Below are 144,179 nucleotides of genomic sequence, written 5' to 3'. Positions count from 1 at the left end.
TAGCTAGATATCCCCCTAGCATATTCTGTTCATTATTACAAACACTTAGAAATGATGAAGATATGTGCATCAATATATCCTCTTCCTGCTTCTCATTCTAAAGATTCTGTCTCTGCAGCTCTGTTGATGTGAGGTCAGGGAGATGGTACTGTACATGTATCTAATTGCCTGTTGGTTGACTTGTGAATTGGCTATATAGTCTCTGGCTGACAGTAGTGGGACCTGGGCCTAGCTGGTCCTGTTGACTGTAGTGGGACCTGGGCCTAGCTGGTCCTGTTGACTGTAGTGGGACCTGGGCCTAGCTGGTCCTGTTGACGGTAGTGGGACCTGGGCCTAGCTGGTCCTGTTGACTGTAGTGGGACCTGGGCCTAGCTGGTCCTGTTGACTGTAGTGGGACCTGGGCCTAGCTGGCCCTGTTGACTGTAGTGGGACCTGGGCCTAGCTGGTCCTGTTGACTGTAGTGGGACCTGGGCCTAGCTGGTCCTGTTGACGGTAGTGGGACCTGGGCCTAGCTCGCCCTGATGACAGTAGTGGGACCTGGGCCTAGCTGGCCCTGATGACTGTAGTGGGACCTGGGCCTAGCTGGCCCTGTTGACTGTAGTGGGACCTGGGCCTAGCTGGTCCTGTTGACGGTAGTGGGACCTGGGCCTAGCTGGCCCTGTTGACGGTAGTGGGACCTGGGCCTAGCTGGTCCTGTTGACTGTAGTGGGACCTGGGCCTAGCTGGTCCTGTTGATGGTAGTGGGACCTGGGCCTAGCTGGCCCTGTTGACTGTAGTGGGACCTGGGCCTAGCTGGCCCTGTTGACGGTAGTGGGACCTGGGCCTAGCTGGCCCTGCTGATAGTAGTGGGACCTGGGCCTAGCTGGCCCTGTTGATGGTAGTGGGACCTGGGCCTAGCTCGCCCTGTTGACGGTAGTGGGACCTGGGCCTAGCTGGCCATGTTGACAGTAGTGGGACCTGGGCCTAGCTGGCCCTGTTGATGGTAGTGGGACCTGGGCCTAGCTGACCCTGTTGACGGTAGTGGGACCTGGGCCTAGCTGACCCTGTTGACTGTAGTGGGACCTGGGCCTAGCTGACCCTGTTGACGGTAGTGGGACCTGGGCCTAGCTGGCCCTGTTGACTGTAGTGGGACCTGGGCCTAGCTGGCCCTGTTGACGGTAGTGGGACCTGGGCCTAGCTGGTCCTGTTGACTGTAGTGGGACCTGGGCCTAGCTGGTCCTGTTGACTGTAGTGGGACCTGGGCCTAGCTGGCCCTGTTGACTGTAGTGGGACCTGGGCCTAGCTGGCCCTGTTGACTGTAGTGGGACCTGGGCCTAGCTGGCCCTGCTGATAGTAGTGGGACCTGGGCCTAGCTGGCCCTGTTGATGGTAGTGGGACCTGGGCCTAGCTGACCCTGTTGACAGTAGTGGGACCTGGGCCTAGCTGACCCTGTTGACTGTAGTGGGACCTGGGCCTAGCTGGCCCTGTTGACTGTAGTGGGACCTGGGCCTAGCTGGCCCTGTTGACTGTAGTGGGACCTGGGCCTAGCTGGTCCTGTTGACTGTAGTGGGACCTGGGCCTAGCTGGCCCTGTTGACTGTAGTGGGACCTGGGCCTAGCTGGTCCTGTTGACAGTAGTGGGACCTGGGCCTAGCTGGTCCTGTTGACCGTAGTGGGACCTGGGCCTAGCTTGCCCTGTTGACTGTAGTGGGACCTGGGCCTAGCTGGTCCTGTTGACAGTAGTGGGACCTGGGCCTAGCTGACCCTGTTGACTGTAGTGGGACCTGGGCCTAGCTGGCCCTGTTGACTGTAGTGGGACCTGGGCCTAGCTGGTCCTGTTGACTGTAGTGGGACCTGGGCCTAGCTGGCCCTGTTGACTGTAGTGGGACCTGGGCCTAGCTGGTCCTGTTGACAGTAGTGGGACCTGGGCCTAGCTGGTCCTGTTGACCGTAGTGGGACCTGGGCCTAGCTTGCCCTGTTGACTGTAGTGGGACCTGGGCCTAGCTGGCCCTGTTGACGATAGTGGCATTGAAGTGTGTCCTACGCATGGGTCTGGCCTGGCTGTCCTGTTATTTTGATGTGCACTTCTTCTCAGTGGTCCCCATCATCCCCTGGCCTAATGGATGTGAGCAGGCCCTGGGTCATTTACAGGCTACATTACAGATCGATCCCCAGCCCGTCCCACCCCTGGGACCCTGCTGGGAGCAGCCTGGTCACTCCCCCTCACATACACCTCCTTGTTCCCCCCTGGTCCAACTGGTCCTATTGTGGCTCTGCAGACAATGAAAAACACATGGGGCAGCCAGTCTCAACCCGCCGTGCTGCCCTCTCACAATCATATCTCCTCACTATGTCATCAACACTGCTGCCCTGCCTCTATTTCTCTGTCCCAGACACACAGCAACGACTGTCAAAGTCTGTAGCTAGTGGTGCGCTAGAGCAGCTGTTCTCCCTATCTACCCCAGAGACAGAGGAGTACTGGAGTAGAATGCAGGAGAGCCTAGGAGAGAAGAAAGGAGGAAGCAGATATACATAGTAAAGGAAATGAGAGAGGGAGGGGACATAGAGAGTTTGTCAATCTGTGTATGTGCACTCAAAGCAAGAATACATGAATTGCTACATTTGTCTGTGACTGCGCTGGTTCTTGTAAACACTGGTCTGACACACACACAATCGCTTTCACAATGTAGCAAGCCACTTAACCCCCGTCTTTTTCTCACTCTTACACACACGCAGACACACACGCACGCACACACACACACACACACACACACACACACACACACACACACACACACACACACACACACACACACACACACACACACACACACACACACACACACACACACACACACACACACAATAAACCCATTTTCTGATTTTCTGAGAGTATCTGAACATGGGGAGCTCATTAAACATTAATCCAGGGTGCATTAACGCTGTGTTCAGTGCTGAGCTGTGTTGTGTGGTGGCTCTGTTGTCATGCTCAGGCAAGGTGGGACAGGGACAGAGGGGTGGAGGGGGCGACACACACGTGAGACCCCTGAGGGCCTGTGGAACTAGACCCCATCGACTGTCACAAACAGGCGACAGGTCACCCCCCTTCTTTCTCTCTCTCTCTCTCCATCCATGCTTCCATTTCTCCATCCCTCCACCCTCACCCCTCCCTCTCCATCCCTCCCTCCACTGCTGCCCCGTTCCATGCGGCACATGGCAAGGCCATGGGGGGTAACATCAATGACAATGGGCAAATCAGCCAGCCAACCATACCAACAACACACACATATACACACACTCACTACTATCACATGCAGCCTTTGCTATGTCACACACTACATTACTGAAACATGAAAACATCCACCCTTTAGAACAGCTGTTTGGATTAACAACCAGAGTTACTGGCTACAGTAGCTAAATAGACCCAGAGCCTTATCCTACTGCAGAGTATTGTTTGTTTCCACAACAGATCAGATCATTACAGTCTGTTGCTGCTAAAAGTCTGGAGGAGATTGTAGAGACATCTCTTACTTTCTATTTTCCTCTGTCTGTCTGTCTCCCTGTTTTACCCCTTTCATGTTCGCCCCTGTGTGGTGGGAGGGTAGAGGTGGGTAGAAGAGGGTAAGGGGGGTAGAGAAAGAAGAGGGGGCAGAAACAGATGGGGCGCTGGCAGCCATGTTTGACTCTATCAGACTGACTATATGCACATGGTGTGTTATTTGGCATGAATAAGCTTGTGTGTGTGTGTGTTTGTGTGTGTGAGGGGCACAATAAGGGTAATTATCTCTGCTTGAGAGGCCCAGGGAGGGGGAGAGCAGAGAGACTGAGTCATACAATACCCTGACCACATAAAGCACAGGGCTGACAAGTGTCAGCGATTATTGACTATTTACCCACTACACTCATACACACACGTGTACGAACACACACACACATCCTTTCTGTCTCTTTCTCTCCCAATCTCTCTCTCTCTCTCCCAATCTCTCTCTCTCTCTCTCTCCCAATCTCTCTCTCTCTCTCACACGCACACTCTCACATTCGCTCACTCTCTCACACACACACACACACACACACACACACACACACACACACACACACACACACACACACACACACACACACACACACACACACACACACACACACACACACACACACACACACACACACACACACACAGTATTTGTCTCCCTCCGCTACTGTATAAGTGTTAGTAGTGTGTATGCTACAGCAGTGTATCAGTGTCAATCAGTGTAACAGGGAGAGATGGGACAGGCCCTGCGAGCACATCACTCTGACAGATAGCTGGCCCACTGTCTTACCCTCCAACCCTGGCCCGGCTCACTGTAAGAGAGAGGAAAGACTGTGTGTGTGTTACATCAGAGACATCTTGAACTGCACCCAGAGGCTGTATACCACCAGTCTCCCCCTTCCCACCTCTATTTCATTCACAACGCTAAAGCAGTGTCTTCTGGCCTGGTACAGCACATACTGTAGGAACGTGAGAGAGGTCTGCATTAGTCTATAAGTCAAGGATCATCGAGGAAAGATCAAGAGCCCTGCTACGGTCTATAGGGGGGTAGGGTTTAGAAGGGTAAGGCTACTTTGGGCAAAGAGGGATTTCTCCTTTCTCCCCCTCTCCCCCTCTCCTCTCTTCTTTTGTTTAGGCTAGCTAAAGAGGGATTAGCCCAGGGAGATTACAGCAGACTCTGCTAAGAAATCGTGTTTGAGGAAACAGTTATTCACTTACTAACCAGCTAGCCGCACTGGAGATAGACTTACCCCCATTCTCCTCCCCACTCTCTCCTTCTCTCCTTCTTAGCACCCCCTCTCTCTGTTAGATTTTTTACCTTGTGTCCTAAGCAGGGCTAGACAGATATTCCACATATACTGTATCCCGCAATACATATACTACAGTATACAATACATATACTACAGTATACAATACAGTATATGCACAATAGAAACAGTTTGATGTACCGTACAGTACATTTAATTCTGAGAATTTACATTTTACAATGAGGTCAGGGAAGGAACCCAGTTAAATCTAGAAAATAACATTTATGGAAGTAAATATGGTGTGCTTGCCAGTCTTGAAGTATTTATGGTTGTGACATAGTAGTAGTAATGGTAGTAATAGTGTTTTCATATGCTATGTGTTAGCTATATAGATCTATTTTGAGGTGTTTTGTAGGTGTGTTGTTATTATAGTGGGTTAGTGTAGTAGACTAGAGTGAGTACTATATCATCAGAAGCCATGTTGTGTGTTTTTAAGCTCTGAAAATGTTTTAGTTTGAACATTCTGAAAGATTTGTGGCAGTGTTTTCAATTTAGAATGTTGAAGCCTGCATTCCGCCATTGAAATGAATGGGGATACGACAAGCTTTATAGTTTATGAAGTAAGAATGCTGGCAAAAATCTGTATTGAAGCCATCTAAGTTGAGTCAGTCTGCACATGTCAACGCTGGTGTGGTGTTTGTAGTTGAAACGGATCAAGAATCCACATTTTGCCTTTGAAGTCTATGGAGCTTTTATGCAAATCTAAAACGGTTATAGTTCAAATAGCATCAACAATCTTTTGACAATCGATCTAAGTTGAGTCAATCTGTATATGTCAATGTCGGTTTGGTGTTTGTAGCTTCAAGGGTTCAAGAGCAGTGGCAAATCCAAATACTTCCCATTCAAGCCTATGGAGCTTTTATGCACATTTAAAATGGTTAAAGTTCAAAAAGTATAAATGGTATCAAAAAGCTGTATACAAGCAAACTATTCCAGACTGATCTGCACGTTTTCTAGCTTTAAATGGTTGAAGACTAATTAGAGTGGCCATTTTTACTGTTACTGCAATTGAAATGCATTGGGATTTATGAAACGTGTAAGTAGTATCAAAAAGTATTTTTCAAGCACACTGCGGACTGTTGACCCGGGAAGACCAAAAACATATTTGGGGATCTATCAAGATCACTGGTGGTCAGCCAAGTGCCATGTTCCTACAAGAACACTCAATCAGGTGTATTGATTTCCCTGTCCAGGCAGTCTATTAGCTGTTCAACCCCACATAGAGGCCATGGCAACATGGCAGCTAGCTGATTGATGTGAGTGGGTGGGAGGGCACTGGGAAGTGAGGACAGAGGACAAGTACATGAGAGATCACACAGGAGGAGGGAATGCGAGGGAAAGTGAGATTGAGTGTGTGTGTGTAGTTAGTTATGGATTAGTGTGTACATTGGATTTGATTTGTGGTTTGTGTGTGGTTTTGTTAGTTTGTGTGTGGTTTTTAAACGGCGTGTGCGTGCGTGTGTGTCCGTGTGTGAGTGTTCATGCGCACGTGCGTGTGTGTAAGCGGGTGAATAATTGAAGGTATCTGAGGTGTGTTTGTGTTCTCTTTAACCCCAAACCACAGACAAGACAGCTCTCAATAATTCAGGGTAAGAAGAGATGATACAGAGCAGCTGGGTAGGTAGGCCTTTTGTGACTCTAGAACAGTGAAAACTCCCAGTCTCTAACCTCACATGCTGTCCGTGTTTGTGTGTCCTGTTGTTTACACCTACTGTAGACAGTAGCACATTCTCTGAACGTTCTACTGTATGTTGGAGTTGTTGTCTATGTTTGCTCCACTTATTCTATGTCCTAGTTGTGGCCTGTGTGTGTGTGTGCTCAGACGGGTGTGTTGTCTGTGGGGGATTTGAGGCCTGTCTCTGGTCGATGAGTGCCTCGCACCGATGTCCATGCAATCTCAATTGATCTACCGTGTTTTTGTGTTTGTGTGTGTGTGAGAGAGATCGAGAGAGAGGTAGAAAGAAAGAGAGAGAGAGAGAGAGAGAGAGAGAGAGAGAGAGAGAGAGAGAGAGAGAGAGAGAGAGAGAGAGAGAGAGAGAGAGAGAGAGAGAGAGAGAGAGAGAGAGAGAGAGAGAGAGAGAGAGAGAGAGAGAGAGAGAGAGAGAGAGAGAGAGAGAGAGAGAGCTGTCCCTCCTGGCTGGGTTGAGACACTCCTCTGCCACCAGCGCTCTAATAGGGAGGGACCAGTCAGCTCACTCAGTGCAGCTAATGCAGCCAACTGCCCCAGTCCATGGGCTACGCCAGAGCACAGTGCAACTGACACACACACACACTGACACATACCATGTGGCCATCTCTCTCTGTTTCTCTTCATTTAAAACAAGGAGGAGAAAGGGGCAAAGGCCAGTGACTGTGGGATGATTTTACTTACTGAGATTTCTTATTCCTGAAGTGTGTGTGTATTTGTGTGTGAAAGGGGTACTGTACGTTTGAGGATATATGTGAATTTTCTACTGCTATGGCAAATATATATGTATTGTTTCCATTTTGGTGTATGTGAGTGTGTGTGTGTGCATGCGTGTTTGCGTGCCGATGTGTGTGTTGTCAACTGTTGTTGCTCATATAGGAAGGGAATGCATAGGAGTGTGTGTGTGTGCGTGTGTGTGTGCGGTCGCTCTCTCCAGGGGTTCACATTAGTACTGTCATCCCAGATGTCACCAGGCACATGAAACACACATCATAAATGATCCCTGTTTTCACCTCTGTCTCTCTGTTTATAGGTCTGCTTTATATATCCATACTCTGTCTGTTACTAGGTGTATATAAGGTCCCTGTAGTCTTCTACACTGTAGCCAGTTTGTCTGTGTCTATAGTGGTCTGCGGGGACACTGTAAACCTGTATTAGTTTTCTGTACAGTTTTCTTCTCTGTGTCCCTGATTAGGTATTTTTAAGGTAGTACATACACTGAGTATACAAAACATTAAGAACACCTGCTCTTTCCATAACAGACTTTCCAGGTGAATCCAGCTGAAAGCTATGATCCTTTATTGATGTCACCTCTTAAATCCAGTTCAATCAGTGTCGATGAAGGGGAGGAGACAGGTTAAAAAAGGATTTTAATCCTTGAGACATGGATTGTGTGTGTGTGTGCCATTCACAGGGTGAATGGGCAAGACAAAAATGTAAGTGCTTTTGAACGGGGTATGGTAGTAGGTACCAGGCATAGCAGTTTGTGTGAAGAACTGCAGCGCTGCTGAGTTTTTCACGCTCAACCGTTTCCTGTGTGTATCATCAAAGGTCCACCACCAAAAGGACATCCAGCCAACTTGACACAACTGTGGGACACATTGGAGTCAACATGGGCCAGCATCCCTGTGAAACGCTTTTGACACCTTGTAGAGTCCATGCCCCGACCAATTGAGGCCGTTCCGAGGGCAAAAGGGCAGGGGCTGCAAATGTCATTTTAGGAAGATGTTCCTAATGTTCAATGTACTCAGTGTATGCCCCTGGCCTATAGTTTCTACAGTATAGTGGTTTACAGGGACGTTGTGTATATGTAATGTTTTCCTGTACATTGGCCTATTAGTCTATGTTTGGAGTCTCTGTCTCCTCCCTAGTGTTTACTGTTTAAAGTCACACTGGGCAAATTGGGACAGAGCGGCAAGTGGAGCAGAAGAGACGCGCTCCCAATGTAGTGGAAACAACTGGACTGTACCCTTTCCCTCTGTCTGTCCCCGTCTATCTATCTCCCTCCGTCTCTCCTCCTCTCCCTCTCTGTCTCCTCCACTTATACACTGTTACCCCCTCTATCCCACCATCCTCCTCCTCTTCATTGCTCATTGTAAATGTCAGTAGTGTTAGAGAAGGGAGACTGGGGGTTTGTATGGAGGTCACAGTCTCATCAACATACAGAATAGAGGAGAGGAGAGAGGGAGGGAAGGAAGGAGGAAAGAAGAAAGGATTGAGAAATTAGATAAACAGTCAGGATTAGTTAGGGGAGAGGACAGCGGTTATAGGACAAGACGGTGAAGCGTGGCTTTTTAATGAAAATATGACAAACCTTGTGTCTCTCTCTCTCTCTTTCCAACCCCCAGAGGGAGAGAGAGGGAGACAGAGGGAGACAGAGGGAGACAGAGGGAGTGAGAGGGAGACAGAGGGAGACAGAGGGAGAGAGACAGAGGGAGACAGAGGGAGAGAGACAGAGGGAGAGAGAGGGAGAGAGAGAGAGGGAGACAGGGAGACAGAGAGAGGGAGACAGAGGGAGAGAGAGAGAGGGAGACAGAGGGAGACAGAGGGAGAGAGAGGGAGGGAGACAGAGGGAGGGAGACAGAGGGAGACAGAGGGAGACAGAAGATTTGGATATTCCTCATTCATTCTGTAGATATGACTGATAGTGGTTCTGCGTTACTTCCGAAATTACTGAACTGTGTGGTCATGCTAACAAAGCACCTTTTGTGAGCTAGATGGAAAGGGGCGGGGCTAACACGGCACGATTAGTTGTAACACATCAGTGGTGCCAATAAAGCTGCTTTGAATGTGAATTGAGCGGAGTGAAGAGGGCACCATTGATAAATGGTGTGGGGGAGAATAGAAGCCAGGGAAGTGTATATATTTAATTGTCTGACACCTGCTACTACTTCAGCCTTTTAATGCATGCATGAGAAAGAAGGGAGGGAGGGAAGAGAGAGAGAAAGAGAGAGAGTGTTGTGGGGTCTCGTTTTGAATTCAGGCACAGCACCCCTATTCTATTCCATTCATGGGTTAGTATAGCCTTGTGGATATGGTAACAATAAGAGTGGAGCATAGTAACATGTGGATGAGCTGTTATCTACTCCAGCCTTGGCTCAGCTCTCTTCTCCTATTCTCTTTCCATTCACCTCTAGATGACTAGGTGAGGCAGTCAGGGCAGAGGCCAGAGGACTGGGCTTGAAATCACTGGATCTTCATTTTAGTGCTAGTGAATGGTGCTGATTCAGTTGCTTGATTCACTTTCTATTGAAGTGATTCACTGTCAGTGGTGCTGATTTCAGTAGGTTGATTCACTCTCTTTTGGAGTGATTCTCTGTCCATGGAGCTGATTCAGTCAGTTGATTCACTCTATGAAAGTCACTCTGTGATTCTCTGTCCATGTTGTGGATTTATTTGATCCTGTTTTTTAATAGCTGCGCTCTAAAAATGAGGGGTTCAACAAGAGTTTTTCTAAGATCCTCAAAGTTCTTCAAAGAACCTTAGGGTTCTTGGCACTGAAAATGGCCCATAAAAGTTATTCTAAGAACCTCATAGGAGGTGGGGTTCAGTGAGAAACCTCCTTAATTGGTGGGGGTTCTTGCAGGAACCTAACTGCCCAACTGAAACATTTGGATTTGAAAGGACAGCAGGTGCGGGCACTTAACGGAAAAATTTAAAGATCTCCTCAATTTAAGTTAAGGTTTGTCCCTTGTATGATCTACATTGATATTGTTTTATGATGATACCATCTATATTTTCATATTTGTGCAAATCTTTCTAAAACAGAAAATGGACACAATTCAATGGATATGAATCAACAAAGAGGTAAGAATATGTAGGCTATAAGATATGTTGAAGGCTAGCTGTATTGGGTGCTGATGACTGACCTGCTCACTTTTGTGTCTGTCTGCAGGTACACAGACAAGGAGGCATACAAAGTTATGTCAATTGGTATTGGTATGTTATGCAGATCACATTTACCATCCTCCTCCCTTACCTCTTCAATGAAAATCCCACAGGCCTCTACATTATGGATAAGGTACTGTATGTGTATGAAAACCATTATCAAAACAGTTTTTTTCATTCAGTAAAATTACTGTTTTGTTAATCATCTGTATAATTATATTTTTGGGGGATTCCCAGACTTCACCCTCTCTACACCTCTGATGAATATAACAGGAAACCTGTTTGATCACCATGCACTGCAAAATCATTCTGGCTATGGATACAGAGAACATCAACACATTAACATCAACACACCAGAGGATATACCCATTGGACTTGGGCCTCTGCTGGGAGTCTACCTCATATTTGGATTTTTTCAATTCTGCTTTGCCACTAAAATCATAATAAACACTGACAACTAAAATATTGTGTTATTGTTGTTATTGTTATGCATATTATTATTATTATTAATAATAATAGGGGAGGGGGTAGTTCAAAAATGTGCCCCAAAAGTTTCTTCAAAAGGTTCTTAGAGGATCCATTAAAAGGGGTTCTTTGAAGAACTTATAGGGGTTCCCCCACAGTTTCAATTTGAAGAACCCATAAAGGATACTCCAAGAACCTTTTATTTTGAGTCTGTAGGGCTAGTGTTTTCCTATGCTATTGTAAACCTGCCAAGGCGCGCGCGGGGGTGTGTGTGTGTGTGTGTGTGTGTGTGTGTGTGTGTGTGTGTGTGTGTGTGTGTGTGTGTGTGTGTGTGTGTGTGTGTGTGTGTGTGTGTGTGTGTGTGTGTGTGTGCATATTCCAGTACTGCAGAGTGAATGTCTCCTGAATCTGCTCAGTTTCTTCTTTCTTTCTTCTCTCAGTGACAGTCCCTCCTCTATGATCCCTTGTTCCTCCCCCTCTCTCTTCTCACCTTCTCTCACCCTCTTCCCTTCCCTCCAACTCTCTCTCTGTTGGCGAAGAGAGGCAGGGGAAGTCAGATAGACAGTGATATCTAATGACAAACTGTGACACTCCTACGTCCATGAAAAAATAAGCCCATCCTTTTTTAAATTTAAAGGACCCAGCTCTCTCCAATCATTTACCCAATGCCAAGCTGCCTGGCTGAACTTTCACCCTCTAGTGTGTGCGTGTGTGCGTGCGTGTGTGCGTGCGCGTGTGTCAGTGCCTCTGTCTGTTTGCTTACACTGAAAGGGGGGAGGGGCGGTCGAGTGACTGCACCCCAAACATCGTCACAGAAGCACCCGCAGGATGGCAAGCAGCCCCTAGCAACAGGGAGAGAGGGAAGAAAGTGCGAGAGTGGGAGGGAGGGGGAAAGACGCAGAACATCAATAAATAATGGCCCCAGTGAGGAGGTGGAAATATGGGCCTCGTTAGCTGTGTGCCTCTGCCTTCATTTGCATGTGAGGAAACGAGGCTGACTCAAAGACTCTTACACACACTCACACACATACACACTGGCTCAGACCCACACCCTACGCAACCGGCGCTACACAAATCACACACTGTTTCTATGTCTCTATTTCTCTGTCTCTCTCTCTCTCTCTCTCTCTCTCTCTCCCTCTCATACAGTTGCTTTTCCTATATCTCTGTCCCTATTTTTGTCTAAAAAAATGTTTCTCCCTCTCCTCTCACCCCTCATATAGCCCTCCCAGGTTGTGCCTGCTACCAAACTGCAGGTCTATAGGTTTGTAATGGAATCCAGGCTCACTTGAAAGCAGTATGATTTTGACAGTGTAGCCCACCAGTGTAGGCCTTCCTGTGCTGTGTTTGACAACAAGGCCTGAGCTCAGCAGTCTAACCCAGATAATTACAGTATCCACTGACACACATACACACGGAACATGCCCACACTTTAAAATGTTCCCCTCACACATATAGACACACATACAGTATGCGTGAACATACACACATATGAACAAGCGCACACACACTCTCACTTTTCTTCTCCTACTCTTTCTTCTTTTGCTCCACCCTTATTCCCTTTAATCTTTTACACCCTGCTTGTTCTCTGCTAACCTAGTATATCATTGACTGACAAGCCCAACCGAGAACAACAGGCCTGCGGGTGGGTAGCAGAGTGAATGTGGTGAACTGGCTCTTAATCTAGTGCATCACTTCAGCTCCATTCTCAGTTTATCCAGTCAAGTCAGCATGAATAAAAGCTTGGGGAGTACAGTGATTTAGCAATTAATATTTTACTCTGTCTGCCACTCTGCTTAACAACAGAGAGAGAGAGAAAGAGATTGTGTGAAAGGGGGAAAATGTTAAGGAGGATATATCACGAGAGATGGTTCAAGATAGAGGGATTGAATAAACAAGAGAAACAATTAAGATGGGTGGATAGTGGAGGAGATCATGTGATTAAAAGGTGTCTCCATGGCACAGCACTTCTTAGATCTTTTGTTTATGGATATCTCTCTCTCTCTAGCTCAATCCCTCTTGCTATCTCTCCCATTCCCCCCCTCTCTCTCTCTCTCTCTCTCTCACTCTCTCTCTCTCTTCTCTCTCTCTCTCTCTCTCTCTAGCTCAATCCCTCTTGCTATCTCTCCCATTCCCTCCCCCCCCCTCTCTCTCTCTCTCTCTCTCTCTCTAGCTCAATCCCTCTTGCTATCTCTCCCATTCCCCCTCTCTTGTTCTCTCTCTCTCTAGCTCAATCCCTCTTGCTATCTCTCCCATTCCCCCCCCTCTCTCTCTCTAGCTCAATCCCTCTTGCTATCTCTCCCATTCCCCCTCTCTTGTTCTCTCTCTCTCTAGCTCAATCCCACTTGCTATCTCTCCCATTCCCCCCCTCTTGCTATCTCTCCCATTCCCCCCCCTCTCTCTCTCTCTCTCTCTCTCTCTAGCTCAATCCCTCTTGCTATCTCTCCCATTCCCCCTCTCTTGTTCTCTCTCTCTCTAGCTCAATCCCTCTTGCTATCTCTCCCATTCCCCCTCTCTCTCTCTCTCTAGCTCAATCCCTCTTGCTATCTCTCCCATTCCCCCTCTCTTGTTCTCTCTCTGTCTAGCTCAATCCCACTTGCTATCTCTCCCATTCCCCCCCTCTTACTATCTCTCCCATCCCCCCCTCTCTCTCTCTCTCTTCCTCTAGCTCAATCCCACTTGCTATCTCTCCCATTCCCCCCCCTCTTGCTATCTCTCCCATTCCCCCCCCCTCTCTCTCTCTCTCTCCCTCTAGCTCAATCCCTCTTGCTATCTCTCCCATTCCCCCCCCCCTCTCTCTCTCTCTCTCTCTCTCTTCCTCTAGCTCAATCCCTCTTGCTATCTCTCCCATTCCCCTCTCTCTCTTGCTCTCTCTCTCTATCTCTCGCTCCCTCTAGTTTTCTCTATTTATCTCTCTCTCTATCTCTCTTACTCGCTTGCTCTCTTTATCTCTATCTCTCTTTATCTCTCTCCCTCTCTGTTTGTCTGTCAGTGTGTTGTGACAGTGTGGCGTGTCAGTGTTATGGGAGTTGAAATCTTAAAGTGCACATTATCCTGTAAGGATTAATTCAGGGGTGCAAACAAAGGCTGACTGTAAAATTACAGCCTACGCTGCGACTGTGCCACTACCCTCCACACACACATTGTCTGTTAGCCTGCTGCTAGCCCCCTAGTACACACACACACACACACACACACACACACACACACACACACACACACACACACACACACACACACACACACACACACACACACACACACACACACACACACACACACACACACACGCTTGTGTACACACACACACACAACATAGAGAAAGAGAGAGAGAGAGAGAGAGTCATACACACTCTACCCTCCACCTGTGCTGTCTGTCAGCCAACTACCGTGCAGATGTACACACTACCCTCTATACACACACACCCTCTACCCTCTACCCTCCACACACACACCCTCTACCCTCTACCCTCCACACACACACCGTCTACCCTCCACACACACACTCTCTACCCTCCACACACACACCCTCTACCCTCCACACACACCCTCTACCCTCCACACACACATAATCTGGTGATAAACACACAGTTACACATGAATGCTCTAATTGTGCTCCAGCTGTTGGACTATAGCCGGGAGCCTCTGCAGTGAACCCAGGTGAGAGAGAACGAGTAGAGGAAGAACAGTGTGTGTATGTGTGTATGCGCACATGTGTGTGAGTATGTGTTCATACATAGGACAGTGTTAACATTTCCCAAATTGGCAAATGCTCATTAAAATGGTGCCCTCCCTCTCCTCTACCCCTCCAATAATTGGGCAGGGTCTGCCAGATTGGTATAGGCTGAAAATAGGGCACAGCCTGGCAGGGTACATCACACACTGACACACGAACCAGACCTGGGCTCATCTTGCTGTGTTCTATAACAACCACAACAATGATAACAATACTGGAGTGGAGATGTTGATAACGTCTTTACTGTAAGTGATGGTGAGGGTTTGACCATTTTCAAGTGTTTCTCAATGTGAATGTATTGCATGTTTAATAGTGAGCTCAGCGTGTGTCCTCTAGGGTATGACAGGTTGCCAAATGTTTAGATAGCAGTCACCCTTGCCCCGACTAGGTTGTTTGTTGGGGGTATTTAGTTATTTTGAGGCTTTGTTCAATCATTTTCTCTCTGTAACAGGTAACAGGTTCTTCCTGACGTCCTTTGGTGCTCTGTACATCTCAGATGTCCAGAAGGAGGATGCCCTCTCTACCTACCGCTGTATCACCAAGCACAAATACAGCGGAGAGACACGTCAGAGCAATGGAGCCAGGCTGTCTGTCATGGGTGAGTGGGACTGTAAAGTATGTCATTGCTCTGCGTACCGGTACACAGTGTTTTGTGTGTAATAAATGTCTATGAATATGAATGAATATACATTACATGACCAAAAGTATGTGGACAACTGCTCGTCAATCGTCTCATTCCAAGATCATGGGCATTAATATGAAGTTGGTCCCCCCTGTTCTGGTGTAACAGCTTCCACTCTTCTGGGAAGGCTTTCCACTAGATGTTAGAACATTGCTGCGGGGACTTGCTTCCATTCAGCCACAAGAGCATTAGCGAGGTTGGGCATTGATGTTGGGTGATTAGGCCTGGCTCACAGTCTGTGTTCCAATTCATTCCAAAGGTGTTCAATGGGGTTGAGATCAGGGCTCTGTGCAGACCAGTCAAGTTCTTCCACACCGGTCTCGACAAACCGTTTCTGTATGGACCTCGCTTTGTGCACGGGGGCATTGTCATGCTGTAACAGAGAATCGTCTAGAATGTCATTGTATTCTGTAGCGTTAAGATTTACCTTCATGGGAACTAAGGGACTTAGCCCGAACCATGAAAAACAGCCCCAGAGCATTATTCCTTCTCCACCAAACTTTACAGTTGGAACTATGCATTGGCAAGTAACGTTCTCCTGGCACCGCCAAACCCAGATTCGTTCGTATGACTGCCAGATGGTGAGGCCTGATTCATCAATCCAGAGAACACGTTTCCACTGCTCCAGAATTCAATGGTGGCGAGCTTTACACCACTCCAGCCGACACTTGGCATTGCGCATGATGATCTTAGGCCTACCACTTCGTAGCTGAGCCGTTGTTGCTCCTAGACATTTCCACTTCACAATAACAGCACTTACAGTTGACCGGGGCAGCTCTAGCAGGGCAGAAATTAGACAAACTGATTTGTTTGAAAGGTGGCATCCTATGACGATGCCACGTTGGAGATTGCATGGCTGTGTTCTCGATTCTATACACCTGTCAGCAACGGGTATGGCTGAAATAGCCGAATCCACTAATTTGAAGGGGTGTCTACATACTTCTGTATATACAGTACCAGCCAAAAGTTTGAACACACCTACTCATTCAAGGGTTTTTCTTTATTTTTACTATTTTCTTCATTGTAGAATAATACTGAAGACATCAACACTATGAAATAACACATATGGAATCATGTAGTAACCAAAAAAGTGTTAAACAAATCAAAATATATTTTATATTTGAGATTCTTCAAAGTAGCCATCCTTTGCCTTGATGACAGCTTTGCAGACTCTTGGCATTCTCTCAACCAGCTTCTCCTGGAATGCTTTTCCAACAGTCTTGAAGGAATTCCCACATATACTGAGCACTTGTTGGCTGCTTTTCCTTCACTCTGCGGTCCAACTCATCCCATACTATCTCAATTGGGTTGAGGTCGGGTGATTGTGGAGGCCAGGTCATCTGGTGCATCACTCCATCATTCTCCTTCTTGGTCAAATAGCCCTTACACAACCTGGAGGTGTGTTTTGGGTCACTGTCCTAATGATAGTCCCACTAAGCGCAAACAGGATGGGATTGTGTTTCGCTGCGGAATGCTGTGGTAGCTATGCTGGTTTTAGTGTGCCTTGAATTCTAAATAAATCACAGACAGTGTCACCAGCAAAGCACCCCCACACCATCACACCTCCTCCTCCATGCTTCATGGTGGGAACCACACATGCGGAGATCATCCGTTCACCTACTCTGCGTCTCACAAAGACACAGCAGTTGGTACCAAAAATCTCAAATTTGGACTCATCAGATCAAAGGACAGATTTCCACCAGTCTAAAGTCCATTGCTCGTGTTTCTTGGCCCAAGCAAGTCTCTTCTTCTTATTGGTGTCCTTTACAGCAATTCGACCATAAAGGCCTAATTCACACAGTCTCCTCTGAACAGTTGATGTTGAGATGTGTCTGTTACTTGAACTCTGTGAAGCATTTATTTGGGCTGCAATCTGAGGTGCAGTTAACTCTAATGAACTTATCCTCTGCAGCAGATGTAACTCTGGGTCTTCCTTTCCTGTGGTGGTCCTCATGAGAGCCAGTTTCATCATAGTGCTTGATGGTTTTGCGACTGCACTTGAAGAAGTTTTCCGTATTGACTGACCTTCATGTCTTAAAGTAATGATGGACTGTCATTTTTTTCTTTGCTTATTATTACCTCATGAAGCTGGTTGAGAGAATGCCAAGAGTGTGCAAAGCTGTCATCAAGGCAAAGGATGGCTACTTTGAAGAATCTCAAATATGTCATTTTTTCTTTGCTTATTTGAGCTGTTCTTGCCATAATATGGACTTGGTATTTTACCAAATATGGCTATCTTCTGTATACCACCCCTATCTTGTCACTACACAACTACACAAACGCATTAAGAAGGAAAGAAATTCCACAAATTAACTTTTAACAAGGCACACCTGTTAATTGAAATGCATTCCAGGTGACTACCTCATGAAGCTGGTTGAGAGAATGCCAAGAGTGTGCAAAGCTGTCATAAAGGCAAAGGATGGCTACTTTGAAGAATCTCAAATATAAAATATATTTTGATTTGTTTAACACTTTCTTGGTTACTACATGATTCCATATGTGTTATGTCATAGTTTTGATGTCTTCACTATTATTCTACAATGTAGAAAATAGTACAAATAAAGAAAAACCCTTGAATGAGTAGGTGTGTCCAAACTTTTGACTGATACTGTATAGTGTATGTTGTAAACATCCCATCCCATACCCTACCACAGTCCAAAGTCTAACCTGTTACACCCCCCCCCTCCTCCAGACCCCACCGAATCGTCTCCCTCTATCCTGGACAGTTTCCAGGCTGGGGAAGTGCGGGCTGGTCAGAGTGTGGAGCTCCCCTGCATGGCAGCAGGGTACCCCAGCCCCACGGTGCGCTGGCTAAAGGACGGGCGCCCACTGCCCTCTGATGCACGCTGGACGCGGCGCCTCACGGGTCTGACCATCAGTGACCTCAGGCAGGAGGACAGCGGTAGCTACGCCTGTGAGGTCACCAACAGCTTCGGCTCGAAGGAGGTGTCCGGAGCACTCTATGTCATAGGTGAGGAGAGGAGGAGGGAAGGTGGTCGAGGGATGTGGGAGGGAGAAAAGGGGAGAGGGAGTGGATGTTGTGGTGAAGAGGGAGGGACCATCGGACAGGGAATTGGTGTGAGGAGAAGGAGGAGTGAGGCGGGAGGAGGGGGGTTGGCAAAGGGGAAAAACAAACACTTAAATCAAATCAAATTTTATTATTCAGAATGTGAAATGTCTGAATAATAGTAGAGAGAATGCTTTATTTCATCTTTTATTTCTTTCATCACATTCCCAGTGGGTCAGAAGTTTACATACATACACTCAATTAGTATTTGGTAGCATTGCCTTTAAATTGATTAACTTGGGTCAAACATTTTGGGTAGCCTTCCACAAGCTTCCCACAATAAGTTGGGTGAATTTTGTCCCATTCCTCCTGACAGAGCTGATGTAACTGAGTCAGGTTTGTAGGCCTCCTTGCTCACACACGCTTTTTCAGTTCTGCCCACAAATTTTCCATAGGACTGAGGTCAGGGCTTTGAGATGGCCACTCTGATACCTTGACTTTGTTGTCCTTAAGCCATTTTACCACAACTTTGGAAGTATGCTTGGGGTCATTGTCAATTTGGAAGACCTCTCCTTCCCGAGAGGTATGACGGCTGCGTGGTCCCATGGTGTTTATACGTGCGTACTATTGTTTGTACAGATGAACTTGGTACCTTCAGGAATTTTGAAGTTGCTCCCAAGGATGAACCAGACTTGTGGAGGTCTTGGCGGATTTCTTTTGATTTTCCTATGATGTCAAGCAAAGAGGCAGTGAGTTTGAAGGTAGGCCTTGAAATACATCCACAGGTACACCTCCAATTGACTCAAATGATGTCAATTAGCCTATCAGAAGCTTCTAAAGCCATGACATCATTTTCTGGAATTTTCCAAGCTGTTTAAAGGCACAGTCAATTTAGTGTATGTAAACTTCTGACCCACTGGAATTGTGATACAGTGAATTATAAGTGAAATAATCGGTCTGTAAACAATTGTTGGAAAAATGACTTGAGTCATGCACAAAGTAGATGTCCTAACCGACTTGCCAAAACTATAGTTTGTTAACAAGAAATTTGTGGAGTGGTTGAAAAACGAGTTTTAATAGCTCCGACCTAAGTGTATGTAAACTTCCGACTTCAACTGTACGTATGAGATTAGTAAAGCAGTATGTAAGCATGATTTAAACATTATTAAAGTGACTAGTATTCCATTATTAAAGTGGCCAGTGAATCCAAGTCGATGTATATTGGGCAGCAGCCTAAGATGCAGGGTTGCGTAACTGGGTGGAAGCCGGCTAGTGATGGCTATTTAACAGTCTGATGGCCTTGAGAGAGAAGCTGTTTTTCAGTCTCTCGGTCCCAGCCTTGATGCACCTGTACTGACCTCGCCTTCTGGATGGTAGCGGGGTGAACAGGCCGTGGCTCGGGTGGTTGATGTCGTTGATGATCTTTTTGGCCTTCCTGTGACATCGGGTGGCGTAGGTGTCCTGGAGGGCAGGCAGTGTGTCCCCGGTGATGCGTTGGGCAGACCGCACCACCCTCTGGAGAGCCTTGCGGTTGCGGGCGGTGCAGTTGCCTTACCAGGCGGTGATACAGCCCGACAGGATGCTCTCAATTGTGCATCTGTAAAAGTTTGTGAGGGTTTTAGGGGCCAAGACAAATTTGAGGTTGAAGAGGCGCTGTTGCGCCTTCTTCACCACACCGTCTGTGTGGGTAGACTATTTCAGATCGCCAGTGATGTGTACGCCGAGGAACTTGAAGCTTACCACCTTCACCACTGCGGTCCCATCGATGTGGATAGAGGCATGCTCCCTCTGCTGTTTCCTGAATTCCACAATCAGCTCCTTTGTTTTGTGAACAGCATTATTACATAGGTATTCCTCTTGTCCAGATGGGATAGTGCAGTGTGTAGTGCGATGGCTATTGCATTGTCTGTGGATCTATTGGGGCGGTAAGCAAATTGAAGTGGGTCTAGGGTGTCAGGTAAGGTGGAGGTGATATGATCCTTAACTAGCCTCTCAAAGCACTTCATGACGACAGAAGTGAGTGCTGCGGGGTGATAGTCATTTAGTTCAGTAACCTTTGCTTTCTTGGGTACAGTAACAATGCTGGACATCTTGAAGCAAAAGGGGACAGCAGACTGGGATAGGGAGACATTGAGTATGTCCGTTAACACTCCAGCATGATCTGAGGGTGTTCTGAGGACGTGGCTAGGGATGCCATCAGGGCCCGGCAGCCTTGCGAGGGTTAACAGGCATAAATGTCTTACTCACGTCGGCCACGGAGAAGGAGAGTCCACAGTCCTTGGTAGTGGGCCGCGTCGGTGGCACTGTATTATCCTCAAAGCGGGCGAAGAGTGTTTAGCTTGTCCAGAAGCAAGACGTCGGTGTCCGCGATGTGTCTGGTTTTTCCTTTGTAGTCCGTGATTGTCTGTAGACCCTGCCACATATGTCTCGTGTCTGAGCCGTTGAATTGCGACTCTACTTTGTCTCTGTACTGACGTTTTGCCTGTTTGATTGCCTTACGGAGGGAATAACTACACTGTTTGTATTCGGCCATATTCCCAGTCACCTTTCCATGGTTAAATGCAGTGTGCACTTACTGTTAATGTCAGACTGACAGACAGATACACTCACACCGTTTTCTGACTTGGTGGCAGACAGGCTCATATTCTGTCTCTCACACACACACACACACACACACACACACACACACACACACACACACACACACACACACACACACACACACACACACACACACACACACGAAATGGATCAGTATGAATGGGTGTGTAGTGTATGATGCCATGTCATATCATATCTAGACCGAGGACAGGACAGTAATGCACTGAGAATGAGCACTTCACACCACCGCCAACACCAGTCACTGTTAGAGAGAGAGAGACAGAGAGCAGAGGGGGTGGACTAAAAGAAGACAGAGAAGGAACAACGAAAAATTTAAATTGAAGTATATCTTTCATAGAGAAAGGAAGAATGAGAGAGAGAAACAGATTTGTAAAAACACAGAGAAGATAGAGAGAGAGAGCGAGAGAGAGAGAGAGAGACATAGTGCAAGAGAGATAAAAAGAGAGAGCAGAACAGAGGCAGGCTTTGCCAGTGGGCACATCATGGCAGCACACAGTGTGACTCTGACAGGGTGAGGGGGGCTTGGGTTGCACAGCCATACCCCCCAGCACACACCACCAGCTGCCTTATTGCTCACTGACATTTACACACACACACACACACACACACACACAGACAGACAGACAGACAGACAGACAGACAGACAGACAGACAGACAGACAGACAGACAGACAGACAGACAGACAGACAGACAGACAGACAGACAGACAGACAGACAGACAGACAGACAGACAGACAGACAGACAGACAGACAGACAGACACACACACACACACACACACACACACACACACACACACACACATATATATGTGGACAGAGATGTGAAGTGATGTCTCCAGCTGCTTTTTTAATGACTGCCTGAAACGGACTGAGTCTCCTCAACTGATTGCGCTGTTTTGTTTTTCTGTCTTTGTGTGTGTGTGTGTTACTCATGTGTGTGTTCTCTCTCCTCCCACAGACCCCCTGCGAGTGACCCTTTCCCCTAAGAGTCTGAAGACAGGCATCAGCAGTACCCTGTTCTTTACCTGTGCTGTGGAGGGTTCACCATTGTACACAGTGGCCTGGTACAGGAACACAGAACCTATAGTCCCAGACCAGCACATCTCTATACAGGGCTCCCACAACGACACCCTGCAGATCACAGCCGCTCAGAAGAGCCACTCTGGGGCCTACCAGTGCTTTGCCTCCCGCAAGGGCCACACAGCCCAGGACTTCTCTATCATACTGCTGGAGGGTAAGAGGATGAGAGAGGGAAGGAAGGAGGGAAGGTTGGATGGGAGGGTGGGAAGCAACGTTATTCTTACAGACAGGGCCGGTTCCAGGCATAAGCGACATAAGAGGTTGATGATGTTTTTTGTTTGGAACTCAGTCGGGGTCTCAATTTATTACTGAGAGTTTGAATAGTAAAATAACCTGGTTGCAATTTTGAAATTTGGTTGAGCATCAGCAATCTTTCTGTTGTTATGCCAGTCACTACATTTTTGATTGGTAGTTAGTTCTAGCCAGCTATCTAAACTTGTAGTAGTCATGACCGAATACTGACTGGGCACGTGCCCCTGACCTGCAGCGGGCCCCCGTTGATTTTCTTAGCCATTCTCACTCAGATGTCATATTAACATGGCAAAAGTCATGAATTGTTTTTTGAGTTGTAGGAATTTAGCTTTAGAGGCGACACACCAGTGGGCAATGCAGCACCTATTTTGACGTAATTCCTGTCCTATAGCGGAATTTCTCGTTTAAGTTCCACCTCCGAAGAATGACGCAGGCTGCTAATACATATTCACGAATTGGGGGTGGGAACGTTGTGGAGATTTCCACGTGGAGTGATAGCTGTCAGTGTAGCTAGTTAGCATGCTAACCTTATCTAGCTAGCTAATGTTATATGTTGTTGCAACACTAATCAAAAGATTAGCTAGCTGGCTGGTCTACTGTATGGCTGGTTCTGGAGCTGGATTTGGGGCAGCAGGTAGCCTAGTGGTTAGAGTGTTGGGCCAGTAACCGAAAGGTTGCTAGATCGAATCCCCGAGCTGACAAGGTAAAAAATCTGTCGTTCTGCCCCTGAACAAGACGGTTACTGTAAATAAGAATTTGTTCTTTTTCTTTTTCTTTATTTTACCTTTGTTTAACCAGGTAGGCAAGTTGAGAACAAGTTCTCATTTACAACTGCGACCTGGCCAAGATAAAGCGAAGCAGTTCGACACATACAACAACACAGAGTTACACACGGAGTAAAACAAACATACAGTCAATAATACAGTACAAAAACAAGTCTATATACAATGTGAGCAAATGAGGTGAAATAAGGCAGGTAAAGGCAATAAAAAGGCCACGGTAGCAAAGTAAATACAATATAGCAATTAAAAAACACTGGAATTGTAGATTTGCAGTAGGTGAATGTGCAAAGTAGAAATACTGGGGTGCAAGGGAGCAAAATAAATAAATAAATAAATAAATACAGTAGGGGATGAGATAATTGTTTGGGCTATGTACAGGTGCAGTGATCTGTGAGCTGCTCTGACAGCTGGTGCTTAAAACTAGTGAGGGAGATAAGTGTTTCCAGTTTCAGAGATTTTTGTAGTTCGTTCCAGTTCGTTAGTTCGTTCTTAAATGACTTGCCTAGTTAAATAAAGGTTAAATATAATAAAAAATAAAAAATACATTTGTCATAAGTATTTAGGGAAATCTTCGCCACAGATGGATATAGAGAACCAGTATATTTTACTATTGTTATTTCCAAAGTTTTGGCATGTTCCATAAATTGCGGCCTTAAATTCACCATAGAAATAGAAAGAATAAAAGGAAGCTCCGGTAATATGGATAGCCTAACTATTGAACTCGTTTGGACTAGATTCTACATTGTAATGGACACAGTGCAACCTTTGGTAGCCTTCTGGCAGGCTACGCTACAGCAATGCCACGTCAGCCCGTGCTCATTCCATGGTTCTCACAGCTAGGGGAAGTGATGGCTACAATGACTTTGCTCATGATGCATGCCGCAAATTATATGTAACAACACCCAGAGCGCATCGGACATGAAACAAAACACCAATACAAATGTAACAACAGCAGAAAATAGATTAAGAAGCTTGTGGAATTTTATTTTGCGGGTGCCTTTTCATTATAGGATAGACACTTGTGATTTCTAGCTGCACCAGACAAAGCAGTGGATCGTAGTCAAAACCATTCATCTTGGGGGAATGGGGTTCCAAAATGCAATCATATTACACACAATTTTACCATTTACACTGAACAAAAATATAAACGCAACATGTAAAGTGATGGTCCCATGTTTCATTAACTGAAATAAAAGATCTGATAAATGTTCCATATGCACAAAAAGCGAATTTCTCTCAAATGTTGTGCAGTCATTTGTTCACATCCCTGTTAGTGAGCATTTCTCCTTTGCCAAGATGTGGCATTGTGTCACACAACACAATGCCACAGATGTCTCAAGTTTTGAGGAAGTGTGCAGTTGGCATGCTGACTGCAGGAATGTCCTCCAGAGCTGTTGCCAGAGAATCTAACATAAGCCGCCTCCAACGTTGTTTTAGAGAATTTGACAGTACGTCCAACCGGCCTCACAACCGCAGACCATGTGTACGGCGTCGTGTGGGTGAGCGGTTTGCTGATGTCAACATTGTGAACAGAGTACCATATGGTAGCGGTTGGGTTATGGTATAGTTAGGCATAAGCTATGGACAATGAACACAATTGCATTTTATCAATGCCAATTTCAATGCACAGAGATACCGTGACGAGATCCTGAAGCCCATTGTTGTGCCATTAACCCGCCGCCATCACCTCATGTTTCAGCATGATAAAGACGGCTCCATGTCGCCAGGATCTGTACACAATTCCTGGAAGCTGAAAATGTCCCAGTTCTTCCATGGCCTGTATACTCACCAGAGATGTCACCCATTGAGCCTGTTTGGGATGCTCTGGATTGATGTGTACGACAGCGCGTTCCAGTTCCCGCCAATATCCAGGACTTCGCACAGCCATTGAAGAGGAGTGGGACAACATTCCACAGGCCACAATCAACAGCCTGATCAATACTATGCAAAGGAGATGTGCCACGCTGCAAATGGTGGTCACACCAGATACTGACAGGTTTTCTTATCCACGCCCATATATATATATATATTTTTTAATCTGTGACCAACAGATGCATATCTGTATTCCCAGTCATGTGAAATCCATAGATTAGGGCCTAATGAATGTATTTCTATTGACTGATTTCCTTATATGAACTGTAACTCAGTAAAATCTTTGAAATTGTTGCATGTTACATTTATATTTTTATTCAGTATATAAAATGGTCATATATATTTTTGTTAGACAGACTAGCTCAAACATTTGTGAAACTTTACAATTATAATTTGCTAATAAATAATAATTAAAAAAAAACATAAGTTTGCACCCCCTATTTTAAATTGTTCCATGACTCAGGCGACCAAGTGTAGGTTTCGACGAAAAGCTGTTTGGCTCAGCCGAAGATTATTATATAGCTCAGTCGAGACTCGCGAAGAGGAAGAACTTTGCAGGTGTTTCTGATTAATAAACAATGCCGTGCTGGTGGGTGGTAACATTCAAATAAAACTGCCCTGAAAAGAAACGTAGACTGAAAAGTATTAGCATGTCATATCATAGGTGAAACACACGGCATTGGCACGGATAATATCCAAAGTTACCACGTCGGATTTCCCACTTCAACTCCAAATATATCATACTTTGACTAAAATGATGACTTATTGACTAGAAATCATAGAATCTCAGGAAATAAGCTGTAAAACTGCAAATGGTTTCTCTCTGCCCCATGGCAAAAGTAGTAGTATTGCATTAAATTCATTATAAAATTGCAAAATGTTTCTCTCTGCCCCATGGCGAAATGTGTAGAATTGCAGGAAATTCACTTTTAAAACATAAATGTTTCTCTCCACTCTCAAGAGAGGGGTCACTAAAATGTTTTGCCGCGGGGTGGGGTCCCCCCCAACCAAATCTCGCTTACAGATGTAGGATCTTAATTTTAGCCAGTTTGCAACAGCAGAAAAATAATCCTGCAGCAACAGAAATGTTAATTATTATGTGGATTATAATTAATGGACATTTTTGTAGGGGTTGATACATTTTTCGCAAGGGAAAATCAAAGTCTGAAATTTCAAAGTGGAAATTACAAACTTCAGAAGCCTTTTTAAACCTCAAATAACCTACACGTTTTAAATGTCCTGCATTGTCCTGCAACAGAGTGATCAAATTAAGATCCTACATCTGTAACATTATCTCACTTTTCTTATTTTCTTTCTTTCTTTCTTTCTCTCTATCTCTCTCTCTCTCTCTCTCTCTCTTTCTCTCCATCTATCTCTCCTGTAGACGGCACTCCTCGTATTGTGTCTTCCTTCAGTGAGCGCGTGGTCGCCCCCGGTGAGCCCTTCTCCCTGATGTGTGCCTCCAAGGGAGCCCCACCCCCCTCCATCACCTGGACGCTGGACGACGAGCCTGTGGTGCGAGACTCCGCCTACAAGACCAGCCAGTACACCCTATCAGACGGCCTGACCGTGTCACATGTCAACGTCAGCAGCCCGGCCATCCGTGACGGGGGAGTGTATCGCTGCGCCGCACGCAACTCGGCCGGTAGCGCCGAGTACCAAGCGCGCATAAACGTAAGAGGTGCCTGTCTACTTTTCAATATACACGCACCCCACACCTGCACCTATACATGCACTGACAATAAGTATACAGTACAGAGACAGGTGGAGATGTGTGAGGATTTAGACAAAAGTGCAACACATACACACATCCAAGACACATGCATACATCCACTAACACACACAGCGAGGTTTAGAGTCCATCATTTCACACACCCAACCCCAACCCTCCAACTGTCATCCCTCTTTCTTACTCTCTGTCTTTTTCTCTGTATGTGTGTCTCTCTCCCGCTCTCGCGTCCCTGTTTCTGTCTGTCTGTGTCTTGCCCAGTGTGTGTTTCTCTCTCTTTTGCTGTGTGTCTGTCTACCTGGATGTCTCTCTGACTCCTGTCTCTATCTATTTGTTCTCATCAAGACCACAGCAAAGACCATGTCTGTTCTCATCAAGACCATAGGACAGTGTTACTGAGGGTAATGTAGTCAAACATGTGCATACACACCCATGCACACAATCACTTAGAAAACACATTAATAGATATTACAAATATTACCAGTATGATTGGGGTAAGGGGACATCACTAACCTCTTTCTCTACCCCTCAATCTGCCCCAATCACTCTCTACCCAACCTTTATCTTCTCTCTCCCCAATCTTTATCTTCTCTGCTCCCCTTTTCTCCCATGTCCTCCTTCCCTCTCTCTCCTCTTCCACCCCTGTCTCCTCCTCCCTTTTCCCCCTTCTTCTTCCTCCTCTTTCCTTCCTCTCCTTCGCTCCCCTCGTCCTCCCTCTCTTTTCTGTGTCTCCAGGTTCTCCTAGGATCAGGGAGATGCGTGACATCACGGCTGTGGCAGGAAGGAACACCTTTATAACCTGCCGTGTGATTGGTTACCCCTACTACTCTATCAAGTGGTTTAAGGACGGCATGCTGCTGCCTGACAACCATCGCCAGGTGGTGTATGAGAATGGAACACTGAGGCTGAGTGATGTGCAGAAGGGGATGGACGAGGGTACCTACCTGTGTAGTGTGCTCATCCAGCCACAGACCTCCATCGACCAGACTGTCCACGTCACTGTCAAAGGTAGGGGACTAGACAGGGTTGGAGGACAGGGGGTGGGGGCAAGGGTGGCATAGGTAAGGCAAAGGGGGAAGGGGAAAGGGATGATGTGTTACACTAAATCTACCAATGACAGGATGTAACCGCTCACTCCAGTGCAATGGATTTGTTGAAAGTCACCAACGTTTGGGCAAGGTTTCTTCCTAGTCGTAAAGAGGCAATCAGCTTAACAGGGTGGTCACACCATGGTGTTAAAAGCATCTAGCTTTATAGGAATGTGTAAGTGTGTTTGTTGGGTGGTAAGCATGTGTGCTGTAGGTGTGTTTGTGTATGGGTGTTGGGGGGTCTATAGAAGTCTGTGTGTGCGTGTGTACGTGTGTTTGTGTGTGTCTCTGATTTAATTAGATGAATCATAATGAGGCCCAGATTAAATCCCCCAGACATCTTAGCTGTAGCACCACTCCACCCCCTTCCGCCACCATGGCAACGGCATGACTTCCTCCGCCAGTTGGCCTGTAATCAGAGCACCCATTATGGGCTGGTGGAGATGGAAGGGGGTCAGGGGTGGGACCTCTAACATCTGACCTCTGTAACCTCTGCCCCCTAGTGCCACCCCTGATCCAGCCCTTTGATATCCCCTCCACGTCGGTGGGAAAGCTGATGTACATTGCCTGCGTGGTGTCGTCAGGTGACATGCCCATCCGCATCACCTGGCACAAAGACGGGCAACTCATCGTGCCTGGTTCCGCCTCTGGTGTTGGCATAGAGACCAAGGAATTCATGAGCTCCTTGCAGATCTCCAAGGTGACGCTGAAGCACAATGGCAACTACACCTGCATCGCTAGCAACGCCGCGGCAACCGTCAGCTGGGAGAGACAGCTGATCGTCACCGGTGAGAGAGGGAGGAGGGGAGGAGAGGAGAGGATGGAGGGAGGGTGAGAAGGAGAGGAAGGATTGGAAAATAAGTGGTGTTGAAGAATTTGAGAAAGATAAAGAATGAATGCATGGACAGACTGGTTATAGAAGCTGGAAGATATTAAGAAAACACAGAAGGATTAGAGAATAATTGAAGACTAGCCACCATTTTAGAGATGCTGTTGTCAATTCTAATGACTGTACTAACTAGAACCTCTCCTCCCTCAGTTCCCCCTCGCTTCGTGGTCCAGCCCAACAACCAGGATGGGATCTATGGGAAGGCAGGAGTACTAAACTGTTCTGTGGAGGGATACCCCCCTCCCAAAGTCATGTGGAAACACGCCAAAGGTAAAGACCAACACCCTGCAGCACTAACAACATCAACTAACTAACTGTCTACTATTCTATGTATCATAGTGAAAGAACTTGTACAATAAAGTTTAATTGATGATGGAAGATAAAATTAGCAAATGTTTTTATTTTTATTCTCTACTGTAACATCATAACTAATGTACATCCAAGCGTAAGATTAGAGACCATTATAACTATGCGCAACTTTGACTTGACCCGACCGTGCCATTCCTTCCTGTAGGTATAGGGAACCCCCAGCAGTACCACCCTGTGCCTCTGACTGGTCGGATCCAGATCATGTTCAACGGCTCCCTGCTGATCCGTCACGTCCTAGAGGACGACCGGGGATACTACCTCTGTCAGGCCTCCAACGGAGTGGGCTCTGACATCAGCAAGAGCATGGTCCTCACCGTCAAGAGTGAGTTCATCTGTCTCTCACTAGGTCTCTCTCTCTCCCTCTTTCTATCTCTTGTTCTCTCTTTCTTTCTTCCTTTCTCTCATTCTCTCTCAATTCAATTCAAGGGGCTTTATTGGCATGGAAACATATGTTTACATTCCCAAAGCAAGTGAAATTGATAAACAAAAGTGAAATAAACAATAAAAAGTGAACAGTAAATATTACTCTCACACAAGTTCCAAAATAATAAAGGCATTTCAAATGTTATATTATGTCTATATACAGTGTTTTAACGATGTGCAAATAGTTCAAGTAAAAAAAGGGAAAATAAATAAACATAAATATGGGTTGTATTTACAATGGTGTTTGTTCTTCACTGGTTGCCATTTTCTTGTGGCAACAGGTCACAAATCTTGCTGCTGTGATTGCACACGGTGGTATTTCACCCAATAGATATGTTAGTTTATCAAAATTGGATTTGTTTTCAAATAATTCTTTGTGGGTCTGTCTAATCTGAGGGAAATATGTGTCTCTAATATGGTCATACATTTGTCAGGAGGTTAGGAATTGCAACTCAGTTTCCACCTCATTTTGTGATCAGTGTGCACATAGCCTGTCTTCTCTTGAGAGCCAGGTCTGCCTACGGCGACCTTTCTCAATAGCAAGGCTATGCTCACTGAGTCTGGTGAAAGCACATTTTGCAATATTCTAAGTAGATAGCCCGGCTCACAGGGCTAGCTATTTAGACACCCACCAAGTTTAGCCCTCACCAAAGTCAGATTTACTATAAGAAAAATGTTATTACCTTTGCTGTTCTTCATCAGAATGCACTCCCAGGACTTCTACTTCAATAACAAATGTTGGTTTGGTTCAAAATAATCCATAGTTATGTTCAAATATCCTCTGTTTTGTTCATGCGTTCAAGACACTATCCGAAGTGTAAAGAAGGGTGACGCGCACGATGCGTTTCGTGACAAAAAAATTCTAAATATTCCATTACCGTACTTCGAAGCATGTCAACCGCTGTTTAAAATCATTTTTTATGCCATTTTTCTCGTAAAAAAGCGATAATATTCCGACCGGGAAAGCGTGTTTACGTTCAAAGAGAGAGAAAATAAAAACATGGGATCCCCTCGTGCACGAGCCTCAGTCTGATGGTCCTCTGATAGACCACTTAGCAAAGGCGCTAAAGTTTTTCAGCCTGGGGCTGGAATTACATCATTCAGCTTTTTCCCGGCTTCTGAGAGCCTATGGGAGCCGTAGGAAGTGTCACGTTACAGCAAAGATCCTCAGTTTTCAATAAAGAGAGCCAAGAAGCCCAAGGAATGGTCAGAGAGGGCACTTCCTGTACAGAATCTTCTCAGGTTTTTGCCTGCCATATGAGTTCTGTTATACTCACAGACACCATTCAAACAGTTTTAGAAACTTTAGGGTGTTTTCTATCCAAAGCCAATAATTATATGCATATTCTAGTTACTGGGCAGGAGTAGTAACCAGATTAAATCGGGTACGTTTTTTATCCGGCCGTGCAAATACTGCCCCCTATCCCCAACAGGTTACAAGAAGTTACAGGCCTGTGAGAGCCAGAAATCTTGCTTGTTTGTAGGTGACCAAATACTTATTTTCCACCATAATTTGCAAATAAATTCATAAAAAATCCTACAACGTGATTTTCTGGATTTGTTTTTCTCATTTTGTCTGTCATAGTTGACGTGTACCTATGATGAAAATTACAGGCCTCTCTCATCTTTCAAAGTGGGAGAACTTGCACAATTGGTGGCTGACTAAATACTTTTTTGCCCCACTGTATATGTTTTTGATGTTTGTTTTTTGCTATAGATCCAAAAAGATTGGAGAATGGGTTTATCCACATATCTCCATTTTGGATAGATAACTCTTCGTTTTGTTGTTTGTTTAGTGTGTTCCAATTTTACCAGAAGTGGTTTGATTCTATGGATTCTTCAATTACATTGAGTTGATATCTGACGTGCTGTTCCTTCTTTTTCCGTAGTGTATTCTTTATTGTTTTAGTGATTTAGCACAGTGAAGGCGCAGACTCAGGTTTTCTGGGTCTCTATGTTTTTGGTTGGATAGGTTTCTCTATTTCTTTCTTAGGTTTTTAATTTTTTATCCAACCATTTGTCATTGTTGTTCATTTTCTTAGGTTGTCTGCTTGAAATTTTTTGATTTGATAAAGAAGCTGAAAGGTCAAATATACTGTTTAGACTTTTTACTGCCAAGTTTACACCTTCACTATTACAGTGACATTCTTTGCCCAGGAAGTTGTCTAAAAGGGATTGAATTTTTGTTGTTGCCTAATTGTTTTTTGGTAGGTTTCTACACTACTTTCCTTCCATCTATAGCGTTTCTTAATATTGTGCAGTTCTTTTGGCTGTTATGCCTCATGACTGAGTATTGCTCTGTTTAGGTACAGTGAGGGAAAAAAGTATTTGATCCCCTGCTGGTTTTGTACGTTTGCCCACTGACAAAGACATTATCAGTCTATAATTTTAATGGTAGGTTTATTTGAACAGTGAGAGACAGAATAATAACAAAAAAATCCAGAAAAACGCATGGCAAAAATGTTATAAATTGATTTGCATTTTAAGGAGGGAAATAAGTATTTGACCCCTCTGCAAAACATGACTTAGTACTTGGTGGCAAAACCCTTGTTGGCAATCACAGAGGTCAGACGTTTCTTGTAGTTGGCCACCAGGTTTGCACACATCTCAGGAGGGATTTTGTCCCACTCCTCTTTGCAGATCTTCTCCAAGTCATTAAGGTTTCGAGGCTGACGTTTGGCAACTCGAACCTTCAGCTCCCTCCACAGATTTTCTATGGGATTAAGGTCTGGAGACTGGCTAGGCCACTCCAGGACCTTAATGTGCTTCTTCTTGAGCCACTCCTTTGTTGCCTTGGCCGTGTGTTCTGGGTCATTGTCATGCTGGAATACCCATCCACGACCCATTTTCAATGCCCTGGCTGAGGGAAGGAGGTTCTCACCCAAGATGTGACGGTACATGGCCCCGTCCATCGTCCCTTTGATGCGGTGAAGTTGTCCTGTCCCCTTAGCAGAAAAACTCCCCCAAAGCATAATGTTTCCACCTCCATGTTTGACGGTAGGGATGGTGTTCTTGTGGTCATAGGCAGCATTCCTCCTCCTACAAACACGGCGAGTTGAGTTGATGCCAAAGTGCTCCATTTTGGTCTCATCTGACCACAACACTTTCACCCAGTTGTCCTCTGAATCATTCAGATGTTCATTGGCAAACTTCAGACAGGCATGTGTATGTGCTTTCTTGAGCAGGGGGACCTTGCGGGTGCTGCAGGATTTCAGTCCTTCACTGTGTAGTGTGTTACCAATTGTTTTCTTGGTGACTATGGTCCCAGCTGCCTTGAGATCATTGACAAGATCCTCCCGTGTAGTTCTGGGCTGATTCCTCACCGTTCTCATAATCATTGCAACTCCACGAGGTGAGATCTTGCATGGAGCCCTAGGCCGAGGGAGATTGACAGTTATTTTGTGTTTCTTCCATTTGCGAATAATCGCACCAACTGTTGTCACCTTCTCACCAAGCTGCTTGGCGATGGTCTTGTAGCCCATTCCAGCCTTGTGTAGGTCTACAATCTTGTCCCTGACATCCTTGGAGAGCTCTTTGGTCTTGGCCATGGTGGAGAGTTTGGAATCTGATTGATTGATTGCTTCTGTGGACAGGTGTCTTTTATACAGGTAGAAAACTGAGATTAGGAGCACTCCCTTTAAGAGTGTGCTCCTAATCTCAGCTTGTTACCTGTATAAAAGACACCTGGGAGCCAGAAATCTTTCTGATTGAGAGGGGGTCAAATACTTATTTCCCTCATTAAAAAGCAAATCAATTTATAAAATTTTTGACATGCGTTTTTCTGGATTTTTTTGTTGTTATTCTGTCTCTCACTGTTCAAATAAACCTACCATTAAAATTATAGGCTGATCATTTCTTTGTCAGTGGGCAAACGTACAAAATCAGCAGGGGATCAAATACTTTTTTCCCTCACTGTTGACTGTGATTTTGCTGTGATCTGATAGGGGTGTTAGTAGGCTGACTGTGAACGCTCTGAGAGACTCTGGGTTGAGATCAGTGATGAAGTAATCTACAGTACTACTGCCAAGGGATGAGCTGTAGGTGTATTTACCATAGAAGTCTCCTCAAAGCCTACCATTGACTATGTACAGACCCTGCGTGCGACAGAGCTGCAGGAGTTGTGACCCATTTTTGTTGGTTGTTTTGTCATAGTTGTGTCTAGGGGGGCATATTTGGGAGGGAATACTGTTTGCTGAGAGTGTCAGGTTCTTGTCCAGTTCTGGCATTTAGATCGTCACAGACTAGTACATGTCCCTGGGCCAGGAAATGGTTGATCTCCCCCTCTAGGATGGAGAAGTTGTCATCGTTAAAGTATGAGGATTCTATTGGAGGGATATAGGTAGCACACAAGGACATTTTTCTCTGTGGAGATAATTTCCTTATTAATTTCGAGCCAGATGTAAAATGTTCCTGTTTTGACTAATTTAAGAGTGTGTTAGGTCTGCTCTATACCAAATTAGCATACCCCCTGAGTCTCTTCCCTGTTTCATACCTGGTAGTTTAGTGGAATGGACTACCAGTTCTCTGTAACCTAGAGGGTAACCAGTGGGTCCGTCTCTTCTATACCATGTTTCTTGTAGGATGACAATGTCTGTATTTCCAATATATTTGATGAAGTCTGGGTTCTTGCTCTTTAGGCCAAAGTCAGATGACCTCAGACATTGTATATTCCAGGATGAGATAGTAAAATCTATGTGTTCCATAGTGTCTAGTGTTGTTTTCGTGTGGTTTAGGCCCAGACCATTACAGAGGTGTGAGCAGAGAATGTTCTCTCTCTCTCTCTCTCTCTCTCTCTCTCTCTCTCTCTCTCTCTCATTCATTCATTCATTCATTCATTCATTCATTCATTCATTTCATTCATTTTCTCTCATTCTGTTCCTCACACGTGTCATTCATTCCCCCCTCCTGTTTGACCCCAGCCCTGGGCTACACTTCATTAACCCTCTTCAGGAGGAGGGTTGGCTCTAAACTTAAATACCAGTCTATCTCTCCCAGACTGGTGTGTGTGTGTGTCTGTGTGTGCATGTTGATTGATTTGTTCCTCCAGTCTGTGTGTCTTTTTGTCTGTCTATGGCTGTGGTGGGGAAGGAAAGGTTCTGATGAATTAGTGATGAAAACAAAACAGCAGGAACCCTTCAGATCAATAACCCATGTTGGCGAAGAGGAGGGAAGGAGGGAAAAGGAGAGGAGGGAAGGAGGTAGACGGGGAAGAGAGGAGGGGTGTGAGAGGGCCACGAGGGCTCGGAGCGTGAAATGAAAATAAAGAGTGATGGAGGGAATAAATTGAGATTTCTATTTTCTACACACCTGTACAGTACTTTGATTTTTCTAATACCATCCCTGTTTCCTTTTCTCATTCCCCCATATCTATTCATCACATTCATGAATATCTCTCTCTGTGTGTGTCTCCAGTTCCAGCCATGATCACGTCGCACCCCAACACCACCATGGCCATCAAGGGCCAGGTGAAGGAGCTGAACTGCACAGCGCGGGGGGAGCAGCCCATCATCATCCGATGGGAGAGGGGCGACACTGTCATCGATGCCGAGAGGAACCCCCGCTACTCCATCACCATTAACAAGAAGGGGGACGAGGTTATCTCCACACTCAAGGTCAGACACTGAGGAAAGAGGGCAAAATGTTGAGAGAGAATTGAAATTGGAGGTCATTAGAATTTAGAATTTTAGCCCAATTGAGTTGAGATCAAAGTACAAAAATAGTTATTTTCTTTGTTGCTGTCCCCCATGTAGCTGAAGCCAGCGGAGCGCGGGGACTCAGTCTTCTTCTCCTGCCATGCCATCAACTCATACGGAGAGGGGCGAGGACTCATCCAGCTTACCGTGCAAGGTGCGTATCTCTCTCACTCTGCTATTACTGCACATAGGCTCACTGTTGACCGACCAGTGATTGAGGTTAAATGTATACCCAACCTCCTCCTTTAACACACCCAGAGCCTCCTGACCCTCCTGAGTTGGAGGTGAGAGAGGTGAAGGACCGCAGTATGAACCTGCGCTGGATCCAGAGGTTCGACGGCAACAGCATCATCACCAGCTACGATATCGAGTATAAGAACAAGTCTGGTACGAGTCCAACCAGTCCAACCCTGTAAACCCTCACATCCCTATTGTCCTCAATCTAACTCCCTTTTCTCTGGTCCCCTAATGTCCTCTCTATCTGCTTCTATTTGTTACAGATACTTGGGATCACAAGTACACCACCAGGAACATCTCCCCCACTAACAACCAGGCTAACATCGTGGAGCTGCACCCTGCCTGTGTCTACAGCATCCGTATGTACTCCTTCAACAAGATCGGACGCAGCCAGCCTAGCAAGGAGCTCACCATCAGCACTGAGGAAGCACGTAAGTCTAACCGCAAACGCGCACGCACGCAAACACACACACAAACACACATACACACACACATAGACACACACTTATTTAAAATGATGTCTTGTTTGGTGCTATTGAAACTCTTATTTCAACCTCTCACCTCAACAGAACCTGATGGGCCCCCTATGGAAGTGATCCTCCAACCAATGACGTCTCAGAGCATACGGGTCACATGGAGGGTAAACTTCATTAACCATCATGCCTATCTTCCTTTATGCTATAATACCATAATAAGTGAGACATTCAAACTAACTGTCATTAATCTCCAGTCAGTGTCCTAACAGAGCTGTCCCTTGCCTCTCCCTCTCAGGCCCCCAGAAAGGAGCTTCAGAACGGGGTGATCCGGGGGTACCAGATCGGTTACCGTGAGAATGGGCCAGGCAGTAACGGCCAATACAGCATTGTGGAGATGAAGGCCACAGGGGACAGTGAGGTGTACACCCTGGACAACCTGAAGAAGTTTGCCCAGTATGGAGTGGTGGTCCAGGCCTTCAACAGGGCTGGCACTGGCCCCTCTAGCACTGAGATCAACGCTACCACACTGGAGGATGGTAAGACAGGAGGGAGGGAGGTTAGAGAAAGAGGGGGATAGATGAAAGTAGAGGGAGGGAGCTAGAGAGAGAGAGAGAGCTAGAGAGAGAGAGAGAGAGAGAGAGAGAGAGAGAGAGAGAGAGAGAGAGAGAGAGAGAAAGAGATTCATACTTTGCTAGTAGAACGGGTAGATTCCTTTAATTTGTCAACGGGAATAGAAAATAGAGTCCAATCATGTAAGAATAGAGTGGAAAAGCAGCAAATAAAGATGCACCCACACATTGATTCAGTTGTGCAAACACACTCTCACACACACAGTCTCTGAGACAAAATGGAGGAAATGAACATGCAGCACATCCCCCATCATTCTCCTGTTTTAATTAGCTCCAACAGTAGACTGAGAGAGCGAGAGACCCCATTACTCTCTGAATATGCCTGCCCACTCTACCTCTCTCTCTCTCTCTCTCTCTCTCGTCATCTCCCTCTCTCCCCTTCATTGGTTATCTCTCTATTCCCTCTCTCGTTTACACCATTTTTTTGTTGGTTCATTCCATTTTTTCTCTCCAGAATCTATTTCTCCCTTTGCTTTCATTGGGTAATCCCCCTTTTCCTTCTTTCGCTACTCTGTTTTATCTTTACATCAGACAGACAACATCTTAGTCCCTCAGTCTCCCCCCGTGTGTACAGCCTTAATGATAGAGATAGATGTAGATCCTGATTATGATAATTAGTTAGTAGTGATGGTAACTACAACACACACTCTCTGTCTTTCTCTGTCTGTCTGTCTGCTTGCTGCTGTTTCTACAGCTGCAATTATCACACAGCTGGACACATTGTCCTCCGTCCGCACACTTCTGCTTTTTATCCGCCGTCTGCCTCTCATCACCATCCCCCCTTCCTCCAAGTTAACCCTTAACAGTCAAGACTCGCCTGGTAAATGATACAGTGTATTCCTCTTTCCCTTTTCCCTTATACCTGCCTCTCTCTCTGCCATCCCTCACTTTATACTTTTCTCTTTCTCTCTCCATTGCAGTGATTGAAAATTGAAGATTGGAATAAATAGTATTTTGAGAATGTTATGCAGTTTATTACTATTACTGTATCTTCGTCCTATTAGTCGCAGACAGCTGTGTTCAATAAGGTACACTATGGTCCTCTGTGATGTTAACATTTGACCTCTCTCCTACCCCCAGTGCCCAGCCAGCCGCCCCAGAATGTGCGGGCTATCTCGGTGACGTCAGACGAGGCGGTGATCACGTGGGCGGAGCCTCCGCGTCTGACGCTGCATGGCGTGCTCAAGGGCTACCGTGTGGTGTTCTGGTCCCTCTTCCCCGACGGAGGTGGGTGCTGTGGGGGCCAGGCACAGGGGCCGATGCAGAGTAATTATCACTACTATCATTCTAACTCCACCCCAAACCCATGGCCTCACCTGCCTGTCTATCTGTCTGTGTGTGTGTGTCTGAACACATAACACACTCCCAAACTGTGCCCTAGCCTGCCCCACATCCCTTCTCCTCATCTGTCTCCTAACCCTTCACACAACCCATTCCCTATCTGTCTGTCTATGGGATTTACCTGGAATATATTATTTGTATGTTTACCTTGCCCCCTTGAGCCTAACCTGTATTTTCCTCCCAATTTGTGCATTGTGATGTATGAACAAACAAGGCTTAATCTCTCTCTCTCTCTCGCTCTCTCTCTCTCTCTCTCTCTCTCTCTCTCTCTCTCTCTCTCTCTCTCACTCTCTCTCTCAGAATGGGGAGAGATGCAAAACATCACTACAACTCGTGAGCAGGTGGAGCTGAGAGGGCTGGAGAAGTTTACTAACTACAGTGTGCAGGTGCTAGCCTACACACAGGCTGGGGACGGGGTCAGGAGCAATGTCCTGTACATCCAAACCCGCGAGGACCGTGAGTACACGCACACATGTGCATTTGCGCAGACACACACGCGCAAACACTCTCTGTCAACACACACATATACATTATCCTCCCACTGATATAGACTTTAACCCATATATACACTACCGTTCCAAAGTCTGGGGTCACTTTGAAATGTTCTTGTTTTTGAAAGAAAATCACTTTTTTTTGTCCATTGAAATAACTGCAAATTGATCAGAAATACAGTGTAGACATTGTTAATGTTGTAAATGACTATTGTAGCTGGAAACGACTGATTTTTAAGGGAATATCTACATAGGCGTACAGAGGCCCATTATGAGCAACTATCACTCCTGTGTTCCAGTGGCATGTTGTGTTAGCTAATCCAAGTTTATCATTTTAAAAGGCTAATTGATCATTAGAAAACCCTTTTGCAATTATGTTAGGACAGCTGAAAACTGTTGTACTGATTAAAGAATAAATAAAACTGGCCTTATTTAGACTAGTTGAGTATCTGGAGCATCAGCATTTGTGGGTTCAATTACAGGATCAAAATGGCCAGAAACAAAGTTGCCTAGAAGGCCAACATCCCGAGTCGCCTCTTCACTGTTGACGTGGAGACTTCTGTTTAATGAAGCTGCAAGTTGAGGAGTTGTGAGGCATCTGTTTCTCGAACTAGACACTCTAATGTACTTGTCCTCTTGCTCTCAGCTACATAATTGCAAAAGTGTTTTCTCATGATCAATTAGCCTTTTAAAATGATAAACTTGGATTAGCTAACACAACGTGCCATTGGAACACAGGAGTGATGGTTGCTGATAGTGGGCCTCTGTACGCCTATGTAGATATTCCCTTAAAAATCTGTCGTTTCCAGCTACAATAGTCATTTACAACATTAACAATGTCTACACTGTATTTCTGATCAATTTGCAGTTATTTTAATGGACAAAAAAATGTGTTTTTCTTTCAAAAACAAGGACATTTCTAAGTGACCCCAAACTTTTGAACGGTAGTGTATATTTAAGAAATAAGGCCCAAGGAGGTATGTTATATGGCCAATATACCACGGCTAAGGGCTGTTCATACGCACAGTGCGACGCGGTGTGCCTGGATACAGCCCTTAGCCATGATATATTGGCCATATACCACAAACCCCCAAGGTGCCTTATTGCTATTATAAACTTTTTACCAACGTAATTAGAGCAGTAAAAATATGTGTTTTGTCATACCCGTGGTATACTGTCTGATATAACATGGCTGTCAGCCAATCAGCATTCAGGGCTCGAACCACACAGTTTATAAATATATATATACCACAGAAAGATAGAACCACAGTCACACTGAGATGCACACTGCTTGGAAGAGATGAGAAGCTCAGAGGGAGGCTGTGTGTGTGTTCATGGGGGGATAAAGAAGAGTGTCAGGGTGTATCACAAGCTCATGACTAAAGCTCATTTGTGTAGTGAGGCCCCATTACCAGTGCTAATGAGAATTAAGAGGCTTTGGGCCCATGGCTGAGGGCTCGAGACTAGAGATAGGGGATAGAAGAGGAGGGGTAGAGGCAGAATGAGGGAGAGGAACGGGACTGATCCACAGCACCCAGCCCTGCAGCCCACAGCCCCCCTGGACACAAGTAGCCAACCAGCCAGGCAGTCAGGCAGCCAGGCCCAGGGATTAACTCCTCCTGGATTAGAGATAATTAATTTTGTGCTTACACCATTGAAGGCGGGATTACAGGCCGATCCCTGTCTCCTTCACTCCCCTAAACAGGAGGAGGAGGGGGATGGAGAGAGAGAGGAGAATGGGAGGGAGAGAGAGAGGGAGAGGGAGAGGGGGCACAGCTGGGCCTGCCCGGGCGAAGGAGCGAGAGACAAAAGATGAAAAGAAAGAAAAAATGGGTTGATGGATGGAGGACAAGAGACATGTTAGCCCTTCTCGGTTTGCCCTGCTTTACTAGATGCTTTGTTAGCTCTTTGTAATACTTCCGATATATACTGTTTTAGCCTTGGTTGTACATTAGACTTCATCTATGTTATCCCTCCTGTGCCACATGCTCTTCTCTGCTGGTCCCTGCTATTTGGGGCTCTTTGGGAGGCGGAGGTTGTCCCTTCCTCTCTGAAGGCTTTTGGTAGCTGTGGTTTGGGATGCGTGGTCATGGTGATGGTTAAGACCATGGTTAGAAGTAGCTAGTTGTTCAGCAGTAGTGTACTGTAGGTGACTGTATATGACTCCTCATCACTGGGTTGTCTGACAGTGGATCAGACAGTCTGGACTGGGAACGTGCAGATTTTGGGCAGCAGATGGAGCTTAACCCCCCCCCCATTCTGACATGAAGGCCCAGTTATGATAATGATGCATTTCTCCTATCACCCCCCCACCCCATCCCCCCTCTCATCTCCCCTTGGGGCTGCCCCTAACCCTCTCCTCCCTCCCTCCCTCCCCTCTCCTCTCATGTCCCTGGTGTTGTTCCTGCCATAATGTGGTTGAGATGGAGCCCCAGGAGATGGAGGGGGCCCAGAGAGACAGAGCAGGATTACTGGGGGGAGCAGGCTGCCCTGGGATAGAGAGGGAGGAGATAGAGGGGGTCCTGGATCTCTCTAACAGTCCTCCCTCTTCACTATAATCCGTAAAAGGATCCAGCAGGGTCAAGTGCATCAGGTCACATAATGCTACTGATTGCTATCTAGGGTTGGATAGGTCCTTAATCTTTGTGCTTTAGGTCCTGCTGTACAGTACAGTACATGGAGGAAGGTCTAATGTAGTGTAGCCTCACAGTATTCATTTGAACCCTGTCCCTTGTAACCCAGGGAGACCCATGCATTTCTATCTGATGGACGGGTTGTATTCTTAGAATAAGGTCCAGTGTTCTGTATGTGTGGACAGTGGGAGAGTATTAAGGCTTTATGTTGTTGATGACTGATAGAGTTATAAGGCTCTTTAGGCGTCTCAGTCAAGTGGCCATGCAGTGAGCATGAGGAGCAGCCTGGTGTGTGTTAATCTGTTTAGGGGTTAGAGAGTTAGACTGCAGGGTGTCAGAGCAGAGCGAGCAGAGCAGAACCGCTGACCACGGTGTCTGAGTGAACATATGTCACCGCTGGCCCTGGTCTGGCCCGGGCCTGGCCTCTCCCCAGGGGACCTCCTCCAAGTCCTCCCAGAGCGGCTTACAGCACAGGATAAGACTGGCAATCTGCAAACTACCCTGCTCACTTTAACACGGCTTTAACACCCACACGCAAGGAAATAGCACGCGCCTGCACACAGCCGTGTTTACTTGAACATGGCTTTAGTACCCAGTCTCACACACACACACACACACACACACACACACACACACACACACACACACACACACACACACACACACACACACACACACACACACACACACACACACACACACACACACACACACACACACACACACAGCTCTGCTGACCTGTCTATGTATTGTGTATCCTCTCCAGTCCCAGGCCCTCCAGCTGGTATCAAAGCCGTGCCCTCATCTCCCAACAGTGTGGTCGTGTCCTGGCTACCCCCCCATAAACCCAATGGTGTCATCCGCAAGTACACCATCTACTGCTCCAGCCCAGGCTCCGGACAGCCGGTAAGTACCACTGAGAGGGCAGAGTATGGGATGGGGGAGGCGCAGTTACAGGTATTGGAGAGGCAGAGAATTAAGGCCCTAATGACAAGACATGATGTGAATGCATGATATAGCACTTGATGGATAATTAATTAGTAACCAACACTCAGTGTGCATGTGTGCGTGTGTGCGTGTGTGTGTGTGTGCGTGTGTGCGTGCGTGTGTGCGTGTGTGTGTGTGTGTGTGTGTGTGTGTGTGTGTGTGTGTGTGTGTGTGTGTGTGTGTGTGTGTGCGTGTGTGTGTGTGTGTGTGTGTGTGTGTGTGTGTGTGTGTGTGTGTGTGTGTGTGTGTGTGTGTGTGTGTGTGTGTGTGTGTGTGTGTGTGTGTGTGTGTGTGCGTGTGTGTGTGTGTGTGTGTGTTTGGGTGTGTCTCTATCTCACTGTGTTTGCTTCGTCGCTTTATTTCCTGCCCTCCCAGATGAACAGATGAGGTTGTCTTGGCAACGTGATGAGACGTAGATATGCAAATGAAGCAGAGAACAAGCTCACACATGCCCACTGCAGCATCAGGAGCTCTCACACACACAGGTCTGCACTAGCTATGCAGTTTTCACACATCTACATTATTCTCTCTCTCTCACACACACATACACACATTTTCTGGTGGCACACATTCAGACCACACACACACAATCCAATAAAATCCTGCTATCATGGAAGAATTCCACTTTCTTATCATTCACAAATCCTCACCCTATGTGGATGAGTACCATGTAAATGAGCATGGAGAAGGAAGGAGGGAGATGGGGAGGGAGACGGGGGAGGGAGGAGCAGAGCAGGGTATCAGTCACACAGAGATGAGAGTGCTTTTGTTCCTCTTTTCATTATCTCTCTGTATCACTCCCTGGATCACCACTACACTGCTGCCTCCACGCTGGAGGAATGTTCTAATGTTCCTGTTACTCACCCCCCCAGAGCCCCACATTCACCCCTTCTCCCTCCTCCCCTCCCTTCTTCTCTCTATCCCTCTGTCATACCCACCCTGCTTTCCAGCAAGCCTGGGTAGAGGCTGAGATAGGGAGGGAGAGAGAAAGAGAGAAAAAGGTAAATGAGGCAAATGGAAAAAGAGGTGAAGATGGGTATTGAGTGATGAACAGATGAGGGAGGTGGTGCATGAGCTTATGTGTTGTGTGTGTGTGTGTGTGTGTGTGTGTTTGTGTGTGTGTGTGTTTGTGTGTTGCGTGCCTGCATACATGCATGAGTTATACTCCTTAGTTCTAAACTCCTTAGTTCTCTTTCAAGTCATCTGGGCTTCCCTCATGCCATTAGACCATAGATGCCAAGCAGCCCCTCCAAAATGCTACTGTACCATTATACCATGGTATTACACAGTGTTAATAATCGAACCTGTATATCTCTCCCCCAGGCTCCCAGTGAGTATGAGGCCAACCCAGAGATGTTGTTCTACAGGATCACCCATCTGACCCGCGGTAAACAGTACCTCATCTGGGCCTCCGCCGTGACAACTGCTGGCCGTGGCAACATCAGCGAAAAGGTCACCGTGGAGCCTGCTGGGAAAGGTAAGGGAGGAGGGGACGAGGGGTAATTGAGGAGGGATGGAGGGATTTGTGTAAAGGTTATTTAAAAAGAGAAGAAGAAAAAAGAGGAAGAAGAATTGCAGAAATAGTCTGTCTTACACAGAGGGCTTTCATCTGTCTCTCTGTACCTTTCTGTACCTTTCTTACACAGAGGGCTTTCATCTGTCTCTCTGTACCTTTCTGTACCTGTCTTACACAGAGGGCTTTCATCTGTCTCTCTGTACCTTTCTGTACCTGTCTTACACAGAGGGCTTTCATCTGTCTCTCTGTACCTTTCTGTACCTTTCTGTACCTTTCTTACACAGAGGGCTTTCATCTGTCTCTCTGTACCTTTCTGTACCTTTCTGTACCTTTCTTACACAGAGGGCTTTCATCTGTCTCTCTGTACCTTTCTGTACCTGTCTTACACAGAGGGCTTTCATCTGTCTCTCTGTACCTTTCTGTACCTTTCTTACACAGAGGGCTTTCATCTGTCTCTCTGTACCTTTCTGTACCTTTCTTACACAGAGGGCTTTCATCTGTCTCTCTGTACCTTTCTGTACCTTTCTTACACAGAGGGCTTTCATCTGTCTCTCTGTACCTTTCTGTACCTTTCTTACACAGAGGGCTTTCATCTGTCTCTCTGTACCTTTCTGTACCTTTCTTACACAGAGGGCTTTCATCTGTCTCTCTGTACCTTTCTGTACCTGTCTTACACAGAGGGCTTTCATCTGTCTCTCTGTACCTTTCTGTACCTTTCTTACACAGAGGGCTTTCATCTGTCTCTCTGTACCTTTCTGTACCTGTCTTACACAGAGGGCTTTCATCTGTCTCTCTGTACCTTTCTGTACCTGTCTTACACAGAGGGCTTTCATCTGTCTCTCTGTACCTTTCTTCTCTCCCTCTCTATCCCAGGTTCTTCCGCTCTCTCTCTCTCTCTCTCTCTCTCTCTCTCTCTCTCTCTCTCTCTCTCTCTCTCTCTCTCTCTCTCTCTCTCTCTCTCTCTCTATTGACTGACAGCTGTAGTATTGATTGAGGGCTAGCGGTGTAGCAGGAAACACTGTTGTTAATTATGTGGTGATGAACAGGGCCTACCCAGTAAACTGGCCCTTAGGGAGGGGGGTGGACAGGGATCAATACTGGGGAGAATCTATGGAGCATGGATGGACTGAGCGAGACGGAGGGATAGGAGGAGGGGGGGCACTCCAACGCTCTGCTCTCATAACAGTGGGTAAAAGGAAACCCTCCAGGCTAACCTACTCAATACCAGGATCACTCAGCAAACACTAGAGAAAGATGTTTACACATCAAGAAAGAGAAAACAGAGCAGGGAGGTTAGAGTGTTTGTCTGGCTGTAAATGTGCCTGGGTGCCTAAGTGTGTGAATGTGCATGTGTGCATGCACACGTGAGCACATTCAGTGTGTGTGTGTGTGTGTGTGTGTGTGTGTGTGTGTGTGTGTGTGTGTGTGTGTGTGTGTGTGTGTGTGTGTGTGTGTGTGTGTGTGTGTGTGTGTGTGTGTGTGTGTGTGTGTGTGTGTGTGTGTGTATGTATGTGACATCCCAGTTTAACCTGTGTCACCTGCCCTCTGTCTGCAGCCCCAGCTAAGATCCTGTCGTTCGGGGGCACAGTGACCACTCCCTGGGTGAAGGAGGTCCGTCTGCCCTGCAGCTCAGTGGGAGAACCCACCCCCACCATCAAATGGACCAAAGACAGGTCAGAACTCTCCTAACTCATCCTCAATGGAAGTAAAGTGGTGAACTCACAATCAGTGCTAGGATAAACTTTAGACTTGGTGCCAATGCTGGGTTTTGGAAGATAAGGTTCAGGTCAGGGTTAAGTCTACCATAGAGGTGTGAGGTTGCTGTATTATGATCTAACTAGGATCCTCTGTGTGTGTGTCTCAGTGAGGACTCGACTATCCCTGTGACTGTGGACGGGCAGCGTCAGATCCTGTCCAACGGTACTCTGGTGTTACGTTCCGTCAAAGCTGAGGATTCTGGGTACTACACGTGCACGGCCACCAACACCCTGGGCTTTGACACCATCATAGTCAACCTGCTGGTGCAAGGTGAGCTGGGATACGCTGGGCTGGTTGAGTGTATGGGTGGGGTGAGATCTGAGGACCTTTTGGGGTTGTCTCAGCTGGTTTCTCTGTGTTCCTCTGACTGTGTGTGTATCGTCTCTCTCTATCTGGTCCCTCAATCTGCTCACTGTAACTGTGTGCTGTTTGTGCCTGGTCTCTGTGGTGCTGATTGACTCTAACTGTGTCTGACTGTGTTCTCTCTCTGGATGTTCAGTTCCTCCAGACCAGCCCCGTCTGACCGTCTCCACCACCTCCACCTCTTCCATCACCCTGGCCTGGATCCCTGGGGACAACGGAGGCAGCTCCATCAGAGGTACACCACTCCCTCCCCCTGGGCCTTAGTGCATTAGGATCCGTCTGAGGAGAGTTCTTTAGCTGCTGTATCTCACTGAGAGATAATTCCTCTAAAAATATAAATAATATTGATATAGCCTTTTACCTATTTGTGTGATTTTCTCAGTTCCCGTCAATGTATTAACTTTTAGCTCCTAATGTCTGACATACTCCTAGCAAAAGAAGGTACTGTATCACTGAGGGCATTCTAAATCCTTTATCTCCCCCTGGTGTTCAAGGGGTGTAACAGTAGTTAGAGCTGATCTGATTTTGCCTCAATGGAGTATGTGCAGGTTGTGTAATATGGCTTTAATATTTGAAATGGGAGGATATTGTAATTGATAGACATTTACAGTATTTCATTGTTTTTTTAAATGGTTTATTTGTATATTTGGCAGATGATAAAGAAATGCTTAAATTATTCTGTAGTGTATCCCTGTGTGTCCTCAGGTTTCGTCCTGCAGTACTCAGTGGACAACACAGAGGAGTGGAGGGATGTGTTCATTAGTTCCAGTGAGCGTTCCTTCAGGCTGGACAACCTGCGCTGTGGGACCTGGTACAAGGTCAAACTGGCAGCCAAGAACAGTGTGGGCTCAGGACGCATCTCTGAGATCATCGAGGCTAAGACCCACGGACGAGGTGAGGGAAAAGGAAAGATCAAGGGGAAGGGGGGAAGGTGAGAGAAGGTGTAGAGGAGGAAAGAGCAGAAAGAGTTGAATTTTAAAACTGCATGATTTTATATTTTACCTCACATCATGTGTTTTACCTCACATAAACTACATCTCCACTCTAACACACTAACCACAATACCGGCAGTCTGACAATCTCCCTGTCTCTCCTCTTCTCCTGCAGAGCCTGTGTTCAACAAGGAGCAGCCCCTGCTCACCCACATCAACTCTACCCACGCGGGGCTCAACCTGCAGGGCTGGACCAGCGGAGGCTGCCCCATCACCGCTCTGCTGCTAGACTTCCGCCCCAAGGGCACGTGGGCCTGGCAGAGCCTGAAGGCCAACGCCACGGCCCAGCTCTTCCTCAGCGAGCTGCGGGAGGCCACCTGGTACGAGCTGAAGATGAAGGCCTGTAATAGCGCCGGGTGTGGGAACCAAAGCTCCCAGTTTGCCACCACAGACTATGACGGCAGTGAGTCACTTCCTGTTTCTACCAGATAACTGCTCTCACTTGCTGCTTTGACATTTACATGTACATTTTAGCAGACTCTCTTATTCAGAACTACTTACAGTCATCAAAGAGAAGGGGATAAGGAGGGAGACCAAAAAAGGGAAGGAGAGAGGAGTAGAATGTGAGTGGGCTTGAAAGTGGTGGTAAAAGCAGTCCTTTAATCTTCCTCTGACCCCCTTTCCCTCCCTCTCTCTTTCCCTCTCACCCCTTCTCTCCCTCCCAGGTACCATCCCTCCTATAAACTCGGCCCAAGAGGACAGGGATGATGTGAAGAAGCTGTTCTCCATCGGCTCTCCTGTCATCCTGGTCACCCTGGGCGTCGCCCTGCTCTTCATCATCCGCAAGAAACGCAAGGAGAAGAGACTCAAACGACTCAGAGGTGAGAAACAAAGGGAAGGAGGGAGAAGAGAGGTAAAGAGGGGGGGAGGGGAGAACAGCGAGGAAGAGCCATAAGTAAATTAGTAAATAACTCAGAAACACTAAAGGTAACATGTCAAAATAATTTGCCTAATCCACATGATGATCCATTATAATCTAATAAAGATATTTGTGTTTGTTTTCACAGATGCTAAGAGCCTTGCAGAGATGCTTATCAGGTAAGGATAATACTCTTGATTGATTGATGCCTGTGGTTATGGATGTGTCATATTCCAGGGGATCTTGATGGATCTTTGAATATACCTGCAAGTCCCAGTAAACTCTTATGAAGTATCACCAATATACTCCTGTTATATATGTATACATGTACACTATGTAAGTACTGCTGATGTGACAGTGGATCCAGTCTAAGTGTGTGTCTTGTTTTGTGTGTTGAGCAGTAAGAACAACCGCAGCATGGACACCCCAGTGAAGGGTCCTCCCCAGGGCCCTCGGCTCCACATCGACATCCCTCGTGTCCAGCTGCTCATCGAGGACAAGGAGGGCATCAAGCAGATAGGTCAGTATGGACACACTGAAGCTAATCAGATTGATCAGACTGAATATCGTCCAATTAAATAGCCTTTCGTTACAGTACACTAACTAACCAATCAAATTATTTCTCTCAACTTACTAAATACGTATTGCTAGAGTGTGAGTTACAATCAGCCTATGAGGAGAACATCTGACAAGGGAGATTAATTGTTTATCACAGATATTTTTGAACAACTGTCATAATATGTTTTCCTCATCTCTTACATCCAATAGGTGAGGACAAGGCAGTGGCCCCAGTGACGGACACAGAGTTCAGCCAATCAGTGAATCCACAGAGCTTCTGCACGGGTGTGTCTCTGCACCATCCTGCCCTCATCCAGAACACAGGGCCCTTGATTGACATGTCAGACATCCGCCCTGGAACCAGTGAGTACTTCACATACACTAGGATGTGCATAGTATGGAAATATGTCTTATTACAGTGTAACGTGTAGGAGTTAACTTGAGCTGACACCCAAAATGTTTGTACATGCTTACACCCAAAATGATTATAAGTGTTATGAATAGTACCCAGTGAGTGAATTCTATCCTCTCATCGTCCTCCTCCTATTCTCTCCTTGTCTCAGACCCAGTGTCGAGGAAGTGTGTGAAGTCAGCCCACAGCTCCAGAAACCGCTACTCCAGCCAGTGGACCCTGAGCAGGCCGGGCCAGAGCCAATCAACAGCCTCCGCAAGGACTCTGACCTCTGACTGGCGCACCATGGGCTCCCACGGCATCACCGCTACTGAGAGTGACAGCTACAGCGCCAGCCTGTCCCAGGATACTGGTGGGTACCGCCCCGCCCTGGCAACAACGCCACTAAAGACCCATCATTAACACATCTATCTTTTACATCCCCAAACCAGACCTGTAGTATACCTTGAAAGGCCTACTGGCACAGCTGTACTGTATGCAAACTTCATATTGCATTGTTCTAATATGTTATGGCATTTATTGTTTTTCCAGACAAGGGTCGTAACAGCATGGTGTCCACAGAGAGTGCCTCATCTACGTATGAGGAGCTGGCGCGGGCCTACGAACACGCCAAACTGGAGGAGCACCTGCAGCATGCCAAGTTCACCATCACAGAGTGCTTCATCTCCGACAGCTCCTCTGACCAGATGACCACAGGCACCAACGACCCAGCCGACAGCATGACATCACTCAGCACGCCATCCGAGACAGGCCTGTGTCGCTTCACCGCCTCGCCACCCAAACCCCAGGACTACGACCGCGGCAGACCTACCAACGTGGCCGTGCCCATCCCCCACCGTGCCAACAAGAGTGAGTACAGAGAGCCACCCTGTCTGGCACAGTGGCACCACATTATACTTTGCCACAGGCTGTTTGTTGTACATCTCAACAGGTCTCTAAGCCCCTCCCTCTCTCTGTTCTGTCCTCGTTGCTAGGTGAATTCTGCAACCTCCCGCTCTACATGAAGACGGATCCTTTCTTCCGGAAGCAGGCAGAACTGCATGACCCATGCCCTGCGGTCCCGCCCAGGGAGGCCTCCATCCGCAGCCTGGCACAGCGGGCGTACCACACCCAGGGACGTCACATGACTCTGGACCCGTCCAAGCAACAGGCCCTGACGCTAGGCCACTCTGGGTTAGGCAGTCTGGGCGTGAGCTCAGGCACTGCCACCCTGCCCCAGAGGACTCTCACCATGCCCTGCTCCAACCCTGCAGCCACAGCCTCCACCTCCAGCACCAGCAGCAACCCCACTGGCTCCAGCACAAAGATGGGGGGCTCCAGAGACTCACTGCTAGAGAATAGCTCCTCAGCGCTGGGCAGACTGCAGAAGCAAGGGGTTGGGGCCTACTCTAAGTCTTACACACTGGTGTAGCTACTAGCCCCCCTTCTCTCTCTCAAAGACTAAACACTCCTGTCTGGCCCGGCCCCGGCCTACACCCAGCCCCACACCAGTGTTCTACACATCAGGTCAGCGAGGGCATGCAGTGCAGCAGGTGACCCCAGCTAACATCTAATTACCCAGTAGTGTGATTAGTCTTTATTCAGACTTTAGATTCTGCCTCCCAGGAATGACCAGAGACCATTGTAACCTGCCTGATTCATGCTCACCTGGACCTATATAAAACAAACTACTATCTCCTACTAACTACCAGTTCTAGCCTGATGCCACGCTGCTCAATTTGTGTGTCTGGTGACACACACACACACACACACACACACACACACACACACACACACACACACACACACACACACACACACACACACGAAGACCTAGAACTGTTCTCCAAGGTCATTTCAAACCATTGAGTATTACTGAGGAGCTGAATGGTGAAAGCTCACTGCTCGTGCTGATGAAGTCAATGATAGCAGAGGCTGGGCTAAAAATCAGTGTTCATCATACCCTCACACACATTATGCTGCCCTCCAAGGTTTGAGCAGAAGCTCCAGCAGGACTACAAGTTTTATCCCCTATAGTCTCGTCTTACTCTCTCTATGTCTCAATGTCCAGTCTCACTCTCCATTGGCAGTTACTCTCTCTGTGTGGATTCCATAAGGAAGGATTTCAGGTTCACCTCACTCAGAACATTGAGTTTGTATTTTAGCACATTTATTGTTGATATTTCCTCAAACTCCCCTCCTCCTTCCAACTCAACAGTATCCGATAGCTTTTGACCGAAACATGACAACCCAAATGACCCAGCAATGAATTAAAAACATCAGGGCTCTCGCAATACTAACAAATGTAGAATATTTGGTATTTTAAAGATTTCGCATATATATTTCTATATAAGTATATCATGTCATTTAAGTGAAATTATGGCAAAGAATAAAAATATACAACAATTTAAATGTTTAAAAAAATATAAGGAGACAATCGCTCAATCATGTGAAGAGCAGTGAAAATGAAAGAGGGGTAAAGAATAGAAGAGTATTATGAAGAGGGAGGAGCACGTGTATATAGAGGGTTTTCTGTATGTTACTGTATGTAGACCGGCTGAGAGGAAGGAAGTGACTTCCAGACAGGAAGTGTCCATCTCAAAGCCCCCTATTAGTTGGTATCATGAGGTTGTCAGTGATTGGTTGGTATACTTACTTTTCAGAAGCCAAATAATTTCCTTTAAAGATGGGTGTAACCAAGGCGACCTACACTGTTGTCTATAATTTCTCTGCTTTCGTTCAACTGTTACTTGAGTAAAGAAGGACCATGACCTCTCAGGGGCTCAGGTATAGGCCTTTGACCTGTGGTACCAGTGGGGTTATAGGGTCACTGTGAGTGGAGCAGAAGTCAGGTATCAGAGCCCGGCTACTGTATCCCACAGCTAGCTACTACACAGAGTACACACCAGTAGCCCTGTAACCTTTATCAACCTCTCAGCCCATGTATTACTGCCTCCCTTCCTCCAATACAAAATGTCAGCCAAGGCACCAAGGAGAATAATCATGTGAAGTAAGTGAACTGTCTAGTTTATCAGAGAGACGTTGCCAGCCAATTGAGGTGTTCAGTTTGAATATGATAGGATGATGTGGTCAGTGGTCTATTGGTGTCTCTGATGCTGCCCTGTCTTAAGTACTGTATATTTCCCACTTATTTCTCCATCCCCAATAGCCATGTCCATCCTCATCCCCAGCTCCATTTTGTGCTACTACATGTAGGCTACATCAACACCGGAACCTGTTGGAATGTCTATTGAAGCATCGCCATTCTAGTGTTTTGTCATTTCTTTTGTTTTTGAATTACATCCATATGTTAATTTTGATTGAATATGTTCCTTTTTACTTGTTTCTGTTTTTTTTTTTTTAAATGTGATTCCAGAGGCCAAACAGTACTGAAGTATGACACACCTACATCTTTGGCCAGTTTTAGCCAAGTGAAATCAGGGACTCCTTGCTCTTTAGGTCACACACACAGAAATTGTGTATATACTGGACTGGGTCAAGAAAACCTGCCACTCCCAACTGGCTCTCCCTATTCAACTCCCTCCCACCTTGGGCATACAGTACTGGACCCACCGCCAATACCTTTGTCGGTGTTGTTTATAGGTTAACTCTTGTACATAAAACACAGTTTTGTATGAAGAGCTATTTTCGTCAAAATAAAACAGGGCACAGATCAGGGTTGAATCATGCCCCAACTCCAAATTTAAAACATCATATTGATTTGATAAACATTGATTTCCGCAACGGGCAACAAATGTAGTCATTCTTCTCTATTCCCTTTATGTTTTTGATACTAATTTGTTGCATTTTTATCATTTGTTAAAGATCTTTTGGTGTTCCAAATTCAATTTTTTTTAATATTATTTTTTGTATTTTGTTCATCCTCAAAAATGACATTGCATGCTTGGTAAAAGGGAAAAGGTGAGGGAAAGAAATGTACTAAAATTTTAAATTTGAAGAAAAAATATGTTGAGGTGATTCCAAACATTCGTTTGAGTTGCTTCTAATAGCAATTGCTTGTGTTTAAAAGAACATTTTCTATTAAATTAAATGAAAAACAAACAAAAATAGTATTCTAACACCTTGTGCAATAAAGCTATCTTTCTATACACCATGGTTTCTGTCATTCTTAATTAAATGTTGCTTGATACACTGCCACATACTGCTACTGTTGGGAACTGGAATCAGAACTGGAACCAAAGAATAATCAAGATGGATAATAACTATACCAGAATGAAAATAAAAAAGCATCAATAGCAATAATACATTCTAATGGAAAAGTCATTTAGCATGTTATTGTTTTTACTTGTTGAAGCCATTCCATAAACTTCTGACTTCCACATCTTAATTCCGGTAATAGAGTGAATCATGCTACAACCCACAATCAGGCTCTCATAATTGTATTAGGCCTATCTAGTGTCAGCCTGGGTCCATCAATCTATCATCAATCAATAATCGCATTCAATCAGGGGCGGAAATCCCGGGGGGCGGGGGGACACGACCCCCCCCCGTCCGTCCGTCCTGGGAAAAATATGATTTCCCCCCCCCAATATATCACTGAAACATAACTATGTAATTTAAATAATATTAATAATACGCAATGAAAGCAATTGTGCTGATTATAGACACTTAATAGCGCGTTTTTAAGTTTCAAAAGATTGCGACCCCCCCCCACCCTTTGCCTCACAATGGTTTGATCCACTGCCAGTTCCTTAGTTGGCAAGGTAACAGAGGGGTCGTATCCACTGTCTGAAAGGCACTCAATGAACGTAACTGACGTGAGGTTAATCCAGTCAATCGCGCACACACACTAGCTGAATATGCAGAGCTAGCACGCAAATATTAACTATTAAGCTAGCTAGTACCTATTCCATTTATGTGGCCTCGTCAAAGATGGAATCTTTGCTATCGTCAATTTATTCCAAGATCAGCATGCAGTTGATGTAAGTTAGTGCTTCAAAGTCCCTGTGATAAGGTTAGCGATAAACTGAAGTCCAAACTGAACAGAACTACACTCTCTTCTACCATTGTCTTAAATATATTTAATGGTCTCGTTGCAAAAGCTAAATTGTCGCAAGGGAACTTTTATTTATTTATTTTATTTCACCTTTATTTAACCCAAGTAGCAAAGATTATAGCAAACACCACTGAAACGGAATTGGTGCTCGCTAGCTTTGCAAATTCAGCTATTGTTGGAAGCCAGCCAATATGAAACAAACTATTAAAATTACAAAAGGTTGCAGCATATGTTGTGTAAATGGTGAACTCATACAGCTGTCAACTCTTGTCATTTTAATCCGTTTCACATTTGCTAGCTACCTTTTAGATCGAAGCCCAAATAGAATGATAAAAGATAAGATGATAGAAGCCCATCTCCTACTGTAAATAACCTACACACTGTGTGTGTGTGTGTAGCCAGCCAGCCAGGTAGAAAAATAGCAGAAAAATAAAAGGCGGACATCAGAGTATTTTTCAGTACACCAAAACGCAAAGTAAGAACCCTAGTAGCCTAATATCTCAAAGACTAGTTGATAAAATGTTCATAAGAAAGAAATGAAATTCTAATGGAAATGTTTCACAATGATGTCATTAGGCAGAGCAGGCAACAGATGGCACACAGACAGCAGATTTTGGGACAGATATGCAGGGACAGACTGGCAGAGACAGGGAGTCTCAGGTAAGTTTGTTGAGTCTTTGTTTGGCAACATTATGAAAGGTTCTTAATTTTTTTTACTTGTAAAATAGGAACATAATTGGAAAATGCCATGGATACCCCCACTCTCAACTTAAACTGGTGACTGAACTAAGATTTGTTAAAGGCAATGGTATTGCTGTTGTGATTAGTTGTGTAGTTTTGGGTACCGGTAGTTAGGAGTACGGCAAACACCTTATTTCTTTGGTTCCTCAATATACATTTACCATATTACAATGTAGGCTATGTGTTACAGCACTACTTTTGGTGTCCCCCTCAGGAATTGCTCTTGAGAAAATTTAATGTAATTATCCCCTCCAAAGTTGATATCAGATTTTCGCCCCTGCATTCAATGTATGAATGATATTACATCTATGGTGTGACTACATGACCTGAGATATTTGACACCACTAGAAATCAGGATCTGTCTCTGGATAAGCTCCATTATGCCCTTTTTACCATCCAATCTATCAACCAAAGACATCATTTATTGATTTTTGATCAATGCTGTCCTCTATAAACCCCGTTTACACTGCCACTTAAAATTAGGGCAAAATATGGGCCAAATTCGAGCTGGCTCGAAAAGAATATTCAAATTGAGCTGGGTCGAGAGAAATCCGGGCCAGTGCAGCCCAGTTTCACAACTAGTCCCAGCTCGATTATAATTTGGGCTGGTGACGACGTTACTATGCAACCACCAAGCAGATCACTGCTGGACGTTCACACAGCGTTTAGTTAGCGCTGTGTGATGGACAAGCTAGCTAGCTAGCGCATGGACAAGCAGTACTGCAGTAGTCAGACATGACACAAATTACCACCATAGCTGGATCCAGCATTCATTTTTGCACTACACAATACACTTTTATGAGAACAGTCAGCCCTCAAATGCTAGCTACCAAATCAGAGTTGAAACAAGCTAGCTAGCTAATGTGAGCTAGCAGGCATTTTAGCTGACCAGGTCGTATTGAAAGCTAGCTAGCTACTGTAGCTATATATCAATTCTGTCATCTGGTTTGCTTGGTTAGCTAACGTAGCTAAATACATGGCTCCGAGTCTGGCTGGCACTGGGAGGAGCATGGGGTAACGTTAGTTACAGCAGGGTAAATTCAACATTAGCAAAGCCAGCTGCTGTCACATATTGGCTACCTAGCAACATGACATAATTTGTCATTTCTAGTGGCAATGGAAACGGGTTTTATTGAGGGTAGCCTAGTCCCCGATTTAGGTCACCAAGATAACACACTTTTATGTGATTTCAGTGCCAATAGAAATAGTTTGCATGTTAGTTTGTAAACTTGATACACAGACAATGAATGCAATATTTACCATATTGAAACAATATATAAATACTGAATTTGAATATTAATTACATTTAAATTGCATTTTTAAACTGAATGCAACATTCATTTAATTATCTTTCAAATCATTAAATACAAGTTACATTTGTACCATTTGCGTCATTAGGGCTTCCGGGTCTTGAGCCCCGGATGTTTTTGGTCCATTCCCGATCGTTTTGACGGTATATTATATACAGTACCAGTCAAAAGTTTGGACACACCTTCTCATTCAAGGGTTTTGCTTAATTTTTACTATTTTCTACATTGTACAATAATGGGGAAGACATCAGAACCATAAAATAAAACATATGGAATCATGTAGTAACAAAAAAAATCTAAATATATTTTATATTTGAAATTTTTCAAAGTTGATGATAACTTTGCACACTCTTGGCATTCTCTCAACCAGATTCACCTGGAAATGCTTTTCCAACCGTCTTGAAGGAGTTCTTACATATGCTGAGCACTTGTTGGCTGCTTTTCTTTCATTTTGCAGTCCAAATCATCCCAAACCATCTCAATTGGCTTGAGGTCAGGTGGTTGTGGAGGCCAGGTCATCTGATGTTGCACTCCATCACTCTTTCTTGATGAAATAGTCCTTACACAGCCTGGAGGTGTGTTGGGTCATTGTCACTATTATGCTACAATGTAGAAAATAGTAAAAATAAAGAAAAACCCTGGAATGAGTAGGTGTGTCCAAACATTTGACTGGTACTGTGTACAGATATATATTATATGAGTTTCCATAATCACTTGCGCTATGCTGTATAACATTTTTTTTTTTACTGACAATACAATATACTACGCTAGTGTCACGTTTGTCGTACGATGAAGGAGACCAAAGCGCAGAGTGTGTATCGTTCCACATTTTATTTAAACTGTGAAACTATGCAAGATATACAAATAAACGAATAAACAAAACAACAAACCGTGACAAAGCAGTGCAACATACACTTACTCAAAATATAATCTCCCACAAAACCTAGTGGGAAAAACAACAACTTAAATATGATCCCCAATTAGAGACAACGATGACCAGCTGCCTCTAATTGGAGATCATCCCAAAAAAACAACATAGAAATACAGAAACTAGAACCCCACATAGAAATACAAAAACTAGACAAAACCCCCAACATAGAAAAAAGAAACTAGAACCAACATAGAAATAAATAATATCTAGACAAAACCCCCTCACGCCCTGACCTACTCTACCATAGAAAATAAAAGTTTTCTATGGTCAGGGTGTGACAGCTAGGCAGTGGCAGGTAGAGTAGCAGGCTGTCTTCCCTCTAGGTCCCGACAGAGATCATTGCGGCACGGTTGGTATTTTTCATGCTGCAGGTGGAAGCGAGCGATCAGACAGATTACTTTGGGATGAAAATATTTGTTGTCCTGCAGATTATTTGGAAACGGTTAGCCTACCTTTTGTATTAAAAGCACATGTTCGTCGTATTATTCATCCACTCAGAATTCGCTGCTTTAATTTCAGTAGTCTACCTTTCCTCTCCTAGCTGGGCATGCGAGTTCAGTATGTGTGGTCTCAATGAAATAGAATAGGTTGCCTACAGTGGTGTAAAGCACTTAAGCAAAAATACTTTAAAGTACAACTTATCTGTTCATTACTATTTATGGTTTTTACAACTTTTACTTCATTCATTCCTAAAGAAAACAAATGTACTTTTAACCCATACATTTTCCCTGACATCCAAAAGTAGTAGTTACATTTTGAATGCTTAGCAGGACAGAAAGATTGTCCAATTCACACACTCATAAAGAGAACATCCCTGGCATCTCTACTGCCTCTGATCTGACTGACTCACTAAACACAAATCATTTGTAAATTATGTCTGAGTGTGCCCCAGGCTATCCTAAATAAAATAAAAACAAGAAAATGGTGCTGTCTGGTTTGCTTAATATAAAGAATTAGAAATTATGTATACTTTTACTCTTGATACTTCAGTATATTTTAGCATGTACTTTTGGTACTTAAGTATATTTAAAACGAAATACTTGTAGACTTTTATTCAAGTAGTATTTTACTGGATGACTTTCACTTGAGTCATTTTCTATTAAGTTATCTTTACTTTCACTCAAGTATGACGATTGGGTACTTTTCCACCACTGTAACGTCTATTGATGAACGGATAATCAAGTAGAAGTTATCTTTCCAATGAAATTAACTTAAATATGATTATACTATAGTTTAATACAGTCTCTGTAAATAAATATTGATAATGGAAAAAAGTGGAGGGCGCAATCAAAAAATTGTATAATTGAAAAGGAAAATGCGTGCACAGGCTACCATGGTGAGCGAGTTTTTTTGCGCCATTTCATTTTCAGTAAATATTGATTACACATGCATTTGTCTCTGCCTGTAAATTGTCCTCCTAAAAGGTAGGCTATATCCTATATGCACTATGTAGCTCATGAGAAAGTGCAAGTGCCCGCTGTCATTATTATTGCTGCTTCATTCTTGCTGCTTCAAGTTCAGTAGCCATACTGTACTTGAGAGATCTGGGGCCTCATTTATAAAAATGTTCTTAGATTTATACTTGAACTTAGTCGTAAGATAATTTCCAACGGTGTGCTTACGTTCGATTCATAAAAGATACCAAACATAAAAAATCTTGCTTACGCAGATTCTAAGAAGCCCATTTTTAATTTACGCACCTGTGATCTATAAATCTCAAATTAATTTTAAATTGACGGCACCTGGATGTGCCTTACAATCAGCGATTTCCTATTATAGAATGCTAGCACAAATTAGGGTTTAGTCAGGAATAGCCATGGTCCAAAAGAGAAAAGCAAACTTTTTGGAAGACGAGATCACGGCGATGGTAGAAGAGATTGAAGACCGGCAACACATATTATTTGGTGGACTAAATAGTGGGTTGACAAACAAAGCCAAACAGGTAGCTTGGGAGTGTGTCGCCGCTGCAGTGAACGAGGTGGGGCAGCAAGACAGAACTGTGGCTGATGTGAAAAAGAAATGGTCTGACCTTAATTAAACTGCAAAGGAAAAACAATAGCCATACATAACCTCAGCATTAAGGCAACGGGAGGGCGGCCTGGCACGCCGGAGCTCCCCCAAATGGACAAGCGCATCGGGGCAATCCTTGGGGAAAGCGCATACAGTGGCACATGCTTCGACGGTGACAGTGAACGTTTTTTCTTTCTATTTTGCTTATTTTTCATATGGTTTAATCCCAACTTTTACATTGTTTAGCAGTAACATCTGAAACGGTGGAGTTGGCGCGCGAAACCCCCACGACTCTATCACAATTAAGAGAATGTGAAACTTTGTCAGTAACTTAATATACAAAACATGTACTTTTTTTATATATATGTAGTCACACAGAAATGGGGGAAGCTGCGTTGAAGCTGCGTTGTAGCCAGTGCGCCCTCCACCCAGGGATAAAGTGCGTGAGCCTCGCAAATCAGCAGGTGCCAGGAGTGAGGGGAAAGGTTTGGCCACAGGTGTCGAGTGTCCGTCTGCGTCCGTGCTCCGGAATGAAGTCCGTGAGGCCCCGGTTCCCAAGCGTCGCAGGTGCCAGGAGTAAGGGGGAATGTTTGGTCACAGGTGTCGAGGGCCCGTCTGCGTCTACAGTTCGCGTGTTGACCACCTCAGTCCTGTAAACCCAGAACGAGTTGAGCACATTGGTTGGGCAGATTGTGACTGACCTCTGAAGAATACCCAGGGTTTTTATTCATTCTCATAATGCAATTGTTTAACGTTTTCCACAACATGAATATAAAAACCCATGCTTTGTATATTGTCTGGCTTTCTGTTTCTGTAACGGTGGTCGTATGAAGTAGACCAAGGCGCAGCGGGTTGAGTGCTCATATTTACTTTTATTGAACACTTACAAAACAAGAAAACGAAAGAAAGACAAACAGTCTTGCAGGCTACACACAGCAATGCAAAAACAACTTCCCACAAAAGACAGGTGAAAAAGGGCTACCTAAGTATGACTCCCAATCAGCAACAACGATATACAGCTGTTCCTGATTGAGAGCCATACCAGGCCAACAAAGAAATACACAACATAGAACAATACCCAAAAACCCCGGAACACATAAAACAAACACCCCTCTTACATAAGAACATATCCCAACAAACCCCGAACCACATAAAACAAACACACCCTGCGACGTCCTAACCTAACTACAATTACAAATAACCCCTTTACTGGTCAGGACGTGAGAGTACCCCCCCCCCCCAAAAAAAAAAATAATAACCCCAAAACAAAAATAATCCCAAACTAAAGGGAGGGAAGGGAGGGTGGCCACCGTCACCGACGGTTCTTGTACTATTGTACTACACCCCCCAATCCCCAACCCACCTACTATGGAGGTGGCTCAGGCTCCGGCCTTACTCCCCCACCTAACCTGTCCACCCCCGCTAAATAATTATTAAATGTTACCCTTCCCGAAGTCTCTGGGCTATGGCGCATCGCTGAAGACCTCGGGCTGATGTGCGTTACTGGAGACCAAAGGCTGATGCGCGTCGCTGGAGACCTCGGGCTGAAGGGTGACTCTGGCTGCGCTGATTCCGGACTGAAGGGCGACTCTGGCTGCGCCGATTTCGGACTGTAGGGCGACTCTGGCTGCGCCGATTCCGGACTGCAGGGCGACTCTCGCTGTGCCGGTTCCGGACTGTAGGGCGACTCTCGCTGTGCTGGTTCCAGACTGTAGGGCGAATCTCGCTGCGCCGGTTCTGGACTGTAGGGCGACTCTCTCGGCTCTGGACTGTGGGCTGTCTCTCTCGGCTCCGGACTGTGGGCCGTCTCTCTCGGCTCAGGACTGTGGGCCGTCTCTCTCGGCTCCGGACTGTGGGCCATCTCTCTCGGCTCCGGACTGTGGGCCGTCTCTCTCGGCTCCGGACTGTGGGCCGTCTCTCTCGGCTCCGGACTGTGGGCCATCTCTCTCGGCTCCGGAATGTGGGCCGTCTCTGCTGGCTCCGGACTGTTGGCAGTCTCACTACGGGGCACTGTCGCCGGAAGCTCTGGACGGTGCACTGTCGCCGGACACTCTGGACGGGGCACTGTTGCCGGAAGCTCTGGACGAGGCACTGTTGCCGGAAGCTCTGGACGAGGCACTGTCGTCGGAAGCTCTGGATAGGGACTGCGCACTGAAGGCCTGATGCGTGGGGCTGGTTAGGACACGCCAGACTAAGGACACGCACCACAGGGCTAGTGCGAGGAGCAGGAGCAGGACGAGCTGGACTGGGCTGACACACTGGAGGCCTGGTGCGTGAGGCTGGTAGTGGAGGTACCAGACTGGTGACACGCACCCCAAGGCTAGTGTGAGGAGCGGGAACAGGATGTACTAGACTGGGCTGATGCACTGGAGGCCTGGTGCGTGGTGCTGGCTTTAGAGGCGCCAGCCTAGAGACACGCACCTCAGGGCTAGTACGAGGAGCAGGAACTGGATACACCGGGCCATGGGTAAGCACTGGAGGTCTGGAGCGCACCTCCTGCACAACCTGTCCTGGCTGGATGGTAATAGCAGCCCTGCACGAGCGGAGTGCTGGCACAGGGCGAACTGGGCTGTGCAGAGGCCTGATGGTTGCCTTGCGTAGAGCAGGCGTAGGGTAGCCTGGGCCTAGGAGGCGCACTGGTGGCCAGATGCGCTGTGCAGGCATCCTCCTTCCAGGCTGGATGCCCACTCTAGCACGGCACTTGCGAGGAGCTGGGATCGCTCGCACCGGACTGTGCGTGTGCATGGGCGAGATCGTGCGCACTTCCGCATACTCCGGCACTCTCCACTCCATATGCTCCCCATAATAAGCACGGGGAGTTGGCTTAGGGCTCACCCTTGGCCCAGCCAAACTACCCGTGTGCCCACCCCCAAACATTTCTTGGGGGTGCCTCTCGTGCTTCCCAATCGGCGCGTATATATAATAATTGTTATGTATTTTGTGAACGTTAATCGTGAGTAATTAAGTAAATTCACCGGAAGTTTGCGGTGGGTATGCTAGTTCTGAACATCACATGCTAATGTAAAAAGCTGTTTTTTGATATAAATATGAGCTTGATTGAACAAAACATGCATGTATTGTATAACATAATGTCCTAGGAGTGTCATCTGATGAAGATCATCAAAGGTTAGTGTTGCATTTAGCTGTGGTTTTGCGTCCCACCTTGCCCAAGCGTCCCACCTTGCCCAGGGAGGTTAAGGACTACAAAGTCAAGGTATTGGAGTGGCCATCACAAAGCCCTGACCTCAATCCTATAGAACATTTGTGGGCAGAACTGAAAAAGCATGTGTGAGCACGTTACTACGTTACACCAGCTCTGTCAGGAGGAATGGGAAAAAATACACCCAATTTATTGTGGGAAGCTTGTGGAAGGCTACCCAAAACGTTTGACCCAAGTTAAACAATTTAAAGGCAATGCTACCAAATACTAATTGAGTGTATTTAAACTTCTGACCTACTGGGAATGTGATGAAAGAAATAAAAGCTGAAATAAAGTGGTGATCTTGACTGACCTAAAACAGGGAATTTTTACTAGGATTAAATGTCAGGAATTGTGAAAAACTAAGTTTAAATGTATTTGGCTAAACTGTATGTAAACTTCCCACTTCAACTGTACATGTTCATCTACAGACGGTGCGCGTAAGGCAATATGCTTGCAGTCAACTGCATCTATAACCCCTGGGAAATTAAATGAGCGAACAAACTTTGCTTTGACGCGTGCCTGTTCGTCGGCTGTAAATGGGCCGACGAAGTTAGTTAGTTAACATGTATCTCTTGGACATAACGTGTAGAATCGCCTCGATCACTTGTGGCAGGATGCGGCTGAATGATGGCTGTGATATACCCGTACTGTAATTAATTTCCCTCTGGAGTGTCCCAGTAGCGAGGAATCCCAGAGTGGACAATACTTGGACAGATATGGGTATGGCATGATTACAGCGTGTCTTCCTTTCCAGATTATGGGCTAATTCCGTGCACAAATTGAACAGAACATTTCTTGGGAGACGATAGCGATTTATAAGCCATGGATCATCATGTGCAAAAAAGTCATTCCGGTCTCTGAAAACTCTCCCTTCTAAAAGCACAGTTTTCAATGTCTTCCAAGAACAGCCATGGTTACTTTTTTATAATTTGACACACTGTTTTTATTTAAAACACCTTGCATCTGGTAGTTAATTCCTCACACCTTTAATTGATAATTACTAACAAACAAACAGAGATTGGTTGTCCTTCTGGAAGGTTCTCCCATCTCCACAGAAGAACTCTAGAGCTCTTTCAGAGTGACAATTAGGTTCTAGGTCACCTGCCTGACCGAGGCCCTTCTCCACCGATTGCTCCACCGGCGGCCAGCTCTAGAAAGAGTCTTGGTGGTTCCAAACTTCTTCTATTTAAGAATGATGGAGGCCACTGTGTTCCTGGGGACCTTCAATGCTGCAGAATGTTTTTGTCACCCTTGCACAGATCTGTGCCCCTACACAATCCTGTCTCGGAGCTCTACGGACAATTCCTTTGACCTCATGGCTTGGTTTTTGCTCTGACATGCACTGTCAACTGTGGGACCTTATATAGACATTTGTGTGACTTTCCAAATCATGTCCAATCAATTGAATTTACCACAGATGGACTCCAATGAAGTTGTAGAAACAACTCAAGGATGATCAATGGAAACAGGATGCACCCGAGCTCAATTTCGAATCTCATAGCAAAGAGTCTGAATACTTAGTTAAGTTTTTTTGTTTGTTAATTTGCATACATTTCTAAGAACATGTTTTCGCTTTGTCATTGTGGGGTATTTTGAGTAGATTGCTGAGGAAATGTTTTTATTTAATACATTTTTGTATAAGGCTGTAATGTAACAAAATGTGGAAAAGGTCTGAATACTTTCCGAAGGCACTGTACCTCGCCCCATCTTTACAACCATTGAATCTTTGTGTTTTGACCATGACAGTTTACAGTCTAAGGTAACAGCAAGTCATTTAGTCTCCTCAACTTGTTCAACAGCCACATTATTCATTACCAGATTCAGCTGAGGTCTAGAGCTAAGGGAATGATTTGTCCCAAATACAATGCTCATAGTTTTAGAGATGTTCAGGACCAGTTCATTAGTGGCCAGCCAGTAAGGGTTTCAGTGACTTCATTAGCTGTGGTTGCTGACACGTATATGGTTGAATCATCAGCATGCATGGACACACAGGCTTTGTTTAATGCCAGTGGCAGGTCATTGGTAAAAATAATTGTAGAGGGCCTAGAGAGCTGCCCTGTGGTACACCACACCCTACATGTTTGACATTAGAGAGATTTCCATTAACCTCTTGACGGTCGCCTCGGATAGGGGGCGCCACAGCGCATTTCAAAAAAAATGTGTGCCCATTTTAAACGGCCTACTACTCAAACTCAGAAGCTAGGATATGCATATAATTAATACTTGTGGATAGAAAACACCCTAAAGTTTCTAAAACTGTTTGAATGGTGTCTGTGAGTAAAACAGAACTCATATGGCAGTCAAAACCCCGAGACAGATCGAAACAGGAAGTGGAATTCTGAATTGCGAACTCAACTTCATCACGTTGCCTATTAATCACACCGTGAGCTATGGTTCATTGAGCACTTCTTATTGCTTCCACTAGATGTCCCCAGTCTTTACAAAGTGATTTGAGTCTCCTACTGTGAAAACTGACAGAATGACACGCTGTGGAACGTGGTCACACGGAGAGGGCCATCACCATTATGACGCCGGCGCCCCTGGTTACCCTCCCCTTTCGAAACGTTTTGAAAGACAATGCAATTATCCCCCTCGAATCTTATTGGAGCTCTCGTTGAAAAAGGCCCTACAGATTTATGTTATACAACGTTTGACATGTTTGAACGAACCTAAATAAGAAAAAAATGCATTTTGTTGAAAGAGTAGCCCCGCGCACGTCGGAACCTTTGGTGAAGCCTTCAGAACGCGCTAACAAGAACAAGCTATTGGGACGTAAAGGATTAACTTTTTCGAACGAAAATACATTTGTTGTGGACCTGGGAATTCCTGGAAGTGCCTAAGGATGAAGATAATCAAAGGTAAGGGATTATTGACAATAGTATACAAGACTAGATGTGATATGCGATTGTTCCAAGATGGCTAGCCTATTGCTATTGCTAGCCTATTGTTCTGAGTATCGCATCCCCTTTTATCGCAAAGTGTGATTACCCAGTAAAGTTATTTTTAAATCTGGCATTACAGGTGCTTTCAAGAGATATTCATCTATAAATCTTAGAATGACAATATTACATTTTAAAAATGTTTTCGAATAGTAATTTAGTAAATTGTAGCACTGTTTCACCGGATGCATTTGAGGGAAAATAGTTAGTCAACGTTACGCGCCGATGTAAAAATCTGTTTTTATATATAAATATGAACTTTATCGAACAAAAGAATGCATGTATTGTGTAACATGATGTCCTAGGAGTGTCATCTGATGAAGTTTGTAAAAGGTTAGTGCTGCATTTAGCTGTTTTTTTTGGTTATTTGTGATGCATGTGGTTGGTCGGAAAATGGCTATGTGGCTACTTTTACGATATACTCCTCTAACATAATCTAATGTTTTGCTTTTGCTGTAAAGCCTTTTTGAAATCGGACAACGTGGTTCGATTCAGGAGAGGTGTATCTATAAAACGATATAATTTGAAAAAAAAAAAGGAAAAAAAAAAAGTATTACATTTTGTTATGCTAATGGCGATATGATTTTTCGCTGGATGTCCGTCCCGCATACGGGACGGAGGCCGCACAGGGGTTAAAGAAACCCAGCTGAGTTCTATTAGATAGGTACAGTAGCTCCGAATCCAAAATATGGCAGAAGTTGAAAAGCCATAAAACATACTTTTTCTCAAGAACAGGTTATGGTCCATACTATCAAAGGCTGCACTGAAATCTAACAGTGCAGCTACCATAATCTTCTTATTATCAATTTCTTTCAACCAATCATCAGTCAATTGTGACTCATTTCAGGAAACTAGGTGTATGTCGTGCGTCACTACTTCACAGGAGAGGCATTTGAATGAAAACATTTACTTTTTATAAAAATGTGTTTTTTGGCAGAAATGCCTTCTCGAACATGTGAACTTTCATGTGCCTTCATTACAAACGTGTAATCTTTGGTTGTTTAGTACACTCGGTATAGCACATGGCCTCACATTTGAGTCCTTAAAGAGAAGGGTGGGGCTAAGGCTTAAGAGGATGTGAAGAATGCTGAATGGGTGTAGACAAAGCAGAGCTCTTCAGTGTGTGTACCAAAACATTCAAGGGCCATTTTCTCAAAAGTGTTGTTACAAGTTTATCAGCTTTTAAAGTAGAATTACTTACCCATTGTTTCGCAACTGTAGTGTATGATATACTATTTTCTAGCTCAGAGTCTCTACTTTTATCCAATGTAAAATACACAATTTCATTTTTTGCTACATATGACAATTTGCTACATAAGACCGAATCGAGCAGGTCGGTCACATTTGTGTCAGTGCAGTACATGTTGAGTGCCCTTCTCTATAAGCATGCTGAAAGTCTGTTGTCTGTTGTGAAAAAGTCAGTGAATTTATTATTAAAACAATTGTTTACTTTTACACATTTTACAACCAGGACAGAATGAGAGAGGAGGGTAGACAAAAGTGACAGCAACAGCAGAGAAAGCGATGGGGTGAGCACACAGTAGACTGCAGAGGTGTGGACTCGAGTCATATGACTTGGACTCGAGTCAGACTCGAGTAACAAATATGATGACTTGCAACTCCACTTTGACTTTAACACCAATGACTCGTGACTTAACTTGGACATGAGCCTTTTATCTCGAACTGACTTGATACCCTCCCCAAGCCTAAATATTAAAAATAATGCTATTTAAAAAAGTGTGCAGTGCATCAACTCTTCATTTAACGTATTACAGTTTGAATCGGACAGCAGCCAATCAAATTGTGCCAGCTGAGAAAAAGTTGTGTGTGGCAGAGCAGAGGAAGTGTCGGTGGATGAATTCAGTCGGAGCCCTAGGAAAGATGATACCCCAAATTATTATTTTCGGATATAAAGACTACGCTGTAGTCAACAAAAACATATTGCAACTTGCAAAACATGCGGGAAGAAAATTACAGACGGAGGCGCAACAACTTCCAACTTTGTTCGACATTTGAAGCTGCACAAAGAACGGTAAGTCGTGGCTAATATAGCCGACAGCTATATATAACTTTGCTTGTGTAGCATGTAGGCTAACGTAACATTAAATCAATGAGCCTCCACACGGTTAGTCAGTGTGGGACCATGATCAGTTGAGATACAACTGGCTAGGTAGTTGGTAACCTAAATCCTGCCTGATGTTACTGCTATTGCTATTGTTAAAAATATGAATTGGTATATTACATTTAGTGAAGAGCTCAACTCAAATTTTAGGACTTGAGACTTGTCAGTCTTGACTTGAGACTTGACTCGGACTAGCCTGTCTTGACTTGGGACTTGACTTGGGACTTGAGTGCTAAGACTTTAGACTTACTTGTGACTTGAAAAACAATGACTTGGTCCCACCTCTGGTAGACTGTATCACTTAAATCTGCTCTGTGGATTCTAATTACTGCACAGTATGTGTGTGTGTGAGAGAGAGAGACGTTGTTTGAGTACTGTGGGGTTCTTTAATCAGTTTGGCTCAATGGTCAGGTCAGAGTCTGTTTGAAGTTACTGAGTGGTATGGAGGTTTTTGGCAATACACTGAAGATGTACTGTGCATTCGGAAAGTATTCAGAACCCTTGACTTTTTCCATATTTTGTTACGCTACAGCCTTATTCTAAAATATATATTTTTTTAAATCCCTCATCAGTCTACACACATAATGAAAAAGCAAAAACAGGTTTTTAGAAATGTTTGCAAATGTATTAAAAATAAAAAACTGAAATATGACATTTACATAAGTATTCAGACCCTTTACTCAGTGCTTTGTTGAAGCACCTTTGGCAGAAATTACAGTCTTCAGTCTTCTTGGGTATGACGATACAAGCTTGACACACCTGTATTTGGGGAGTTTCTCCCATTCTTCTCTGCAAATCTCTCAAGCTCTGTCAGGTTGGATGGAGAGCGTCGCTGCACAGCTATTTTCAGTTCTGTCCAGAGATGTTCGATTGGGTTCTGGCTGGGCCACTCAAGGACATTCAGAGACTTGTCCCAAAGCCATTCCTGCGTTGTCTTGGCTGTGTGCTTAGGGTCATTGTCCTGTTGGAAGGTTTTTCGAGTCTCATTGCAAAGGGTCTGAATACTTATGTGAATAAGGTATTTAAAAATATATATATATATACATTTGCAAAAATGTATAAAAACCTGGTTTTGCTTATCATTATGGGGTATTGTGTGTAGATTGATGAGGGAATGTTTTTATTTAATCAATTTTAGAGAAAGGCTGTAAAGTAACAAAATGTGGAAAAAGTCAAGGGGTCTGAATACTTTCCGAATGCACTCTCTGTGTTCCAGAGTAATTTACTCAAATCAAATTGTATTTGTCACATGCGCTGAATACAACTGGTGTAGACTTTACCATGAAATGTGTGTTTACGAACCCTTCCCAATGACGCAGAGTAAAAAAAAAATTGTAACACTGTAGAATACAATAAAATACAGAAGAACGGAGCTATATACAGGGAGTAGCAGTACCAGATCAATGTGCAGAGGTAGGAGGTATATATGTACATGAAGGCAGTGTAAAGTGACTAGGCATCAGGATAGATAATAAGTCAAGAGCAGTGCATTTGCTATATCAAGCGGTGATGCAGCTAGTCAAGATGCTCTCAATGTTGCAGCCATAGAGTGTTTTGAGGATCCGAGGGCCCATGGCAAATATTTTCTGCCTCCTGAGGGGAAGAGGTGCTGCCGTGCCCTCTTCACGACTGTATGGGTGTGTGTGGACCATGTTAAATCATTAGTGATGTGGACGCCAAGGAACTTGAAACTCTCGACCCACTCCACAACAGCCATGTCGATGTGGATGGGGTGTGCTTTCCCCTCTTTCTCCTATAGTCCACAATCAGGTCCTTGGTCTTACTTACGTTGAGGGAGAGTTGTTATCCTGACACCACACTGCTAAGTCTCTGACCTCCTCCATGTAGACTGACTCATCAGTAGAGAGTAGAGTGTGTTCCAGAATAGAGAAACTCACAGTAGCTACTGTAATGGAGTACTGGTAGTATCTGCTGTGGCAGGTGGGAAGGTGCAAATTACCTGAAAAATATCTAATCTCTTAATGTTAATCTCAAAGTGCACAAAATTCATGCATTATACTGTTGAAAATGCCCCTGGACCCCCCTACTGGCTTTGGGCTATGCCACAAATGTCTTCAAATCCTAGAAATGCCCTAATTTGTGCATTACAATTTCTAAAATATTTTATTCAAATTAAATATCTTAATACAATTTCAAAATTATGTTATTCAAACAAAATTTCTGTTGGCACTGAAATCACTCCATAGTCTCTCTTCTGACTTCTTAGGCTACAGTATATTTGAATGGGGAAGTCAGGTTTGTTTATAGTTAATGGGATTGTTATTTTGTTTTGCTGAAAACACTCCAAAAACTACTTTATGTTAGCACCTTGTGTTCCCATCCTAATCCTACTCCTACTGAATACTGCTTTGAGTCTGGCTGTGTCTGTCTTCAGGCTTGGACTGCAGGAGTCTGTAAGAAAATGATAGAAAGTACAGAGCTGTGTTTTGCTTCTACATGTATGGTGACTTAGCACTCTCTCTCAGCTGAAGGTTTACTGTGGTGTGTAGGTCTATAGGATTACCTCTGGTCTTTGGCTCTGATTGCCTTTCCCTAATATCACTACAAGGAAACGCAACAGAGATGGACAACAGTGGGGAGCTGTGGAGATTTTCACATATTTTGTGTGTGTGTGTGTGTGTGTGTGTGTGTGTGTGTGTGTGTGTGTGTGTGTGTGTGTGTGTGTGTGTGTGTGTGTGTGTGTGTGTGTGTGTGTGTGTGTGTGTGTGTGTGTGTGTGTGTGTGTGTGTGTGTGTGTGTGTCGATAGCACACTGATGAGGTTAGACAGAGAGAGCAGTAAGGGGAGAGCACACAGTTCACACACAGACACCCAATCACTCACACAGACACCCACTCTTTCACACAGACACCCACTCAGAGTGGAGGGAGGTAGCTGCTCCAGGTTTGAGAACACTGCGCAGATCAAAGCCAAGTAGAAGAGAGTGAAGGACTGACAGGTTGAACGGATGGACAGACTGACGGACGGACAGACAGATGAACAGACATACAGGCAGTCAGACATACAGGCAGGCAGGCAGGCAGGCAGACAAACAGACAGAGAGGAGCCATCAGGGAGAGAGCTGAGAGAGGAGAACACAGAACACTCATCTCTACACTACAGGATCGCAAACCTCTGCACAGGTACTGTACACTCTCCTTTACTGCAAATACTCTAAACTTCTTATTGTCTCTACAAAAATGTGTTTTGTTTTATAGAGATAATGATAGATGGAACAGAATAGAACAGAATTGCAGTCACTGGAATAGAAAACGGCATACATTGGGAATGTATTTAAAGTCTATTTATCAATTATAATAATAATTATCAGAAATAGCCAGTGGACAGTTCCACCAGCTATATAATCCCAGATGATCAAACTAAAATACCAGCAGTTCTGTTGTATGTTTGATTGGACACAGCTGTTGCTCTACCTGGGATAATCAACAGGAATTCAAATTACTATGTTAAAGAGATGGGCGTTTGGCCATATTGCACTTGAGTAATGGAACTGTGTACTGCTGTTTTTATCCAATATTGTTGTATCGCTTTCCTAGGAAATTATCTTATGCTGAATAGTAGGATTTCCATAAAAATCATCCAACAGTTATTGTAGTTTCATGGAGGAAAATACATATTGCTCTTTGCTCTATTTTTTTACATGCATATTTCTGTTTTTTAATTTCAGAAAGCTTCAACCCACCTTTAGTTTTTTATTATTGTACTGCAACAAAAACAAAGCTCTCTCAAATTGTAAATCAGTGATTGGCTTAAAACACTCACACACAGCTGTGTGTATCTCCATTCTATTTACCAGTTCTGGTTAGAGATGGAGCCAGTGTTGGAGAGGTCTGTGGGTGGCTCCTCCAATGCCAGCCTGGCAGTACCTTCTCTGAACCGCAGTGACCCAGTAGAGTTGTTCTCAGGTCTGCAGTTACTGCTGAGCTACCGCCCTCTGTTCATCCCTCTCTACTGCCTCCTGGTGGCCGTGGCCTGCGTGGGCAACTCCCTCCTACTAGCATGCATCCTGGCTGACAAGAAACTCCACAACGCCACCAACTTCTTCATAGGGAACCTGGCTGCAGGCGACCTGCTCATGTGTCTGAGCTGTGTCCCGCTGACCGCCTCCTACGCCTTCGAGTCCGAGGGCTGGCTGTTTGGCCGGCCGCTCTGCCACCTGGTCCCCCTGCTGCAGACCTCCACCGTCTTTGTCTCTGTGCTGTCCCTCACGGCCATCGCTGTGGACCGCTATGTGGTGGTGGTTCACCCTGTGAGGAGGAGGATCTCCCTGAGGGGGTGTGGGGCGCTGGCGGTGGGAATGTGGCTTCTGTCCCTGCTCCTGGCAACTCCTCCTTCCCTCCACACGCACTACGTGGACCTGCGTCCCAGCGGGTTGGAGCTGGTGGTATGTGAGGAGTTCTGGCCAGACTCAGACCACCTGCGGCTACTCTACTCCTGCTTCATCCTGCTCACCTCCTACCTGCTTCCCCTGCTGTCGGTCAGTGTGGCCTACTGCGGCATTACAGCCCGGCTCCGTCAGCGCTGTCTCCCTGGGGCACCCTCCCACAGCCTGCATCGCTGGAACAGGACAAAGAAGAAGACCTTCTCTTTGCTGGTACTGTCTGTGCTCTCCTTCGCCTTCTGCTGGCTGCCCTTGCAGGTACTCAACCTGCTACTGGACCTGGACCAGGACTTCCTGCTGGTGGGCAAACGCCACGTCAACCTGCTGCAGGTGTGCTGCCACCTGCTGGCCATGAGCTCTGCCTGCTACAACCCCTTCATCTATGCCTCGCTGCACAGCAAGGTGCGTTTGCGTCTCCGTGACTACCTGAGACCCCTGACAGGGCGGGGCCGCCAGAGCAGCCTGCTCTCCCAGCATGCGTTACAGCACAACACTAACACCTGTCTCAGCATGGTGTCTGAGCAGCCAATCAGAGACGAGCAGGAAGGGCCACAGACCAACGCTGACAACTCCTTCTGAAAGATGAAACACTCACTCTCCACACTCAGGGATGAAAGGGCTCAGGATAAGGTGATGTTGCGAGAGGTTAAAGGTGGTACTGCTGTTGATTTGACTTTAGGTTTGCCTCCACACCCATCTCCCTAATGCTCCTCTCCCTGACCCTCTCCTGGGTTCTCACCTCTCAGTAATTCAGTTAGCTACACTCTCTCTAAGTGTTCTGTGAAAAGTCTATAGCACCAGAGTACTCAGAGTCCTACCTGAGGCCAGTGTTGTTTTGATGCTTGTTTTAATGTCCTCCAGCTCCCCTGAAGGTGCACACTACCAATCCCTCAAATGAGATTATGGCCAATGGATAATGAGCGAACAAGGGTGGCACTGAGGTCTGTGTATATGCCTCTCTGTTTCTCTCTTTCTGTCACACTCTCTCTTACTCTCAAGTTGTCAGCTGTACAGCACTCATATTCTGCCTCACCTGTGAGTGTGTATGCTGATTATCTAGATTGTCACTCTGCATGTTTGTCATAGTTATCTCCCACAGCATACTGTACATAACTCAAAATTATCTTTCCACAAGCTGTTACAAGTGATTCTGTCAAGTAACATTTAATGTTTATGATATAGTGTCAGTGTATCATGGCATATAGTTTTACCTCATACATCTGCAAGAATAGTTGGAAAAGGGAGGCGCCTGTATAGTAGTTCACCATTACTTGTTCAAGCTTACTTGTATATCATAGATGTACCAAACTGTGAATAAACAGGTTTCCTCCCCAATGATGTTGACTCTTCTTATCCTGTAGTTACTGTGGTCTGGACTAGAAGCAAAGACACCTGTGTGGGTCGAGCAGTTTTAGTCAGTGTTCTGTGACAACCATTGTCCCTGTATGGAGCCCAGGAACTGGGGGGATTCATAGAAATTATGTTAAGTGAAAACACAGGTCAGGTGAGCACCTGGATAAACCTGGTATTATGTTGAAACTCCCAGCTGTGTCTCTCAACTTGTATACATAAAGGGTCCTCTCTTTTACTATATTTCCACACCTCACGACTACGCTACCACATGTACACAAACACACACGCACACACTCGCAAGCATGGACACACACACACACATCCGTCTCTCATGTTACCTGCAAATCTCCATATCCGTTTTCTATGCCCTTGTGATACAGTCTACATGCGGTGTCGTTCTGGTTTCCTGTGTCTTGTGGTGCTTTATTGAAGGTTATGGTAGGTTTCAGTCTTCCTGGTTTGCTGTATCTAGTTCTCTTGTGGTACTGTAGAAGGTTCTGTTAGGTTGAGCACCAAGCACAAAACCCAACGTTGAGTAATCACCAGGGTTGATATGCCAGGGTAACAGCCCATGCTTTGTTTCTCAATCATGACTGATTATTAAGTTCAACCGTGTGAACTCTATGTGACATGTTATACTCTCCCCCTTGTTCCTCTCTGAATAAGCCTGACAGGGCTGCCTAATGCACTAGCCCCTCACAGGGGTGAGAAAAGGCCCTCTAAAGAGCATTCTCATGTCAGAAACTGGGAAGAATTCTCAGACGTCAAAGGTCATGCAGGCTGATGAAAGCACAGCTGAAAGTAAAGTATAGATCTGCAGTGCTGTCTGCTCCCTCTGCTGACTATCAGTCCCTAGCAGGGATGTACAGTAACAGTGTTAGCCTCTTAAAGTGCCAACCGCAAGAAGAACTTAGAGCTCTGTTATATTTCATGGATTATTGATAAGTCCAGAAAATGTAGGAGGCTGTTGCGAATCTTTATGTAACCTCCTTACATGCCCTATAAGCTCCTCCAGACTACAATATTTACACATACTGTGGTAAAAATGCTAAATATGATAGGTCTATGTGTGATTTGGCAAAGATTGAGCTAGGGTTTCCCAACTGGGGTTTGATTATGTACATCTTTCCATTGTAATGGATGACCATGTGCTTAACACTGAAAAGGTAATCTCATCTGCTGACAGCAGGAAACACTGATAGACATGAATAGAATCCAGGAATCATGTATTGTGTTATGTACACATTACAATTTTATCCCATAATAATAGAGATTCTATTTCATGCCAAGCTGCATAGAAGCACTTTCTGTATTTTGAGTGATAAACAAGGCATGGGTGCATCTGTATTAGTAATTAGCAGGGAAGGAAACAGCGAGGAGAGGAGAGGAATGCGCAGACAGACAGAGCTCCTCAGCCTCAACTCAACACAGAGGAGGACCAGGCTCATCAGCCCTGAAGTGCCCTCAAGAGCCTGGGCAATGGTAAACACGCACACACACAAACAAACATACTGTAAGGGGTGCGTACTGGCGGCAGAGAAGTCAGGCGCAGGAGAGCAAAAAACTGTGTTTACAACGGCGTAGTTTAATAATAAAAACCACCAGAAACAGAACAATAAATCCATGGGTACAAAACCCATCGCACCCCAGACATAACGTGTACAAGCACTTACAATAAACAATTCCAGACAAGGACATGGGGGGAACAGAGGGTTAAATACACAATATGTAATGATGGAATTGAAACCAGGTGTGTGGTAAGACAAGACAAAACAAATGGAAAATGAAAAGTAGATCGATGATGGCTAGAAGGCCGGCAACGCCGAACGCCGCCCGAACGCCGCCCGAACAAGGAGAGGCACCAACTTCGGCGGAAATCGTGATACATACACAGTGCCAGTCAAAAGTTTGGACATGTCTAATCATTCAAGGGTGTTTCTTTATTTTTACTATTTCTACATTGTAGAATAATAGTGAGACATCAAAACTATGAAATAACACATGGAATAATGTAGTAACAAAAAAAGTGTTAAACAAATCAAAATATATGTTATATTTGTGATTCTTCAAAGTAGCCACCCTTTTCCTTGATGACAGCATTATCATGCTGAAACATGAGGTGATGGTGATGGCGGCCTCAGGATCTCGTCACGGTATCTCCGTGGATTCAAATTGCCATAGATAAAATATATTTGCTTTTGTTGTCCAAAGGTTACCCACATAACGCATTACACATGGTCTGCGGTTGTGAGGCTGGTTGGTCGTACTGCCAAATTCAATAAAACGACATTGGTAGAGAAATTAACATTAAATTCTCTGGTAACAGCTCTGGTGGACATTCCTGCAGTCAGCATGCCAATTGCACGCTCCCTCAAAACTTCAGATATCTGTGACATTGGCACATTTTAGAGTGGCCTTTTATTATCCCAAGCACAAGATGCACCTATGTAATGATCAGGCTGTTTAATCAGCTTCTTGTTATGCCACACCTGTCAGATTAACTTGGAAAAGGAGAAATGCTCACCAACAGGGATGCAAACAAATTTGTGCCAAAAATGTAAGAGAAATAAGCTATTTGTACATATGGAACATTTCTAAAATCTTTTATTTCAGCCCATGAAACATAGGACCAACACTTTACATGTTGCGTATATATTTTTGTTCAGTGTAATTAAAGAGACTAGATCTACGCTACTATCGTATCAGTATACTGGTCCGTCTGTCTGTCTGTCTGTCTGGAGCTCAACTGTCTCGATGTCCGCGGCCACACGGAATTGCCATTTTATTCTTATTTTAATCACAGTTTAATTGATCAAAATCCGTCTGATTAAGCTAGAGACTTCTAGGTTTTTGCATGGGCTGCATCTCAATCGTCTCAATGTCGGCCTTCCACCGAAGATGCGGTGAAAAAAACAGCGCTGTTTTTCAGAACAGGATAATCCCCTATAACTTGTCTTCTCCTGAAAATGTCTGTAAAGTCTGAACGGTTTGAGCAAAAAACTAATGTGACCCTACTATGGAAAGCTGAGACTCTCACGGATGTTTTGCTCTATGACGCCCACAAGGTTCACAGGACTCGTCTGAAGTCATTCCCTTCAGTGTGCCGACTGAATTCTTTTTGTCATGGAAACTTCTATCAAACCCAAATGGTTTGAGTTACAAACTAATATGACCCCACTATGATAAACTGAGATTCTCACAAAAAGGAATATATCATCCGTTCTGCTCTACAATGCCGACAAGCTTCACAGGACTCGTGAGAAGGTCACCTGTTACTGTCCTGTAAATATGAAAATGAATAGACTTGAATATGCTTTTTTGGACCCAAGGTTACACATGTAACCTTTGTTTTTGTCCCAGATGCTTTCCTATGTCTCTCAGATGCATTTCAGACACATCAAACCATACTTCCTTTAGATTCATTTTTGGACTATCTTTTTTTGCCATATATGAATATGGTATTCAAAGCATTTCTATGGCTAATAGCAGTAAGGCCAAATTCAATGTTTCATCAGATCATTCCTTTTTTTTGGGGGGGGTATACCTCCACGGGTCCTTAAACTCAAAATAAAATAGCTAAATGGTCCATCTTATGTTATGGCCATATTAAAACAATGACATATGTTAGCTTAGTAGATATTTCCATCTAAAGGCTTAGACTCTTATTAAACTTACTTTCCTTCAATTTGACACACCTGACATTTTTTGTAACATTAGTTGAAGCATTATGGAAGACTGTTCCAAGTAATTTAATCCATAGGAGCCTAAAGATGTCCCAGTCAAGCACTGTGAGCAATCATGAAGAATCAGTCAATGAAATATGTTACCTCAGAATTCACTGACGTAAGTGTGATTCAGTGCAACGCCATAGGTAGTATGATGGTGATGCGGCCCTACAGCTATGTAGCCACGAGGTGGCATCAGAAAATTCTAACCTGATGAGACTTGCCCAGAGCAGTCACCCTTCAAAAGTTGTAAATGCAGACAGCAAATTATCGATGCGTTTCAATGGCACCTTAACTAGTCCCTAAATATTTAACCCGCACATTAGGAGCTCCAGCAGAGTTCCACCTCAGCTTTATAACTGACACTATCTTTACATCAGTCAAGTGGAAAAGGCTATACGGACACCCCTGACATGCAAACCAATATTTAATTTCAGAATTGGTTAAAATGAGGTAAAGGTTAGGGTTAAGGTAAGGGTCAGTTTGAGTTTTTGGTAGTCGTTTTGCAGGTCAGCAGTGTCCTTACAGTCTCTCCCCAACAGAGTGGCTGTGGACCTTTCTTCCCTGGGGCTAAAGGTCCTGAAGCTTCTGCTCATGTGCAGGATTCTCTACTTATGCACATTCTTGTTTAATAAAGTTAGATCAAAGTTGAATACATTTCTACAAGACCACATGATGATAGTATTATACCAAATATAATGTTACTGACAAAAAACACCACCATATTTCTTATGAGATTTTAGGATAATTGTGTGAATGGTCAATTTTTTTCTCTCATGTGACCACAAGTCAACAACGTGTGCCACTAGGCAAAATATAATGCCTTCAGAAAGTATTCACACCCCTTACCTTTTTCCCATTTTTTACAAAGTTGGATTAAATTGATTTAATTGTAATTTGTTGTCTACGATCCACACAAAATACTCTGTAATGTCAAAGTGGCAGAAAAAATCTAACATTTGTAAAAAAATATATATAAAAAATAAAACACTAATATATCTTTATTAAATATGTTTTCTTTGGGGGTAAGTCTCTAAGAGATTTCCACACCTGGATTGTGCAACATTTGTGAATTCTTTCTGAAGGCACTGTATGTACTTTGATTTAAACAAAACACAGATTTATTAACACTATCTTCTAAACAATTTGCTCACTGTGCATAATTCAAAACAACACTGTACATAACTAATAACATGTACATGCATATCCCCATGCAACTGAATGAGATCACATGGTTGGCATGCAGATGCTGCATGGAAGTTTCACGGTAGAGTTATAATCTACGATTGACAGTAAGAAATCTGAATGGAGGGTGACCACAAAAATGTGTGCATGAAGGTAAAGGAACACATGAGCAGAACATGATACAGATCTTTCCGGGAGGGCGAGACCAATAGTTTATATATACTCTAGATGTATACTCTAGAGTCTAGATGAAGCCACTGCGCCTCCAAATATTTTGGAAGCTATAGAAATGCATTTGTTAATGTCTACATTTTTATATTACACACACCTTAATGCATACTTTTACATTATATTATGTGAGCTAAACATAAAGTATACTTTTTTTAGTGTTCTAATGTTATTATCCCCACTACATTAAGAAAATACACTGAACAAAACTATAAAGCTACATGTAAAGTGTTGGTCCCATGCATCATGAGGTAAAATAAAATATCCCGGCATTTCTCTCAAATGTTGTGCATAAATGTGTTTAAATCCCTGTTAGTGAGCATTTCTTCTTTGCCAAGATAATCCATCCACCTGACAGGTGTGGCATATCAAGAAGCTGATTAAACAGCATGATCATTACACAGGTGCACCTTGTGCTGGGGACAATAAAAGGCCACTCTAAAATGTGCAGTTTTGTCACAACACAATGCCACAGATGCGATAAGCTACCTCCAACGTAGTTTTAGAGAATTTGGCAGTACGTCCAACCGGCCTCACAACCGTGTATTGACCACATGTATGGCATCGTGTGGGCGAGCGGTTTGCTGATGTCAACGTTGTGAACAAATCAAATGCATTTTTATTTGTTGCATGCGCCGAATACAACAGGTGTAGACCTAACAGTGAAATGCTTACTTACAATCCCTTAACCAACAATGCAGTTTAACAGAGTGCCGCATGGTGACGGTGGGGTTATGGTATGGGAAGGCATAAGCTTCGGACAACAAACACAATTGCATTTTATTGATGGCAATTTGAATGCACAAAGATACCGTGAAGAGATCCTGAGGCCCATTGTCGTGCCATTCATCTGCTGCCATCACCTCATGTTTCAGCATGATGATGCACAGCCCCATGTCACAAGGATCTGTACATAATTCCTGGAATCTGAAAATGTCCCAGTTCTTCCATGGCCTGCATACTCACCAGACATGTCACCCATTGAGCATGTTTGGGATGCTCTGGGTTGATGTGTACAACAGTGTGTTCCAGTTCCAGCCAATATCCACCAACTTCGCACAGCCATTGTGGAGTGAGACAACATTCCACAATCAATAACCTGATCAACTCTATGTGAAGGGTATGTGTCACGCTGCATGAGGCAAATGGTGGTCACAGCAGATACTGACTGGTTTTCTGATCCACGTCCCTACCTATTTTTTAAAATTATCTGTGACCAACAGATGCATATCTCTATTCCCAGTCATGTGACATCCATAGATTACGGCCTAATTTATTTATTTCAATTGACTGATTTCCTTATAGGAACTGTAACTCAGTAAAATCTTTGAAATTGTCACATGTTCTGTTTATATTTTTGTTCAGTATACATTTGTCTTTCAAACATTTAATTGAAATACTGTAGAATTCCATTTATTCCTAATGACTGCTTCTTCTGGGAAGTGCCAATATGGCTGACCGGTGGCTTCAAAAACCCTCTCATTGGTCAATACATAGCATCAGCAATCCAGGGTTTCCACAGGGTGTAACAGGCAGCCAGTTACATACGGATCCGCAGCCTCAGCCTTACATCTAAGGGGATATCTCTGAAATAACCATAGATTGAAATTTAAATGCATTTCCTTAATTGTAATCGCACAAAATTCTATTACTCTCTTGTCAGTCATTGTTGCATTAAATCAGATTAAGTGCTATATAGGCAAAAACAAATGAATACGCAATGTGTCAGACATCACTTGCCTAATATTGCAGCCAAATGTACAGAAATATCTTACTTGATGAACTCTCACACACATGGAATCACAGGAGGTCTGACGACAATCTTACAAGATTTAATTTATTCACTATTATACAGATCACATAAGGCCTTCATCGTCATACACCATTCTCAGTCAGACAAATCCCATGGTTTGCTGTTGATGAACAGTACTTCATCTTTCACTTGTTATGTCACACTTGTTTTAAAATAATGAGTTGTTGAACCATCTCCCTTGGTGTGTTGTTAAATCATGCACTAAACTGAAGTGGCCTTAAACCATTCACAAAATTGTAAAAATGTGACTTTCAAATCATTGAAATGCACACACAAAAAAAAATTCTACCATTGACTAAAGGGCAAAGTGTTAGACCCCCTAACATACAAATAAACAACCATTTTACTATAGTATGCTCTTGCCTTTTTTTCTCCAAATAACTGCAGATCTGTCAAAGTTGTCAGAAATGATGTGATGCAGCCACATGAATCCTCTGAGCCAAAGTCACATTCTACTGGGACAAATTGTTTTTCCTATCCATCTCCCATCTGGTCTGTTGTGCGTGTGGTAATAATGTACTGTACTGGTTGAGGAGTCACTGCAGCGTTAGTATATTGATCACAGAGACAACTGCCTCCCACAGCAGGAACACACAGGATAAGTACCAGTGAGTGATCCAAGTATTGAGTAGAGTTGACCCTCAATACAACAAATAGTTTTGACTGATCTGTTCTGAGCAGGCAGCATGAGAACAATCCAACATGGCCAACAGAGTACCACCATGCCTCCTGGCCAATCCTCAGTCAACCCCAAAAGGTGCATGTGGCAATGCTTTTATCTTATATTGATAGAAGAATACAGAATATAGCAGGAGTATTCATTAAACTACTTTACCTTGACTACTTTATTTTTTTTCAACAAGTGAGAGGACAGTTAAATACCAACATGAATCCCATAGAACACTGGAGCTAGTCATTCTATGCTTTGTTGACATTCCTGGGCATGAGTCCATACATCTCTATAGGATATACTATACTGTTATTACTGTACTGTAGTTCGTTGCCGTGGTAGTGTTTTCTGTATGCACACCTTGCCTCAGTTTAAGGTCCTTACATTTACATTTTAGTCATTTAGCAGACGCTCTTATCCAGAGCGACTTACTTAATATTAGATGAGTACAAAGAGTTCAACTGGCTAGACACCCATAGCAACATATCCAGCATCATTTTGCAATAGGGCAGTGGTTTCCATGGCCACCAGATAACACAGTGGAACAAATACAGTACATAGAGGACTTGTCTGGTATAACTAATGTCTCTCTAACCTCTCCCTCATTATGCTACTGTCTGAGGTTTCTGTCAATAATTCCCATAATCAATCTTCAATGTTCAATCATCAAACCCTAACTGATGGAGTGGACCTGAGGTCATCTTAACCAAGAGCATTCCTCTCCTGGATCCTGAAGGGCCTGATTAACTGACCCTGGCTCAAACTTACTTGCCTAAACAACACCAGGCGACTTCCATATTCGCAACCATTAGTAAAGCAACAGCAGTCCTAAAAAGAACTGCATGCTATTCAAACCTGCATTCTCAGAACAAACTATTTCTGTCTTGACTAAGATGAAAGAGGAATGTGTAACCAGTATTATGGTTTGGTTTTCCATGGGGTTATAAAGTGAGCCCTGAATCCTCTAAAATAACAATTTTATGACAGGGTCATGTTAACGAGTCCCTCTCTACTACTGCCACACCCACACGGCCATTAAAACAAAGTCAATTGATCAAGGTTGTATTTCATGGAACTTCAAACTAGAGTTTAAAAGTGCTTCAGATAAGTATGTGGATACAAATACAAGGGTTTGGGTGTAAACAACATTTTGATCTGCCAAGGCCCCTTCAGAGAGGCAATGGGTATGGCTGTTTGAGCCGGGAACGCAACACACTAAAACATTCTGGCCCAACAACATCCTTTTTGATATTATTTTTTTTTAACAAAAACATTCTGACCATTAAAGTGCATCCCTGGATGTCCCCCCACTCTCCCAAACTACCCCCCCATCCCCACTGAACCCCCCCAACCCCATAGCAGGGGTCCTTCAGGAAGACGGAGGCTCCCCGAAACAGCGGTGTGGCACGTTACTGCCAACAGCCTTCAGAGCACAGTCCATACATCCAGTGGCTACTTTCATTAACAAACAGAAAGAAACAGATGTCAAATTATTATACACAAATAACAACATAGCTATGGGCACAAATCATATCTTCCAACTTGACATGGAGGCTTGGACTTTTTCCATTATAGTGTATCATTAGGGTTAAAATGGTTGGTTGGCAGAGAGATTCTTAACTGTAACAATTGAAACCCACTCTGTTCTTTCCCCTGGCCCTCCTGTTGGTGAGTCCTAGAGTCAGATTCCTGGTTATCAGGGGCTATAGGGGGGTGGAGGGGAAGAGTCAGCATTGGGATCTGCACTGGCACACAGGTGGCAGGGGCAGGTCAGCTGGATGCTGTTCACTAGTGGCAAGTTTGTTTGTCAAACGCTCCTCGTCTCCTCTCTCGCTCTCTTTATCTATGTTATTATCAATGACCAAACAAGGGAGTGTCAGTGTGTGTATTGGTGTGTGTGTTTGTGTGTGTAAGGGTCCAGCATCATCAGATCAGGGATACAGCGTGTGCTCCCTTCTCAGTGTCTTTCACAGTGTCTTTCACAGTGTCTCTTGTTCGGTGGGGGCGCAGTGGGGGTGTTGGTGGAGGGGGGGCAGGAGGGACTGCAGGGGTGACTGGGGGGTGGTGGGGGGTGACTGCTGCAGGGGGCTGAATTGCGTGGTGGTGGGGGGAGGGGAGGAGCGGTAGCAGGAATAGGTGGAGCCCCCGGTGAGGGTGGTGGTGGGGGAGGCAGGGAGGCCAGCCAGGCCAGTGGGGGAGTCCAGGAGGGGCTGGTTGTAGAAGAAGAAAGCACACTGGTGGATGAAGGTCTCGATGATTGTCTGGTAGGTCCGCGTGGCCGTCAGGGCGTCCATGGTGGTGAAGGCTGGCCGCATCAGAGTGGGCCAGAAACAGATGGACAGATTCTCACTGGTCATCAGGTTCTGTCTGCTCAGCTGGCTCACCCTGGGAGAGACAACACAATACACTCCCATCAACAACAGCATGACAACAGCTACTAGTGTAATAACATTATTACACAGGTATGAGAGCTACTTAATGATACATGTTACAAAACAGGCAAATGGTTTCAGTCACAATGCAGTCAGGGCCAAGGTCATAGAATGGAACAGCTAGCCAGTCTGATCTGCACTCACTTGTGTAAGTGGCTCATGACAAATCTGAAAACGTCATAGTTCTCCCTGGGGAACTTCCTCAGCACATCCTTCATGGTGTACAGCCTTTGTTCCCTGTCGTTAATTTCTGTGCACACACACAGGGAGTAGGTCAGTGCTATGACTCACATGTTTTCAACACTGTTACTCCATATGCAGCACTACATACAGTATACATCTACACACATAATTATAATATATTATATTTTCTGAGAACAAAACACAACATATCCTTATCCCACCGACGAGAAATCCTCCCCAACACCCTGTAAGAAATTGACTGTCAAAAATCACAAGAATCACTCCCTGAACAATCACTCAGCACCACCCTTGTACCCCAGCCTGATCAATGTCTTACTGAACCCTTCAGAACACCTCCCTAACCCCAGCCAGCTCTATGTCTTACTGAACCCTCCAGAACCCCAGTACCCCTTCCTAACCCCAGCCAGCTCCATGTCTTACTGAGCCCTCCAGAACCCCAGTACCCCTTTCTAACCCCAGCCAGCTCCATGTCTTACTGAGCCCTCCAGAACCCCAGTACCCCTTCCTAACCCCAGCCAGCTCCATGTCTTACTGAGCCCTCCAGAACCCCAGTACCCCTTCTTAACCCCAGCCAGCTCCATGTCTTACTGAGCCCTCCAGAACCCCAGTACCCCTTCCTAACCCCAGCCAGCTCCATGTCTTACTGAGCCCTCCAGAACCCCAGTACCCCTTCCTAACCCCAGCCAGCTCCATGCTACTGAGCCCAGACATCAGCATCCATGTCTTACTGAGCCCTCCAGAACCCCAGTACCCCTTCCTAACCCCAGCCAGCTCCATGTCTTACTGAAGGCCTCGAGCAGCTCCACCTGCAGGATGCAGGGCACCAATGGCTCCGGCAGCTCAGAGAAGAAGGCCTTCAGAGCCCCAGCCACCGTGTTGATGGCAAAGTCCTTCTCCACTAGGTCCAGCCCATGGTCTAGAGGAAAAAAGAGGTAGAGGGATAGAAAGAGGTAAAACAAGATGAGGGAGATGAAGAGGGAAGAAGAGAGGGAGAGAACGGTGAGATGTAGAAGAAGAGAAAGAGGAGAGAGTGGTAGAGGGAGGTGAGAGGTAGAAGGAGAGAAAAGGGGAGAAAAACATTTAGGGGAGGGAGGAGAGAAGGGGGAAGAGAGAGGGATAGGAATAGTGTGTAAGAGGTAGTCAGTCGGCTTTGTCACTGTTCTAAATATATTTTGTTGTAGGCCATAATTTCCTCTACAGCTCATGTGTCAATATATTGATTAGCCAAATAACTAACCAGGGTTAGTCCAGGGGTTAGGGACAGAGTGTGGTGAGTATTACAGTCAATCAATCCATTGGTCTGATACAATGTTTTAGACCAGACTAAGTACAGTAACTCACCCTGGTCAAACTGCCTCTGCATGCTCTCCATCTCACACTTGTTCCCGCTCACCCTGTACAGCCCCTCTGTGTTGAGACCTGCAGAGAGACAGAGATTGAAACCAGGAAGAATGCTTCATTCCATCGACTCCATCTGCATTACGTCATTATCCATTTCCTGTAAAGTCAATGAGGGCACTGCTGAAGTACAGAACTTGATCACTGGCTACATTTGCTCTAGTCGTAGTTAGTTCTTCTTGGCTTCTTGGCGTAAAGAGTTGGGTGGAAAAATAATCATTATATTCACATTACATTTTTTTCATTTAGCAGATGCCCTCGTCCAGAATGGCTTACATTAAAGCACATTGAAAATGAACAACCGCAAAGCGATTATTTAAGTAAAACTTTCACAGTGCAACACTAAAAAGACATTACACATTTTCATAATTCAGCAACACAGGTTTACCTCAGAATTATCAACGATAAGATTCTGCCTACGTTTTGCACAGCATCCAGGTCAAATAGCATAATGAACCAGACAAACACACACACATATAAACAAACACAGGGGAGAAGAGGAGACAGAAAATTGTGACCTACCTGTGGTCTCAATGAAGTGGACACACTTGTCGATAAAAAGTGGGATAGGTCTGTCTGGGAACACCACATTGACCAGGGGTACCCCGAAGTAGTTGCTCTCCAGGGGCTTGGGAATAGAGGGCCGGGGCTTTGGTCTGGTTTTCTGCACAGAAACAGGAATGTTGACATTGTTAATGACCAAGTCCATATTAGAATGGTTGTTCATTATGTCAACACTATGTTCAATTCAGCTGTAAGCTGGCAAACTAAATTTGCCTTTATGTATTCAGCATTAACAGCTGCCGCATCAAGTGTCTTAGTAACTCTGAAATACAGGCTTAAATTCTATCCACTCACCTTGAACTTACTTTCTATGAATAGCATATTAGCATGGAGGAATAGTTTTGATTAAAACAATCAAGGAATTACGCATCAAAAAAGTTATTTAGATAGTAGAGTTCACGTGAGAAAACATATTAACCATGTTGTCAATACTTAACCATGTTTATCGGATCAAAGCTAGCCATCCATTTACCTAAACTTGAAAGACAATAGTCATTCAAACTTGAAAATTATAGTGTTAACCCATTAGCAGTTAAGAGGAGAATACTAAGTGAAGAAATACATACCTTGGCAGTTCGCCGTAGGCTCTTCAGAATGTTCCTCTTCTTGGGGTCCTCTCCCTCCTCATTGATGATGTCTCCTTTCAGGGTTCCGAACTCATCCTCCTTGGTCTTTGGCAGGGCCCCCATCTCATCGTCGCTGCCAATGAAGCTAGTGCGAAAGCTGCTGAACTTACCCAGGCGTTTGGAGCGGTCACGGTACAGCCGGGGCTTCACCCCCGCCGCCGAGAACTTCCTGCAGCGCTCCAGGGAACTGCTGTCTGCCTCACTGTCCGAGCCGTTCCCATTTGAGTGCATCCTGTTGGCGTTGCGGATGGTGATTATCTTGCCCTGCGTGCTGTCATGGGGCACAGAGTAGATGATCTCCTCGTTGCTGGGCCGGGGCTTGGACACAGCATCCATAGGCTCTGCATAGTCTGAGGGGTCGTAACCTCCGTCCCCACCTGGTACCCATGTCACAGTAGAGGGCAGGGAGCGACGGTGGCCCATGGTGTCTGTGTTGTAGGGGTTTCGGCCCACCTTCCGGAAGTCAAAGGTCACAGTGGGCTTGGGCCTCACCTGGGGAGGGACCTTGCTGTTGAGTTTGTTCTCAAAGGAGCTGATGTCAGAGATGACAGAGACATCGCTGGAGTCCAGGTCAGGCAGGTTGAAGCCCCCACCATGGGAGGTGAGTGTGCCATCGAAGTAGGGTGGGGAGGGCTCCACGTCATCCACATCAGAGTCTAAGAACATGTTGCCAGGGCTGGGTGAGCTACAGCGAGGGGAGTAGGCAGTGTCATTAGTGCAGGCCTCAGCCACGTTATCATACATGTGTGTTGCCTCCACAATGTTGCGTTTCTCCACCACCTCCATCAGGAAGTGCTGGAACATCTCTATCCTGTGCAGGCCGCCCACCACCCCTCCAGACCCACACACCACACTGTTGAACCTGCCCTCTATCTCTTGGGCCAGCTCCTCTCCCTGGACTAGCTGCTCTCTGGCAGACTCACTTTCTGTGAGCTCCACCTGGCTCTCCCCTACTGCCAGCAGCTGAACAGGGATGATGTCCTGGATCTCACACAGGAAGGCACATAGAGTCTCCAGGGAGGCCTTGCGGCGGGCTGAGTACACAGCGATGTAGCCATGCACTAATCTGCTCTTCCTCAGGGAGAAGGAGGCGTGGTAGGAAAGAAGGGAGAGCTCAATCACCTGTTTGTGAGGCCCCACTGTCTGCTCCAGTATCACTGAGGTCCCACTATTGGATGTTGGCCTGCAGTGCTGAGGCAGTAGGAAGGGAGAGAGGAGCTGTTCCACGTCGTAGTTGTCTCCACACATCAAGCACATGACGATGCGGATGTCTGCCTCTGGGCTGGGCTGGTGAGGAGAGTCTCTTGGGCCTGGAGGTTTAGGGGGCAGAGGTGGGGAGCTGCTACTAAAAGATGAGCTCCTCCTAGAGTCCAGGAGACCCCTCAAAACTTGATTGATCTGACTGTCATTCACATTGTGCCCATAGCCCACACCAGGAGAGGCTGGGTCTAGGAAGCTACACTGCAGTCTCCTTGCTACCTGCTGTCCCTGTGTTATTAGGCCTAAGGCAGTTTCTCCCCCAATATCTGCATATGTCCCTACTCCCCTTTTAGTAACCAAGAGCAGAGACGTTAAAAGCTGAGCTATATGGCTGTCCCTTCTACCTATTGTTGACTCCCGCAACCTTTCAATGCTTTCTACGACATAGGTTAGGGACTCTTTTGAGTTGTACAGACACAGGCATCCATGGGGTGTGAAAGTGGTAGTGTGAAAGGAATTTACAGGAAGTCGTACGTTTCCCTCAATAGGTCGCAGGGTCAGCTCATACATTTTCCCATCCAGCACATACCGGTCATCATTGGTACAGAGGGTCCTGATCTCATTGGCAAACTCCCTGGCCAGTCCGTCTTTGCCCAATATCACAAGGTTGATACGGTCAGCTTTAATATCCCCAAAATGGGACTTCACATTGAAGAATGGGTAGCATGTTGGGAAACGTGAGGCCAGGAGCTGCTCTATCTTGAAGTCTCCACACTGTGGGCTGCTGGGACAGGTCTCCTTGGTTGGGTGGTAGACAAAGTGGATATGCTTCAACACCAGAGCATCTCTCTCAGCTGGAAGCTTCTGCAGGGTCTTGAACCTCTGCTCCTCCCCTAAAACATCCTGGATGGCCCCCATCTTCTCCTTGCTGGGCTTGGCATCCACCTCCAGCTCATAGAAGAGCTCAGAGTACTCCAGCAGCAGCTCCTGGAAGTCCTCTTTAGCGTGGTCTATTATGTCTTTCTGGTGGCGGTTGTAGAGGTCCAGGTACTCTGATTCCTCCAACCATTGGTAGAAGTCTTCGTTCATGATGAAGCTGCGGGCCTCTTCCCAGGGCTTGCCTGGCGTGACAAAGGGAGAACAGGCCAGCTTGTGCTTGAACTCCTGCCTCATCTCAGCCCGCTTGCACTCATTCCTCAGGTGCTCCAGGTGGGCATTGAAAATGTACTCGGCTGGGGCCGTCTCCAGCAGGTCTGAGGGGATGCGCTCATCCTCCATGTTATCTATGTGAGACGTGTCCTCCCATGGAGAGTCCTCCAAAACCACAAACCAGTGGGCAAAGTGCTGCTTGGACTCCAGGACCTTCTGAACCCCAGACCAGCTCAGCTGGTCGATCTCATCCAGGTCAGGCACCAGGGAGCTAAGTGCTAGAGGAAGAGTGCTCAGATAGATTTTCCGACGTCTCTCAATGTGCTCCTGTTTCAGACGGTACACATGCTGCTGGAAGAGCTTCTTGCATTTCGCTGTACCCTCTAGAAAGACGTATTCCTTGAACTCTGAAGAGCTGTGCATGCGTCGGCTGGTGTTAAGCCAGGTCTCGTTGTGGTTCTTCACTACACGGTTGACTAGCCATTCGTATCGGTCTTTAGCCAGGGCTATCTGCTGACTCTGGAGCTTGAGGGCCTCGAAGTAAGGAATGATCTTGGGCTTGCCCCTGCTCTTATCAATGAGTTGCACCAAAGCAATGAAGGCTAGGTCAACATTGATGTTGGAGCGTGCAGATGTCTCCACTACTGGAAGACTCTTTTTAGTGATGGCAAAGGTGTGAGAATCTTTGATGTAGCGTTCAACCCCCTCATCACACTTGGTTAAGACCAGCACAATGGGCTTCTTTGTTTTGCTCAGCTGACCATAAAGGTTTGTGACAAACTTCAACTGGTCGTCAAAGTTGCGGTTCATCCCCCTACTGACGTCCACACAGAGCATGAACCCGTCAGCCTGTATCTTGCCCTCAGGCATCTGCTTCTGCTCAAAGTCCTGCTCCAGCCCCAGCTGGTCCGTGCAGAAGTACATAAGCTTCTCTGCAGAGGCCAGCTTGGTGGAGGCCGCCCTCTTGATGTAGGGCTGCATGGCAGTGCTGCGGTGTGGCTGGAACGTCTGGTCATCAATGAACTCGGTCTGCTCCACCACATGCATCCTGCACTCCGGCCCCTCCTCCACCACCCGCCCCACCTCCCCCCAGAACAGGAAGTGGTCATTGTTAACCACTCTGCCCCCAAAGTCACTGGTGCTCAGCACTGACGTGTGGTCCAGATAGAAGTCATCAGCACTGGGGCGCACAAAGCGGTTACACAGGCAGGACTTGCCCACTCCACACTGGCCCTTCTCTTTCTCAGTCCCTGACAAACCCACAACAATAAGGTTGTATGTGGGTGACTTAGCATCCTGCTTTTTCGCCATCATTATCGTCTGCTGACACTCATCCTGCCATATTCAGGCACTCGATAGAAGAGAACACCTGGATGTGAGTGGCAGATTAGTTGGTGTTTCCTCTAGTGTGCTTCATGTTTTATCAACAGCAGTGTAGGGGTGTAGCAAAGGCAGAGGCTTCTCTCAGTCATTTCTAATGTAGCTATGAGCCTGTCAGGAAGAAAAAAAAGAGCACAAAAATCAAATAATTAGCTAAACAAAATCTTAATTTATGTTTAAAAAGGAACACATATTAGTTTGAGCCAAGTTAACCTTATTTCTGCTCTCATCAAAAAAAGAACAGTCAAACACCTTCACAAGAACAACAGTGGTTAAAAGAAGACAAGACTAAGAATAATTTCCCTTCAACTTAATGAGAGAACACTGAGTAGGGGCAAGAATTTCTCATTTCTAATCCGCTCTCAATCTGGGCTGGCCTTTTAATAGAACAGGGTCGTTCCACCTCAAAAAGCACAAGAAAGAGTTGACACACACCATCTCAGATTGTTCTGAAATCGTTTCTGTTGTTAGAAACAGAACATTAGCATTCCTGCAAAATTATTTTGTTTTAATATAAATTGACCTAATTGATTGCATCCAAATAGAAGCTGTTTAGAAGCCTCTTGTACCTAGATTTGGCGCTCCGGTATCGGTCTGTGTCTGACAACTATTATGAAGCTGCGGCTCTGAGTATTGTTTTTCCATTATATGTAATATATTCCTAGTGAATTTAGTGATTGTTTCAAATGGTAACTTTTTAAGATTTGTGGTACAAATCCAATGCAAATCAATAGTACCTATATTAGCATTTTCCCACTTCATATTCAAATCATCTGAAAGTATCTAAAAATATATTGTGTAACTCAATGATGTTACTTATAGATGATTTGGTTATGAAGCACAAAAATACTATTATAGATACCATTGACTTGCATTTGAAACAGTGGCCTGGTAAACAAAACCAAAGCATGGATTGCCTCCATACATGTTACCAAAAGAATGTGGACACCTGCTTGTCAAACATCTCATTCTAAAATCATGACCATTAATATGGAGTTGATCCCCCCCTTTGCTGCTATAACAGCCTCCACTCTTCTGAGAAGGCTTTCCACTAGATGTTGGAACATTGCTGTGGGGACTTGCTTCCATTCAGCCACAAGAGCATTAGTGAGGTCGGGCACTGATGTTGAGCGATTAGGCCAGGCTCGACAAACCGTTTCTGTATGGACCTCGCTTTGTGCACGGGGGCATTGTCATGCCGAAACAGGAAAGGGCCTTCCCCAAACTGTTGCCACAAAGTTGGAAGCACAGAATCGTCTAGAGAGTCCTTGTATGCTGTAGCGTTAAGAATTATCTTCACTGGAACTAAGGGGCCTAGACCGAACCATGAAAAACAGCCCCAGACCATTATTCCTTCTCCACCAAACTTTACAGTTAGCACTATGCATACGGTTCTCCTGGCTTCCGCCAAACCCATATTCGTCTGTCAGACTGCCAGATGGTGAAGTGTGATTCATCACTCTATTTAAACGTGTCCACTGCTCCAGAGTCCAATGGCGGCAAGCTTTACACCACTCCAGCCGACGCTTGGCATTGCACATGTGATCTTAGGCTTGTGCGCGGCTGCTCGGCCATGGAAACCCATTTCATGAAGCTCCTGACAAACAGTTATTGTGCTGACGTTGCTTCCAGAGGCAGTTTGGAACTTGGTAGTGAGTGTTGCAACCGAAGACAGACAATTTTTACACGCTACGTGCTTCAACACTCGGGGCCCCGTTCTGTGAGCTTATGTGGCCTACCACTTCACGACTGAGCAAGTGGTTGCTCCTTGACGTTTCCATTTCACAACAGCACTTACAGTTGACCGGGGCAGCTCTAGCAGGTCAGAAAGTTGATGAACTGATTTGTTGGAAAGGTGGCATCCTATGACAGTGGCATGTTGAAAGTCACTGAGCTCTTCAGTAAGGCCATTTGTACCTCGAATGTTTGTCTATGAAGATTGCAAGGATGTGTGCTCGATTTTATACACCTGTCAGCAACAGGTGTGGCTGAAATTGCTTAATCCAAAATCACTGAGAATACATTACAAAGGATGAAGAAACAATTCTCCGAGCCGCAGCTCCATACTAGTTGTCAGAAATAGAAAACTGATACTGTATCCCAGTGGAGGCTGCTGAGGGGAGGACAGCTCATAATAACGGCTGGAATGGAGTCAATGGTATCAGAAACATGTTTTTGTGTTTGATACCATTCACTCCATTCCAGCCATTATTATGAGCCGTCCTCCCCTCAGCAGCCTCCACTGCTGTATACTCGTTGTTGGGTTGGGATTAGCGTGGGGTGTGGGGGTCCGTGGATGGCTTTTTACCATTTACATGAGGATGTCTTAGTCATTGTTAGAAAACTATTTGGTCCAAATGAGATGTAAGGTACTTTATTTATTAAATATTATATGAATCCTATAAATTAAAAATGGCCAATTGGTGTACAATCAATTAGTTTAATTTCTCAGAGATCAAATTATATCTCAACAAAATAACGTGTCAGGGATGCTAATGTTATACGTTTCTAACTACAGAAACAATTTCTGAACAATCTGAGATGGTGGGTTTCATGGCTTGCTGAAATGACATGGAACAACCCAACAAATGCAATATACAAAGAAAAACTCAATATCCCTGCAAATCAAGTGAGACAGTAAATATGTTGAGGGGGTATGTAGTGAAGAGATTACATTCTTTTTTTTGCCTTGTATGAGAGATGTCGCATGAAAGGAGCCTAAATGGGACTGGAGACATGGGTACTCTCCACCATGGATCCACATACTTCAACTCAATGACAAACTTATCACATGTAGGCTACTGACAATCCCATAAAAGGATCACACCAACTGCAATACAACATCAAGTACAATACAACATCAAGTACATTACAACATGTGAGGAGTTGGTCATGTTAAGTGGATGAATCAAGGTTAGCCCTAAACCCAATTTGGGATTTGGATCATTAACCTGCTAGTTAGCAGTTTGGTTCCCTAGCCACGAGGCTGTACTGTACTTCTGCTCAGAGATATCTTTTTTTAGGCTCTTTTTCTGCCTACTTTATGACTTGGCAGGTTTTGGAGTGTGAGCAGGGATGGGAGTGAAGGGGAGGAAAAGGAGAAGCACTCACACTAATTGGAGTCCCATCCTACCTATCGCTAGCCAAAAGCATTGAGGGGATGGATGGTCTGTGTATCTCATAACTATGTAAGATACGTCCTTATCTCGATGGTGGACAAGGACCTCTTCAGACAAAGGGCTAAGCAGTGCTCTTGGTTTCCTTGCCAACCGGGACCTTTAGCTGGTCACTATTAAGGATCTATGCTCTTGACTATGGCCTTGATCCTGAATATCATGAATGAATGACAACACACATTTAGGTAAACATCAACCTCTTTAGACAGCAACAAAAATATAAACTCATCAGCCAGAGGTCTGTTTGCACTGTTCTTAGTGTAATAGCTTCCTAATTGCTGTGTTTATACTGTTGCCAAACAAAGAAAAAAAACAACAGATGAACAATCTGTGCAGCATACAGACAATCACTAATTAGCATAATCCAGTCTACTGCATGTACACAGTAACCTATCATCACCAGCGTTAGAATCAGGTAAGGTTTGGTGTACTCTTGTCTGTCAAGTTGCCAAGCCGTATATTTGACACAGAGGAAGTGGCCATACTGGAGAAACTCCATAACTACAACCAAATTATGACAAGAGGATGCCCAAAGTACAACCAGAAAACAAATCACTGTATTATTGTGATAAAATGACTCATGTAAATAGACTATTGATGTACTTACTGTATCAATATTGACATGAAATGTGGACTACAAACTGACAGGCTACTGCCATTTAATAAAACTGTTTTCATTATTATTGTTTACAAAAGGAGGCATCTCCATATATTCTAAACCTATATAAAATCCAGCATTTAAAACCTGTCTAAATAACCCATCAAAGGCACAGTAGGCAGACCATCATGAAGCTCAGCTGTGCAAGGCCTGACTGACAACCAGATTGAACAGGCAAGTTATTTGGAAATGAAAACAAGCAAGTCACTACCCTACCCTCTGATTGTAAAGATACATAATTTTCTATATTCAGAAGCACAAACATAATTGCGCCATGTTGTTCGACATTGTCAATATATAGTGGGTTGGTTACAACTCCTTATGCATATTTGAATGGATTAACAACGAATTTGGAATGAATGTTCATGGAAAGCACTGGCCACGCCAGGCCTCTTGTCCACAGAATGAAATAGCCGACTCGTAACTAAACCCATTCACCTCGTATTTCTGAATCCACTTGCACTTTTAAATCATCACCCTATTCACCCAAAGATACATTTGTAACAGACAATTGATACATTGTGAGTAAATTGAGCATGAGAATGTTTAGCTGGAACACTGGTTTGAGTCTGTGTTTCAGATTAAAATGGGGAGAAAGTGAATACATACCATCGCATTCTCCCTGAATCTGTCAGGCCAGCGCTTGCCGCAGCCCTCGCCGCCTGATATACATGGACAAGAAACACAAATGTGGCTCGTTTGATTCCGAAACAGACACAAATAACTCTACATATGTTGTTATTGTTAGCTTGACAGATTCATTGTATGTCTATATCCCTATCTTGATGATTTCCAATTCCATTGATATTTTCGTTGTCTTTGTGATAATAAAACTACTAACGTAAAAACAATGATCTTCCTGTTTTTTCTCTCCTCGGAGAATAAAAGCTTGTTTCACCGTTTTCTCCTTGGTTCACCACGTTGCTTTTGACCAATTATTATGTCCATTGTTGTGCCAACATTATGCTGGATCGATCATGCACGGGACACCGGTCGAGGTTGCTGCAATTGCCGTACAAGGTTTATTCTAAACTGGCTTCATGCAATAAATTGGTAACGTCTTTATCAATTTAACAAGAGATTGCGTGTGTGTGAAAGTGTTTTTTTCCCCAGCTTCCCAATAATGGCGGCGGCCCTCCTCCCGGAGCTAATTCTCCTCTCCTTTTCTCAGAAAATGGGGAGCTACGGAGACAGACGCGGCGAAGACTCGCCCAGCGGCGCACACACACAACTGCAGAACGTCGCTATTTACAAAGGCGAGACGCTGCTGTCATGCCGACACGCGCAATCACCATCACTGCTACAAAGGTGACTTTAGCCAACGTATGTCAAGGGTGATAATGGCTGTGATATATCTCTGTGCATTCCTGCTTTTCACAAACTAACCAATATATTTTTAATAGAGTTCTATTTTGTTTGAACAAAATGACATCACCTGCTTTGGTAGGTCTTATGTCTTTGTGTTTGTCTTATTCTTTTATTATTGTGTCCTACTCTAAAGTCACGTTAATGCGTCATAGTAATATTTGTTCAAATTATTATTATTATTATTAGGATTGTTCTGAGACAGGTCCCAAAAAGTCCCAAAAGAGATTAAAATACTTTCAAGTAAAAGGGAAATGATAGGCCAACTTTTCAACATTGTCTAAAAAATAATATTTCCTATCCAACATTGTACAATAGACTGTATCTTGGGGTTTCCACTAGCTTCTAGAGACTATAGGCAAAGTCAGATTCCACAGCCACAAAGTCAAAATTGGCAAAAGAAAAGTTTGAGCTTTTTGGTCTTAATTAAGGTTAGCGGCGTAGTTAAGATTAGGGTTATGTTTAAAATCATTTTTTAAGAAGATAAATTGTAGAAATGGGCGGGGTTTATGACTTTGTTGGTAAAGAACTGGTTTTAATGTCTATCGTACAGAAGCTAGTGACGACCCTGTCTTGTGGGCTTCTATAAATCTGATGCCGTAAAGGCTATTGCCGCCCCCTGGTGTAGCCTACTGTTGTGTACGTATATTTGTACAAATAAATACAGGTTTTACACGTCTATGCATGGGGCCAGTGCTACTGCAATATATATGTAATAATTTAGCCCGAATACGCGTTGAATATATGCAATAGACATATTTGAAGTTCAGCCACAGCAGCACACGTCACACCAAAATTCTATATTTGATAATTGATGACTTACTTCCAAAACATTTGAGCACGGGGAGGCAAGCATTGAAACGACAGGACAAGACACCATGGTGACAGTTCGTCCCCTGACACTTTTCCTACGCGTTGGTTTGAGTGGATTACGGAGCTCATGTGGAATTTCAGAAATAACGGGAACATAAATTAAGTATTCAGCTTTAAGGTAAGCTTTAATTCAAGCATTTTCTTATCTTTGGCTATAGCATTGCTTCAATTAGCTGAAATATTACATTTATGGATAAGGTGATCAAGGCTACTCAAAGGAGGAACTCATCATGGTATTTTGTAGCTGACTGCAACCTTTGCAGCTAACGTTAGCTTTATAATAATAGTTAACAAAATTACCCTTTATACTTGTATCGCATATGCTTCAGAATTGCCACGTTGTGGAAAATGTATTATTAATAATCTGTTGGCTAAATGCTTATTTGTAAAATCAGACTCAAAACCAACACACTTTTGATCTGGTGTTTGCCTTGCAAATTGTATAATTTTGCCAATAGGGTAATTTTCACTTGACTTTTTAAATATATTGAATACAAGATTGTATTTATTTGCAAAAATAAAAATATATATATAACCAACTGCTATATTCTCCCACTGGTAGTTATTTCAAGCAAATATTGCATTTATTGCAATTTTCACAGTGTTAAGTTTTGCAATCATGCTTAGGTTATAGTTTTAACAGGTGAGAAACAATGTTCCCTCTAATTTTGGGGTGCACTGATTTATATGATATAGCCTACAGTAGCCTATATGTGGTGTTCAATGCAGGCCTAAATTGCATGAGACTTTTAAAAATGTTTTTACATTATGAAGGGCTTAATATTACTGAATGCTTTCTTACTTGGTCTGTAACACCATGGGCCAAATAGGTGTCTGTGAATTGCATTGCATTGTATTGTTTTGTATGATGCAAGAAACCACTATACGAAATAAAATGTATTATTATTACCATACAGAGAATTAGACAGTGTAGGCTACCCCTCTGCCTATTGGCTTATTTGCATATTCAAGCCTGTCTCAAAATACAACACTGCCCATTTAATTAAGATATAAGCTTTTTACCTGACTGGCCTTTCAAAGACAGCTTGAAATGTAGCCTACACGTTTTGTGCTCTTGTAGGAAGCAGTAACTCCCCATTGCTGACCTATACTTATCTACAGTGGCGACCAATCATTCAGGGCAGAGCCACACCTGTTTTGAGCCCCATATTTTTAACAAAACAAATTAAATACACTACCTGTCAAAAGTTTTAGAACACCTACTCATTCAAGGGTTTTTCTTTATTTGTACTATTTTCTACATTCTACAATAATAGTGAATACATCGAAACTATGAAATAGCACATATGGAACCATGTAGTAACCAAAAAACTGTGAAACAAATCAAAATATTTTATATTTGAGATTGTTCAAATAGCCACCCTTTTGCCTTGATGACAGCTTTTCACACTCTTGGCATTCTCTCAACCAGCTTCATGAGGGAGTCACCTGGAATGCATTTCAATTAACAGGTGTGCCTTCTTAAAAGTTAATTTGTGGAATTTCTATCCTTAATGCGTTTGAGCCAATCAGTTGTGTTGTGACAAGGTAGGGGGGTATACAGAATATAGCTCTATTTGGTAAAAGACCAAGTTCATATTATGGCATGAACAGCTCAAATAAGCAAAGAAAAACGACAGTGCATCATTACTTTAAGACATGAAGGTCAGTCAATACGGAAGAATTTGTAGTTTCTTCAAGTGCAGTCACAAAAGCCATCAAGCGCAATGATGAAACTGGCTCTCATGAGGACTGCCACAGGAATGGAAGACCCAGAGTTACCTCTGCTGCAGAGGATAAGTTCATTAGTTACCAGCCTCAGAAATTGCAGCCCAAATAAATGCTTCACAGAGTTAAAGTAACAGACACATCTCAACATCAACTGTTCAGAGGAGACTGCATGAATCAGGCCTTCATTGTTGAATTGCTGCAAAGAAACCACTACTAAAGGACACCAATAAGAAGAAGAGACTTGCTTGGGCCAAGAAACACGAGCAATGGACATTAGACCAGTGAAAATTTGTCCTTTGGTCTGATGAGTCCAAATTGGTGATTTTTGGTTCCAACCGCCGTGTCTTTGTGAGATGAAGAGTAGGTGAACGGATGATATCCGCATGTGTATTTACCAACGTAAAGCATGGAGGAGGTGTTATGGTGTGGGGGTGCTTTGCTGGTGACACTGTCAGTGATTTATTTAGAATTCAAGGCATACTTAACCAGCATGGCTGCCACAGCATTCTGCAGTGATACACCATCCCATCTGGTTTGGGCTTAGTGGGACTATCATTTGTTTTCAACAGGACAATGACCCAACACACCTCCAGGCTGTGTAAGGGCTATTTTACTAAGAAGGAGAGTGATGGAGTGCTGCATCAGATAACCTGGCCTCCACAATCCCCCGACCTCAACCAAATTGAGATGGTTTGGGATGAGTCGGAGCTCAGAGTGAAGGAAAAGCAACTAGCAAGTGCTCAGCATATTTGGGAACTTCTTTAAGACTGTTGGAAAAACATTCCAGGTGAAGCTGGTTGAGAGAATGCCAAGACTGTGCAAAGCTGTCATCAAGGAAAAGGGTGGCTATTTGAAGAATCTCAAATATGATTTTTTTTTTTAAATTTGTTTAACACTTTTTTTGGTTACTACATGAATCAATATGTGTTATTTCGTAGTTTTGATGTCTTCACTGTTATTCTACAATGTAGAAAATACATAGCGTAGGGGTTGGTAAGGTTAGGCTCCCGAGTGGCGCAGCGGTCTAAGGCACTGCATCTCAGTACTAGCGATGTTACTACAGACCCTAGTTCAATTCCAGGCTGTATCACAACTGGTTGTGATTGGGAGTCCCATAGGGTGGTGCACAATTGGCCCAGCGTCGTCCGGGTTAGGGAGCGTTTGGCCGGGGTAGACCGTCATTGTAAATAAGAATTTGTTCTTGACTGACTTGCCTAGTTAAATGAACAATACATTTTTTTTTAAATATCCGTCAGTCTACTAATTAACCTATACAAATGGGCCCTATTATATTTCAAAATTAAAATCAAATTTGCTATCCTATACTTGTAACTTGTAGGCCTCATGTGCTGCACCAGAATCACATGTTCTCTTCTGCTTTATCATAGTTTGAACGATGTGCGTAATTCCAGGCCCTTTAATACAGTATAATACAATACAGTACAGTAATACAGTTCACACTAAAAAAGATTAGCCTACTGGAACTAGTTTAATTTATTTACCTAAGCTAGCTACATATATGGGTTTTTATGTTTTTATGTCGTGCGTAATGTGCAGTAGCCTACAGTATGTCATATATGCATTGGATAATGGCACAATCATTTAGGCTTTTTTGGGCTTGGGATCATTAAATGTCGTTAACGTAGGGCTCATAAAAGGTATTTAATGTATGGCTCATCAGGCTCAGGTAGCATCAGGTTTCAAATCCAGACATATTCATATGCTTTATAATGCTTTTGAATAACACTTCCGGTTTTGGCGGGAAATACCGGGTTACCCGGGAGAAAAGTGATTTATTTCCGGCATGGGACATTTGTAAAATACCGGGAAAATATTCAACCCTAGTGTGGACTGTGCTAGCCTCCTCTGTTAGATCATCTTGGCCTTGGAATGAGCCTCCCTCCTCACTGGAAGATGATGTTTTCTCTTTCTGTGGTGCATGAGGGAACATCATTATCTGACATATTTCAGTCAGCTGCGGAATGTCACCAAAAATGCAACTGTAATGCCAAGGTCAAACTCCTTTATAAAATTCATCAGTTTCTTATTAGCTTATTAAATATGACCATGCACTCTGTTGTGTGAACTAAAGTTACTAAACTGCAGTGCATAGGGTCACTCAGTTGCTTTTTGTCTCTAGGCCTACAGTTCATCTGTTGTTGTTGTGTGGTTTGTTGCTTGTGTTTGCATGAGCCATGTCCTATTTTTGGGCATACCACACAGTGTCTCTATTGATGCACAGGTACCTGATCTGAGCTCACTTCCTCCTCTCCTCACTGCCACTTCCTGTTTAAAGGCCAACCATGGTGGTTTCCTGAAACCACAACCCCACAATGCACTTTTAACTTCAAGCAGAAATTTTCATAAATTTCAGCATTTCGTGCACTCATTTGAGACAATTTCCACACTGCCATGTAGGGCTGCACGATATGGACAAATAATCTAGGCCTTATTTTTAACTAAATGTTGCAATTGCGATTTTATTTGCAATATAGATCAAAACACTTGGGTGAACTGTTGGTATCATGGAAATATGTCTAATTCAATAGTTAGAATATAAATTATAGTGGGCACTTTCAATACAGAGTTGTTTGACATGACAACGAATGAAAATGCCAGGGAGGAGTTTATGCGACAGGGTACGAACCAAAGTGTTAGTCAGTGTTTCCCAGGGGACCCTATAATCTTTGGCTATGTTAAATGTTTCTTCAAGTAGCCAACATATTCATGCTTCGCCTATTATTCTATGTCAGAAGATACTGTTGCACAAACAACATGCTGATTTAGGCCTACACCATCACTGGTATCAGGCTGTATTAGCTAGCTACGTTTGCTCTGACTAAGTTCATTTATTAACTAGCTAGCCAGTTAACTAGCGATTAGCAGCTAATACAATTTAGCTAAAACTTGCTAAGAAAAGACGGCAGATGTAAGAAACACAAACTAATAGAGTAATTATAGAACGCTTGTGGATTTATATTAAGAAGCAAAGTGGAAGTAGCATCATTGTCATCAACATTGTTGCATGTGCTGCATTGACCATGTAGACTGAATGGAAGTGTCTCATGGTCAAGCAACAACAAATGCGCTCTTTGAGTGACAGGGGTCGGGACTAGGTCTGTGTGGAAAGCGCCATGGATAGAGAGAGAGAGAGTGGAGAGGGATGACTCAAGTTGCGGTTTAAACTACAGAAATGTATGTCACACATGGCATATCACATTTAACAAACCAAGCATTAAAATACCCTTATAGAAGGTAAAGTAAAAACCCAAACCGGTCCATGCAATGTATACCAGTATATAGTAAAATATGGTATACCACCCAGCCCTAAAGGACTTAGGCCTTTGTAGATAGTGGGTGAGGATTCAGAGGAACAGCTCCAGTGTTTTGTCTGTGAGAGGGGACCTGAGACTACTGAGGGTGAGTGAAGGTAAGGAGGGGGAGAAAAAGATGGTGGCTGTGGGAATCAAACACAGATGGACAGCAAGCAGGAGAAGGTGTGTGATACTGTAGACTCATAGACTAGACCAGGGATTCCCAACCAGATTCCTTGGTCTATCCACAAGGGGTACTTGAGAACACTCATGAGACCACATGCTTACTGATAAAATGTACATGAGGGGGTACTTCAGGGGTACTAAGGGAAGAGCAAAATTCAGTTGGTGGTACAGTAAGCAAAAAAGGTTGGGAACCAGTGGACTAGACAGAGCTACATACATAGGTTGCTGTTTACACAACCTCACAATGACAGGGGCTCCAGAGTGGCGCAGCGGTCTAAGGCACTGCATCTCAGTGTTAGAGGCGTCACTACAGGCCCTGGTTCGATTCCAGGCTGTATCACAACCGGCCGTGATTGGGAGTCTCATAGGGCGGCGCACAATTGGTCCTGGTTTGGCCGGGGTAAGCCGTCATTGTAAAATAATAATTTATTCTTCACTGACTTGCCTAGTTAAATAAATGTTTAAAAAAAAATACCAACTTTCTGTTAATACACCAATAACCTTTTTCTGGACAAAGCACTTCTCTCACAGAACACTGTTTAAGCGTCAGTGCTTTATAACACTAACAGACTGGGTGAAATGGAGTCTAGGTGGCAGCATAAACGGGGATAGAAAGGGAGAGAGGAAAAAAGAGAAGTCTGGCAAGAGTTGGCGTGTAGATAACGATGAGCTTATTGCTCTGTTCCAGGGATTATATCTGATACTCATTAGCCTACCTCTTTTACGCTGTCACCACACATGCATTTTGTGTGTGTGTGTACCTGTGTGTATGTGTGTGTTTTTTGGTACTGAAGTCCATCTGGTCTTCCTATGAATATTTGATGTATAAACTGTGTGTGTGTGTACATGTGTGAGGGTGAATGCATACCTGCGTGTGTACATACCTGCATGTGTTACGCATGGTTGTATGTGCACGAGTGCACGTGCTTATGTGTGTGTGGGAATGACATCCAGTGTGATAATCCCCCCTCGCCTCGCTCAGACTTCCCTGCCCCAAATTATCATTATCATTCCTCCAAGCCTCATCATGCCAGTGATGGAAAATGCACCAGTTAAAACACAATGAGGGTTAAGAGCATAACAAACTCTCCCAGCTTTTGTCAGAATGTCTAGTCGTTGGAGATATAGGCTAGACTACAGTATCATGCACAATGTTGCTGTTTTTGAGTTGGTAATGCAATTAACTGTCATTTCATAAATTAGAGTCAGTCATCAGTCTATGCTACTATGAGAAGGACTGAATATGGTAGGGAAGTTATTTAGGCTCTATTTGGTTATGTAAAAAAGTGTTGGGGTGCCTTTAAAAAAAAAAGTATTTTATAGCATTTGTAAAAACGCATCCAAAGATGTTGTTTGTTGTTATTGAGTGAAAAGGGGGTGGAGAGCATAGCATGCACTGCGGGTCTTTTAGGATAGGTCTGGGTGGAGACCTATTGGATCTCACTGTTCTGCACACCGCCCTTATGTGACTCTGTTCAGAGGCGGAGAGAGAGAGGCTCCGTCTGGAAAACATTATTCAAATTCCACAAGGCTGGATTTCTGATGATGTTGGCAAAGAGAGAGAGGGGACAATGGGGGGAGGGGAGGTTTAAATGATAGTAACTGGAAATCAGAACAGAGGTGGAGGCAGACAATGGGGAGTGCCGTCCTCAAACTGAGACCAGTGACCTTGGCCTTACCAACCCTGTCAGGGGGTGAAGCCACTGTAGGGTGAAAGAGACTGTCAAATAAGTGCACTGCTGCTCCACTCTGTGTGTACTGTACATGAGGGGTTAGGGGATATAGTTATCACTAACACACAGTTACAAAACGTGTGAACAAATGTGTGAACATATAGCCTACAAACATATGGCATAGAAGGGGTAGCAGAGTAATGAAATAAGAGAAATGTCTGTGCTGGTGTTATTGTAAGAGAGTGATGCATCTTGTGTTTAATGGACAGTTTTTTTTTTTTTCATGGACGGGAAGAGAGCCAAAGGAGAGGGTTGGGTATGAAATTAATCTTGTTGGTGTGACAGTTCTATTGCTGTCATCTCCTACAAATCTGTCTCAGCTTGTGGGAGAAGAGAAGACGGGAGGGAGGGAGGGAGGGAGGGAGGGAGGGAGGGAGGGAGGGAGGAAGGAGGGAAGGAAGGAAGGAAGGAAGGAAGGAAGGAAGGAAGGAAGGAAGGAAGGAGGGAGGGAGGGAAATAATGCCCTCAGACCTCAGTCATGATTTTTGTAACTTTTTTAATATAATTTCAGACCGATTACATGTTTTGTTGACGTCCATGGGCTGTTAGCATATTTTTCCAAACCTTTTGAAATCTTCCTTTTCTTTGCCCTCTATTCTTTGGTCTGGCTCAGACAGCATACTTTCCCTCGTATTTTTCTCTCTCTTTCTTTTTTGGAAGTTGCTCCGGTCCAAATGTGTGACGTGTAAGTGGAGTTACAGCCCGTGTTTCAGATCGGTGGTTTAAGAACTTGCGGACTAGTGGAGAAGAGGATGTTTTCTTGACCTGTCAATGGGACTACCGGGCTGAAGGTGTAAACAAGTTGAACTGCTGGTATTTAGGCTTGATGCTGTGTGTTTTGTCCTCATAGTGTAGCAGGAGGGACTGAGAGGAGAAAGAGAGAGAGAGAGAGAGAGAGAGAGAGAGAGAGAGAGAGAGAGAGAGAGAAAACCAGACTTACAGAGACAGTATACTGTACTGTGTGCGAGAGAGAGAAGAAGGAGAGAGTAACTGTAATCTGAATCTATTGCACATGGACAGAGAGGCTAACTAGAACACGTAGGGAGTCTTCCTGACGGGGAGGGAGGACCAGAGGCACCAAGGACCAGAGAGCGAGATCACCAAACACTAAGCTAGGACAGGATGAGGTACCGAGGCAGGGTAAGATCCATTTCCCTTCTCTACATGCTGCTCATAACATGTTGTGTGTGTGTGTGTGTTGCAGAACACACAGAGCAGATGTGTACAGAACATATGGAACATTCCTCTGAAAACCAAGGTAATGTAAGCTCATGTTGGGTTGCCCTCACTGCGACCACAAAGAGGAAAGGGAGACACATTCAGTCATTCATCAATCACAAATAATGTACTCAGCATGAGTCAGGGTGTACAGTACAAGTAAAAAGTTTGGACACACCTACTCATTCAAGGGTTTTTCTTTATTTGTACTATTTTCTACATTGTAGAATAACAGTGAAAACATCAAAACTATGAAATAACACATATGGAATCATGTAGTAACCAAAAAAGTGTTAACAAATCAAAATATATTTGATATTTGAGAATCTTCAAAGTAGCCACCCTTTGCCTTAATGACAGCTTTGCACACTCTTGGCATTCTCTCAACTAGCTTCACCTGGAATGCTTTTCCAACAGTCTTGAAGGAGTTTCCACATATGCTGAGAACTTGCTGGCTGCTTTTCCTTCACTTTATGGTCTAACTCATCCCAAACCATTTCAATTGGGTTGAGGATGGGTGATTATGGAGGCCAGGTTATCTGATGCAGCACCATCACTCTCTTTCTTGGTCAAATAGCCCTTACTCAGCCGCGAGGTGTGTTGGGTCATTGTAATTTTTGAAAAACAAATGATAGTCCCACTAAGTGCATGGCGTATTGCTGCAGAATGCTGTGGTAGCCATGCTGGTTAAGTGTGCCTTAAATTCTAAATAAATCACTGACAGTGTCACCAGTAAAGCACCCTCACACCATCACATCTCCTCCTTCATGCTTCACGGTGGAAACCAGACATGCAGAGATCATCCGTTCACCTACTCTTCATCTCACAAAGACATGGCGGTTGGAACAAAAATTCTCAAATTTGGACTCATCAGACCAAAGGACAGATCTTTACCGGTCTAATGTCCATTGCCCTGTTTCTTGGCCCAAGCAAGTCTCTACTTCTTATTGGTGTCCTTTAGTAGTGGTTTCTTTGCAGCAATTCAACCACAAAGGCCTGATTCATGCAGTCTCCTCTGAACAGTTGATGTTGAGATGTATCTGTTACTTGAACTCTGTGAAGCATTTACATATTTGGGCTGCAATTTCTGAGTTGCAGTTAACTCCAATGAGCTTATCTTCTGCAGCAGAGGTAACTCTGAGTTTTCCTTTCCTGTGGCAGTCCTCATGAGAGCCAGTTTGATAGTGCTTGATGGTTTTTGCGACTGCACTTGAAGAAACTTTCAAAGTTCTTGAAATTTTCACGATTGACTGACCTTCATGTCTTAAAGTAATGATGGACTGTCTGTCAATGGTGTGTGTACTGGGAGCGGAGAGGTGCAGGAGAGCAGAGAGTTGTGAACAGGCGCACACTTTATTTAGGCAGGAGAAACCAACAGATGGACGCCACTGTGTCGAAACCTCCATCCAATATGCCAAAGTGCAAAAACGCGCAAACAGTCACAATAATAAAGTACAAACAAATAAACATACCTCGTGAATGAAAAACATGGAATAAATACACACCAGAAATAGCGCGTCAAAAATGACACGTAACACGAAACAATCACACACAAAGACATGAGGGGGAACAGAGGAATAAATACATGTAGTGTGATTGGGGAATGAAAACCAGGTGTGCAGGGAACAAGACAAAACGAATGGATGAATGAAAAATGGAGCAGCGATGGCTAGAAAGCCGGTGACGTTGAACGCCGCACGAACAAAGAGAGGAGCCGACTTCGGCGGGAGTCGTGTCCTTTTTCTTTGCTTATTTGACCTGTTCTTGCCCTAATATGGACTTGATCTTTTACCCAATAGAGCTATCTTCTGTATACCAACCCCACCATGTCATAACACAAGTGACTGGCTCAAACGCATTAAGAACGAAATAAATTCCACACATTAACTTTTAAGGCACACCTGTTAATTGAAATGCATTCCAGGTGACTACCTCATGAAGCTGGTTGAGAGAATGCCAAGAGTGCAAATCTGTCATCGAGGCAAAGGGTGGCTACTTTGACAGATCTAAACTCTAAAATATATTTTGATTTGTTTAACACTTTTTTTGGTTGCTACATGATTCCATATGTGTTATTTCACTAGTATTTTACGATGTAGAAAATGTACAAATAAAGAAAAACCCTTGAATGGGTAGGTGTGTCCAAACCTTTGACTGGTACTGTATGCATTTGGACTAAAGTTGTCCCACCATTACAATGTGTCATCTACATTTCCTGGGACTGATTCTAGGCTCTCCAGGGACATACTGTAACTGGTATTTTTCCACACTGTCCAGTGCTAGCACATCCATGATAGAGAGCCAGCTGTGTAGATGATGTGCGTCCACCCATAGTAGGTTTGTCTGGGGACAGAGGAGAGGGGCACCTTATAAGGAAGAGACTGAGGGGAATCAGCCCAACTGAGCTGACTTAAGGGGCCCAGAGCCAAGTCCAGCTGAAGCCTCCCTGCTGCCTCTCATAGATGCATCATCCACAACCCTTTTGGCTCCATAGGACTATAATACCCTCAACCCTCACTATTATAGGGGTTGTTCAATGTAATTTCAGCAAGCCATGACACCCACCATCTCAGATTGTTCTGAAATTGTTTCTGTAGTAGAAACAGATAAGATAAGCATTCTGGAAACATTATTTTGTTGAAATATAATTTGATCTCTGAGAAATTAAGCAAATTGATTGCACCCAAATTGGCCATTTTAATTTATAGGATTCATATAATATTACATAATAATAGTATCTAACATCTGATTTGAACCAAACTGTTTTCTAACAATGACTAGAACATGAGGAATCCAAAGAGATGGTCAAAAGCCAACCACAGACCCCCAACATGGTTCCCCAACTGCCAATTTTATTTGGCCCACCAAGTTTTCTGAGCAACATAATTTTTGAATTTTCATTGTTGGACATAAAATACTTTAAAAACACCAGGAAATCATCTCCAAGTGATTTTAATTTTGGCAATCTGTTTCCAAGTATTCCCACGCATAATAGAGAGACGTGATCGTATACAAATGTAAGCAAGGTTTGAAATTATGATGTTTTAGTCAAATATTAAATAATATATCTGTTTGGGCTTCTTGCGGTTAATTTGCAGTCTGCAAATGATTTGTAATTATGTTCTGGCCCCCCAACCATCCACTCAACAACAAAATCGATCTGCAGCTGAATCTACAGTGCTTTCGAAAAGTCTAGAGACCCCTTGATAATAACAAAGCAATTACAGGATTTTAGAACTTTTTGCTAATTTCTACATTTTTTGGGGTTGAAATGTCACATCTACATAAGTATTCAGACCCTTTACTCAGTATTTTGTTCATCACTACATGACAATATGCTTTTCTTAGTATACCTCAATTCTTGTTTTGTGTATTTGAATGAAAACACCCCTCTCTTTCTCTGAGTACCCCTCCCTGACTCACAGTGATGCCCTCTGCCTCGTACTCTTCCTGCTCAGACTTGAGGGTGAGCTCAATGAACAGCTGCTGCAGCTTCTCATTGCAATAGTTGATGCAGAACTGCTCAAAACTACAGGGAGATGGTTAGGGTAAAAAATATGGCACAAAACAACTGTGCTACAATGCTTTTTATTTATTTATTAGCCTTTATTTAACCAGGGGAACCCATTGATAACAGGGTCTCATTTCCAATGGTGCTCTGAGAACAACAGTTCAAGCAATGTGAGCAACAAATTTAAGCATGGTCACCACAAAATTAGTTACAACGCTTCAAATATATAATATTACATTCAAAAGGGCAGTAGAAACAAATATACAGTGCATTCAGAAAGTATTCAGACTCCTTGACTTTTTCCAAAATGGTTTACGTTACAGCCTTATTCAAAAATTGATTACATTGTTTTTTCCCCTGATTCATCTACACACAATACCTCATAATGAATCAAAAACAGTTTTTTAGAACATTTAGAAAATATCTGAAATATCACATTTACATAAGTATTCAGACCTTTTACTCAGTACCTTTTTTGAAGCACCTTTGGCAGGGATTACAGCCTTAAGTCTTCTTTGGTATGTCGCTGCAAGCTTGGCACACCTGTATTTGGGGAGTTTCTTCCATTCTTCTCTGCAGATCCTCTCAAGCTCTGTCAGGTTGGATGGGGAGTGTCGCTACACAGCTATTTTCAGGTCTCTCCAGAGATGTTTGATCGGGTTCAAGTCCGGGCTCTGGCTGGGCCACTCAAGGACATTTAGAGACTTGTCCCGAAGCCACTCCTGCGTTGTCTTGGCTGAGTATTTAGGGTCATTGTCCTGTTGGAAGGTGAACCTTCACCCCAGTCTGAGGTCCTGAGCACTCTGGAGCAGGTTTTCATCAAGCAGGTTTTCATCTCTCTGTACTTTGCTCCGTTCATCTTTGCCTCAATCCTGACTAGTGTCCCAGTCCCTGCCGCTGAAAAACATCCACACAGCATGATGCTGCCACAACCATGCTTCACTGTAGGGATGGTGCCAGGTTTCCTCCAGAAATGACGCTTGGCATTCAGGCCAAAGAGTTCAATCTTGGTTTCATCAGACCAGAGAATCTTGTTTTTCATGGTCTGACAGTCCTTTAGGTGCCTTTTGGCAAACTCCAAGCGGGAGCTCCACTCTACCATAGAGGCCTGATGGGTGGAGTGCTGCAAAGATGGTTGTCCTTCTGGAAGGTTCTCCCATCTCCACAGAGGAACTCTAGAGCTCTGTTAGAGTGACCATCAGGTTCTTGGTCACCTCTCTGACCAAGGCCTTCTCCCCCGATTGCTCAGTTTGGCTGGGCGGTACCCTTCCCCAAATCTGTGCCTCAACACAATCCTGTCTTTCTCTAAGGCTGTAACTTAACAAAATTTGGAAAAAGTCAAGGGGTCTGAATACTTTTTGAAGCCACTGTAGTTAATGATCCCTGCCCTACGCCAATCCCAACCCCAACAACGAGTATATAGTATCAGTTCTCTATGTTTAACAATTAGTATGGAGCTGCGGCACGTAATATTGTTTCTTCATCCTATGTAATGTATTCTTGGTGATGTTTGATTTCCCTGTTCAAAGAAATGAGTCATTGAAGTTGGTTTATGTCCCATCCTATATTATGATATTACCAGGTTCTGACCACTAGATGGTGCTGTTCCTGCTATTCGTTGATAATTGTTTTATGAACCCCGCCCCTTTCTAAAGGGATAGTTATCCAAATTACAAAATTACATATTGTTTCTTTTTCTTCTGTCTATGAACCAGTAATGTCAGCAATCCATGCCACCCGTGTGAATTGTATGAATGAGTGATGCATGCAACACACACACAAGCTATCACACACACACCTCATACTCACAAACACATGCACATACACACGTTCACACACTCACACAGCCAACACTGCTCTCACATGTTATAGAGACATTGAACCACTGGACACTTCCCGTTTCACACTGTGTATTTAAATACTGTATCCCTGAGATTCTAATATTTTAGTTTCACTTTTTATACACACCACATACAGTGCTGTGAGAAAGTATTTGCCCCCTTCCTGATTTCTTATTTTTTTGCATTGTCACACTTAATTGTTTCAGATCAAAAAAATTATTTTAATATTACACAAAGATAACCCAAGTAAACACAAAATGCAGTTTTTAAGTGATACTTTTATTAAGGGAAAAAAGCTATCCGAACCTTCATGGCCCTATGTGAAAAAGTAATTTCCCCCCTTGTTAAATCATGAATTTACTGTGGTTAATCACATGTTTTGGAAAGCTGAGTTCAATTTCACTAGCCACATCCAGGCCTGATTACTGCCAGACCTGTTGAATCAAGAAATCACTTAAATAGCACCTGTCTGACAAAGTGAAGTAGGCCAAAAGATCTCAAAAAGCAAGACATCATGCCGCGATCCAAAGAAATTCAGGAACAGATGAGAAACAAAGTAATTGACATCTATCAGTCTGGAAAGGTTTACAAAGCCATTTCTAAAGCTTTGGGACTCCAGTGAACCACGGTGAGAGCCATTATCCACAAATTGAGAAAATTTGGAACAGTAGTGAACCTTCCCAGGAGTGGCCGGCCTACCAAAATTACCCCAAGAGCGCAGCGACGACTCATCCAGGAGGTCACAAAAGAACCCATAACAACATCTAAAGAACTGCAGGCCTCACTTGCCTCAGTTAAGGTCAGTGTTCATGACTCAACCATAAGAAAGAGACTGGGCAAAAATGGCATCCATGGCAGAGTTCCAAGGTGAAAACCACTGCTGACCAAAAATAACATAAAGGCTCGTCTCACTGACGAGACAAAAGTTGAACTTTTTGGAAGGTGTGCGTTCCGCTACATCTGGCGTAAAAGTAACACAGCATTTTAGAAAATGAACATCATACCAACAGTCAAATATGGTGGTGGTAGTGTGATGGTCTGGAGCTGCTTTACTGCTTCGGGACCTGGACGACTTGCTGTGATTGATGGAACCATGAATTCTGCTCTCTACCAAACAATCCTGAAGGAGAATGTCCGGCCATCAGTTCGTGACCTCAAGCTGAAGCGCACTTGGGTTCTGCAGCAGGACAATGATCCAAAATACACCAGCAAGTCCACCTTTTGAATGGCTTAAAAAAATAAAAAATAAAAATAAAATGAAGGTTTTGGAGTGGCCTAGTCAGAGTCCGGACTTGAATCCGATTGAGATGCTGTGGCATGACCTTAAAAAGGTGGTTCATGCTCAAACCCTGCAATGTGGCTGAATTAAAACAATTCTGCAAAGAAAAGTGGGCCAAAATTCCTCCACAGTGATGTGAAAGACTCATTGCCAGTTATCACAAACACTTTATTGCAGTTGTTGCTGCTGAGGGTGGCACAACCAGTTATTAGGTTTAGGGGGCAATTACTTTTTCACATAAGGCCATGAAGGTTCAGATAGCTTTTTCCCTTAATAAATAAAATCATCACTTAAAATCTGCATTTTGTGTTTACTTCGGTTATCTTTGTGTAATATTTAAATTTGTTTGATCTGTGTCACGACTTCTGACGCAGTTGGTCCCTCTCCTTGTTCGGGCGGCGTTCGGCGGTCGACGTCACCAACCTTCTAGCCATTGCCGATCGACTTTTCATTTTCCATTGGTTTTGTCTTGTCTTCCATCACACCTGGTTCCAATTCCATCAATACCATGTTGTGTATTTAACCCTCTGCCCCCCCCCAATGTCCTTGTCTGTAATTGTTTGTTGTAGTGCTTGTGCACGGTATGCTGGTATGTACCGGGTTTTGGTTGACCCATTTATTGTATTATTCTGTTGACGGTGGTTTATGGTTATTAAACACAACCGTTGTAAATCAGTTTCCGCTCTCCTGCGCCTGACTTCTCTGCCGCCAGTAGCATCGCATTACAATCTGAAACATTTAAGTGTGACAAATGTGCAAACAAATAAGAAATCAGGAAGGGGGCAAATACTTTTTCACAGCACTGTATGTATTTATATACTGGATTCTTGACATAGCTCACTCTAATACATATACTGCTGTACATATTATTCTTAGTATATGTTGTGTAGATTCTCCAGGTGTACATATAAATTGCATTTTGATTACTGCTGCAGTGTTGTTTGAATTCATCTTTTTTTCAAATGTTTTATTTCTTGTCTGTTTCTCTCACTCTCTACCTCTTTACCCCCCCATTCTCTTCTTTCTCCCTACCCCTTATTTCACCCTCTCTCTCTGTCTGTCTTACCCTCTTCCCCTCCCTTACTCTCCCTTTCTCTCTCTCCCTCCTCCCCTCCATTATCTCTCCCTCCTTTTTTCCCTCCCTCCCTCCACCTCTTCTCATCTCCCTCCTCTCTCTCCCCATCTCTCCTTCACCCCATCTCTCCCTCCCTTTTGCTCTCTCTTTTGCTCTCTCCCTCTCTCTCGTCTTCCCTTACTCTCCCCTTCTTTCACCCTTTTCCCACTCCAATCTCGCTCCCTCCTTCTTTCCCTGCCTCCCCCTCATTTCTCTCTCCCCTCTCTCTCCCCATCCCTCCTTCACCCTCTTCCTCCTCTCTCCCCCACCCTAACTCTCCATTTTCTCTCTCTCCTCCCCCTCTATTCTCTCTCCCTCAGTCTTTCCTTCCCTCTCCCTCCTCATTTCTCTCTCTCCCAGACAGGCCACAGACAGACAGGCAGGCAGTAAGGCAGGCAGACAGACAGATGGAGACACTCTTTAATGATGCTCTGAGTTTAAGGTCTTTGCTATAAGAATTGACCATTCTACAGAGGATGGAAGACAGTGTTTTTGTGTAACTGCAAGGAGAGAATGAAAGGCCATGTTGAAGATGAATTAAGACACTTCCTGTTGCCACAGAAAATCTGAACCTTAACACAGGGCATCCCTATAAATTCACGATTGGTTGTGTGCAAGGACGGTTAGCAAGCTCAATAGCAGTCAACGGGGGCGTCATGGTTATGTGAGAGCTGTAGGTAATGCTTTTCTATGGAAGAAAAGCCTTGTTCTGTGTGGGACCAAGTTTTCACTGTGAAGAATTCATTTCACATGGTCAGATGTAGGCTTGCGTTCATTGGGAGTGTCTGTTGAATGATCCCGTGCTTGAATTTTGTTTAGTCTCAACCGTTCTGCTGATGTCACTCAAAAGCAAATTAAGGTCAGGCTTCAAGTGAGGCCTCCTTTTCTTCCATGTAGTGGGGGAGGGGCAAATTAATTCATTGTTCATTTGATTAAGGTTAGGGTTATGTCTAGGGTTAAGGCCCTAACGCAAACTCTAGCTTCATGTCCACATTCCGACTCAAGCCTTAACCTAGCCTCAACCTAACCCTAGCTTCATACAAACTCCCGGCTCAAACCTAAACCTAGCCTCAACTTCAAGCCTAACCCTAGCCATAACCCTAACACTTCATGTCCACATCCCAGCTCAACCCTAAACCTATCCCTAACCCTCACTTCATCTCCACATCTTGGCTCAACCATAGCCATAACCCGAACACTAACGTCTTGTCCACATCCCGGGTCTCATTGACTGCTATGTATTGACATAAGCATCAACCCTGTGACAATCATCTTTTCACATTGAACCCAATGTATTGGGCTCCCGCGTGGCGCAGCGGTCTAAGGCACTGCATTTCAGTGCTCGAGGCGTCATTACAGACCCTGGTTCGATTCCAGGCTGTATCACAACCGACCATGATGGACGACATCACCAAATCCGTTGGTGGCTTCTGATTTCTTTTTTGGATTCCTCATGTCTAATTTATAGTCAAAATCAGATGTTATAGTACGTACTATATTTACTGAATATTATATGAAGCCCATAAATTAAAATTACCAATTTGGGTGCAATCAATTAGCTTAATTTCTTAGAGATCAAATTATATTTAAACAAAATAGTGTTGCAGGAATACTAATCTTATCTCTTTTTAACAACAACAAAAACTTTTTCAGAACAATCTGAGATGGAGGGTGTCAAAATCCTATTTCTTGTGCTTTTTGAGGTGGTACAACCCTTAAGGCATTAAAGAATCAATGTGCATTATTTTAAAATGACAATTGAACAGGTAAAAAGGTATGCTTAGAATATAATCTATGCAGAAAAAGATAAGAAATGTTGACATGGAATTGGGCATAATGATTATGGCTCTATATTGCAGGAAAAATCTGTTTCAGGTGTTTGAGAAATGCTAAATTCTTAGAATTTCCCCCCTCCGGACCACCTCCATTCATCCTCACGTACTTCCCTCTAAAAGAATGGGTGCATGACGCCCCTGACCTAGAGGCTTGTGCTTTTCTGATGAGTACCTACTGCACTTATCTTCTCACTGAGGGCCACAGGACAACAGCAACTAGGCCTACACTTCTTGAGAGTCCACTCACAACCCTTTAAAGAGGCAGAAGAAACGTGTGAGCTAAAGCATTAGAGTTGAGAGAAACACACAAACACCAAAACACACAAAAGACACATTCAATGAAGTTCCTTGAAGACCTGACCCTAAACCTGACCCTAAAATACTTCAGTTGTATCCTTCGGAAAATATGACTGCTTCGCTAATCGCTACATATTCATGTGTGTGTGAGAAAGAATTCCTCTGTTTTACTGGCTGCAGGAAGGCCACCTGCAGAAGTGAGTGGGAGAACAATACACTGAGTTAGAGGGGGGCTGGGTTAGAGCGCAGAGTGGAAGTGTCTCCTGGCCTTCCTCTGCTCAAAGTTCTTGGCTACACTCCACTGTTGTCCTTGTGTTGTTTCAAGGATTTTCCACCATTAAGCGTTCAGAGATAACGACCAGTTAATTACCTCAACGAGCCCCTAACGACACCCCTGACAGGGCTGTGTGTTCCCAAAGCACCTGGCCCCATTGTTCCTCCCCTTTGTGTGTGTGTGTGTGTGCGTGTGTGCGTGCTTGCATGTGTTTGTATGTGTGTATGTTTGTGGGTGGGGGTCCGTGCATGTGTGAATGTGTGTGTTAGGGGGGGCTGGCTTACTCTGTTCAAAAGATACAGAGAGTGATCAAACAAACTAGAGGGTATTGGTTGTAGTAGCACTGTGCTGGAATATAGGATGTAGCCTAGCCTTGAGATTCCGGTCTGTACTGCTGGATTATAGTACAGTCATAGCTGGATAATCCACAGTAGGTATATTTTTATTTGTGTGTCTGTTCCCTTGGAATTTTTTTCTGATGGACATGATGTTGAACTTCTCTGGATATTAATTCCTGTCATGTTTGCCATCCGTGTACCAGTGTTTACATGTACACACACCTCTTTAGCAGCATTGGTCAGAACCGGACTGGAGCTATGGCCTGTATTTACTGTATATACATCCCAATACGCTATCTCACAATCACACAATAGAGGAGCTTAGAAACACTGTTTATATTAGGGATTCTTGAAATGTCATTGTTTGATTTGTGTTCTGCATGTCTGAACGTCCTGTGTGTGCTTTCCTCTGGTTGATATGGTTGTTCCTGACAAGCCTCTTGTGGAGGTGTTTATTTGCAGTGCTGTTGTCGGTATACACTCAATCCCAACTCGACCCTCTGCCCAACCCTCCATGCACTTGTGTAGATCTAAGAGGTTATGTAAGCAATATGGGGCAAATTACTCCAAGCCTATCAGGGGGCAAGGTGAGGATTTTAACATATTGCTTATACCTGTCAAATTATATCGTATCTAGATGAAGTGCATATTGGTAGGGCCAAGGGGTCAATTTGGGTTATGTGTATCTGGGGAAAGAGCAGCAGGCAATGAAGCCCCCCGCTCTTCTCACCCCATCCCTCTCTATCTCTCTCTCTCTCTCTTTCTAGGAGGTGGGAGGTGAGGGCAGAGTTCATCTAGTTATGGAGAGTACTCTTACAGCACGTGACAGGGTGGGGGTGCAGGACTTTGTCCTGCTGGAGAACTACACCAGCGAGGCGGCCTTCATCGAGAACCTGCGCCGACGTTTTGGGGAGAACCTCATCTATGTAAATAATCATATCATTATGGAAATATTGGTCCTATAAAAATGATTGTCACATGCTTCGTAAACAGCAGGTGTAAACTAACCCCCCCAAATTCTTTTTACAAATAATATAAAAATATAAAAATAGCACGAGAAAGGAATAAATACACAATGAGTATTCAGACCCTTTGACTTTTTCCACATTTTGTTATGTTACAGCCTTATTCTAAAATGGATAAAATCGTTTTTTTCCCTCATCAATCTACACACAATACCCCATAATGACAAAGCAAAAACAGGTTTTTAGAAATGTTAGCAAATTTATTTCAAATGAAAAACGGGAACATCACATTTACATTGGTATTCAGACCCTTTACTCAGTACTTTGTTAGCCTAGAGCCTTCTTGGGTATTTAATTTTTATTAGATATTTTTTTAACCTTTATTTAACTAGTCAAGTCAGTTAAGAACAAATTCTTATTTACAATGATGGCCTAAGAAGAGTGGGTGCACTGCCTTGTTCAGGGGCAGAACTATAGATTTTTTATCTTATCAGCTCGGGGATTCGATCTAGCAACCTTTCAGTTACTGGTCCAACGCTCTAACCACTAGGCTACCTGCCGGTAAGACGCTACAAGCTTGGAAAACCTATATTTGGGGAGTTTTTCACATTCTTCTCTGCAGATCCTCTCAAGCTCAATCAGGTTGGATGGGGAGCGTCGCTGCACAGCTATTTTCAAGTCTCTCCAGAGATGTTCGATGGGGTTCAAGTCCAGGCTCTGGCTGGGCCACTCAAGGACATTCAGAGACGTGTCCCGAAGCTGCTCCTGCGTTGTCTTGGCTCCGTCCTTGGGTCGTTGGCCTGTTGGAAGGTGAACCTTCGCTCCAGTCTGAGGTCCTGAGCGCTCTGGAGCAGGTTTTCATCAAGGATCTCCCTGTAGTTTGCTCAATTCATCTTTCCCTCCATCCTGACTAGTCTCCTAGTCTCCACTGAAAAACATTCCCAAAGCATGATGCTGCAGGCACCATGCTTCACCGTAGGGATGGTGACAGGTTTCCTCCAGACGTGACGCTTGGCATTCAGGCCAAAGAGTTCAATCTTGGTTTCATCAGATCAGAGATTCTTGTTTCTCATTGTCTGAGAGTCCTTTAGGTGCCTTTTGGCAAACTCCAAGCGGGCTGTCATGTGCTTTTTGAGGATTGGATTCCGTCTGGCCACTCTACCATAGAGGCCTGATTAGTGGAGTGCTGCAGAGATGGGAGAACCTTACAGAAGGACAACCCTCTCCACAGATGAACTCTAGAGCTCTGAGTGACCGTCGGGTTCTTGGTCACTTCCCTTACCAAGGCCCTTCTCCCCCGATTGCTCAGTTTGGCCGGGCAGCCAGCTCTAGGAAGAGTCTTACATTTACATTTTTACATTCTTGGTCACTTCCCTTACCAAGGCCCTTCTCCCCCGATTGCTCAGTTTGGCCGGGCGGCCAGCTCTAGGAAGAGTCTTACATTTACATTTTTACATTTTTAGTCATTTAGCAGACGCTCTTATCGAGAGCGACTTACAGTAGTGAATGCATACATTTCATTTAATTTCATACATTTTTTTTTCTGTGCTGGCCCCCCGTGGGAATCGAACCCACAACCCTGGCGTTGCAAACACCATGCGTTGCAAACACCATGCTCTACCAACTGAGCTACAGGGATGGTCTTGGTGGTTCTATACTTCTTCCATTTAAGAATGATAGAGGCCATTATGATCTTGGGGACCTTCAATGCTGCAGACATTTTTTTGTACCCGTCCCCAGATCTGTGCCTCAACACAGTCCTGTTTTGGAGCTCTACGGAGAATTCCTTTGATCTCATGGCTTGGTTTTTGCTCTGATATGCACTGTCAACTGTGGGACCTTATAAAGACAGGTGTGTGCCTTTCCAAATCATGTCCAATCAATTGAATTTACCACAGATGGACTCCAATCAAGTTGTAGCAACATCTCAAAGGTGATCAATGGAAACTCGATGCACCCTGAGCTCAATTTCGAGTAACATAGCAAAGAGTCTGACTACTTCTGTAAATAAGGTATTTCTGTTTTTTTATTTTTAATACATTTGCAAAAAAAAAAAGTTTTTGCTTTGTCATTATGGGTTATTGTGTGAAGATTGATGAGGAAATGTTTTTACTTAATCAATTTTAGAATAAGACTTAACATAAAATGTTGAAAAAGTAGGGATAAAGTGACTAGGCAACAGGATAGATAATAAATAGTAACAGCAGCGTATGTGATAATCAAAGGACTTAGTGCAAAAAGGGTCAATGCAGATAAATCGTTAACCAATAGCTAACCTGACTAACTATTTAGCAGTCTTGTGGTTTGGGGTTAGAAGCTGTCCAGGGTCCTGTTGGTTTCAGACTTGGTGCATCGGTACTGCTTGTCTTGCGGTAGCAGAGAGAACAGTCTATGACTTGGGTGGCTGGAGTCTTAGAAAATGTTTAGGGCCTTTCTTTGACACCTCCTGGAGGTCCTGGATGGCAGATAGCTCGGCCTCAGTGATGTACTGGGCCATAGGCACTACCCTCTGTAGCACCTGCAGTCGGATGCTAAGCGGTTGCCATACCAAGCAGTGACTTTTTGAGGATCTCAGGGCCCATGCCGAATCTTTTCAGCATCCTGAGGGGGAAGAGGTGTTGTCGTGCCCTCTTCACGACTGATCCTACATAGCTTCACATAATGTTTGGTTAAGGTTGATTTTATGTCAGTGTTTGAGGGGTTGGTGACGGCAGTGTGTGGCTCTTGTCTCCCTGTATCAGACCTACATAGGGTCAGTGTTGGTGTCAGTGAACCCCAACAAGGACCTGGAGATCTACTCCAAGGCTCACATGGAGCGCTACCGAGGGGTCAGCTTCTACGAGATATCACCCCACATGTGAGTCACCCTCTGACCCCTGACCCCTGATCCTGAACCTCTCTCTGACCAAGCAGGACCAGCATGTATGTGTAGATGTCTTTATGTACATACAGTAGGCCTACATATGAATCTGCATTGGGTACAATACATTTACAGTATGTATTGTGTGTTTGCTATATGATCGTGATCCACTGTATGTGAAAACACCAGTATGAGCTGGATCATTAGCTAATATCATGTTTGTATCCCACCCCTCTGTTTCTCTATCCTGTAGCTATGCGGTGTCAGACAACACGTACCGGGCCATGCGGACTGAGAGGAGGGACCAGTGTATCCTGATCTCTGGGGAGAGCGGAGCAGGGAAGACTGAGTCCTCCAAGAAGATCCTCCAGTACTACGCCACTACCTGCCCTGTCACTGACCGCATGAGTACGCTCCGGGACCGCCTGCTGCAGTCCAACCCTGTTCTGGAGGTACGGTATACCCCCCGCCCCCTCCCAAGATCCCCTGCCAAGGATCTCCATGAGCACCTCTAAGGCTCTGGAGGAGGAAGGACATTTATAGCAGGGGTACTGAGACTGGTGTAACACCAATGAGAGAAATTAATGGTCCACTACAAAATCATGTTGCTTCAAACAGGTACATCTATTTGTGGATGAGAGAAATCATGTTGATACATTGCATATTTTGAACCAATCTCTGACAAAGCCATAACAATAGATACATCCTGCTGTGAACATGCTATTACTGTACTGTTAATGTTTCCTATCGCTCAGCTGTGTTTGATCTTATCTCTGTTGTTCCCCTCACTCACTTCTCTCTCTCTACAGGCTTTTGGTAATGCCAAAACACTGCATAATGACAATTCCAGCCGGTTTGGCAAATACATGGATGTCCAGTTTGACTTCAGGGTAAGCCTTTTGTTCTTCCTTCCTTTGGCTCCTGGGTTAAGGGATTTTCCTCACATAAGTCTACTATCGCTGATACTCATGCCATCCCACCATACTGTCTCTAAAACACACCATTCCATCAAAAGATTGTGCATAACTAAAACATGTTGCATTCAGGCCTTACCATAATTCAGCTAAAAGACGATTTATAGTCATTCCGCATCTGCATTGGCCGTACAGCATTTACTGCGATGCGGCCTCTGCAGAAGTCAGGGCATTCATACTTCTTGCGCTTTGTGGAGCAGAGCTGTTGTGAAGGAAGTTGTCAAGGAAGTGAGTTTGTGTTTATATTGTGCTACACCCTCCGTATGGAGCCTCCAGACCGCATTTCCGGATCAAGCATAAATCGTCTTTAAAGCAGCTCTAGTAGGACCACACTCAGCAGTACCTTGACTGTCCCTGTTCCTAACCTCCCCTAGGGGGCGCCGATAGGAGGCCACATCCTCAACTACCTGCTGGAGAAGTCCCGTGTTGTGCACCAGAACCACGGCGAGAGGAACTTCCATATTTTCTACCAGCTGCTCGAGGGAGGAGAACAAGACCTTCTCAGCAAGCTGGGACTGGAGAGAAATGCCCAGAAATACCAATACCTGGTCAAGGTGTGTGTGTGTGCGTGTGTGTGTGTGTGCGTGTGTGTGTGTCTGTGCGCAGTTATTTGATCAGTGATGTCCTGTTCCTCTCAGGGTTGCTGTCCTAGGGTGAGCTCCATCAATGATAAGAATGACTGGAGAACAGTGAGGAAGGCCCTGACCGTCATCGGCTTCCATGAGGATGAGGTGGAGGTTAGAGACATTTTAGTGTATAATAATACTGCATACCGTTTTTCACTGCAAACAATTTTCACTCAACCCAAAGTTTCACCACGAAGAATGAGAAGGTCATGGTTTAAATGTCTGTTCGCTCTCCCTCTTTAGGATCTGTTGAATATAATCGCCAGTGTCCTCCATCTTGGGAACACTCAGTTTGGAGAAGGAAAGAATGGGGAAAACCAGATCACCACTGAGCCACAGCTCAAATACCTGTCCAAGGTTGGAGCTATGAAGATGAACGATACCCTACACACACACACACACACACACACACACACACACACACACACACACACACACACACACACACACACACACACACACACACACACACACACACACACACACACACACACACATTTCCCATTCTAAAGGCAGATGTTGATGTTGTCCTGCTTGTTCTGCAGCTGCTAGGTGTGGATGGAGCAGCACTGAGAGAGGCTCTCACTCATAAGAAAATCACTGCCAAAGGGGAGGAGGTGAGTGTCTATGGCGGGCTGTTTCACTTGATACAGAACTATGCCTGGTAATATAATATAGTTTAATATCCCACTTACAAACAAGTAATACAGTATGCCTTTGATGTGTATGACATGCATCTTTAGATTTTGGTTTTAAAGAGAGGGTACTGATACAGTTCAGCTGAGCCCAGAGGATAACACTAAAGCTAACATTAAAGTATTTTGCATCTCTAATGTGTGTGTGTGTGTGTGTGTGTGTGTGTGTGTGTGTGTGTGTGTGTGTGTGTGTGTGTGTGTTCCAGATGATAAGCCCGTTGAGTTTTGAGCAGGCTGTGGCAGCCCGTGATGCCTTGGCCAAAGCGGTGTATGGCCGTGCCTTCACCTGGCTGGTGGTGAAGATCAACCAGTCTCTGGCATTCAAGGTCTCACACAAACATCACTCATGATAGCTAGCTAGCAAAACAATTTGCTTTTTTGGTCATAGTTACTGCTCCTCTTTTTGATAGCTACATAATGCTGCTTCCTACCTCCAAAACTGAGTGTATTGTGTGCTGTCTATCTGCAGGATGATGTGTACAACAGCAGTAAAGGCTCGTCATCAGTCATAGGACTGCTGGATATCTATGGCTTTGAGGTCTTCCAGCACAATAGGTACCAGAACAAATGTTAGCTCATTTATTCAGTGCATGAATATGTGTTGTATAGCAATGTGCTGTACATTATGTAATTGTTTGGCTATGACTCAATTCAAGAATCACTCACCGATCTTAAATGAGTTCTAAATGTCGATTAAACCAGGTTTATGTTTTTCTCCAGGTCTCGTAAAATGTATCCTAAAGACCTGCCTATCTGTACCTTGAGAGGCGCCCAAATTGAGCTTGTGGCCCATTATAAGTATCTAGGTATTTGGATTGACGGTAAACTGTCCTTTAAAACACACATTGATAAACTGACCAAAAAATTGCTAGTAAAGATTTGGTTTCCTGTATTGAAATAAATCCTGTCTCACTTTTGAAAATAGGAGGAAGATTGTTCAAGCAACACTCCTCCCAGTAATTGATTACGGCGACTCCATCTATATGCACGCGCAGATTCTGTATTAAAACCTGTTTAAAATCTACCACTCAGCCTTGTGTTTTATCACTAGCACGTATCACCACGTCTGTAATTTAAGTCCTGTCTGAATCTGCTATGTCGGTCATTTGTACATCGCAGAAGAGTAATAATTCCAGCTGCAAAACACCTAATGTTTTTGGACTAACTCCAAGGTCCTCTGATAATACTACTCCTGTGTGAATCGACATCCCTGTCTTTTCAAAATGTCTGAGTTTGAGAGGTGTTGCCTGCGGTTTGAGCAACAAAACAATAATTGATTCGATAAATTGATGCTTTAAACGAAGTGCTGCGTATAGCGTATATATGAAGGTCTACTTGTGTCAACTTTCACAGTCAATGATTTTGTTTATACGTTTAGTGCCATTCAATTGAACATAAATACATATTGTTCCTATTTAATACAACCCTTGCAGCATTACAATTGAGCTAAACTTTTGGATTTACCAGTTCACTTTCTCATCCATAACCTAAAAACACATCTCAAGTGCAAGTGTGCTGTTTAGCTCACATCTGCGGGCTGGGGGGCATTTAGGACATCTTCTACGGCGGATCGCTAAAATATCCTAATCTGATTATGATCATATTTCTGCAATTAAAATATTATGGCAACACTATACGGTGTAGCCTGTTCACCTGGACATGTTGATATACAGTGCCTTCAGAAAGTATTCATACCCCTCGATTTATTCCACATTTTGTTGTATTACAGACAGAATTCAAAATGTATTAAAAAGATTTACCTCATCCATCTACACACAATACCTCAAAGTGAAAACATGGTTTTTAGAAATGTTTGCTAATAAAATAAAAAAAGAAACAGAAATACATTATTTACATAAGTATTCAGACCCTTTGCTATGAGACTTGAAATTGAGCTCAGGTGCATCCTGTTTCCATTGATCATCCTTCAGATGCTTCTACAACTTGATTGGAGTCCACCTGTGATAAATTCAATTGATTGGACATGATTTAGAAAGGCACACACCTGTCTATATAAGGTACCACAGTTGACAGTGCATGTCAGAGCAAAAACCAAGCCATAGGGTCGAAGGAATTGTCCGTTGAGCTCCGAAACAGTTTTGTGTCGAGGCACAGATATGGGGAAGGGTACCAAAACATTTCTGCAGCATTGAAGGTCCCCAAGAACACAGTGGCCTTCATCATTCTTAAATGGGAGAAGTTTAGAACCAGCTAGACTCTTCCAATAGCTGGTCGCTCGACCAAACTGAGCAATCGGGGGAGAAGGGCCTTGGTCAGGGAAGTGACCAAGAATCGGATGGTCACTCTGACAGAGCTCCAGAGTTCCTCTGTGGAGATGGGAGAACCTTCCAGAAGGACAACCATCTCTGCAGCCCTCCATCAATCAGGCCTTTATGGTAGAGTGCCAGACATTAGCCACTCCTCAGTAAATGGCACGACAGCCCGTTTAGAGTTTGCCAAAAGGCACCTAAATACTCTCAGACCATGAGAAACAAGATTCTCTGGTCTGATGAAACCAAGATTGAACTCTTTGGCCTGAATGCCAAGCGTCACATCTGGTGGAAACCTGGCACCATCCCTACAGTGAAGCATGGTGCTGGCAGCATCATGCTGTGTGGATGTTTTTCAATGGCAGCGACTGGGAGACTAGTCAGGATTGAGGCAAAGATGAATTGAGCAAAGTACAGAGAGATGTAAACCTGCTTGATGAAAACCTGCTCCAGAGCACTCAGGACCTCAGACTGGGGCGAAGGTTCACCTTCCAACAGGACAACGACCCTAAGCACACAGCCAAGACAACGCAGGAGTGGCTTCGGGACAAGTCTCTGAATGTCCTTGAGTGACCCAGCTAGAGCCTGAACTTGAACACAGTCAAACATCTCTGGAGAGACCAGAAAATAGCTGTGCAGCAACTCTCCTAATCCATCCTGAGCTTGAGAGGATCTGTAGAGACGAATGGGAGAAACTCCCCAAAAACAGGTGTGCCAAACTTTGTAGTGTCATACCCCAGAAGACTCTTGGATGTAATCGCTGCCAAAGGTGCTTCAACAAAGTACTGAGTAAAGGGGTTCAATACTTATGTAAATGTGATATTTCAGATATTTTCTAAAATGTTCGAAAAAAACTGTTTTTGCTTCGTCATTATGAGGTTTTGTGTGTAGATAAATAAGGGGGAAAAACAATGTAATCAATTTTAGAATAAGGCTGTAACATAACAAAATTTGGAAAAAGTCAAGGGGTCTGAATACTTTCTGAATGCACTGTATATTTGTTTCTACTGCCCTTTTGAATGTAATATTATTTATTTGAAGCGCTGTAACTAATTTTGTGGTGACCATGCTTAAATTTGTTGCTCACATTACTTTAACTGTTGTTCTCAGAGCACCATTGGAAATGAGACCCTGTTATCAATGGGTTCCCCTGGTTAAATAAAGGCTAATGAATAAATAAAAAACATTGTAGCACAGTTGTTTTGTGCCATATTTTTTACCCTAACCATCTCCCTGTAGTTTTGAGCAGTTCTGCATCAATTATTGCAATGAGAAGCTGCAGCAGCTGTTCATTGAGCTCACCCTCAAGTCTGAGCAGGAGGAGTACGAGGCAGAGGGCATCACTGTGAGTCAGGGAGGGGTACTCAGAGAAAGAGAGGGGGGGTTTCATTCAAATACACAAAACAAGAATTGAGGTATACTAAGAAAACCTATTGTCATGTAGTGATGAAGGTGTAGTTCGGTAATGATACTGTGTATTTCAGTGGGAGCCGGTGAAGTACTTCGACAACAAGATAATCTGTGACCTGGTGGAGGAAAAGCACAAAGGCTTGATCTCCATCCTGGTGAGAATGACTGACATTCACTTCAGTTTAGTAGTGTATCTGACTCACTTTAGCCTTTCACCTCTCTCTAATATCGCTCTCCTTCTGTCCTCTCCCTGTCTCTAGCTGAATGTTAAGGTATAAATGTGTTTTAGGATGAGGAGTGTTTGAGACCAGGGGAGCCCAGCGATATCTCCTTCCTCGAGAAGCTTGAGGACACTTTGGGAGGCCATGCCCATTTTGTCACGTGAGTCTTTTTTACACACACACATGCACAAAACACATGGGTGCCTTCACAGTTTGTTTGTGTATTTGCACCATGTTCCAAATATGTTTTTGTGTGTATATTTGTGGTTCTGTATCTAAGATATGATTTGTCTCTGTATGTCTGTCAGTCACAAGTTGGCGAATGCGAAGACTCGCAAGGCAGTGAGCAGAGAGGAGTTCAAACTGATTCATTACGCAGGAGAGGTCAACTACAGTGTCAATGGTGAGCTAGCTAATCAATCTGGCAATAGTGTAACTGCAGAAAATAATTAACTGATTTCATCCTCACATACTGTTTAATATTTTGTGTTCATCTGCATCAAAGGGTTTCTGGACAAGAACAAGGACCTTCTCTACAGAAACTTGAAAGAGGCGAGGCTGGAGCAACAATAGAGATATGAGAACACACAAACCACACACACACACTCACCACACAATTACTACAGGTTTCCCATGATCTCTCTCGGAATTCCCACACATGGTTTATGTGTGTACACTACAGTAGGTATAGAGTGTGGCGAATGTTTTGGTGTGTTGTGTTTACATGGTTCTGTGGTGTACTTTCTCTGTCCAGGTCATATGCCAGTCAGATAGCCAGGTCCTGAGTCAATGCTTCCACAGAGAGGAAGTGACTGACCAAAAACGCCCTGAAACGGTGAGATATATATATACACACACACATACACATACAGATGCAAGCACGCACACACCACACACACACACACACACACACACACACACACACACACACACACACACACACACACACACACACACACACACACACACACACACACACACACACACACACACACACACACACACACACACACACACACACAGTTTGATATGTCACCTCTCTGCTTCCCTCTGTAGGCTGCCACTCAGTTTAAGAACAGCCTGGCCAAACTTATAGAGATACTGATGTCCAAGGATCCATCTTATGTGCGCTGTATCAAACCCAACGATGCCAAGCAGTCAGGTAATCATACACCCTGTGAAGTCAATCAGTCCAATCAATCAATCAGTCAATTAAATATTCTCACTCTCCCCAGGGAGGTTTGATGAGGCTCTAGTCAGACACCAGGTCAAGTATCTGGGTCTGATGGAGAACCTGAGGGTCAGGAGAGCTGGGTTTGCCTACCGCCGACACTACGAAACCTTCCTTCAGAGGTGTGTGTGTGTGTGTGTGTGTGTGTGTGTGTGTGTGTGTGTGTGTGTGTGTGTGTGTGTGTGTGTGTGTGTGGTGTGTGTGTGTTATGCCACTCTGTTTACATGTTTCTATAACGAAAGTTTCTATATTAACTATATACATTTCTGTAACCACAGTTTCTATATTAACTATATACATTTCTATAACCACAGTTTCTATATTAACTATATACATTTCTGTAACCACAGTTTCTATATTAACTATATGCATTTCTGTAACCACAGTGTCTGTATTAACTATATAGATTTCTGTAACCACAGTTTCTATATTAACTATATACATTTCTGTAACCACAGTTTCTATATTAACTATATGCATTTCTATAACCACCGTTTCTGTATTAACTATATACATTTCTGTAACCACAGGTACAAGTCTCTGTGTCCCGGGACGTGGCCTAACTGGCAGGGCAGACTGGCTGATGGAGTAGCCACTCTTGTCCAACACCTCGGCTACAAACCAGAGGAATACAAACTGGGCAAGTAGGTACACACAGAGAGAGAGGGGAGGGAGGGAAGTAAGGGGACATACATTTCCCTTAGTCATGTTGTGAGGAGAAACATGAGACAGTAAGTTGTTGAAGTATAATTCCCTATCTCTTTGCAGGACCAAGATCTTCATCCGCTTCCCTAAGACTCTGTTCAGCACTGAAGATTCCCTGGAAGCCAGGAGGCCTGCCCTCGGTGAGACTATACAGCAGGGAAGATGATGACAAGGCCATTTGGGGGAAATGAATGTAATTCATGTAATTAGCTAGGAGAATAACACAGATCATGATAAACAGCAGAGTAGCAGTGGAAAACAGGGATCTGCCCGCTTGGTCAACTAAGCAGCAGCATGAGGATGGATAATACAGTAAGGTCATGTAATTATACTGAACAAAAATATAAACACAACTTGCAACAATTTCAAAGATTTTACTGAGTTACTGTTCATATAAGGAAATTAGTCAATTGAAATTAATTAATTAGGCCCTAATCTATGGATTTCGCGTGACTGGGCAGGGGTGCAGCCATGGCTCCCACCCACATAGGGAGCCAGGCCCAGCCAATCAGAATGAGTTTATCCCCACAAAATGGCTTTATTACAGACAGAAATAGCCCAGAACCTCCTTAGCACACCTCCCCCCATCCCCCCCAGACAATTCCGCAGGTGAAGAAGCCGGATGTGGAGGTTCTGGGCTGTCGTGGTTTCAGGTGGTCTGCGGATGTGAAGCCAATTGGAGGCAGCTTATGGTAGAGAAATTAACATTCAATTCTCTGGCAACAGCTCTGTTGGACATTCCTGCAGTCAACATGCCAATTGCACGCTCCCTCAAAACTTGAGACATCTGTGGCATTGTGTTGTGTGAGAAAACTGCACATTTTAAAGTGGCCTTTTATTGTCCAAAGCACAAGATGCACCTGTGTAATGATCATGCTGTTTAATCAGCTTCTTGATATGCCACACCTGTCAGGTGGATGGATTATCTTGGCAAAGGAGAAATGCTCACTAACACTAACAAATGTGTGCACAAAATTTGAGAGAAATAAGCTTTTTGTGCCTATGGAAAATTTCTGGGATTTTTTATTTGAATGAAACATGGAACCAACACTTTACATGTTGCATTTATATTTTTGTTCAGTGTAGGATCCAATTAAACATTTCTGTTCTGTGGTCCAACCATTTTGTCTCCTCTGTTCCTGTTCTCTGCTCTAGTTCTCACCCTACAGACCTCATGGAGGGGTTACAGAGAGAGGGCCAAGTACCTCCGCATCAGACAGGCAGGTGAGGGTCTGGATCAAAGAGCTCACACTATTTCTCTGCTTCTCAATTACTGCTTCCTGAAGCAGTTACTCTGTAGCCACTTTCTTGATATCTGCTGAATCTATGAATGAAGTAATGCAAAGGACCTTACTTTGTTGTTTGTTCTTATGAGCTCTGCACAGTTGTAGCTTGTTGTGGTGTTTCTGTGACATGACTGATTGTGTCCTCTATCCATCTATGCATCTATCCATCTATCGATCTATTAGTTGTAGTGATCCAGTCTGCGTGGAGAGGGATGAAATCCCGCCAGAGTGCCAGGCGTCGCAGACACGCTGTGGACATCATACGCAAGTTCATCAAAGGCTTCATCTACCGCCACTACGAGCGTTGTCCAGAAAACGAGTACTTCCTGGACCATCAGCGTTTCTCCTTCCTGATGATGCTGTTCAGGAACTCACCTAAGAGTGTCCTGGACAAAAGCTGGCCCATCCCCCCACCTAGCCTCACTGAGGTACTGCAACCAGCCCAACAACACTCCACACAAAACTCACTGAGGTACTGCAACCAGCCCAACAACACTCCACACAAAACTCACTGAGGTACTGCAACCAGCCCAACAACACTCCACACAAAACTCACTGAGGTACTGCAACCAGCCCAACAACACTCCACACAAAACTCACTGAGGTACTGCAACCAGCCCAACAACACTCCACACAAAACTCACTGAGGTACTGCAACCAGCCCAACAACACTCCACACAAAACTCACTGAGGGACATTAAGCGTAAGCCAAGGGGTGATGGTGCAATGCATCTGACTGTTGTCAATGTTTTATTTGTATCTGTCCCTATGTCTGTGTAGGCGTCAGAGCACCTGTGCAGGCTGTGTATGCAGAACATGATGCGCGCCTACTGCAGGAGGATCCAGCCAGAGTGGAAGAAACAGGTAGGCTACTCTACTGTCTGTTACTGTCACTCACCTGACGGGAACACATAGGAAGGATATTTCTGTCCTCTTTCTATTCGTTTTTTAAATCTCACTCTCTCTCTCTTGCTCTGTGTGTCTCTCTGTCTGTGTGTCTCTCTGTCTGTGTGTCTCTCTGTCTGTGTGTCTCTCTGTCTGTGTGTCTCTCTGTCTGTGTGTCTCTCTGTCTGTGTGTCTCTCTGTCTGTGTCTCTTTGTCTCTGTGTCTCTCTGTCTCTGTCCACATTTCTCCATTCTTTCTCCCTCTGTCTCTCTCTCCAACCTCACTCTACAGGCATCTCTTCTGTCCTCTTTCTATAGATGGAGCAGAAGGTGGTAGCCAGTCAGATATTCAAGGACCAGAAGGACAGCTATCCCCAGAGTGTCCCTAAGCTGTTTGTGGCCTCCAGACTAAGTAGGGTCCACTCACTAACACAGTGTGCACACACTTCCAAACTTCACAGACCACGTACTTGACAAACACACCACTGACAGATGTTCTCTCCTGTATACAGACAATGAGGAGTTCAACCTCAAAGTGATACAGACTCTGGGCAATGACAAAGTGAAGGTGAGTAATATGATATTGTAATACTATCCCCCTGTAGTGTTTGTGAGACAGTGTTTGCGACCCCTGTCTCACCTCTGTCACTCTGCTGTTGTTGGCTGAGTAGTTTAATCCTGCTAATTGTCTGTTTGCTGTGTACATCATCTTTACAATGTCATGTATTGCTTTGAATCAGTATTTATACAGTTAGACTTCAAACTTTGGGTTTTTATGACAACCCCTCCCTCTTTCTGTGTCTCTCCCTCTCTCTCTGTCATTCTCTCTCTTTCTCTCTCAATCCCTCTCTTTTTCTATCTGTCTGTGTAAGTATGGAATTGAGGTGACTAAGTATGATCGGAGGGGTTACAAGGCACGGCCTCGCCTGCTGCTCCTCACCTCCTCCTTCGCCATGCTGGTGGCCGAAGCCAAGCTGAAGCAGAGGATCGACTATGCAGCCCTGAAGAGTGAGTCTCTGCTGGGGGCCATAGGGAATTGAGGGGCCAGGGGTGGGGGGGTGTAACCTTGGTTATGAGGTAGTTGTAGTGTATGTGTCCAGTGTATAACATGGTTCTTCTCTTTCCAGGCATCTCTGTGAGTTCTCTCAGTGATGGGTTCATGGTTCTCCATGTGCCCAGTGAGGACAACAAGCAGAAGGTAACAGGATGACCTCATCCTGGTTATTCTATCTAGCAGTTGTCATGGCGACTTACTGCCATGGTGCCATAAAGTACAGTACCTCTGACCCCTTGTCTGCCCTGTAGAGTGATGTGGTGCTCCAGTGTGATCATTTGATCGAGGTGGTGACCAAGCTGGCCACTATGGCGGACAAGAAGATCAAGGTCAACATGAGCCAGGACAGGTGAGTTTGGCTCCTCTGATCATCTGGACACTGGATAGCTTCATCAGAGTATCTTTGAGAGCCTGCTGACATTTGTCAACCCATTCCAACTGTCATCCACTGTTAGTGATCATAATAGTTATCTTTTATCCCCTCTTCTCTCTCATCCCCTTCCCTCCTTTCTTACTCTCCTCCCTCTGGTCCTCTCCCCCTGTCTGTTCCTGTGTGCAGTATTAAGTTTGCAGTGGCTCAGGGGAAAGAGGGGGTAATTGACTTCACCAGTGGACCAGAGCTGAAGGTGGCCAAAGGCAAGAAAGGACACCTGCTAGTGGTGAGTAAGGGGACGGAAGAGACATATTATTATGAGGACAGCAGGGCTGAGGAAGGGAGGATGAGAAAGGGGGATAGAAGAGAGGACTTGTAGATGGAGCATGAGGAGGACCGGGATTGGAAAATGGAAAGCAGTAGAGTTTAAAGATAGCCACCTCTTTCGTCTTTATATTTTCATTGGAAGTTTTGACCAATAATCCACATTAGGTAATAACAATGACGCCATTTGTGAATTGACTTGTTTTGCAGACGGCTCCTAAACTCAACCCATGATGATGATGGGAAGTAATGACCGCCTCACTGTAATCCACAGCGAACCAATCATTCCACAGGATGATTTTCTGCCATAGCCAATCAGATTATAGCCACACAAAGTTGTTTTTCATCTTTAAATGTGAGACCATAGCCATACACTCACTGCAAAAAATATGATTATTTTCTCTTTTAACACAATTGCACTTATCAATCTGCATTTATATAGTTATTGATTTAGTTATTGACGACATATCATATATAATGGATTCAGAGGTTTTGCCGGCATTCAGAATACTTTGATGTTTATTAGCAATAGTCGTATTAAATGAAACCACACATTTTAAATCTTATGCTTCATCTTTATTTTGTAGTCCTGTTTACAATATATTAGCTCTTGTATGTAATACAAATACAAAACAATATTTATATTTCCATAGTAACAACAATAAACAGCATTTTCAAATAAATAAGTAATAAATAAGTAAATAAATAGGCAAATAGGCATTGAAGTCAGTGAGGGCTTTGGAAAAGGGGATGTTGGGTTGTGTTTCTCAACACTCTTCCGGTTCTTGGCTGTTAGTCAGAGAAAGTGAGAGACAGAAAAGATGGAAACTCAGGGAGAAACCCAGAGGAGAGTAAGGCTGTACAATTTACAGTAATACTACATGTAAACCTGATTTCAGTCTAACAAAGTGAACAGAGCATCTCTCAACGATCAGAAATCATGATCTTAGGGTAAATACCAGAAATTAAACTCCATTGAAGTCTTTCTGTCAAAAGTAGTACTGAATTATTTATAAATATGAATAATATGAATATCATTATTATTGGTATTAGCTGTATTAACTTGTTACTGCTGAAATAAACTGTGTGCATTGACAACATAAAATACTGTTGTGTTATGATTCATAACAATACGTAAATTCTTACATCCAATAATATCCCTCGTCCACAAAATAAGTTAAAAGCCACTCTGACCACAACTTTTCCAGGCTAGTGCAGTACTATTACGCATTATGAATATGAATCCATGCACACCGTGTCTATCTGCCACTGGGCTGGGCGCTTGGAGGACCACTGGGTTTGGTCTTCAGGAGGATGAAGTCTCTGGCCAGCTTGGTGAGGTAGCGCTCCAGGTCCCTGAGGATGACGTAGCCCTCCAGGTGGCTGGTCCACAGGGACTTTGATGGGGCCTGGTGGCTGGAGGAAGGGCTCACTGGACGGGTCAGGGCTGGGGGAGAGGTGGGGCTCACACTGGAACTGTTCACATACCTCAACTGTAAAGACCACAGAGAGGTTTATCAGACAGCTCGTAACAATATTCTCCTCACGGTGGATATGCAGTAGCTGCTGAGTGATGGGTAGCTATGTGAACACCTAATGTAGCGTGCAAAGACAATAAGTATACACACAATGTGTCAACACCTCATGTGTATCTGTGCATGTGTTTGTTCATTCATTTATATGATGGGCATTGTACCTGAAAGTTGACTTTTGTCATGAGATCCCGCAGGTCTGTCTGAATGCGGTGTATACCCTGGGGTATGGAGGTTTTAGCCTTCCCCCTTGTCCCCATCCAGTGGGCTTCTCTCTGTTCCACCTTATCCACCTCCATCTCCTTTCTCTTCATATCCAGGTGAGCCCAGAAAGTGTGCAGGGCTTGAGAGGCAGCACTCAGACGCTCCCAGTCCTGTACAGATCGTAACATTATACACAATGTCCCTCCTGCTCCATCGTACCTTTTAAAGCATTAAACCACCACAGGTTAACAGTGATTCATACACAGGTCACACACAAACACAAACCTTCATCTGAAGCCAGTGGTAGAAGTCTGTAGAGAGTGATGGTATGGTCTGTAACTCCAGATCTATGTCCTCAAACTGCTCATCATCTAACAGCTCTTCTTTCTGACAAGACAAATGAGGGTACATTATGATAACAGCCTGTAGAAGGTGAGGATAGCTGTTGTCTCTGGGCGTACAAGTGCTAGCAGACTAGCCACCAGTAACAGAGGAATAACAGAGGAGTTAACTCACATATCTCCTGAGCAGCTGCTGAACCCGGGCGTGGGTGCACCTGGTGGATTTCAGGGAGTATGAGTAGGCCTGGAGTAGGCCTGGAGTGGAACCACAACATGGGTACACACAGCTCAGGGTGAGGAAGAACAGGGGAAACAGAACGCACCACCAAACAGCCATCTGGAAGAGACAGGGAGAGAATGAATGTATGCTGAACTGCACAATCACAACATTTATTCCAATCAATATTCATTACATGTTGGCTACTTGTGGAACTCTGTAATGGCTCTATTCAATCTGTATTGCGGAAGTTCAGCTTTATAGCGTGATTGAAATTAAAAGGCAATGTTCTGGTTTTAATGGAGACTGCACTGACAGATGGTACAAATTGTAGATCCTTGACAATCTAGTACCTACTATGGAAAACTGTAGAATTTGACAAGCTCCAAAAATCCTTACTTTCTAACCTAGTATCATTCTCCCATCACACTAACACAGACTTCTTAGTATCTAAGCCTTATAGCGATAATGGAGTATACCACAGGTGGTCCAGCTATGGAACACCTGTAAAGCTCAACACTAGTTCAGAGAGTGAGCTCGAGAGACAGAGCAGACTTACCTTTTAGCGATAACAATCTTGATTGACATACATCCTAGGAGCATCTTTTGATATTTATATATGTCTTTAGTTTCTCTTGTGGCCGGGAGTTTTTCTCAGGAGCTTGAGTAGGGGTTCCTGCACGGATGATTCATCTCAATTGCCAATTCAATGTAGAAGGTTGTAAGGTTTTCACTATCATTTTGAGATAAAAGGGCCTAATATGATGTATAATTAGGCTAATAAATGTTGTATAATTATGCTAATAAATCTTATCTTGATCGAACTCTACTTTTTAAACTTTTTACAGTGTAATTGCAATCTAGCCTAATTAGTCATTATATATGATATTCTGATGAGAATAGTGAACTACATTTTATTTTTGTATCTGATTTATTAGACCATTGGATCGGTATTGGGTTTAAAGACCTACAATCCCTCCTTTACTCTTTACATTAGTAGTGTGCCAAATTATTTTAAACGGGGCTTATAAGTAGTTTATACACAGTTAGTTACTTGTTAATCGTTTATAAATAATTAATATACAGTTATAAAACAATGATTGAAATTGTGTGATTTGTCATTTAGCTGGTTGCCAAATACTGTCATATAACCAAAATATCAATCACACAAATTCAACCATTGGATTCCTAGCTGTTTATTAATGATGTATAAACTACAGGTATCTCCCAAAATAAAGGAAACAACAACATGTGTCTTAATAGGGTGTTGGGGCACCATTTAAAAAAAAAAACATTTTTTACATTTTAGTCATTTAGCAGACGCTCTTATCCAGAGCAACTTACAGTAGTGAATGCATACATTTCAGACATTTCATATATTTCATACATTTTTTCCCCCCGTACTGGTCCCCCGTGGGAATCAAACCCACAACCCTGGCGTTACAAACACCATGCTCTACCAACTGAGCCACACGGGACCACCACAAGCCAGAACAGCTTCAATGGTGTTTTGTTGATGATGGTGAAAAATGCTGTCTCAGGCGCTGCTCCAGAATCTCCCGTAAGTGCTCAATTGGATTGAGATCTGGTGACGAAGACGGCCATGGCATATAGTTTTCATGCTTGTCAAACCACTGCGCTTTGGAAGGGGGCATTGTCATCCTATGGAGGCATAGCTATGGCAGCCAAAATAATGGCCTGCCCAGCATTTTTATACATGGCTCTAAGCATGATGGGATGTTAATTGCTTAAATAATTCAGGAACCACACCTGTGTGGAAGCACCTGCCTTCAATATACTTTGTATCCCTCATTTACTCAAGTCTTTCCATTATTTTGGCAGTTACCTGTAGCTCAGTATTTCAATCATTTATTTTATACAGTCATTATTGCTCATCTTTATCAACGGTGTTAATCATTTCGAACCCCAATGTCTTTATATATTCATATATGTGACACGCCCTGACGAATCCAGTTGGTAGTCTGAAAACACGCATTGGAAATAAGCTAAAGTAGAAATATCAAAATCTGGTCCAAAATATTTAATGCATAAATACCTACATCAACATGTAATCTTGAATTTTGTCACATTTTATATGCATACAGCACCTCTTATAATGAGGGCATACATTATGGGTTTGGCTATAGGATAGCACTAGCTGAGACGTTGACAATAACAAGTTTACCAGAAACAGCTGATTCCACATGCAAATTGTTTTAATCCAAATTAAGAGTTAAAAGGTAAATTAAACAAATCCCTTTATTTTTCAGAAACCTTTATAATAGTATACCTTATACTATGTATAATGTATAGTGTTAAAAAAATTGTGAACTTGGATGGATGGATGACCAAGACGTAGGTGGGTGACTATAGAAGAAGAGGATGAAGCAGCATTATTATCTAAATTACAGTATTTTGTTCCAGAAATAGACAACTAATCACTGCCTAAAATAATCGTGGAAACTAAAGCTTCATTGGGCAATTACATTTTTTTATTCACTTTGTGTCACGTCCTGACCAATATAAGGGTTAATTGTTATTGTAGTTTGGTCAGGACGTGGCAGAGGGTATTTGTTTTATGTGGTTCGGGGTGGTGTTTTATTTAGTGGGGCATTTGATTTGTGTACTCCGGGGTTTTTGGGCACTGTTTTTGTATTCATGTATTTCTATGTTTGGTCTGGTGAGTCTGGTTCTATGTTTGGTTAATTGGGGTGGGGACTCTCAATTGAAGGCAGGTGTTGTCTATTTGCCTTTGATTGAGAGTCCTATATATTAGGGGGTGTTTGTAATTTGTGGGAGATTGTTTCTTGTTTAGCGTGAGTAAGCCTTACAAGACTGTTGTGGTGATCGTGAGTTCGTTTTGTTTATAATTTTGGTGTTCGTATTTTTGAGTTAAATAAAACGTCAAGATGAGCATCCACAATCCTGCTGCATTTTGGTCCTCCTTTCCCAATGACAACTGTGACACTTTGATGTTACTGCACAGACCACCATGGTAGTTGTAGAGTATGAAAAACATATCCCATTTATGCCCACCTAAAATAATATCTCAAAATGCAATTGATAGTAATTTTGAAAGTGAATAATTGTGAAAGCACTGTTCTCATTCAGGATGCAGTATGTCAGTACTTTAAGTCTGGCAGCACAGTTAATCAAATGATACACTTTGCATTGACCAGCAGCATGCACTAATCCACAAGTCATATCAGGAGTCTGCTTGGAATATACACTACCATTCAAAAGTTTGGGGTCACTTAGAAATGTCCTTGTTTTTGAAAGAAAAGCACATTTGTTGTCCATTAAAAAAACATCAAATTGATCAGAAATACAGTGTAGACATTGTTAATGTTGTAAATGACTATTGTAGCTGGAAACGGCAGATTTTTTATGGAATATCTATATAGGCGTACAGAGGCCCATTATCAGCAACCAACACTCCTGTGTTCCAATGGCACGTTGTGTTAGCTAATCCAAGTTTATCATTTTAAAAGGCTAATTGATCATTAGAAAACCCTTTTGCAATTATGTTAGCACAGCTGAAAACTGACAACTGGCCTTCTTTAGACTAGTTGAGTATCTGGAGCATCAGCATTTGTGGGTTCGATTACAGGCTCAAAATGGCCAGAAACAAAGTACTTTCTTCTAAAACTCGTCAGTCTATTCTTGTTCTGAGAAATGAAGGCTATTCCATGCGAGAAATTACCAAGAAACTGAAGATCTCGTACAACGCTGTGTACTACTCCCTTCACAGAACAGCGCAAACTAGCTCTAACCAGAATAGAAAGAGGAGTGGGAGGCCCCAGTGCACAACTGAGAAAGAGGACAACTACATTAGAGTGTCTAGTTTGAGAAACAGATGCCTCACAAATCCTCAACTGGCAGCTTCATTAAATAGTACCCGCAAAACACCAGTCTTAACGTCAACAGTGAAGAGGCGACTCTGGGATGCTGGCCTTTTGAACGGTAGTGTATATTTTTGTATAATTAACAAAAAAAAAGTGTAGAAGCACCTATTGATGTTATCAACCATTTTTTTTTACAGCTTACCTGTTGCTGCACGGTATGAGATAAGTCACAAGACAACATTTCACAAATACAGCCAGCGTTCTTGCATTCACACACACACTGTCAGTCATCATAATGCATACCCACTCTGGTCGTTGCACCATATAAATGATGTACACTACAGGGCAAAGGTGTGCATGTAAAATGTGGTAATCATACAGTGAAGGGATCAAAGGTCACTCAATAACCCTTGTGCCTAGACAAGAATGTCCCCTCCACTGCACAATTATTGCTGCAAATGTAGCAGTTTACTGTTTTTGGCTTTCTGTCTTGCCATTTATTTATAGAATTTGACAGTTGAGATTTTTGGAAAATAAACATTTCCGGCAGTTTTAAAATATACTTTTGATGATAAAAAAAATATTTGTAGGTTGTTGTATCATAGTGCCGTCTTCAGAGCATTGCATCACATTTGTGTGTCATAGACAGTCTGAGTAATAGTGGTCTCTCTCTTTTCGCTTTCTCTCTCCATCTACTTTCTCAATTACGAGCAAGCGATAGAGAGAGAGAGAGAGAGAGAGGAGTCATTTTCTGGATTGCGGAAGCAGGCCGTTTCATCACAGTCTTATGCAGAGAGTGGCAGGTGATAAAAAGAGCAGAGAGGAGTTTCTGTCCTGCCAATCTCCTGGTGATCCCCCAGAATCAGCAGCCTGCAGGGGGACTGCCATGGGAATGTCTCAGAGTACATCATCAGTACCATTTTTACCACCTTCACCACCACCGTCATGACCATCATGACTATCCATCCCACTTTCTGTTATCAAGAGCCATAGCAGAGATATGATATGGCACTCTGGCATTACCCTAAGGCCGACGGTCATAAATAGTCATAATCAAGATTCAAATGAGAGATAAAAGATATATTAAGCAGCTGCTTAATCGATTTAGTGATCAGTCAAAACCAGCCAGTAGTATGGGCACAGCTGTGGTACTTGGTACTATCTGAGTGTGTATCTGTGGTGTCACTGTTGTGGCCCTACTGGCCCGTGCACACAGGTCAGGTTCAGACCTGGAGAGAGGAAGTGGACAGTTGGGACAGATACAGTATCTACTTCCTCTCCTTGGGGAGCAGAACACTCTCACAGTGATGTGGTATCGGGAGGGGCTGAGTGGGAGTGTGTGGATGTGTGTGTTGTGTGGAAGAAGATCTTTATGAGTCACATACATACATACTACCCCTTTCAAATCACACTCATGACTCACCAGATGGGCTTCCCTCATTCTTATGACTCCCTGTGCTCTCTCAGTTTGAAGGAACACTGACAGAGATTCCCCCTGTCTCGGTCACTTTTAGTTTCAATACATATATTTTAATTTCATTACCTTTCCTTACCATTTTTCAAATCAAATCAAAAATCGAATCAAATTTTATTGGTCACATATACATGGTTAGCAGATGTTATTGCGAGTGTAGCGAAATGCTTGTGCTTCAAGTTCCGACAGTGCAGCAATATCTAACAATGTAATCTAACAATTCCATAACAACTACCTAATACACACAAATCTAAGTAAAGGAATGGAATAAGAATATATACACTACCGGTCAAAAGTTTTAGAACACCTACTCAGTCAAGGGTTTTTCTTTATTTTTACTGTTTTCTACATTGTTGAATAATAGTGAAGATATCAAAACTATGAAATAACACATAGGAAATCATGTAGTAACCAGAAAATAATTAAACAAATCCAAATACATTTTATATTTGAGATTCTTCAAATAGCCAACAATTGCCTTGATTACAGCTTTGCACACTTTTGGCATTCTCTCAACCAGCTTCAAATCAAATCAAATCAAATCAAATGTATTTTTATATAGCCCTTCGTACATCAGCTGATATTCTCAAAGTGCTGTACAGAAACCCAGCCTAAAACCCCAAACAGCAAGCAAAGCATGTGAAAGAAGCACGGTGGCTAGGAAAAACTCCCTAGGAAAAACTCCCTAGAAAGGCCAAAAACCTAGGAAGAAACCTAGAGAGGAACCAGGCTATGAGGGGTGGCCAGTCCTCTTCTGGCTGTGCAGGGTGGATATTATAACAGAACATGGTCAAAATGTTAAAATGTTAAAATGTTCATAAATGACCAGCATGGTCAAATAATAATAATCATAGTAGTTGTCGAGGGTGCAACAAGCACGTCCGGTGAACAGGTCAGGGTTCCATAGCCGCAGGCAGAACAGTTGAAACTGGAGCAGCAGCACGGCCAGGTGGACTGGGGACAGCAAGGAGTCATCATACCAGGTAGTCCTGAGGCATGGTCCTAGGGCTCAGGTCCTCCGAGAGAAAGACAGAAAGAGAGAAAGAGAGAATTAGAGAGAGCATATTTAAATACACACAGGACACCGGATAAGACAAGAGAAATACTCCAGATGTAACAGACTGACCCTAGCCCCCCGACACATAAACTACTGCAGCATAAATACTGGAGGCTGAGACAGGAGGGATCAGAAGACACTGTGGCCCCATCCGATGATACCCCCGGACAGGGCCAAACAGGCAGGATATAACCCCACCCACTTTGCCAAATATAACCCCACCCACTTCACCTGGAATATTTTTCCAACAGTCTTGAAGGAGTTCCCACATATTCTGAGCACTTGTTGGCAGTTTTTCCTTCACTCTGCAGTCTGATACATTCCAAAACATCTCAATTTGGTTGAGGGATTGTGGAAGCCAGGTCATTTGATGCAGCACTCCATCACTCTCCTTCTTGGTAAAATAGCCCATACTGCACACAGCCTGGAGGTGTGTTGGGACATTGTCCTCTTGAAAAACAAATTATAGTCCCACTAAGTGCAAACCAGATGGGATGGTGTATTGCTGCAGAATGCTGTGGTAGCCATGCTGGTTAAGTGTGCCTTGAATTCTAAATAAATCACAGACAATGTCACCAGCAAAGCACCCCCACACCATCACACCTCCTCCTCCATGCTTTACGGTGGGAAATACACATGTTGATATCATCCGTTCACCCACACGCACCTCACAAAGACATGGCAGTTGGAACCAAAAATCTCAAATTTGGACTCCAGACCAAAGGACATATTTCCACCGGTCTAATGTCCATTGCTCGTGTTTCTTGGCCCAACCAAGACTCTTCTTATTTCTGTCCTTTAGTAGTGGTTTCTTTGCAGAAATTCGACCATGAAGGCCTGATTCACACAGTCTCCACTGAACAGTTGATGTTGAGATGTGTTTGTTACTTGAACTCTGTGAAGCATTTATTTCGGCTGCAATTTCTGAGCCTGGTAACTCGAATGAACTTATTCTCTGCCGCATCTGGGCCGGCCACGGAGAATGAGAACCCACAGTCCTTGGTAGCGGGCCACGTCGGTGGCACTGTATTATCCTCAAAGGCGGCAAATAAGGTGTTTAGTTTGTCTGGAAGCAAGACGTTGGTGTCTGTGACGTGGCTGGTTTTCCTTTTGTAGTCCGTGATTGTCTGTAGACCTGCCACATACGTCTCGTGTCTGAGCCGTTGAAGTGCGACTCCACTTTGTCTCTATACTGACATTTCGCCAGTTTGTGTAACGGTTGTCGTCGGATTGAGACCAAAACGCAGCGGGTATATGTGTACTCATCTTCTTTTATTATGGAAACAAGGAAAAAACAAAATAAACACGTACACCAAATGAAACACAACGACGAATAAACATTCCTGTAAGGCCATAAGCTATACATGGAACAATCTCCCACAAACACTAAACCAAACACATACCCATATATAGGACTCTCAATCAGAGGCAACGAGAAAACACCTGCCTCCAATTGAGAGTCCAACCCCAATAAACAAAACATAGAAATACAAAAGACTAGACAGAACATAGAAATACACTAACATAGAACAGTACCCAAAAACCCGGAAATAATAAATCAAACACCCTACTAAATAAACCACCACCCCGAACCACATAAAACAAATACCCTCTGCCATGTCCTGACCAAACTACAATAACAAATAACCCTTATACTGGTCAGGACGTGACAGTCCCCCCCCCTAAAGGTGCAGACCCCGGATGCACCTCATAAATTTTAAAAAAAAAAACAACAAAATAAATCACCCTAAACTAAAGGGAGGGAAGGGAGGGTGGCTGCCGTCACTGACGGCACTTGTGCTACATCCCCCCTCCCCAACCCACCTATACAGGAGGTGGTTCTGGCTCCGGCCTACTGTCCTCCAGAATGCAGACAGACTTGATCAGTTTCGGGCCGTAGGCAGACTCCCCTCGTTCCGGATCGTAGGCAGACCTCTTCCGTTCCACACTGTAGGCAGACTCATTTGATACACAGTTACTCATATTTAGTTCCGGATCATCAACAGACTTACTCAGTTCCGGGTTGCTGATAGACTCCCTTGGTTCCGGGTCATAGTCAGACTCACCCGGTTCTGGGTCGCAGGCAGACCCCTTCGGTTCCGGGTCGCAGGCAGACTCCCTCGGTTCCGGGTCGCAGGCAGACTCCCTCGGTTCCGGGTCGCAGGCAGACTCCCTCGGTTCCGGGTCGCAGGCAGACTCACTCGGTTCCGGGTCGCAGGCAGACTCACTCGGTTCCGGACTGCACACTATTGCCGGATACTCTGGACTGGACACTGTTGCCGGATACTCTGGACTGGACACTGTTGCCGGATACTCTGGACTGGACACTGTTGCCGGATACTCTGGACTGAGCTGACGCACTGGAAGCCTGATGCGTGGTGCTGGTACTGGAGGTATCAGCCTGGGAACACGCACCTCAGGGCTAGTGCGGGGAGCGGGAACAGGCCGAGTCGGACGGACTGGGTTGACGCACTGGAAGCCTGATGCGTGGTGCTGGTACTGGAGGTATCAGCCTGGGAACACGCACCTCAGGGCTAGTGCGGGGAGCGGGAACAGGCCGAGTCGGACTGGGTTGACGCACTGGAAGCCTGATGTGTGGTGCTGGTACTGGAGGTATCAGCCTGGGGACACGCACCTCAGGGCTAGTGCGGGGAGCGGGAACAAGCCGAGTCGGACTGGGTTGACTCACTGGAAGCCTGATGCGTGGTGCTGGTACTGGAGGTATCAGCCTGGGAACACGCACCTCAGGGCTAGTGCGGGGAGCGGGAACAGGACGAGTCGGACTGGGTTGACGCACTGGAAGCCTGATGCGTGGTGCTGGTACTGGAGGTATCAGCCTGGGAACACGCACCTCAGGGCTAGTGCGGGGAGCGGGAACAGGACGAGTCGGACTGGGCTGACGCACTGGAAGCCTGATGCGTGGTGCTGGTACTGGAGGTATCAGCCTGGGAACACGCACCTCAGGGCTAGTGCGGGGAGCGGGAATAGGACGAGTCGGACAGGGCTGACGCACTGGACCGTAGAGGCGTACTGGCGGTCTCGAGTGCAGGACTGACATCCCCCATATTGGCTGGATGCCCACTTTCCCCTGGCAAATGCGGGGCGCTGGTACTGCGCGTACCGGCCTGAAAATACCCGGCCTCGCCACAGCACCCATCACCCCAAAACATGGGACCTGTCCAGTTAGTCTCTGCCCAAAAAAGGTACGGGGAGTTGGCCTGGGGCTCCATATTCACCCAGCCAAACTACCCGTGTGCCCCCCCCAAAAAAATTATTGGGGCTGCCTCTCAGGCTTAAACGCCAGTCGTGTTCCCCTGTAGCGTTCCCTGTCTTCGCTCCACTTCCTCCATGGACCTTCTCCGGCCATAATCTCCTCCCACGTCCACTTCTCACGATCATTCCTCCGTTGCTCCTTCCTCCGCTGCTTGGTCCTTATTTGGTGGGAGATTCTGTAACGGTTGTCGTCGGATTGAGACCAAAACGCAGCGGGTATATGTGTACTCATCTTCTTTTATTATGGAAAGAAGGAAAAAACAAAATAAACACGTACACCAAATGAAACACAACGACGAATAAACATTCCTGTAAGGCCATAAGCTATACATGGAACAATCTCCCACAAACACTAAACCAAACACATACCCATATATAGGACTCTCAATCAGAGGCAACGAGAAAACACCTGCCTCCAATTGAGAGTCCAACCCCAATAAACAAAACATAGAAATACAAAAGACTAGACAGAACATAGAATTACACTAACATAGAACAGTACCCCAAAACCCGGAAATAATAAATCAAACACCCTACTAAATAAACCACCACCCCGAACCACATAAAACAAATACCCTCTGCCACGTCCTGACCAAACTACAATAACAAATAACCCTTATACTGGTCAGGACGTGACAGTTTGATTGCCTAACTACACTGTTTGTATTCGGCCATATTCCCAGACATCTTTCCATGGTTAAATGCGATGGTTCGCGCTTTCAGTTTTGTGCGAATGCCGCCATCTATCCATGGTTTCTGGTTAGGGTAGGTTTTAGTGACCAAGTGAGCAGTCACGATACCATGGAACACCAAAATGTTTGCTCTTCTCTGCTCTTTTGCACCTGACCCCAGCAATCCATTTCCTTATATCTGTACCATATTATTTTCACTAGAGAAGCCCTAAAGACAGTTAAAAGCATAAACTGTCAATATTAAACCAGATAGTAATTCTGTTCCTTCTCCTGGGGTCTTTGTCACTGTGAGAAATGTATTGGGGATAAGTGCTAACAAATCAAATTGGATTGATTGCCTCAGTTTCTATCAGTTCAGGGACCAAATGCTGAAAAACAGTTCAGTGTTAGTCTAGATCCGCTTGGGGGAGTGCTAGCCTAAAACCATTTCAGTGTGATTACAAGCCTATGTGCACTAAGATGAGCTCTCCTTGTCCGAGAACTTATTTTTGGGATGTGATCCTGTCTCTCTCTGTATGCCAGGGTCCGAATTTTTCATCGACAGTACTGTCTGGATTTGTATCTTGTGTAAACTTCGAACATGTGCATATTTTACTAACTGGGCCCGTCCACCAATTCGGTGCCTTTTGAGATGTGTTACTTGGTGAAAGAAAACCTTTGATTTGCACCTAATTTTAACATTCTGTCATAAAGAGCACATGTTCAACTTCATAAAAAGCGTGTTTTCCCATCTAAAGAGGTTAAATTAAAAAAATACTATCGTAAGTGCCTATTAAGTGTAGGGTTCAAGATTTAATCTTAAATCAGCCATAAATCCCCTCGTGACAGGGGAAATGGAAGCTGGCAAGCTTCACATAAAACATTTCTATCCTGTCTATGTGTCACGTTTGACTTGGACTGGTGGATGTGTGGAATCAAGTGCAGGAGACAGAGGTGCTGGAGGTGAGTGTCTTTAATGATCCTACTCACACACACGCCGAAAAGCACAGGGTGCTATACAAAGTTCCAGTAATTGGTTAACTGCGCCCATACAGCACAAACAAAATACACTTTCTAAGGCAAGGAGCGCAGCCCGGTAAATCCTTTCACAAAAAACAAACTATCGATCACACAACGTGGACAATAAACAATCCCGCACAAAATCCCAACTGAAAACACACATTAAATAAGTCCCCACTAATGACATACACAAAACAGGTGCGGAACAGACAGACAAAACTAAACGACACAGAAACAACGATCGGTGGCAGCTAATAGGCCGGCGACGACGACCGGCGAGCGCCGCCCGACCGAGGAGGGGCGCCACTTTCGTTGGATCCTGTGACACTATGGTGTTAGATTCTGGGTTAAACTTGGAATATTGTTAAACTAGAGACATGATACATCAGGAGTAATACTATAGTATATGAGGAGTGATAGAAACTGTTTTTTTTACATCAGAAGTTAATGGTTATCTATAGGAGCCAGATGGCTTTGGAATGTGCTGGGTAGAGGGGAGGCAGTCACGGGAGTGCTATAGGTGATACGGGTGGAGAGCTTTGGATTAGGCATCAAGGGGGTTGAGGTCAGGTCACCTTAATGGAGGAGGAGCGGTTTATTACCCCATCACTTCGTCTTCCTGTCGAACCATAACAGATGTAGGGGTTGGAGAGAAGGAGGAGTGCATCTAAATTGGAGTATATATACACTTGTGTTGGTGGAAACATGTTTTGTCTAATGCAGCTGTATTGATCCTCTGGGAAGGATAAACTTGGTTAAGCTTTCATAGTGTCCGGTGACTTTTTTACTCGGAGAATTAGAACCTAACAATGGGTAAGAAGGTTGGAGTGTCACGCTCGACCCAGTCAGTTTTCCACAACAAATACCTTAAAATGGCCAAGAAGAGTAGAACCAGCTGACCTGCTTTTACATTATGAATTGACTATTAGATGTTGAATGTTTCTTCAGAATTTTAAATTTTTATAATAGTTTCATCTTATTAAAATGAGAGTTCAGTTCACGTTACAGGG

General features: G+C 44.2%; 5 protein-coding genes and 1 non-coding gene across 20 annotated transcripts in view; 3 read left to right on the top strand and 3 right to left on the bottom strand.

Moving 5' to 3' along the window:
* Positions 1-52,423, top strand: part of LOC106567837 (Down syndrome cell adhesion molecule-like protein 1 homolog) — an 86,156-nt gene extending 33,733 nt beyond the window's left edge. Inside the window, exons 4-34 of one of the 6 annotated variants that reach the window (XM_045692283.1) lie at positions 15,045-15,191; positions 17,968-18,246; positions 21,865-22,140; positions 26,277-26,573; positions 27,357-27,629; positions 28,213-28,497; positions 28,749-28,868; positions 29,113-29,289; positions 34,803-35,002; positions 35,141-35,237; positions 35,342-35,470; positions 35,584-35,751; positions 35,890-35,960; positions 36,092-36,332; positions 37,506-37,652; positions 38,067-38,222; positions 41,657-41,796; positions 42,828-42,878; positions 43,201-43,354; positions 44,949-45,066; positions 45,258-45,421; positions 45,651-45,749; positions 46,220-46,408; positions 46,622-46,909; positions 47,172-47,327; positions 47,514-47,544; positions 47,764-47,885; positions 48,134-48,286; positions 48,487-48,687; positions 48,867-49,184; positions 49,310-52,423. In XM_045692283.1, the coding sequence (XP_045548239.1) occupies positions 15,045-15,191; positions 17,968-18,246; positions 21,865-22,140; positions 26,277-26,573; positions 27,357-27,629; positions 28,213-28,497; positions 28,749-28,868; positions 29,113-29,289; positions 34,803-35,002; positions 35,141-35,237; positions 35,342-35,470; positions 35,584-35,751; positions 35,890-35,960; positions 36,092-36,332; positions 37,506-37,652; positions 38,067-38,222; positions 41,657-41,796; positions 42,828-42,878; positions 43,201-43,354; positions 44,949-45,066; positions 45,258-45,421; positions 45,651-45,749; positions 46,220-46,408; positions 46,622-46,909; positions 47,172-47,327; positions 47,514-47,544; positions 47,764-47,885; positions 48,134-48,286; positions 48,487-48,687; positions 48,867-49,184; positions 49,310-49,746 (5,684 nt within the window). In that variant the 3' untranslated portion in view covers positions 49,747-52,423. Of the gene's footprint in view, positions 1-15,044; positions 15,192-17,967; positions 18,247-21,864; positions 22,141-26,276; positions 26,574-27,356; positions 27,630-28,212; positions 28,498-28,748; positions 28,869-29,112; positions 29,290-34,802; positions 35,003-35,140; positions 35,238-35,341; positions 35,471-35,583; positions 35,752-35,889; positions 35,961-36,091; positions 36,333-37,505; positions 37,692-38,066; positions 38,223-41,656; positions 41,797-42,827; positions 42,879-43,200; positions 43,355-44,948; positions 45,067-45,257; positions 45,422-45,650; positions 45,750-46,219; positions 46,409-46,621; positions 46,910-47,171; positions 47,328-47,513; positions 47,545-47,763; positions 47,886-48,133; positions 48,287-48,486; positions 48,688-48,866; positions 49,185-49,309 lie in introns of those variants that run through there. The other 5 variants (XM_014137616.2, XM_014137615.2, XM_014137620.2 and 2 more) reach the window with 5 other exon arrangements.
* Positions 52,424-70,352: 17,929 nt separating this feature from the next.
* LOC106568056 (prolactin-releasing peptide receptor-like) lies at positions 70,353-72,142 on the top strand. Its single transcript, XM_014138061.2, has one exon. The coding sequence runs from the start codon at positions 70,415-70,417 to the stop codon at positions 71,564-71,566; it is 1,152 nt and encodes a 383-aa protein (XP_013993536.1). The 5' UTR covers positions 70,353-70,414; the 3' UTR covers positions 71,567-72,142.
* Positions 72,143-79,301: 7,159 nt separating this feature from the next.
* LOC106567838 (rho GTPase-activating protein 35) lies at positions 79,302-94,033 on the bottom strand. Of its 4 annotated transcripts, none has more exons than XM_014137623.2 (8): positions 93,647-94,031; positions 93,358-93,410; positions 85,126-89,025; positions 84,518-84,659; positions 83,939-84,016; positions 83,382-83,513; positions 82,538-82,643; positions 79,302-82,346 (listed from the first exon to the last, which is right to left on the bottom strand). In XM_014137623.2, the coding sequence occupies exons 3-8, from the start codon at positions 88,846-88,848 to the stop codon at positions 81,941-81,943; spliced, it is 4,587 nt and encodes a 1,528-aa protein (XP_013993098.2). In that variant the 5' UTR covers positions 88,849-89,025; positions 93,358-93,410; positions 93,647-94,031; the 3' UTR covers positions 79,302-81,940. The 4 variants fall into 4 exon arrangements, with proteins under 4 accessions (XP_013993098.2, XP_013993097.2, XP_013993096.2 ...); XM_014137622.2 differs by having other exon boundaries at positions 93,590-94,030; XM_014137621.2 differs by having other exon boundaries at positions 93,358-94,030.
* Positions 94,034-94,737: 704 nt separating this feature from the next.
* LOC106567840 (unconventional myosin-Ic) lies at positions 94,738-130,096 on the top strand. 7 transcript variants are annotated; one of them, XM_045692281.1, is made up of 32 exons: positions 102,387-102,635; positions 103,155-103,208; positions 114,425-114,583; positions 117,364-117,479; positions 117,736-117,934; positions 118,292-118,372; positions 118,831-119,010; positions 119,095-119,193; positions 119,326-119,439; positions 119,628-119,699; positions 119,984-120,103; positions 120,247-120,332; positions 123,287-123,392; positions 123,532-123,612; positions 123,747-123,838; positions 123,987-124,081; positions 124,184-124,230; positions 124,433-124,513; positions 124,735-124,840; positions 124,914-125,031; positions 125,440-125,553; positions 125,678-125,754; positions 126,770-126,838; positions 127,084-127,328; positions 127,681-127,764; positions 128,103-128,196; positions 128,297-128,352; positions 128,657-128,792; positions 128,912-128,982; positions 129,090-129,187; positions 129,398-129,497; positions 129,746-130,096. In XM_045692281.1, exons 3-32 carry the CDS (start codon positions 114,458-114,460, stop codon positions 129,767-129,769), a joined length of 3,087 nt encoding a protein of 1,028 aa, XP_045548237.1. In that variant the 5' UTR covers positions 102,387-102,635; positions 103,155-103,208; positions 114,425-114,457; the 3' UTR covers positions 129,770-130,096. The 7 variants fall into 7 exon arrangements, 6 of the variants coding, with proteins under 6 accessions (XP_013993103.1, XP_045548237.1, XP_013993104.1 ...); XM_014137629.2 differs by having other exon boundaries at positions 102,397-102,741; XM_014137626.2 differs by lacking the exon at positions 103,155-103,208 and adding an exon at positions 102,971-103,090 and having other exon boundaries at positions 102,397-102,741.
* Positions 130,097-130,242: 146 nt separating this feature from the next.
* LOC123726088 (uncharacterized) lies at positions 130,243-132,063 on the bottom strand. The gene is made up of 4 exons (XM_045692282.1): positions 131,788-132,063; positions 131,557-131,658; positions 131,232-131,441; positions 130,243-131,028 (listed from the first exon to the last, which is right to left on the bottom strand). Exons 1-4 carry the CDS (start codon positions 131,947-131,949, stop codon positions 130,795-130,797), a joined length of 708 nt encoding a protein of 235 aa, XP_045548238.1. The 5' UTR covers positions 131,950-132,063; the 3' UTR covers positions 130,243-130,794.
* Positions 132,064-133,233: 1,170 nt separating this feature from the next.
* Positions 133,234-133,309, bottom strand: trnat-ugu (transfer RNA threonine (anticodon UGU)). The gene has a single exon. It is a non-coding gene; the product is annotated as a tRNA-Thr (tRNA).
* Positions 133,310-144,179: the final 10,870 nt, after the last annotated feature.

Source organism: Salmo salar, chromosome ssa13, assembly GCF_905237065.1.
Source record: "Salmo salar chromosome ssa13, Ssal_v3.1, whole genome shotgun sequence".
Lineage (NCBI taxonomy): Eukaryota > Metazoa > Chordata > Actinopteri > Salmoniformes > Salmonidae > Salmo > Salmo salar.
Note: the sequence above shows the minus strand (reverse complement) of the source record. Positions and strands in the feature narration are given on the sequence as shown.

Coding starts and splice junctions, on each gene's coding strand:
- LOC106568056 (XM_014138061.2), top strand. CDS start 70,415: ATGGAGCCAGTGTTGGAGAGGTCTGTGGGTGGCTCCTCCAATGCCAGC.
- LOC106567838 (XM_014137623.2), bottom strand. CDS start 88,848: ATGATGGCGAAAAAGCAGGATGCTAAGTCACCCACATACAACCTTATT. Junction 84,660..85,125: donor GCCTACGGCGAACTGCCAAG/GTATGTATTTCT, acceptor GTTTCTGTGCAG/AAAACCAGACCAAAGCCCCG. Junction 82,644..83,381: donor GGAGCTGCTCGAGGCCTTCA/GTAAGACATGGA, acceptor GTGTGTGCACAG/AAATTAACGACAGGGAACAA.
- LOC106567840 (XM_014137626.2), top strand. Junction 125,755..126,769: donor AGCCAGGAGGCCTGCCCTCG/GTGAGACTATAC, acceptor TCTCTGCTCTAG/TTCTCACCCTACAGACCTCA. Junction 128,353..128,656: donor TGGGCAATGACAAAGTGAAG/GTGAGTAATATG, acceptor TGTCTGTGTAAG/TATGGAATTGAGGTGACTAA.
- LOC123726088 (XM_045692282.1), bottom strand. CDS start 131,949: ATGGCTGTTTGGTGGTGCGTTCTGTTTCCCCTGTTCTTCCTCACCCTG. Junction 131,442..131,556: donor ACCACTGGCTTCAGATGAAG/GTTTGTGTTTGT, acceptor CGATCTGTACAG/GACTGGGAGCGTCTGAGTGC. Junction 131,029..131,231: donor TGACAAAAGTCAACTTTCAG/GTACAATGCCCA, acceptor TGGTCTTTACAG/TTGAGGTATGTGAACAGTTC.